Source organism: Polyodon spathula, chromosome 18 (assembly GCF_017654505.1).
Source record: "Polyodon spathula isolate WHYD16114869_AA chromosome 18, ASM1765450v1, whole genome shotgun sequence".
Taxonomy (NCBI): domain Eukaryota; kingdom Metazoa; phylum Chordata; class Actinopteri; order Acipenseriformes; family Polyodontidae; genus Polyodon; species Polyodon spathula.
The window spans coordinates 5,793,965-5,936,394 of record NC_054551.1 but is presented as its reverse complement, the minus strand read 5'-3'; the positions used below and the strand labels follow the sequence as shown (position 1 = coordinate 5,936,394).

General features: G+C 37.8%; 10 protein-coding genes across 17 annotated transcripts in view; 5 read left to right on the top strand and 5 right to left on the bottom strand.

The window, feature by feature from the left end:
* Positions 1-3,941, top strand: part of LOC121330544 (otoancorin-like) — a 15,270-nt gene extending 11,329 nt beyond the window's left edge. For both annotated transcript variants that reach the window (XM_041277133.1, XM_041277132.1), the window contains exons 23-29: positions 472-659; positions 852-1,007; positions 1,472-1,614; positions 1,725-1,861; positions 1,986-2,083; positions 2,175-2,349; positions 3,136-3,941. In XM_041277133.1, the coding sequence (XP_041133067.1) occupies positions 472-659; positions 852-1,007; positions 1,472-1,614; positions 1,725-1,861; positions 1,986-2,083; positions 2,175-2,349; positions 3,136-3,221 (983 nt within the window). In that variant the 3' untranslated portion in view covers positions 3,222-3,941. The remainder of the gene's footprint in view (positions 1-471; positions 660-851; positions 1,008-1,471; positions 1,615-1,724; positions 1,862-1,985; positions 2,084-2,174; positions 2,350-3,135) is intronic.
* A 3,048-nt stretch (positions 3,942-6,989) lies between these two features.
* On the top strand, positions 6,990-12,917 carry LOC121331114 (ER lumen protein-retaining receptor 2). Its single transcript, XM_041278317.1, has 5 exons — positions 6,990-7,287; positions 10,554-10,654; positions 11,605-11,763; positions 11,974-12,226; positions 12,879-12,917. The coding sequence occupies exons 1-5, from the start codon at positions 7,197-7,199 to the stop codon at positions 12,911-12,913; spliced, it is 639 nt and encodes a 212-aa protein (XP_041134251.1). The 5' UTR covers positions 6,990-7,196; the 3' UTR covers positions 12,914-12,917.
* Positions 12,918-15,688: 2,771 nt separating this feature from the next.
* LOC121330794 (diacylglycerol lipase-beta-like) lies at positions 15,689-23,516 on the top strand. Its single transcript, XM_041277586.1, has 16 exons — positions 15,689-15,883; positions 15,968-16,095; positions 16,261-16,412; positions 16,981-17,155; positions 17,850-18,111; positions 19,703-19,828; positions 20,137-20,264; positions 20,487-20,613; positions 20,778-20,861; positions 21,001-21,078; positions 21,244-21,324; positions 21,600-21,727; positions 21,898-21,966; positions 22,132-22,204; positions 22,479-22,714; positions 23,141-23,516. Exons 2-16 carry the CDS (start codon positions 16,001-16,003, stop codon positions 23,337-23,339), a joined length of 2,013 nt encoding a protein of 670 aa, XP_041133520.1. The 5' UTR covers positions 15,689-15,883; positions 15,968-16,000; the 3' UTR covers positions 23,340-23,516.
* A 1,436-nt stretch (positions 23,517-24,952) lies between these two features.
* LOC121330795 (ras-related C3 botulinum toxin substrate 1) lies at positions 24,953-35,641 on the bottom strand. Its single transcript, XM_041277587.1, has 6 exons — positions 35,399-35,641; positions 29,882-29,953; positions 29,511-29,628; positions 28,292-28,354; positions 26,428-26,587; positions 24,953-26,102 (listed from the first exon to the last, which is right to left on the bottom strand). The coding sequence occupies exons 1-6, from the start codon at positions 35,431-35,433 to the stop codon at positions 25,972-25,974; spliced, it is 579 nt and encodes a 192-aa protein (XP_041133521.1). The 5' UTR covers positions 35,434-35,641; the 3' UTR covers positions 24,953-25,971.
* Positions 35,642-61,602: 25,961 nt separating this feature from the next.
* Positions 61,603-86,486, top strand: LOC121330964 (cytohesin-3-like). Its single transcript, XM_041277988.1, has 13 exons — positions 61,603-61,923; positions 74,086-74,168; positions 74,486-74,550; positions 75,401-75,467; positions 76,680-76,798; positions 78,536-78,616; positions 79,071-79,183; positions 80,364-80,512; positions 80,690-80,801; positions 83,389-83,465; positions 83,560-83,631; positions 84,122-84,276; positions 84,535-86,486. Exons 1-13 carry the CDS (start codon positions 61,905-61,907, stop codon positions 84,605-84,607), a joined length of 1,185 nt encoding a protein of 394 aa, XP_041133922.1. The 5' UTR covers positions 61,603-61,904; the 3' UTR covers positions 84,608-86,486.
* A 168-nt stretch (positions 86,487-86,654) lies between these two features.
* On the bottom strand, positions 86,655-101,737 carry LOC121294172 (ubiquitin carboxyl-terminal hydrolase 42-like). 4 transcript variants are annotated; one of them, XM_041217776.1, is made up of 18 exons: positions 101,650-101,737; positions 98,967-99,222; positions 98,264-98,473; positions 98,020-98,130; positions 97,663-97,762; positions 97,181-97,248; positions 97,014-97,084; positions 96,692-96,774; positions 96,256-96,367; positions 95,330-95,470; positions 95,116-95,216; positions 94,866-95,019; positions 93,674-94,453; positions 93,318-93,421; positions 91,396-92,910; positions 90,728-91,026; positions 90,136-90,264; positions 86,655-87,771 (listed from the first exon to the last, which is right to left on the bottom strand). In XM_041217776.1, the coding sequence occupies exons 2-18, from the start codon at positions 99,211-99,213 to the stop codon at positions 87,764-87,766; spliced, it is 4,233 nt and encodes a 1,410-aa protein (XP_041073710.1). In that variant the 5' UTR covers positions 99,214-99,222; positions 101,650-101,737; the 3' UTR covers positions 86,655-87,763. The 4 variants fall into 4 exon arrangements, with proteins under 4 accessions (XP_041073710.1, XP_041073708.1, XP_041073709.1 ...); XM_041217774.1 differs by having other exon boundaries at positions 86,655-87,478; XM_041217775.1 differs by lacking the exon at positions 101,650-101,737 and adding an exon at positions 99,965-100,062 and having other exon boundaries at positions 86,655-87,478.
* A 16-nt stretch (positions 101,738-101,753) lies between these two features.
* On the top strand, positions 101,754-113,143 carry LOC121294173 (eukaryotic translation initiation factor 2-alpha kinase 1-like). The gene is made up of 16 exons (XM_041217779.1): positions 101,754-101,836; positions 102,198-102,436; positions 103,796-103,963; positions 104,081-104,217; positions 104,350-104,381; positions 104,516-104,615; positions 104,839-104,919; positions 105,019-105,118; positions 105,572-105,629; positions 105,857-106,247; positions 106,487-106,595; positions 108,284-108,390; positions 111,400-111,520; positions 111,883-111,962; positions 112,330-112,563; positions 112,860-113,143. The coding sequence occupies exons 2-16, from the start codon at positions 102,295-102,297 to the stop codon at positions 112,989-112,991; spliced, it is 1,992 nt and encodes a 663-aa protein (XP_041073713.1). The 5' UTR covers positions 101,754-101,836; positions 102,198-102,294; the 3' UTR covers positions 112,992-113,143.
* A 238-nt stretch (positions 113,144-113,381) lies between these two features.
* Positions 113,382-116,151, bottom strand: aimp2 (aminoacyl tRNA synthetase complex interacting multifunctional protein 2). The gene is made up of 4 exons (XM_041217780.1): positions 115,899-116,151; positions 114,845-115,042; positions 114,427-114,661; positions 113,382-113,986 (listed from the first exon to the last, which is right to left on the bottom strand). The coding sequence occupies exons 1-4, from the start codon at positions 116,019-116,021 to the stop codon at positions 113,601-113,603; spliced, it is 942 nt and encodes a 313-aa protein (XP_041073714.1). The 5' UTR covers positions 116,022-116,151; the 3' UTR covers positions 113,382-113,600.
* Positions 116,152-117,760: 1,609 nt separating this feature from the next.
* On the bottom strand, positions 117,761-131,419 carry LOC121294183 (vacuolar fusion protein CCZ1 homolog). Of its 3 annotated transcripts, none has more exons than XM_041217807.1 (17): positions 131,310-131,419; positions 130,360-130,432; positions 130,046-130,142; positions 127,735-127,832; positions 127,519-127,612; positions 126,820-126,897; positions 126,664-126,711; positions 126,306-126,389; positions 125,376-125,551; positions 122,880-122,961; positions 122,417-122,478; positions 122,045-122,156; positions 121,677-121,710; positions 121,277-121,394; positions 120,003-120,161; positions 119,568-119,695; positions 117,761-118,983 (listed from the first exon to the last, which is right to left on the bottom strand). In XM_041217807.1, the coding sequence occupies exons 2-17, from the start codon at positions 130,371-130,373 to the stop codon at positions 118,928-118,930; spliced, it is 1,440 nt and encodes a 479-aa protein (XP_041073741.1). In that variant the 5' UTR covers positions 130,374-130,432; positions 131,310-131,419; the 3' UTR covers positions 117,761-118,927. The 3 variants fall into 3 exon arrangements, with proteins under 3 accessions (XP_041073741.1, XP_041073742.1, XP_041073743.1); XM_041217808.1 differs by having other exon boundaries at positions 130,426-130,432; XM_041217809.1 differs by lacking the exon at positions 130,360-130,432.
* Positions 131,420-137,497: 6,078 nt separating this feature from the next.
* LOC121330653 (parvalbumin, thymic CPV3-like) overlaps positions 137,498-142,430 on the bottom strand; it is a 5,356-nt gene continuing 423 nt past the window's right edge. Inside the window, exons 2-5 of one of the 2 annotated variants that reach the window (XM_041277336.1) lie at positions 139,643-139,710; positions 138,845-138,977; positions 137,988-138,097; positions 137,498-137,651 (exon numbers count right to left, since the gene is read on the bottom strand). In XM_041277336.1, coding sequence (XP_041133270.1) covers positions 137,626-137,651; positions 137,988-138,097; positions 138,845-138,977; positions 139,643-139,703 — 330 coding nt within the window. In that variant the 5' untranslated portion in view covers positions 139,704-139,710 and the 3' untranslated portion in view covers positions 137,498-137,625. Of the gene's footprint in view, positions 137,652-137,934; positions 138,098-138,844; positions 138,978-139,642; positions 139,711-142,430 lie in introns of those variants that run through there. The other variant, XM_041277334.1, reaches the window with a different exon arrangement.

Sequence of the window (142,430 nt, the reverse complement as noted above, 5' to 3'; positions counted from 1 at the left end):
TTATTTTTTTAAATCTGTGCTGTAATAGATCCCTGACACGCTGTTGTGTTGTACAATCTGAAGTATCAAGGATACACACACATGTAAAACAGGCGGGGAGCAGGCAGCCAGGGTGGTGTGAGTAACATGATAGCGTTTGATGTGCGAAGCCGAAACCCAACACTACTCTGCTAGTCAGGCTGGCTGATTGTGTGCGTGTGTGCGTGTGTGTGTGTGTGTGTGTGTGTGTGTGTGTGCGCACAAGGAGAGAGGCAGAGAGAAGGAACCTACCTTGAATTGTATCCTGGTGAAAACATAGTACAAATGTGGATTACCACAAGCCTGAAAGTTAACAAGAGGGGTCAGTCTCCAGTCATGGGTTTTGGTCATACACCACAGGGACTGTAACTTTTTATAAGGTGGAATAATCCGAGGCGCTGTGACCTCCTGTAGTCTGGTGTTTTCTCACCAGCCTTGCTGTTCTCTCTGCAGACTGTGATGCAGTTAGAGCTCCCACTGCTGATGACATCAAGAAGCTGTCGGAGGCGAACTCGTATTGGTCAGTGCTGGAGCTACAGTGCATGTCCGATGACACCTTCACCAGGACAGTGGAGCTGCTGGGGTCAGTGGAGGGATACAACATGTCTCAACTCAGAGCCCTCAAGAACAAGGCCAAACAGGTAATAATAACAATGGGACAGATTTTGCACACATTTACTTTCAATATTGTTTTTTCTTTTACTCCTGTTCAAACCCTTTACACCGGTTTGACACTATAGTGGGGTCCAGCTGATACCAGTTCTGACACTGTTGATTAGGGTTTAGTGGATTGGTATTGCTGTCATGGGAGACTTGTGCTTCTGTCACCTCAGGTCTGGGGTCCTCTTTCAAGTTGGAAGAGCTACCACGTGATCTCCCTTGGAGCAATAGGACTGGCGCTGACTGAGAGTGAAATCAAAGAGCTTGATCTGAGCTCCATTGACACTATGACCGCACTGAGTCAGCAGAGCACGTGGACGGCAGGGCAGGTGAGGCTCACACATCAACGAGGGATGCATTCTGCATCCAGCAATATAAAATAGTATATTAAATAACGCTCTTTACCTGTCATCTGTTCATTGACACCTCCTGGCTTTTATGGTCAAAATTAGGGAGTGGGAAATAGGAGGAGAGCAGTGTTAAGACTTTGCTGATTTGGAGGCAGCTGCTGTATATAAGTAGAATGTACATGTCTCAGGGCTCAAAACACATTCAAGTGTAACATTGTTGTAACCTCCTTTTAAAGTAAATTTTTGAAGCTGTAAACCTGATATAATTGCACAGATTGCTGCATAAATTTCAGGGAAATGGCTACTCTTTCAGTGGTTGATTTATGAAAAATAGGCCTCTAAACCAGTATTATCTGTTAAATCCTTATGACTTTCAAAGGAAGAGGTGTTGCTGTCCTGTCCTTGGTTAGATTGGCATTGACAGGCACTCTGTTTCTTTCCAGATGAACAGCCTGCTGACCAGGTTCCTGGAAGCCTCTGGCCTGTCCCTGGGGGCTCTCAAGGGCTCGGACCTGGCCGGCCTTGGCATCATTCTTTGTGGAGTAGACCCCAGCCAGATCCAGCTGATCAGTTCTGCTGCTTACAGGCGAGTCTGGGTTCCAGCCTTGTGCTGTACTTGAAGCATTGCTCTGCAACTAGCCCAGACACGCTGTTTATGCACAGTGTAGTGAGAGGTGTGTCTGGTTTGCTTCACAGTGCCACGACTGCTCGGATCGGCACTCTGCCCTGCCCAGCAGAAGTGCTGCAGGAGCTCAAGAAGAAAGCAGAGAGCGTGTTCGGGGAAGTGGGAAACTGGAACAGCTCGGTGTTGCAGGAGGTGGGCACCATCGCAGGTAGGTTATGAGCAAATCTACATTTCCACACAGTGATCATTCTAATGTGTGTCTCTCACACACATATAGATGAGCATTTTGTTATGCATGCATTAAACATGTAAACATCACTTTTTTTGTCCAGCTGGCCTGAGCAAAGAGGAGCTGAAGGCAATCAGCAAGGATCTAATGCCATACTTTCAACCCCAGGCCATAGCAGCCATCCTCCCAGAGAACTTTAAAGTAAGTGCCAATAATGTTCATTCAGCAATGGAATTGTGAAGCGACTTCCCCTGTGAGCTGCCTGCAATGTGCCTATGTGTTGTAAGTGCAGGAGTTCTCTGTGGAGCAGATCCAGAGTCTGGGCCCTGAGAATGCTGCGGCAGTGACCCCCCTGCAGATAGCGGAGCTCAGCCGGGAGCAGATCCAGAGCCTGCAGGCCTCGCTCGATGGCCTCCGAGAGAGCTATGCGAGCTGGGGCAGCTTGGGCAGCTCCACAGTCAACACAGGTAAGCACGTGTCTCACCGCCACTTTAGAAAGTGGGCAACAGGGTTGTAGGCAAGGGTGAACACGGGAGTTTACCCACTTCTCATTTACGGAATGAAGCATTTACTCCCTCCTACTCTCCTCTTATAAGCAAAGCCTGCCTATATCAAGGGTTAAAGAGGAAGTAGCAGGCTTCCAAAACATATAGCGTTGCACGTCCCCATGTGTTGCTGCAACTGTTTGAATAACGTACCTCTTATTCTTTTCATTGTGAACATCCTGACAGCTTTTTACACTTCTAACTTGGTCTGTTTCAAAGCTCTTTTCAAAATGGCCGCTCTAGTGCACTGATAGTGTAAGGATTATTGCCCACACTGTCAAACGGGTAACAGAGCAATAACAATCCATGATGTGGTATGGAACAGAAAAGCCAGATGAATTTTAATATTTAATGTTGGGCAGGATCTTCCGATTAACCTTTTGACCCACAATTCTGCACAACCGCTACAGCTGACCAGCGTGTAATCTACTGGGCATCTCTACACACAGCTTAGTGCCTACCACGCTGGAACACCAAAATAAGACAAAACCAACCAAAACCTGTTAAAATAATAACTACAACCATTTACCAAACTGTTACCCTTAAGATTAAAGAAAAATAATTCAATAGAATTAGTTGAAATAGCTTGTTCTATTACATACAGTGGATTCCCAGTGGAAAGCCCTGTTTAATGGAAAGTCCCTTTCAGGTTTAAGGCTCATCACAATGCCGTCCCTGTTCATTGCTGCTGATTTTGTTTCCCTGCAGGTGCTTCTCTCCATCATAGTGCGCATCTCTGGTTCTGGGTTGTGTGCGTCGCTGGATCATGGATCATTCCTAGGAGAGAGCTATAAAGGCACGAGAGTGGAGCTGCAATATTGCACTTAGTGTACATGCTGCCAAATGTGATGCCAAGTATTATGTGAAACACTCCCCTGCTGCTTTCCAAGAACAGGGGATGTGTGTAGGTCTAGTCAAGTACAGTGTAGATGCTAAAACGGGCTACACCTTCATGCAAAACAAGTCTTGACAGTAGGAAAACGCACAGCATAGAGTACCATCTGCCCTTATAAAGCATCACCTAATATGGAAATAGACTTTCTGTACAAAAGGATTCCCTCCCGAAACTGGAATTGCAGTACCTTGGGTATTTGTATGGTGTTGAGCTCTGAACATAGTGTTCCATTTTGGAAAGTATTGTTTTAGCAATAACAGCAGCTACACGAATGTATTTTAAAAAGTGTTGAACTGAACCTTCACAGCCATTTATTTTGAAGGCTTGGAGAAACACTTGGCAGATTTCAAGTGGTTTTGCATTCCGGACAATCCAGATGTTCCTTTAATTCATTAATAATGACTATTGATGGGTGTGGCTGATAAAATCTGTCTACAATCCCCAGTGTGATGTCCGACCCTTTATTATAATTAATAAGCTGGTCTTGCTTCTAAACCAATCATGAGAGAGGAGGTTTGTTCCAGCGAATATAAAATGTAAAGTGGGTGTTTCCACTTTTCACCTTTTTTGAGATCCTATTTTGCAATGATTAATAAATGGTAAAACCATTTTCTTTTGTTTTTGTTTACTAAATTAAAGATTTTTTTTTTTTTTTAACAATAAAACATAGTGAAATTATGCCTATTGATAGGTTATGTGATTTTTTTTTTTTTTTGTGGTATCAGTCACTTAGGGTAACAGAAGCAGACAGTGGGCTTTTTAAAACATGACTCGGTGTGAAACTAGTTGCATGCTGTATGTGATTGTGTAACGTGCCTAAAGATAACACATGCAATTTAAGTATAGATTTTTTTTTAAAAAAAACTCTTTTTTTCTATCAAAAAAAAAAGATTTATATAACAAAAATAACCATTCATTGAGCGCTGAGTAGTGGTTCTGCATCTAAAACTACCATTTTTCACTGGTCTGCTAAATTGAACTGGTCTCTGATAAAGTACAGTGCATGGAAGGCTAAACCACGAAAGAATGCAAAACACCCAGGACTTCTGTTTTGTTGTAAAATCATACATTTGTGGGACACAGCAGTGATGCCCTACTGCTTTGGCCATCTGTACCCTCTCTCCACTAGCTTGAGTGGCAGGGCACAGGTATGCATACCAGTATGTTCTGTGGTCAGACGCCAGGCTTGTTGCCCTGGTTCAATGTGTTTCAAAACTACACAATCTTTTTCTAAACCATCTCCCTGCCTGTGTGTACTCCAGTACTTTTGAAGACTCTGCATGCTAGAACAGATGTCTCCTGCTTAATTATTTTCAGTAGTACATAAATAACTATTTTATATTAATAGCGTTTTACCTGCTGCAAAGTGGAGAAATGACTTGTCCCTGCCACAGCTTGTGTGTCCTGATTAGGTTACTCTGGGAGATGTTAAAAAGTAGGCTTGTTTATTTGATATCCCAGTTTGAATAGCTAAACAAAGATGTCAATTTTAATACACTAGTAGAATGCTCAGAATAAAACTGAATTCAAGATAAGAGCTGTCAGATAAAACAACTCCACTCACAGCACAGCTTATGCCTGCTTTATACAATGAAATTTCCAGTCCAGTGGCATTACCGGGAATGTCTGATTTTAATGCTGCCTTTGTTCTTTTTGTTCCTGTCTTGTATGTCAGTGAAGTGAGATAATATTTATTATTAGGCTTTGTTTCTCTTTGGCAAATGCAGGGTCAATGACCCTGTAGCATGCACTCCAAATATTAATTAATGTCAAGCACACTCCAAGTGTGTAATAAGGGTTATAAACCATTTCACAAGAGAATGTGTGTGCTGGTTTGCACATTACCTGCTGGGTACCACGCTCATAAAAAGAGGAGTGTAATCCTGAAAAGACAACCCCACACCCTCAGCAAGCACAAAATCACCAGCACAGTGTATTAAAACAACCTCCTGTTCCCTTGTGTTTTGTCCCTATCCAGGAGCTGTAGATATGTAGCCATGGAAACAAGAAGAATGTAGGTGTTTCATCTTTCATAATATACTAACAGTCCGAAGCCATGTCAATTGCAATATTGCCTTCTATTCTGCTCAGCGGTCATATATATATATATATATATATATATATATATATATATATATATATATATATATATATATATATATATATATATATATGTGTGTGTGTGTGTGTGTGTGTGTGTGTGTGTGTGTACAAAAACACATAGGCAACTCTTTGTTAGTAAGGGGCTTAGACAATAATTGATGGACGTCAGAATGTTACTGAAAAGGGACTTTAAATTGAAATAGCATTACATCTCTCGAATCTCAGCATGCATGACGTGTTTTAAATATCAGCTCTGGCCGTGGTAGGCCAGCGCTTGTTATTGCACGAATTACAATAAGGGACCTGAATAAGTCAATCTAAAGGAGGCTGCTGCAGTTTAGAACTCTAAGGTAATGCATTATATTGCAGAAATGTCGTATATCTCGTGTTTTCAAATCAGGCAGCAAACGTGTGCTCAGCTGGTTGTTATTGTGTTGTTGTGGGTATTAACTCGTGCAGCTGCTGATGATTTAAAACTTAAACCCCAAGATGCCTTTTTCGAAACTGGTACAGTAGCAACCCAAATATTGCATTTAAAAACGGGGTGGGACACGAATGTGTGTGAGCCCTCCGTTGTCTGGATTGAGAGCAAATCAATGTTGCAACGTGGAGACAGCCAACACATCAGTTCGCCTCCAGTGCTGGAGATAATGAAATGCATTCTGATCCAGGATAACCCATTCTATGATTAGTGTTCTCTAGGCCTCGAATAGATCACAGTTACTGTATTGTGCACGATTTAAGAAAGATTTGCGAGCAAATTGGTAAATAAAAGGGGAATTTGTATTTTATTTCACACAGAACCATGCTCAAATGTTTTGTACATTTATAGTTTTGCTGCAGTATTTTGCCTCAAATAACTTCTTGTTGCTAGGGGCCGTTTCAGGATACATATCCGGCACCTTGTACAGTATTTAGCATGAACTCCTTGCCTCTTCCACCCTTACCTCCAAATCAGAAATTCAGCCATTGGACACACAGAGCTTGACGCTAAGTTTTGCGTCACTATGTTTAAAGGGAATGTTCCTCAGTCCATTTTTTTGAATGCCCACTTTAGGAATGGGCTCCATAAAGCGCGCCAGTGAGCAAAATTATATCATTACGCTTCCAAACTGTGTCACATATTTTAATGCATATATGTTTTGTTATGGCATGGCAACTTCTAGAACTCTATAAAGTTCACACAAACTGTTTTAAAAATGTAATACAAACCCGTGACCGTTTTACTTAAACGGTGTGGCTGTAACGGAATAATATAACCAATCCAATACACAGGTAAAATAAATTAAAAAAAAAAAAAAAAAAAAAAAATACGTACTAAAATTGTACTTATAAAATACATATTTATATATTTTATTTGAACCATAATAATTGCAGAAACTTCAAGTACATTTTTACTGTTATTTTTTTTTAAACTAAGCCTTTTTTAGTATTATTTATGTTTACTGTACGGGAATAATACTAAGAAAATAATCTGGTAGCGGGTCTCCCCTTTACGGGGCGTGGCTCCGTTTTCGGTTAGAGATTTATTGACAGCCGCTTTCCCAGCCTGCTTTGTGAGTTAATATTTTTGGCCACATCCCCGGGCCACGTCGCTCCTTCTCGCCATTTTACTTTGATCGCCAGAGAAGAGCTGCTAAACAGCAGGTCTGACAGTCCCTTGTAAGCGCCTTCACTGCAAAAAGAGAAACTGGGGATCCCAGCTTTGACCGTCTACAGGCGCTGACCGATTAGCTTCCCGGCAAAACAAACAAAAAAAAACAAAAAAAACATGAATGTCTTCAGGCTCACCGGCGATCTTTCTCATCTTGCAGCCATCATCATCCTGCTGCTCAAAATATGGAAGACCAGGTCTTGTGCCGGTATGTGTGAATGTTTCTTATACATTATTAAGCTATAAGTATATGTTCCCCATGTATGCATTTTCAGGTAAACCTATTATATTAAATTATTTAAAGTTCATGTTGCGCTAAATGCGATTGACTTTCATAGCAGCGCCGTGGGTTATTTTTTTAAAGTCTGCACAGCCCGAGTCGGTGAGCAGCGGTCTCAAAGTTCAATTCAGCAATGTAACATTAAATCTCGTAGCTTAGTCGAGGTAGGGTTCTTCAAATTCAGTAAACACTGGTCTACCTGTGTTCCTGTAATGGGGGTTTACTTCTTACCAAGGTATATTTAAAATGGATTACTCTTTAATTGTTTTAATCTTTAGTGACCAGGAATTAGTGGTGACGTGTATGCTTTTTTTGTGGTAAGGTAATAAAAAAGTTACTGTAACTAAGTCCTGTGAAGTAGAATTACGTTTTGTTTAATTATTATAATTTAATGATATCAATTCATTTACTCAGATATGTGCATGCTCCTTGAATAAATATAACGTACTTTTGTTTTGAAAATTAAACTGAACTTGTCTTGCCATGATGATGTACTAACTCTTGCATGTGGGCGGTAGGGTTGACATTGTGAATGAATGAAAAACTCCTTTAGCGATGGTGTTTTGTATTGATTCTGTCCCAACAGTTATGTATACTCCTCATTGAAGAGAAACGTCAATAAAATACAACTTCACAGAAAAAAGACTATTTTTAGTACTTCTAAGTCTTTCTAATGCTGTTGTATTTACCTAAATCCGAGGTGTACGTTTCAGGAACTACAAAAGCTCATTTTAAAATTTTATAAATATTATTATTATTTTTTTTTTTTTTGTGGTGAAGTTGTTTTAATCAAATGACGCGATTGAGTTGCCCAAACATGTTTGAATCGACTTTCGGTGTGGCGCCCACAGTGTGGACATTTGTTAGTGTCGCATGTCGTGGAAGTCGAAGGCAGGTTAAGCTGTTTTTTCAAAAATTATCAAAAGTATTCATTTAAGACTACAAGAAAGATGAAAGCGCAGATGATTTAAGAAGAGTGAGCTCTTGTGACGTGGCAGGGCTGCACGGTGTTGGTTTGGATAATGGAGGATTTTTCAAAAGACCATATACTGTACATTCAACACTTGATAGGGATAAGAGCCACGATTCAAAACAAAACTGACCGACCTCAATTTCCGCTGTGCTGCTGGAGTCAATAGTGCATTGCGATCCTAATAACTTTCAAGCAATAGAATCATCTAGGATTTCTTGGTCATGAATTTAATTTACATCAATGTTAACGAGATATCTGACTGACGGGATTCAACACTGGAGCCGTTAGCAACAGTTTTATAATCTAGTCATAACTAAGCATTGTCATACACCATGAGTGCATACGTTTGCAGTAAACATAATGTAATTTATTCTTTTGCTTTCAGGGCAGTCTCTTCTATTTTTACTTGTATATTGTGCATCTTTTCATCCAGATGCTTAGCTTGTGTTTGGGGTGGAGTGTCTGCATCTCTTAGAATTCCTGGTTCAGAGTGGTATTTAATGCCCAAGGGGAGTTCAGTAATCCCAGCTACACAGACATGCCAGTGCCTGTGCTGCTCGCAGTGCACACACCGCTGTGGCAGAGTATTTCATACCCGCGTGAGCAGACTGTTCATAGTCTCTATGTGGAGCTGTCAGCGACTCCCCAAAGCCAGACCCAGTGCTTGTGTGGAACCATGCACACAAAGGCATTACTACTGATTCTTCCTCTTAGTGCTGTTCCAATCAACCCTTCCTCCCAATAAATTAGTCCAGTAAGGTATTAAAAAAAAAAAAAGTTCATTTAAAGACAGTTTCATTCTAATTGGGTCCACTTCAGTGTACAATTATAATCCAGTGCCGTTCACTGAAACAATTTAACATGCATCTCAATGGAGCAGATAATTACGTGATCAGATTTAACCTGCATTGAAAATAGCTTCACTCAGTATTTGCCACACAGTAGTTTTTTTTTTTTTTTTTTTTTTTTTTTTTTTTTAGCTAATGTTTGCTGTACAAGTTGTGGATTTCCAGTTTTTTTGTGTGTTTAAGGTGTGTGTGTGTGTTTTGTATAACATGTGTTGGAAGCTGAATGCAATTAAGAGTTCTTACCAAGTCAGGATCCCAGAAACAAGTGAAGTCTCCAATAGGTGTCAGCTGCTGTCTTGTCAGATCAGGGTCTTTGCATACTGTGAAAGTAGACCATACCATTACAGTATGCAGTCATTCCTGTGCGTGCCTTCAATTGTGTTGATCAATGTGCTGTACTTTCATTGTGAGGCTGATTTCTGGTATGTCTTCAAACAATATTCTAGGACTTCACTGTACAGTGATTGTGTGACAGATTTGATGTAAATGATAGGATAACTATGAATCTATTCTCTGGTTAATTAAACAGGTAGACATAATACTAGGAACATAGTCTGAATTGATCTACATTTAAATAGCTGGTAAGATAAAAAGCCAGGTGGTTATGGAAATCTGTAGAGATGTCCATTACATGTCCATGTACTAGTGTAACACGACTCCCATTACTTTAGTAGAATTTGAGTACAATTGTGATGCTTGTATTAAAATTGCCAACAAAAGACGTGACTACCTGAGTACACAAGCAGCAACTTGACTGACTGCCGAGAAAAGGCAAACCAAAACGTTACTGCCTGATCTCAAATCATCCATGACCTACAGGCAGCCATTTTCATTGTTCGCTTTCCGAGGGAAGAGGCGCTTTTACAATTTCGGCGTTTTTAACAAACAGTACCAGCTTGGACAGATCGGAAATGCCGATCAGACCCCTGTATTTTTACATGCCAAGCAATACCACAGTTCACAAATTGGGAGAAAAACAGGTGACAGTACTCACGACTGGAAATGAGACGCGCCATGTGAGTGTAATGCTCTTCGTGATATCAGACTGCCGCAAACTGCCTCCCTGTGCGTAAATGAGGTTGTGTCTTTGTAAATGCAGATTTATTTGACATATTGTTTTTTCTTTAAACTGAGAGTGAGAAATTTGGGCTGTGTCTTAAATTCAAAGGAATGCTGTATTTTATTTGAATACGCTATGGAGTCTGATATGAAACTGTATTTGAATGACCATGGCAAATATGAAATGGAAACTGTTTGAATTATTCCAGTAACTAATGGAAGTAGCAAAATGTGATCTAAAAAATAGCCAAGGATCAATTGAATAAATATTTATTGTGTGTGTTTGTATTAACATTACGTCTCTTCTCTCGTAGGTATCTCTGGGAAAAGCCAGATTCTTTTTGCATTGGTCTTCACCACCCGTTACTTGGATCTGCTCACCTCTTATATCTCGCTCTATAACACCTTCATGAAGGTAAGTGAATGTGGTCATTCTGTATTTTAGTAAATTGGGGGTACTGGTGTGATTTGATCTCTAAATGAAGCTCTCCTGGTTGTAATAAATAACTAACAGTGCAGGCTTTGACATGGACTTGATCATGCCAGAGCAGTCTGTTCTGTAGGATTATAAAGGAGAAAATAAATAAGATAATTAGAGGAAGTTGCTCAGATCATAGCTACAGCTCTCCTGGGTGTTTGCCTAGACACTTGACAACCACAAAAAAGCTCAGTTTGTCAAGATTATTTTCCAGAGTTACAAAGATCTAATGCCCATGATTTGTCTAAACTTTCCTGGTTAAGAAACAGTCATTTGTCTGATTGCAGAAGCAACTGGTCATTTCTGATTTAACTTGCTGCCTCTGCATAATACAGGTGCACTCCGTTTCTAAGGAGTTCTTAAAAGCGGACTGATATGATTGCAGTTAGCAAAAGCGTGCCTCCGCGCATCAGCAGTTTAAATACAGTATACAAATGGTGCTCAATCACTGAGGACAATACATCAAAACAATCAAAACAAGTCCTTGTGGGTAAGCAGCTTGTTACATGATCACGATTATGTTAACTCAAGGCTGCCGAATCCTGTTTTACTACAGTATACTTGAAGCGCTGAATTAAAATGACATTACAGTACAGTATTAGCATGTGTGGCTTGCTTTTCTTCAGTTGCGATGCAAATTTCACAGCTTTTCACTAAGCAGAAATGCAAAGCTCTGCATCCCCCCCTTTTTTTTTTTGTTGCCGCTACACAATCCCCTTTCCTCTACATGCATTTCACACAATAACATTGCTGTGCTCTGTATGCATTTTGATCACTCGATACAGTTGATTCTTATCAGTAATTCTTATAAACAGAGTACACTGTATAAGATTTAATTGCCAAGTCTTGAACAGTTTTCTAACCCTGTTTCTTCTCATTTCAACTAGATTGTCTACATTGGCTGTGCGTATGCCACCGTGTATTTGATCTACATGAAATTCAAGGCGACCTACGATGGCAACCACGACACGTTCCGGGCCGAGTTCTTGGTGGTGCCCGTGGGTGGGCTGTCCTTCCTCGTCAACCACGACTTCAGCCCTCTTGAGGTGCGTCTGCAAACCACAAGAACATCCCTTTTCAGCCATGCACATACTCACTCATTTTTTAAAATTTGTTTCAAAGCTTTGCCGTTTGTTGTGTGTTACTGGGACTACCTTAGAAAATGCAGGATTGTATTTAAAAGCGACAAAGTTGCAGAGAACGGTGATTAGATTGATTTGTGTGATCTGGTTAGTAACTGTGGCCACGGTTTTCAGATCCTGTGGACCTTCTCCATCTACCTGGAGTCTGTGGCGATCCTGCCGCAGCTCTTCATGATCAGCAAGACTGGTGAGGCGGAGACCATAACCACGCACTACCTGTTCTTCTTGGGGCTGTACCGGGCGCTGTACCTGATCAACTGGATCTGGCGCTTCTACTTTGAGGGCTTCTTCGACCTGATTGCCATTGTGGCCGGAGTGGTGCAGACCATCCTCTACTGTGACTTCTTCTACTTGTATGTCACGAAAGGTGAGCGTGCTTTTCACCAGCAGTTACTCTACTTCTCTCTGAAAGCTGATTTTGTTCCGGAATAAGATTTTATTCCCAGTTGAGGTTGATACATACTCAACATATGAAAAAGCGGTCGGGCCCTCCAATACTGATACACGCAATGCGTGTAATGTATAGCTCAGAATATGCATTCGCTCCTATAATTAAACAGATAGTGGGTTGATGAGTCGCTTGTTTGTATGAATCTGGGATGTGGGATTGCATTTTGAAACACGGATCACTGTAGTGTGCAGCTTGACAGACATTGACAAGGTGTGTTGTGGCACACCCAGTCAGCGATCAGGTTAAGTTATTCTAGGTTGTGAAACGGTTGTGTGTACAAGACCTTTAGTATGAGATCCAAAGTCCTTTTGCAGTCCTGTCCTCTACATAAAACACAGCTGATTACCTGATTTAGAGCAGACCTGTGCACTTTACTTCATTGGAAAACAGACAATGTTGGCAGCCCAGTTTGTTTATATCTACAGGCAGCTTTAAGATTGGAACTGATGTCCTCTCCCAGCTCTGGTTTAGCTTGGGATGTAAAAATGAAATTACTGCAGTAGATTAACTGGAAATCCTTATAGAGCTGTTTGCTGTGTGTCTAACTGTTTGTTCTTTTATTCCATAGTATTGAAAGGAAAGAAGCTCAGCCTTCCTGCCTAAGTGCCAAAAAAGACCCCCAGCAGCGGCTGTCCTTGGAGTCGCTGGGGCAGAAGCGTTCTTTGCCACAAGTAAGCGTAAGATGCTGGAGACACAGAAGGCGAAAGGGAAACACTACTGTTTTTGTATCTCAGTTCACGTCAACAGTAGGTCAACAAACAAACACCCCACCCCCAACCCCCACCCCCCACCCCCAACCCTTGGATTTCTGTTTTTTGCATCTTGCTTTACTTTTTTGTTTTTTTTATTACTCTGTATAAAGAAACCCGTTTTCTATATATGAAGTGTATTCCTCCAGGTTGACTTGCATTTCCATGGATAGGTTTAAAATGAAAAAAAAAAAACACCCAGAAAGATTGGTGCTATTCTTAAAGAAGAAAAAAAAAAGTTTCTAAGTCTGTTTGCAATCAGAGTAAAGCACAAACGGTCTTTCAAAAAGATAGTTTTGGGCGTCTAACTGACCTGAATTGCCAGAAAACCAGCTGATCAGTTTCATTTACTGTTTTCCTGTTTCCATTCATTTTCCATTGTATTTATTTGGATAAACCAGCTGCTTGTACAAAGCTAGTGAAAACTTTCAGCATCCTGCCTGTTCTGTAATGGGATGTTGCCCATCACACGCTCTGCGTGTCTTTACCACTTCTAATTCAATCAGCCCTTTTCTCTCTGTTCAGTTTTAACACATACTCTGAGCAGTTACTTCTATATCCTTCGTGGTCCCTGGGTTACATTCAAAAGGTGCTGTGTCCTCTGATCTGACACTGGCGGACAATTGAGGAAGTACATAGGCTTGCTTTGTAAGATACCCAAAGACATTTCTTTACCGATACACAGCTTTTGATAAAATGCCTTATTACAATGAAATCTGTTTGCGATAAATAACTTTTATTCATGTAACCCTACTGTAAACATGCATTCACTTTTTAATGTAACCATCTAATTTCTGGCCCTTCAGTGTTTTTATAAAATTTCAAATACCATGGTCTCAGTTTGAAATATATCCATATGCTTTAGAGTTAAACCATATTACAGCAGACACTGCAGTGATGTATGGATTTGGGGATAGTGGGTAAAACATGAAACCATGTTACACTGAAATAGACCCTTTGCTGTACAGCATTATCTGACCATTTCTAGTGATACCATTGCAGTAATTAGTGAATTGATTTTAAGGTAAATGAAAAACAATGCCCTTAAACCTGCATACGTAATGTGCGTATTGTGGAGCTTGCAGCCTTTCTATTTTTTAATAATAATAATAATAATAATAATAATAATAATCTGGGCATTTTTGTATAGGGGAGTATTGACGTTTTTGTTTTAAACTCATTTTTTTAAATTCAGCAGCTTTAGCTATTCTTTCTATTCATCTGAATCATTCCTGTAGGTTATTTTTTTATTTTTATTTTTTTTTTACTGAGCTGCTGCATGATATCCTGTGATCACCCCAAATAAAGATTTTATGGGAAATCTCTGGTCTTGTGTGTTTTACCATTTAAAAGCAAACAACTTGAACTGATACCAAGCTGGGAGCACAGGTTGATTGACTTTGTTGGAAATGTATGTTTGTTTGGTAAGGGAGGGATCATTTTCAACCCAGTGCGTGAAATGCCGCATATCCAGAGAATTCAGAATAGTGCATTTTCGCACATTCTCTTAAAGATGCTCCACCTTTTACATATGGAAATATACAGGTATGCTCTAAAAGCGTGAGGGGTGTGGCTTCTTCTGAACAACATCAACGTTCCTGTACGTAAATTTACAACTACTGCATTACGTTTAAGTTTTAACACTTAAAGATCTAGGGATGTTGACTGTGTTTAGTGGGTGTCTAACTTCTTTAAACTCTAGAAAAACGTGAGGTGGAATTTAAATTAAAGCGATTCCCACTGATTTGTCGACTGCCACATCACACCATTACCACATCTTCATGAAGTAAGTCCAGTGCCTTCCACAGTGGGCTCTTCCCGGCATTCAAGAAGTTTCCACGATGAGAAAACTACAACCGATTCCACCACTGGAGGTCATCACACAAAGTTCCGCTAACAAGAATTAGTAATGTTTTGTGTTTAATGTCCTTGGTCAGCTAAATAGATTAATTAGCTTATTGCTTGATTTTGGTTACAAATATATTCCAACAGAAAAGTGTTAATTGTATAAACATCTGCCATATAAGAAGTAGAATAACTTAAATAATGCATAACTTGATTTTACACCACGTGAAAGTGTATTTGAATAATATAATTAAGTTACGATCGAGTAGTTAATCAGAAACTAGGAACCGGAATACCTTAGATGGGCCGAATAGCCAGTGCTTCGTAATGGTATATTATTGTGTTCTAAAACCAAAAGCTGCTTTGGGAACAACTTTGCCTGGGTTGAAATATTTTTGTCCTTTTCAGGCTCGGAATGGAGATTTTTATTCTAAATTTATCCGAATAAACTAAGTTATGAATAATATTTAAATGCATAGTTTGTATTTCTCACACGTAAAATATTTAGAACTGAGACTTTTAGGCGGAGCATTACGCACGAGGGACCTTTTGTATAATCTTTCCAATTTTTTTACAGGGGATAATAACACTGTTGCACCGTTGTAGGAATAGGAGAATCCTAGAAGGGCAGATTCGATAACAAAAATGATTATTTATAATATTTTAAAAAGAAAATGTATTCTCTATAAATATATGTAACGGCAGTGACCTCCTCAAATTACGTTGCTTGCGTGTCACTGTATATATTACTTAGTCGGATTTATACAGCGTTCGGAGTACTTCTTGTCAAAGTGGAAATGTCGAGATTAGAGATTAGTCATCGACTTCAGGTTATGACATGATGCAAAGCATTAGCCTAATTCCCGAACCAATAATTAAAATTGCGGAATAAGTAAAAAAGAAGACAAACCCGCTTGACAAGAGGAATGACTTTATGTTAAAAAATAAAACAAAATAACAACTTGCGGAACCGAAAGAGGTTAGTAAGGTTTCTAATGTCGTTTGTTTGATTGGAATGATAGTCCCTCAAAGGCGCACTAAACATCTTGTCATTTTAAACTAGTGACGAGTAAGGGATTGGATTATACCAACAGAGATGCCTGGGCTAGTGGTATTCGGGAGGCGCTGGGGACTCGCTAGCGACGATCTGGTGTTCGCAGGGGCTTTTGAATTGTTCATTCGGATAATATGGTAGGTAATACTGCATCTTTAAGTAGCTGCCTCCATCAGGCGATGTCATTCACCAGAGAACGACAAAAGTAACACATTTAAATAGGCTTTGGAATAAATACATTCAGACAAAACAAGAGAAGTGACTCCGGTTTGTGTGGGGTTTTTTGTGTGTGTTGTCCACAGGTGGATTGGTATATTGGTTCTATACGTCAGAAATAAAGGGCAGTTCATATGTCCTGGAGAAGGGTTACTGCACAGCTACCTGATCGTTCTTCTTATTCTTCTGGCAGCAATCATATTAACACTGTCTGCTGTTGTGTATGTCAGTATGCAAGGTAGGTAGAAACCAAATGTGTGTTTTTTTTATTTTAACGACTACGGAATGGGACAAAAGCTGTATTTTGAGAACAGAAGCTTACATTTTATGTGGTTATGTGCTGTTTTAATTGGCTTTATGAAATCAGCGTTTCTTGCATTGACATATCTCTCATAAAGATGTGAATGTAATTTTAACATCTACATCAAAAATTTGTCAGAAAAACTCAGCAGAGATTCACAGTTGTTCCCCTAGTGTAGCTTACATTGTGCAAGTCATGTCTCATTTGAGCTGATAACTGCTGTGAAAAATACTTGTGTCAGTTACTGGAACTGCATCTTGTCCAAGTGGATAGATAGGACAGGATCCACTTATACTGCACATTATTTTGATTGTTTTTTGGACTATATATTAATGTTGCTTATGATATGTTTTAAATACCTGTTATGATGCTGGCATGGAATATATAATAATGTGTAGCCTAATTGGTAAGTGTCATAGCTTCCAAGATACCCTTAACATCCTTCATCCTGGATAACCCTGAAGTTGTAGTTGTTTCATCTATATACCCGGATCTCTTCCTACAGGTTCAATCTCAAACCCTGGCCCCAGGAGGTCTATCCCTGCCCTCATCTACATCCGCACCCTTCTGTATGTGCCTGAGCTAGTCTGGGCTGTCTTAGGAGCTGTGTGGGTGTCTGATGACAGTCCAGGCTGTGATAAATCTGCGGTGAACACGGTGATTGGGGCGGTGGTGGTGAGGTTAGTGGAACACAGTACTTCACATTGTCAGTGATGTGTCTTTCTTGCCTGTAAAAGTGTTAAATGTATAAAAGACACCACCTAAATCAAAGTTTGTCATTCCGTTATACTGTATTTAAAAATCTTAAAAGGCAGATTTATAGAAATGTAATGCCATTTCCAAGATTTTAATACAACATTGAAACTTTGTATGCATTACTTAACACAGCCTTATTTATAATAATAAACGTATTTACATTTCTATAGTTTGTCGTCTTACTATAGTTTTGTTTTGAGTTTGGCAATGCATTTATAGGTTGAGCTTCATAGTGATCGGAAGCATACCTTAATGACCTACAGGATATTGAAACGGGATAGTGAGGAACAAAAAATCCCAAACAAATACTAATCTGTGCTATTGATTGCTACAGAATCTTGATAGGAATGTAAAGCAAAGGCAGTTCAGGGATGGAAATAAGACTCCTATTGCACAGCAGTTTCACCCATTCCAGGTTTTAATACAAGCTTGCTTAGCCACAGTGTGAATGTAACAAGCCCAGTGTGTCCTATTAAAACCAGGAGTGGATCAAACTGCTATGCAACGGGTCTTACTTCCATCCCTGCAGTTTTATTTAAAAACAAAAAAACAGTTCGACAGACCACATGAGACTGATGTGCAAACCTGCTACATGACGTTTTGATCTGTGCCTTGCAGCTGGATCATCCTGTTCTTCACTGTGGTCGCTGTGTTGATTGTATTTGACCCGCTGGGCAGCAAGAGGCAGGGGTACCTCGACAGCCATGGGGATCGCGACCTGCAAAGCAGCGAGTCAGCTCAGCTGATGTACAGGGCACGCTCGCTGGCTGCGCGGGTGTGGGAGAGCCGCATCAAGCTGATGTGCTGCTGCATCATGCAGGAGAAAGACAACCGCGCAGCCTTCTCCAGCATCGGCCAGCTCTTCAGTGAGTTCTTCTCGGTAAGGGCACTTTCCATACTCCCTCATCTTTTTATCCAAGGGTGGTATACCTAGAAACATTTTTTATATACATTTCTTCAATGTAGTGTTTTAGTGTCGATCCCTATTCTTTTGTCCGGTTTGGCACAAGAAAGAAATTTATGTCTTATGACTGATGTTATAATTTCTAATGTTTTTTTATTTTCTTTTAAGTTTTCCCTTCTTTTTTTATATCCAATTTGGAATGTTAAAATGTTGCTTCTTGTAGGGTCCCCAAGTGGCTCATCCAGTTTAGAGCACTGCCGCTGGGAGCGCAGGATGAGTCACGCAGCTTGGACGACGCCAGTTTGCGTCCAGGCTGTGCAAAGAAGCCGAACTTTGCTGGGGACCCTAAGGGGGCGTCACATTGGCTGTGAAGCTCATTCAGAGTGGTCCAGCAAAGGTCATTCAAAATGATCTAGACAAGATTCAGAACTGGGCAGACACATGGCAAATGACATTTAATAGAGAAAAGTGTAAGGTACTGCACGCAGGAAATAAAAATGTACATTATAAATATCATATGGGAGATATTGAAATTGGAGAAGGAATCTATGAAAAAGACCTAGGAGTTTTTGTTGACTCAGAAATGTCTTCATCTAGGCAATGTGGGGAAGCTATAAAAAAGGCTAACAAGATGCTCGGATACATTGTGAAAAGTGTTGAATTTAAATCAAGGGAAGTAATGTTAAAACTGTACAATGCACTAGTAAGACCTCATCTTGAATATTGTGTGCAGTTCTGGTCACCTCGCTATAAAAAAGATATTGCTGCTCTAGAAAGAGTGCAAAGAAGAGCGACCAGAATTATTCCGGGCTTAAAAGTCATGTCATATGCAGACAGGCTAAAAGAATTGAATCTGTTCAGTCTTGAACAAAGAAGACTACGTGGCGACCTAATTCAAGCATTCAAAATTCTAAAAGGTATTGACAGTGTCGACCCAAGGGACTTTTTCAGCCTGAAAAAAGAAACAAGGACCAGGAGTCACAAATGGAGTTTAGAAAAAGGGGCATTCAGAACAGAAAATAGGAGACACTTTTTTACACAGAGAATTGTGAGGGTCTGGAATCAACTCCCCAGTAATGTTGTTGAAGCTGACACCCTGGGATCCTTCAAGAAGCTGCTTGATGAGATTTTGGGATAAATAAGCTACTAACAACCAAACGAGCAAGATGGGCCGAATGGCCTCCTCTCGTTTGTAAACTTTCTTATGTTCTTATGTTCTTATAAGAGGCAGGGCTGTTCTCTGTTCTCTGGGATCGGTAGCCCCGCCCACCTCTGCTCTGAATTACTCGATATAAAAGGGATTCTGGCTTGAGGCTTGTAGATCGGAGGATGCTCACTTGCCCCCAGAACGTGCTGTGTGGGGACTTGCTACGGTGAGGAGAAAAAACATAATTTGACATTCCAAATTGGGGGAAAATTAATAAAAATAACAATTGGTCACTCTAAATGAAAGCTTCTGCCCTCCTTGCGAAAAAGCTGGAGAGTTTTAAGTGAGCATTTTCAAGAACAAGGTTGTTGTAGCTCTGTATTTTCCCTGTAATGAAGGTGTGTCTCCTGTGTTGTGCAGGATACTGACCTGGTTGCCAGTGATATTGCTGCCGGCCTGTCTCTCCTGCACCAGGAGCAGGACAAATTGGAAAAGAGCCGGGACCCAGAGGAGGTGGTGGTGTCCCCCAGCCCAGCCTCTCACACGGTGAGTGCAAGAGCATTGCATTTAAACAGCTATCCATGTACAATGTGCTTCTGGAGTGTCTGTTGTACTAAACTCTGATGTGGTTCATTTAAACTTATTCAAACACGGGGCTCCCAAGTGGCACATCCAGTAAAGGCGCTCCGCGTGGAGTGCAGGATGCGCCTTGTAATCTGGATGTCGCCGGTTCAAGTCTAGGCTATTCCTTTGCCAACCGAGGAAAGGAGCTCCGAGGGGGTCGGGGGTCAGCGCTCAGTTGGCTTCGGAGGACAGCGGGTGCAGCCGGGCAGTAAAGATGTTCTTCCTTGCAGAGAGAAGATTTGGATATAGAGTTGGAGAATGCTGCTCACTACATGCAGTTTGCAGTGGCTGCCTACGGGTGGCCGTTGTATGTGTTCAGCAACCCTCTGACTGGGGTCTGCAAGCTTAGCAGGGATTGGTAGGTGTTGTTTCTACTAAATTTGATCTATTGCTGTATACTGGGCTAGGAGTTGGCAGATCTGTCCCTTTTTTTAATAACATTTAGTAGTTTTTAATAAAGTAACCATTTCTATTTTGTGGCTTGATACTTGTTTTCTTTAAAGTTTTATAAATAAATCCAACTGTAGTGAAGTCTGCAGCTGCCATCATGTGGCTCACGCTGTGTGTTGTGAACGGTCAGTTGCAGGAGCAGATCTCCAGAGTATGATATTGTGGACGGAGATCACGTCGGGTGCCACTTCACATCCATGCTGTACACCACCGGCCTGCAGTACAGAGACTTCATCTACATCAGCTTTCACAACAAGGTACCTGAGAGGATAGTCTTCTTTTGAGTTGATGTCTTTGAAAGAGCTGCAGAATAAGTGTCTGTAATAATATTTGTGTTTATTCACTTTGGGATTGGGTATTTTTAAATGTATTTACCTGTTCTTTGCAGTTCTAGTGCTGTTTTCACTGTTCATGATTTCAGATCTACGAGATCCCTTTCTTCGTGGCTCTGGATCACAAGAAGGAGGCTGTGCTGGTGGCAGTCAGAGGAACTCTGTCTCTTAGAGTGAGTTCTCAGTTCACAGATTGACCCAAAAAAAAGAATACTTATTATCAGGCAAACATGATGTGTAATAAGTTACCAGCAACATTGTCCCTTGCTCCACCCGTCGTGCTGGTTTCAATCATAACACTTATATCTACAGGATGCTCTGACAGACCTGTCTGCTGATTGTGAAAACTTGCTTCTTGAAGGGGTTTCTGGACCCTGCTATGCACATAAGGTAAGGTCCTTGTCGTGCAGGTAATAATGTGGAATTGCACCAATTCTTTATCATATTCTCAGTTCTTCCTAACTCTCTCTCTCTTACTTCTGATCATAACTTTCCTGAAGATTCCGTGGTCATTTTCCTGGTTCTAAAAAAAATTTTCCCTCTTCATTTCAATAGGGCATCAAGCAAGCAGCCAACTACATTTACAAGAAGCTTATAAATGATGGTATTTTAAACCAGGCCTTCACCATTGCTCCTGTAAGTATAGTAACAGTTACCCTTTTCATTTTTTTTTCTTTTTTAAGTACAACGTTAGAAGTGTGTGAGTGGTTTGCATGCTATTAGATTACTTAATATTATATTGTCAGGTAAAATATATACTATAGCCACCTGAAATTAAGTTAACTTTAAGTTGTTAAGCTTAAAATTACTGTTAGCTCCCCTTTCATTCCAAAAGCAATATCCCAGCACAACATAAACAATTGTAATTAATACAGCCGTATGTAAGCCCTTATTTCCTTCGTTCCCTTCAGGAGTACAAGCTGGTTATCACTGGCCACAGTCTGGGAGCAGGGACTGCCGCAGTGCTTTCAATCCTACTCAGGAGTGCCTTCCCGCTGCTAAAATGTTATGCCTTCTCTCCACCAGGGGGCCTCCTTAGGTAAACAGACCATTAAATCACTGCTAACACTGAACTTATATGCCTATCCTAGATTTTATACAAGATTTGGCATACTATTGTCTGATCTCAGTCTTGAGACCTGTAATATTATTTTATGTGTATCTTTCCTACAGTTCTCATAATGACGTTCTTTGTTTGTTTTTACCTAGCAAACCCCTTGCAGATTACTCAAAGGAATTCATTGTGTCTGTTGTGCTTGGGAAGGACCTCATTCCAAGGTAAGTCAACTTCTCTTTGAAAAACTACGTAGAAGAAGAATGCGAAAAGGGCGTATTAAAACTTGATAAACCCAAAATAGAATTTTCTAAGAACTATGCGATTATTAGGGAAATACATTCATGGCATGTTTTATTATTTATTTATTTATTTATTTATTTGCCTAGGTTAAGTATTCCCAATATGGAGGACCTGAAGAGAAGAATACTCCGAATGGTTGCAAACTGTAATAAACCAAAGGTATTCCATGCCATGCAGTACACCTCCTTTTAGTAGTCCTGGACACTCACAAGATCAGTCCACAAAGCCTCTGGACTACGCTGGGGTGTTTAGATATGTGTAAAAATGTATCCCCATATTCTAGAGTACAAGTTGATTTGTTTTTCAGAATATATACAGAAGGAATCCATCTGTCTGTGCATCTATAGTTGCATTTTTATTTGTACATAAAACATTATTTGTAAATAGGCGCCTGTAAACCAAAGCAGTCAACGGCCTTTCCTCTCTTTCTTAGTATCAGATCCTGTTGAGAGGCTGTTGGTACGAAGTGTTTGGGGGAAACCCTGACGACTTCCCCACAGAGCTGGAGAGCCAGAACCCACATGGCCTGAGTTTGCCAATACTGGCTGAGCGGAGATCAACCTCTTACCACAGCCTGGCATCCGAGGACGCACCCTCTCACCTCCAGCACCAGCCTCTCTACCTGCCTGGACGAATATTGCACATAGTGGAGGAGAGCACCACAGGGAGGTGAGGGCTGAGATACAGCCACTGCTTCAGTAATTAACAGCTTAAAGAAATCTGGATTATGATATTGTTCCGCAATGACAGTCAGGGAATGAGACTGGTGAAAACACTAGCTGCTTGATTCTCGCCAGAGGTTTATTTATTATGAACCAGTAATACAAATTCAGTTAGGTTCGTGAATCTGAAGTTTTTCCTTTTGCAAATGCGCCTAAATTAGCTGCCTTGCTTTTCCTCTTGTGATGTGTAGCTTTACTGATGTCATATTAATTGGAACAAAAAACCAGCAGTGTTAGTTTTATATAAAGCAACTAGTATGTTGTTCAAAACCTGCAACAAAAAAGCTTTTCTGTAAACAAGATGCGTTTCATTTTACATTGAACCCCATTCTGTGATGGTTCCGAGGGCATTTGTTTTCTCGTTTGTTTGTAGGTCCTGTTTTTCTCAGTTGAAGTATCGTGCCGTGTGGTCGAGTGAAGCGTCATTTTGCAGTGTTCTCATCGGCCCCAAGATGATCGCGGATCACATGCCTGATCTTGTCCTCAAAGCTCTGAACAGCCTGACACAAGACAGCCCATTCATTTTCTGTCCAACGCCTCAAAATGATGAAAGCAATTTAAATGTGATATGAACAGAAACAACACTTTCTGATGAATTATTGTTGTGGATTCAGGTTTGTATGTGTTTTTTTTTTGTCAAAATATTTAAACTGAAGGGGGAATCCTAGCCTAAAATCAGAATATTAGGTCTGCTTGTTTGTTGGTATGCCTTCATCTATACATTTTATAATACAATTGATTGATACGAAGTACTTTAAGCTTGTTTATTTTTAAATAATGTATGGTGATTGTAAAAATTCTAGTTTTATTTTAGGTCTATTGATTTTAAGCAGTCAATATTATATTTATGGGATGCAGGTCTTGTGCTTTATTTAAAAAAAAAAAAAAAAAAAAAAAACTTAAAACTTAATGGAAAGCAGACTTTTTTACATTCCTATTTTGAAAACACGGTATACATATTAGGAAGATCAAAACAAATTATGTAGATTAGTTGATAAAAAGCCAACCACAATAAGAACACCACGTTTGTGTGCAAACTTTAAAAAATGTAATTTAATTATTTAGAACAGTTGACTCAAATACGAGTTACCAATACTGTAGTGAGCTACCATATTAAATAAGAATTTGATCACCTTGTGCAGAACACACATTTCAATTAGAAATTCAAGCTATGCGATAGCAAAAGTACTTTGTTTATTGTTTACAGTCGGCTATTGTTTGTGAAGTAAAACTTAAGAGGATGCTTTTGCTGTATAAATTGATTTCTATTTAACATTAAATAGCCAATTACTTAAAACAAAATGATTCCCTGATGATGGAAGACCCAACAAGACCACTACAAAGGTAGTTACATTTGTACATTGAAACAGTAACCCATTTATCAATTAATTGTCCCATTCAAAATTACTACATGGTAATTTAATTATATAATTTAGAAAACTAACAGTTTATTCATTTCTGATGGGGAAATCTCATTCATAATGTCTATCAACTGCTAAAGTGAAGGCAATATATACAATCACAGCCACACTCTGCAGGTATTTACATGCAGCAGGACTTGAAACTCACCTGAAAAGCTTTAGACTAGTTATATTGCATATTTTAAGTGATTTACCTAATAATGAACCAACACATTTTATTTAATTAGTTTATTGGCTTTGTTAGAATTCATAAAAGTATTACCAGTTTTCCAAGGTGTGAAAAAAAAACAAAACAAAAAAACACCTTACTTTCAGAATTATCAATTACCAAAGCAGATACTGGTAAAATAATTAATAGTGCTCACTCGTATGTAGAACATTCTGCTGAAGACATCAGCAAGAATGGCAAGACACCTGTCTGCCTATCCTAGTATTCAGTTTCAGTAGTTTGAAAATAAAATGCAATTTCACCAAGAATAACATTGAAATTCTAAAACTACTACTACTCTGTAAATATAGTATATGGTATAATATCTGCAGCAATATTAAAAGCTTTAAATTGTATTTAGTAACATTAATCAAAAGCTATAATTTGCATTAAGTGAGAATCCACAATATGAGGCTTACAGTGTTCGTTTAAAATACAGTGATGTGAAACTTCAATAAAAAAGATACCTTAAATAAAAGCAATGAAGAGTCAATTCACAGGATTGTAACCCCAAATAACAGTAGCTGCAAACAAGATTAAAAATAGCAAAACTGGGTTTTAGTTGAACATCTTTATTTCACCAAACTGATGCTTGAAGTCTCAAACACAGGCTTTGTTACTTGGATGTAAGTGTGCCATATAAAGAAAGGGAAGATAAAACAAGATAGTTGCCCCAATACCAAAAATGGTACAGAAATTCTGAAAGGTCCAAGCCATCAAACCTGGCCAGCACCACTACAACCTAGAAGTCACAGCTCAGTAGCACAAAATCAAATTTCTGTGCAAAAACTAATCTTAGCAATACTGCTGTTTCACACCAAAAAAGCATCTTTAGGTTTCCATCTTTGTCAATTGACTAAACGGGGGTGAGGGGAACAGAATAATACCCTTAGCAAAAACAAGTTAGAGGCTTATTTTTGTTTTTAAATTGCTGCAGCAAGAGCTCTTACAACAATAATGCATTTACTTGTGAATCTCAAACCACTGAATACAGTAAGTTTAATAAGCATTCATCTGACTTGATGTACATGGTTACACACTAAACACAGGGTAGCGTTCAACAGTTGCACTACAACACCACAGCTCAGCTACTATTTAGCAATTGTTTTTGTTCATTAAAACTAAACATTTTTTTTTTTTTTTTTAAATATATAACGATGTAACCATTATAAAACACACCTTTTAACCAATCCAGATTTATTTTCTTAACAGACCTTAATAAAACTTAAAAAAAAAATCAGTTACTGCTTTTAGTGTTTGCCTGACTTGTTTCGTTAATTACAGCAGATAGTTTGGCAACACTTTGAAGACTGTAGACAAACAATGGAAACTACAAAGTAAAAGGAAAAATAGGTTTGATGGATTTTTTTTTTTTTTTTTTTTTTTTTTTTTTAATTTCAGCAAGTTATAAAAATGTTTGCAAGACAGCATTTTTTTTTTTCCCAAAACTAATGAAAGCTAACTAGGAATATATTTAAAAAGGTAAGATTAATGGGATTATAGAAACACTAATTACAATAGAAGAAAAAATGGCATATTTGAATCTTGAGGAAAGTGAAAAAAATGTTTTTGGCATTACAAAATCATGCACTTTCTCTTCCTCTTCTTGACCGGGGGTGGGCACAGCACTGCTCGGATAGCTTCATCAAACACCGTCTTCAGGCCTCGCTGTGTAAGTGCTGAGCATTCCAGATACTTCACTGCACCTGTACAAGGAAGAGGAAACAGCAACATCATCCAGCTGCACCTTTAACAGACAGTGGCTCACATCCATATAGTTTCATTAAACATGCATCACAGAAAGAAAAATTGAGGTCCAGCTTGATTTATTTAATTTGTTGCATTTTAATTAAGCAAAGCTTAATTAAGAACAGCAGGTGCTATACAAGGTGGAACTTTTCACACAGTTATTGTTTCCATTCTAAACTCGTTGTTTTGAATTGTTCTTCAAATAGATACAATATGAACTATATGTTACACAGTACATTCACATCCAATGTTTTGCAGATTTTATAATACTTAGAGACCCACCAATCTCTTTAGCCATGGCCAGTCCCTGTGGGTAGGTGATGGGAGTGAGTTTCTTCTCCTTTAGTTTCTCAATCGTGTCCTTGTCATCTCTCAGATCCAACTTGGTGCCCACAAGAATGATAGGAGTGTTTGGGCAATGGTGTCTCACCTCAGGATACCACTAAAAAAGAAACGGCAACAACCATCAAATCAGGTTTCATTTTCCCACTTTGGCAAAACAGTCATTTTTCCTGGTTTTATATCCTTGAAGAAACCCCCTTTTTTTACCAATACAACATTTCTAAAAACAAATACTTTGATCTGCAGTTACACTAACTCAACACACAGCAGCACAAAGCCCTAATAACACCCTGGTAATTATGCCAACCACCATTGGTTTATTATAAACAAAGGCTTATTTTTCTATATAGAAAACCAAAACTATATGATTAGTTAACCCAGGATAGTCTTTTAATACAACTTTTAAAATCAACTACTTTGAAAGAGAACACACCCATTATATTATCACAACTATTTTAAAACGAAGAATAACATGTCAGCAGCCTTTCACAACCTTCTTCCTGACACTTCTGCCCATTTACACTGCAATGCAATGCAAAACACCTTCGACTTAGGTATTTTTCATGCCTTAACACTAGAACCACCATGCAGGTTAGTTTGACCCATTTTGCATTTAAAATGTTAATTACTCTTCCGTTATAAATTGTACGTGTGTCTGTTTTTGACTTTTCTTAAAATATTTTAAATAAATATCCTGACAGCGCTGATAGCCAGAATCGCAAAAATGATAGTTATAAACAGTTCTAACTAGAACTGCCACGCGGGTCAATGTGACCCGTGCATTACATTACATAATTTTATATAACGTAAGATATTCTATTTTTTTTTTTGTAAATGCAACAAACAGGACATGCCTCCTCCTCCTAGCACTTTTTTTTTTTTTTTTTTTTTATTTCAAGCCTTTGTAGACTGAGCGTCAGAAATTGCCATGATTGTGTATCTGTCAAGATGCCACCTCAGTGAAAGCCTATTGCTTATTTTTCAATGTACCTGGGAGACATCAATCCTTTATTTTTTTTTTTTTTTCACAAATGCAACTGGGAATATATTAGAAGGAAATATTTAATCTTGAAAGTAATCATTTTCATTGGAATATGGCAAGCTGCACTCAGATGCATACAGCAAACTGAAGTTACAAGTTTTTTTTACATTACTTTTAGAAAAAACAAAATTGGTTTTACAGGTTTGTACGTACCAGTTTACACAATAGTGTTCAATGTAACTGCGTCTTTACAACACAGCTCCTGGATGCAGGCACAGTCAGCTGGCAGACGCGTACACTCCTCCATAGAGTACAATGCAGCCATCATACCAGAAGCAGTGTTATATTTTATTTTTATGTAGTATTAGAAACAATGATTTCGGTTTTATAGTTTTGTGTGTACATATACCCATTTACCTGTACACAAGGATATGTGCACACCCATTTCTTTTGAAATGTATATTTTTTCCACTGTTTGTAGTCGTGCTGTATATGCACTCATTTTAAAAATAAAGCCTTATGTTTAATTTTCCATTTAAATAGTGTTTCTGAATGCAAATGTTAGATATGATGTTCATAAATACAACTTTTCAGTTGTATCCAACAGTATGTCTTATTTTCATAACAAAGCAGTTTAAAAATGTATGGGTCAAAGTGACCCATGTGACAGTTCTAAGTATGAAAATCTGGTGGTTGTAGTGTTAACAAACAAGGAGGTTTTACTGCATAGTAATATAAACAGAGCTCTAAAGAGATATATTTCAGTTAACAACTTCCTTCTCCAAGAGACTTTGACCTGGAGAGTAACACTTCTAGACCTACCTTTGCACGGACATTTTCAAAGGATGCAGGACTCACAAGTGAAAAGCAGATTAAGAAGACATCCTGCAAAAAACAGGAGGGGAAAAGTTTAATATAATAAAACTTAGAGAAGCAAGTTTGTTTGGTTGAACAGTTATTCGTACAGGATAACATTTGTTACTATGCAATATTCCCAGCAAAACACATTATACTGGTTGCTCAGCATATTTAAGTCACACTATATCAGTAAACTACACTCCAAGGGTGATTTTCAATTTGAAACAAAGCATGACTAAAATCCCCCACCACATCTTTTTGAAAGATTTATTTTTTTAAATAAAGCACTTGAACTGTAGCTACAGTAAAGATTGGAATACTCTGATTCAAGATCTATGGATTGATGAGAACGCAACAGTGATGCTACACATGGAGTACATAGGCAGGGACAGTACACGCTGGAGGGAATTAAATTAGAATAACATCAATCCCCTGAAAGCTTTCCTCTAGCTGGCTGTCAAGTATACAAGTATATTATCCAGCCTTGTTATTACCCAAGTTTTCATCAATGTACACCACACACCCATCAATGTTCAGAGAGAGCCGTCTACAAACAAAGGCCAGTTTCACTTCAGGTATTCATTTATAACTGTGGCGCTCAACATGTATTTTAAGAATTTTACTTCCTTCCTCCAAACTTTTTTTTTCTTATTGCATCACATTGCTTTATTTGTGATTTGACAGTATCAATTTTAACCTAGAGAACCTTCAGGTTAAATTATTGTACGGAATATGAACTAAGATAGTATACCAGACAATTTTTGTATACCCATGTAGAGCGTGAAACAGCTATATTGAAAATAGCCCACAATAATGCTGAACAGACAAAGGTTTGCAAGGGATAGAAAGACAGGCAGACAACAGCTTTCCCCGTAAGTCCAGGAGGCCATGTTGGCTTTAGCGTCAATTATACTTACTATCATCACTGTTAAAGCACAATCCTGAAAAATGTCAAAATCTCGATCATTCTGCACTTCTATTTTTGTAGTGCCAATGTTGCTGAATTACTTATGGAATGTTCAAATATTTCAGTTACCAAGAAAAAATAAAAAAAATCTGCGACTCCCATTAAGTCGCATTAAGGTTTATATCTGGAAAAGTAGAGGTCAACTTCTTTGTCCTTCAGATAATGAATATTTACGTCATTGGAGTCTAACAAGTATATAACCAGCATCAACCTTACCGTCTGGGGGTATGATAGGGGGCGTAATCTGTCATAGTCCTCCTGTCCAGCTGTATCCCACAGTCCCAGGTTAACCGGTTTGCCATCAACCATTACATTTGCAGAATAGTTGTCGAAGCTGTAAGATGGAGGAACAGTACCTTATAAATGAATAATACCCGATAAATGAATAATACTTTTCAAATTAATTCCAAGTTGCCATAAAAAGCAAAGCCACATCGACAGATCCAAAATAGTTCTGAATCCACCTAATTTACCATGAGAATGATAACTTGCAAAATAAAAGCTAGAAGCTTCTTGGATTCATAATTGTGGAGGAAGTGAAAACTCCTACGGTCAATAAGAGTGATCTGTACATTGCAGATACTTACACAGTGGGGATATACTCTCCAGGAAACGCATTGGTCGTGTAACTGATAAGCAGGCATGTCTTCCCTACAGCTCTGTAAAAAGCAAGACAAGTTCAGTTAATATACCAAAAGACTGCACATATTTCCAGCAGCAGTAGAACAGTCTTCCTGAAAATTATATAACCCTGAAACTTAAAAACAGTGAATCCATGCCCTGGCAATGTGTCTGATATCATGCATGTGGTTAACAGCTGGGATGGAACCCATGACCTCTGGCAATGAGACCCTCTGGCCTAAAGATTGATGAGATACTTGCTCCACTTAACTGCCCCCCTTCTATCACAATTAAGCATCCAGGCAAGTCCTAAAACAACATGGTCAACTTTTGCAATATTCCAGGAATGCAAAACAAGTAGCTATATGGAACGAGTCAGGTCTCTGCAACAAGGGCTACAACCAGGTTCAGTCAGCAAACTCCTTTTGCAACGTAATACCAGCAGCACTACATCCACGAAACATTTCTGTACTTAATGTTTCAAAAGATCAAGCTACATTAACATGGGAGGGATTAGCACTGTCCATAGGATTATACAACAAATTCTACAATAATCTAAGTATTCCACCAGTACAGTACAAATCTACCCGCATTCCAGACACAGTGTGCACATAAAAGTAGCCCTGAACCATTTACCTCAACATTCTGAGATGAGAAAGCCCCACAAGGCACTTGTATTGCATTAGATTTCTTAGAACATGGGTTCCCAAACTTTACCCGAGGCCCACCTGATCAGCTGCATTAGGCACTGCGGCCCAATATTAGCACTCCTTGGGGAAAATGTCAAATTAAAAACCATTTTATGTTTAAACCTGTAACATTATTAATAAACCTAATCTAAACTGTCCTTTTCATTTGAATAAATATTGTAAAAGATGGAAATCACATGGAATATGCACAGAGTGACAATCTAAAAATAAATTGAAACTTTAATTGCAGTAAATAAAATTGCAAAAACTAAAAGAAGAAAATTATCAAATCTTTAAAAATGGTACCTTTGTATATTTTTTTTAAATGCAGTTATTTTTCTTGATCAAACAAGAAAGTGCATGTCTCTTATTATTCCCATTCATAAATACCTGAACAGGAATCACTTTTGAATAAAACCAGTAAAACATGCACAAAAACTTAACTTAAATCCTAATTTCTGAACACTGTGTAACTAAAACATCCAGCTGGTATTTCACGCTGAACTGTCCTGCACAAAAAAAGACGAATGGACAGAAAACAGAAGGAAACGAGGGCCTAGCATTTAGCTACTTTTTTCACCAGTACTTTGTACAACCAAATACAACTTGCAAAATCACACTGTTGGCTTGCAAAATCCACCCCCCCAAAAAAAAATTAAATAAAAAATCGGAACACAGCTGCGCCACTTAATCAAAAGAAAACTTCTGAAAATAAATCAAATCTGCAGCGAAATTTGAAGGAGTCAAAAAACGTTTTTTTATTATTATTTTTCAACAAAACACATTCTAGCGTTATTTTAGGACGAAGCCAGTAATCAATAAAATAGCAGTGTATCCAAACATTTTAATAAATCAATTACCGGTATGCAACAAGATTTATGAGTTTGATTAATAACTTGATTTAGTTAATATCGAAACTAATATCAAAAGTACTCTATTTAAAATGTTAATAGCTAATTGGTCACAACAACGTATTCATCAGAGGCATTAATTGAATTTTTAAATGAATGTTAAAGTACAAAAGTTAGTATGAAAACATTTCTACAAAATTAAAAAAAAAAAAAAAAAAAAAAAAAAAAATTCCAGCACCACAAAACTGAGCCTGTGGTACAAATGATTTCAAACTTCAGTCTTTTTTGTTCTTTATACATATTCTTTGGTAGCGGATTTGACATATTATAATTTTATTAATACTGAACACACTGTTTACATCTGCCAGCACAGCTATCACATGCCCTTAACACTGCCCTATTGCCAGAGCTCTAGCTCTACATCCCCCGCCTGCTGGTATGCAATCTGTTAGCTCTGATTTGTGAATTTCTGTTTTGATTGACAGTCCGCCAATACTCACTTGCTACACTATTTTACTGCAGTTACAGCTGCTGCCGGCACCTGCATTTCACTACTGATAGAAAAAAAAAAAAAAAAAAAAAACCAACAGGTTTGGGAACCCCCTGTCTTAGAATACCGTTAAATACAGCCAGGTAATGGGTTTTCCACAGTAACTTAAAACTGCTGTTCTTAACTTTCTGAATGCTTTATAGATGTCGCTTCCTTCAGTACATGCAAACAGGAAAGCACATTGTATTGTGCAAGATGTACTCTGATGTCCTAACACAGTGTACAGTACATCTGGGAATAACTTACCAGGCTTTTATTGTAAATATAACATCAAGAGGCCACTCAGTACATGTACTGATAACAGCCTGCAATATATACAAGTGCACGTTGTTTTAATGAGGTGGTGGGGATTCAGTGCCATTCAATATCTTTAAAGATGCAAGTTGTGCCAAAGATCTTTTTCGACAGATACTTTGTTCTGTTTTGAAGAGCCAGCTACAATACAATCTAGGGCTGCAGAGCAAATTACTTGACTGCACTGCTCTTTTGAAATCTGGGCCAGATTTGGGAAGGGGGAGGAGGAGGAGGGGTAAACTTGCAAGTCTGGAGTAGTGCAGGCCCTTTTATAAAAGACGTTATGCAACAAGCAGAGACCTGACTGACTGACAGCAGCAGTCGCCCTCCCCAAACTCCCTGCCAAGTAAAACACTGTACAAAGAACAGCGATGGAAAGCTTGGAGGAACCCAGATCACAAACAATAAATAAAAAACTTTGAATGTTTTGTTAAAAATGATCCAGTCAGATCTAGTTATAGTATACTTGACTGTTATAGTACTGTAGGGAGTGGCATTTATATAGGTCACCAACTACAACTACTAGAAAGTGCACCTTGTAAGCACAATATGAATCTAGTTTTGCCAAGCAGCCCATATCAGTAAACTATGACAAACTTAATGAAGCAATACTTGCTGTCTACATGTCCGGAGCATGCAATTAACAGTCTGTCAACACAACAAACTGTTACAACTTAAACTGAGGCAAGACTCAGGAACACATCTTTAAATCTTTGTACAGAAACTGTTACAAAAATGACACTATTATAAAGATCTAATCACTGCTGAGGGAGACTAATTCAATGAAGGCTGAACCATAAAGGTCACAAACAGACTGGCAACACAGTGTATATGACTATTTATGACAACATAAAAGCAAGTTACAAACACTAACTGTGAGGGTGGTCTACTACTTAGCACACTGCTACAAATGCAAATGTGTGTACAGTCAGGGAGTAATCAATTTATAATAATGTAAATTTAAAATCACCAATGTAGTAAAAGTCTCCTTTATCTAAGCTGCCCTTCAATCTGAAGTGGAGACCTCTGAACAATTACACAAGCATCAACCCTGATGGGTATGAACACACCAAAATAAAAATATTTCTGTCCCTGGAACAGTTTGGATAAAACTACTCTGAAACATTACATCAGTGCCACGGCTGCAAATACAGAATTAATGTCATCAGCATCATGAAAGTATCCACATGTAAAAATGTAAATTTGACACAGATCAATAGAAACTTCCTGATTCACCATAATTACTGAACCCGTTCTCTAGATACTACTCCATTGCAGCCTTAAGACAGGCTGCTCTATATCCTCCTCTCCAAGGATATGCATATCATGCTGGGACTGAATAATAATGATGGCCTCTGTGATGCTAAAGAATTTGTGGTCTAGACAAATGTTTGCATAATGATAAACATGTAGTGCACAGTTATCTGGATAGCCTTAGCAGGGCTGGGGTGACAGTGAACAGTGCTCCCTCTGTTACACTGCAGTTGACAGCTTTAGTTAAGAGACAGTACTATTTGATTTCTGCTTTATAACTAGAATACAAGTAGATATGGGAACAATTGTAGACGTTACCATAGCACCTTATAACTTGTTCTGCAGTACAAAGGATCACTATAACAAGAGCTCTCAGTACTCTGGGTGTGCTGGGGAGTGATGACTAACTACAAGTAATTCAGTCATAAAACTGAACCTTTCATGTCATCATTAACTTTTCTTATCTGGACACAGTATGCGGGCAAAATACTGAATCAGAAAAGCGCTCCTTCGGCTGCGGTTTCTCCCACTAACAGAATATAAAACATGTGGCTAGACCACTAACAAAGTAATAATATGTTCCGGATGCCAAGAGTCAAATATGTCTAAAATATAAATAAACAAGTTTAAAAACTTTACGATACTGTGCTTAATGGATTTCCAAAACAAATTCCGAGACAAACAAGGAAGTACATTTTAAAAACACGCATAACTTGATCCTTCAGTCTTTGATAACAAAGAAACAAAGTAAGACAGAACAGTTGTTATCGCCCTCTCAAGCTGATCTGCATAATGTCACGAAATGCATTTAAAAAGAACATCTCCATGCTAGTAACAACTACGCTTAAATGTGTGCCTATCAACACTTAAACGAATTTTACACAGCCCTTCATTAACTAAACTTCACACATTTAGTTATTTTAAAGAAATACATTCAACAGCATTAGTGATTGGAGTAATTAAGCAATGTTGTGTAAAATTGTTCAATATGTATTTATATATTACACATTTTAAACTAGTAGCTGACAGGCACATTTAATTCCAGTAAACTGAAAAAATCAATTTCTGTGATAATTTTATAAAGGTGTCAGTTTTTAAGGATCCCTTTCAATTTGCCTTTAAATCTCAGACATTAAAAACCTCCATTGTTGACTCATCGCACCACAAGACTTGTTTAAACAGGGTGGATGGTGGAGAACTGATTGAAAAAAAACAAAAAAAAAACCCTTTTTATTACTCTAATGACTAAAAGCTTAATCTGAAACAGAAACAGTCGAGTGGGACGACTTTAATGGTGTAATATAACACTTTGTCCAATACTGTACACACGTTGAAAGTCACGATATTTTGTTATGAGCTGAGATTGTTTTTTGGTTACAGTTTCTAGAACAGAAAAGCAGGAAAAAAAAAAAAAAAAACACTCATATCTGTATATATGGTTCAATATTAAAGTAACTTCTAAATTAATTTTCACTCTAAACAGAAGTGATCTAAACTTTTATATATGCCTCCTTTATCACCAGTATGCGTGTACGAGGAATATGAATAAAAGTTACATAGTAACATTTATTCATATTCTGCATTTTCACTCCCACCTCTCGGAAATAACAGGAAACGAAAGTTTTTTTTTTTTTTTTTTCTGGATAAGCCACTTGAAGTCGTAAAGAAAGAACATTCTTCTGAAAAACTAAATGTTGGAAATTCAACCCACAGCCTTACTTCTTGAAACCCGCAATGTTGAACTCACGACCGGTGGGAGAATCCAGTTGGGTACGAATCGGTTGTTACTCAAAAAAAGATTTTCCATAAAACCGCAATAAAACAAATAAAAAAACAACAACTCACCCGTCTCCGACAACCACGCACTTAATGGCCTGCATCGCTTCTCTGTGATTTTGTAGAGATGTGTAGTTTATGGATAGACAGCGTTCATTAAAATAACATTACTGTTCCCCTCCTGGATTTATAGCAACACTCTGGCCTCCCTCCACTCTTGACTAGAAGTTGAGTCGCAAACAGCCACCACCCTAAATTACATATATAAAAAAAAAAAAAAAACCCTGCAGCTGAAGAAAACGGAAACTGCAGCTCCCTGCTCACTAGCGAGCCGTTTCCGGCCTCTCCTACGAATTTAGGGATCGAGTCCTGCAGCACAGGCGCGCGCACGTCCTTCTTTTCCAAAGTGCGCGCAAAGGCGCTGAGTCACGGCTCGCCTGATAGACAACTGGATAGAAAGCAGTTCAGTGGCAGCGTTAGCTGGTAGTGTAACCGAGCAACCTAGCTGTTTTCATTTCATATATGCACCGTAGCTTTAAGGTCAGATCCCATGGAGGTCTGCGTTACAGAATTACTTTTAAAGTTGAAGTTCATGCCACCAACTAACAGAAAACTACAATATTGTAAATATGATTCTTTGAAAGTATTATTTTTTTGTATATATATATATATATATATATATATATATATATATATATATATATATATATAAAAACGAAATATATATATATATATATATATATATATATATATATATATATATATATATAGATAGATAGATAGATAGATAGACTGTTAATGGTATAATGGTTGTTATAGCACAGCTACCAAATGCAAACTAAGGGCAAGTCATTCAAGGCTAGCTGTATGCAGATGCCAGAATACCTTAGGGATCTATTTTAATGACTTAAACAAAGATGGGTCTTAAATACCACCTACTTAAATATTTATAAACATGTCTTGTGTAAAACCAGATTCCAGTGGCTGGGAAGTGAAAAGATTTTGGTCAAATGCCCTTGTTGATGAATACACATATAACAGCGATCGCAGTTGTGTTAAAATTTGCAACCGTACACAGTGCACAGGCACAATTAGGTAATTGTCGTTTTATGAAAGACTTTTACAAAGTAACCACTGAAGTGCGCCGCATACACACAGATGTGTTGCTGCAACAAGGTCAGCTGTCAGCTGTTACTTGCTTTTATTTGAGATGGCAGTCTGGGAACCGTAGGAAGTGAGTCTGCATCGCTTTCGCCAAGTCGCGCATCCCCACAGGTCCCCGGTGGCTAAAAAAATAGTAAACACGACAGCCCTGAAAAGCACTTTTAAAACGATTGTGAAAAAGCGACTCAAAAATAAATTGCCGATATGATCCGGATACACAGCAGGGAGTTAATGGACCGTAGTTTTTAGGATTCTGTTACAATCCAAGGCGTTGTTTTTGTATGGCGGCCCTGTCAGATTTGGTGGTTAGGTTGTCTGGATCTGCCGGCAGTTCTTACGTGTTGTTTTCCAAAGGGCTCTCAAGATTTCTACTGATTTTCTTCGACCTGGCCTGGAGGCTTGGAATACAATTTCCTTATCTCTACCTCACTGCGTCCATGATATTCAATGTGAGAGTACAGATTAGTGCATGGTCAGTATTTACTTATTGCAGAGTTGGTGGCAATAGGGCCATAGACAAACTAGAGGAATTATTTCAAGACAAGGATATTGTGGTTTTTACAGATTCTCTAAGCTCACGGGCATTATAATAGGAAAACGTACATAGAATCAATAAAATATTATACTATTCAGAAATTACATTCCAACTGTACAAAGGGCAAACATATTCCGATAAGCTGGGTTCCAAGTCAAGCGGGTATTGTAGGAAATGGAATTGTGAATTTTGTTATGTAGTAATTGTGAGTAACAAGAAACAGTGGAACATATACTGAGCATCAAAATAAACTTATCACTCATGTTTGAGCATCAAAAGAAACGTATCACTTATATTTGGATAAAATTCACACTAGATGTGAAAAATGACAAACACTGTTTTAGAGCAGCTACAGTGATTATTATTATTATTTTTTTTTTTATTGTGCTGACATCACGAAGATGCTGCAAAATGATCTGTCGATCTTGGGCAGCTGGTGTGACTCTTGGTCTCACAGTTCGTGCCATGTCATTGACAGAGTGTGTCTGGTTATACAATTTCGCCAGATTTGAATTTACTGACTGTGAGCAACCAAAACGGCGAGCCAAAGTCCAGCCTCAAACATGCCGATTGCACGAAGTGGCTGCTCTCTTGACAGACGTGGCATATTGTTTTTTTTCTGTGATTTTCTTTATTGCTTTTATTCAAGCTTGCAATTCAACAGCTGAAATCACTCCATATCCAGTGTCCAATCAACTGTCTCACTAATCAGGCGATTAAGTGCATGTGCTTCGGTCACAGTCACTCAAGTGTGTCATGGTCAAGGACGAATGATCGAGTTATTAAAAAGAAACCAAAAACATTTCGGCAGTGTCCATCATTTATATACCCTTTATTCGAAAATAAACGTGTTATAGTAGTGATAAGTTTGTTTTGATGCTCTCTATATATCCAGGAAAGACAATGCATATATTCAATAAAGGAACATATTAAACAGAAAATGAAGGGAAATAGAAATTGAAGTAACAACAGCAAATGATAGAGGGCGCTCATAATCTCCATTTAGATGGCATGCGCCAACAACCCCTAAAAAGCAGGTTAATGCGTGTAGATATACTTTAATTAATGTTAAGTAACGACCAGGCATTTGATCACGCACAATACAATATTGTTAACGAAAAGATTAGGTTGCAGTTATATTATACATTTTTGTAAATGTGTCATGATTTTGAAAGTAACTGATGCATCAACTTGTATAGACAATCTAACCATTCAACACTCTCTCTCTCTCTCTCTCTCTCTCTCTCTCTCTCTCTCTCTCTCTCTCTCTCTATATATATATATATATATATATATATATATATATATAGTTAGTTTGTTTGTTTGGATTTTGAAATCCCTAGTAATTTACTCATGGTATTTAGTGATTTTTCTCCCTGGATTTCAAAAAGAACAATATTTATTTATTCTGCAGGGTGCACTTCTGAAGCAAAATAATAAAAAAAAAAAATCCACTTGTTCTGACTATTTTGAATAGTTGGCTATCTAGGAGATGTTTTGTTCTGTGTAGTTTACTTGATTACTTTTCTTGAATTAGTAAAAAACTTAAACCGTTTTTTTATTTTTTTTTATTGCAGGTTCACATTGAAATTCACTAATTTATTTAAGAAGGACTCATTAGGTTATTTTTTCTGCTGTCATATTGACAGCTGTTCATTTACCTTGTGAAATTGAATCAGAATGAGAATGCCAAGGGACCTTGGGCACTTCTCTGTTCTCTCATATCCCACAGCACAGGGGAGTGAGGGAGGGATGTGAGCCTCTTACAAGCTGTGGAAGCTTCCCAGTGCCTTGGATCGCAGAGAAGACACCATCCCTGGATTCCATGTGGGAATCCATCCCTTTCCCATGGAGAAGAGATCAGCACTTCCAGCCATTTACAGGGATACCTTACAGAGCTTCCATAGCAAGCTAACTGATGTGGGCCAAGTAATTTTAAAAGGAATTTTTTTGTGTTGCGTTTTTGACCCTCACCAAGTAAACTTCAATGAAAAAGTTCATGGTAAATTTACAAAGCTTTTGTCTTAATTATTTGTATTTTATTATTGTTCTATTGAGCTGTTCCCTTAAGAGGAAAGGACCTATTATTCATGTGATATGTTTATTATTTTTAATTAATATTTGGTGCTTTCCTCTTAGGGGAACTTGCCATTAGCTGTTTTATAGGCTCATCACACAAGCATTTCCTGGTTTGTTGAACTGTGGTAACAAAATGTTTTGTTGTCAGTCATGTCTAAATCAGGAACAGTAACTACAATCAGAAAGAACTTGATGAAAATGTACAGTGCTATACCTTGAATAAAACAAAGAAGGTTTGCTTTAGAATTTTTTTGGAAATGGCAAATTATTGGTGTGATGAAAAGCCAAAATGAGTTGCAGGTTTTCCTTATAAAGTCAGTAATATTGCTTTAGATAGCATTGCTCTTTTTAGCCACCAGGGTGTAGTCTGGTGTCTTTAATAACATACAGGCTTGTGTCTTATTCTCAGTGTCATGTATATATTATAAAGAATTCCCCCTCAGACATCATTACGAGAGTGGGAATGTGTAGTTCAGCATGTGATTTTAAGGGAAAAAATAAAAGCAATGTTGCTTTTTAAGGCTACCTAAATGTATAATTATTTAAATCTCTGTCGCTCTTTTTAACCTCAGTTCTCTCTCTTTTTCTCGCTCTTTTTAACCTCAGTTCTCTCTCTTTTTCTCTCTCTTTTTAACCTCAGTTCTCTCTCTTTTTCTCGCTCTTTTTAACCTCAGTTCTCCAAGGGACTGTGCTAAACATTGAGGCCAATCCAATTCCTCTCAACAGGAGGATTGAAATAGGACCAGCGTGTAGATGATTACTAGAGCTATATGTGCTTGAGAGTCTCTGGGATTGTATTGCTGTGTGTCCGTAAGTATTTATAGATGATGGCAGTAGATCAGCCATCGCTTTGATCAATAGAATATAACCTGTGTACCATTCTCTTCACACAGTTAAGACATACACCAATTTGTGCAGTCTAGATGTATCTGTTGTGCTGTACATCGTTGTCCCACAGATATGTTTTAAATTGAAGTGAAAACAACAACACAATGATTAGGTGAACAGTGACAAGAGAATTGAAACTAATAAAGGATGAGGAAAAAAAAACCTCTAAGAATTATTGTCAGTGCTTCTGTTTTTTGTTTGTTATTAATTACATTTTTCAGTGCTTATTTTTAGTTATTTTCAAGTATTATGAAAATTGTTTCTTTCTGGGCTTTTGCTTGCTGAAATGATTGTTTTCAGTTACTTTCCAAAATTATATATTTTTTTTCAGTCATTACTTATAGCAACTGGACAGTACTTGCACACTTCAGTTGTACCTTCTTTCCTTTGCTGGCTTCCACAATGAAATCCTTCTTGGCACACGCACATCCTTCTGGGGTTTCTGTATGTTTAGGTACTTTTTTTACCTCTCGCTACAATTTGCAATTCCGTTGTAAATTCCACGAGCATGTAAATACTCCTTCTCGAACTGTAACATAGCTTTAAATCTCGCAAGCAAGAACGATTCTCCATTTCTAATTGTAATCTCGTTTTAAGTCTTGCAGGCATGTTTCAATCCTTCAATAGAAATGTAGTTGGAAAGGGTTAAGGTTTCAGACTGAATCAATTTTTATGGTTATAGAGATTTTATGGTTATTTTTTCATGGTGAAAGGGGTCAAGTCAACGTGAATTGAGTTATCAATTAAAACCGAAAATCAGAAGCCCTAATTATATTGTACACCCAGCCCTCCTTATTTGTTAGAACAATGAAGACTAACTAGGAACTGATTCATGATATGCGATCAGCATTTGTTTACCAGATGTGGAGTAAAAAAGGTGATGATTTGGGGATGTATGGAAATAAGACTCCTCTTGCTCCTGTAGTAGCATTTGCTTAAGATGCTGTACATGTGGCTTTTATTACTTTTTGGGACATTTCTTCTGGGCTCATAAATAACAAATAGGCCTAGTTCTGATAAAAAATAATGTTTTTATTAATATTTCTTTTAGTACGAGTCATTTTAATATGATCGTGTTTTACAAGGTTTGCAAAAATAAATCCAAACAAATCATTTAAATAAATAACAGGAGTCGTTGGGTACGGCAGGGTGTAATGTACAGCCAGTACCACTAAGTGCCTTCGCATCTGGGGCTTTTGGTTTGAATCCAGTATCCTGTTTCCACTTGGCAGTTATGTTAGCTGTTTTATATCCAGTTCTTAAAAGCATACTCCAACTACATGAAATGTCTAATGAAGGCAGGACCTCTTGGCAAGACCAACACACGTTTCTTTGGTACTCTGTCCAGAAAACATACGCAGTATTGAAGTAAAGGAAAGAAAAAGCCTAAATCCTTTCTCTTGATCTGCCCCTTTTGCATCATTGATGGCTCAACTTGACATTGATTTTTATAAAGTGTTCAGCCAGAACACTTTTTTTTTGTAAAAAAAATATGCAGCCGCTGCATTAGTAGATGAATGCCATTAAAAGCACAGACCACCTCAAGAGAACAAATTGGCATCCTAGAGGGTTGTTTTTGGCCCTGGTCCTCCCAACTGAAAGAAGTAAGTCATAGAGCACAGACCCTGGTTTATTAATAGTCCATGCAAAGTTCTAGCACATTGCACTTAGTTACTGAAGTAATGTGCCTGGGAATGAATTATTGATCGGACTAAGGTAGCACATTAACAGCTATATTCAGTAACACATGTTGGTGCACACTGAAGCGTGCTAATTTAATGTTTTTTCTTTTCATATTGAGAAAGTACACATAAATAAGCATTAATACTGCAGTGTTGTTTCTGAAGATGCTCTTTATATAAAGTACCAGGACTTCCATTGTCACTTTAATGCCTGACAGCGTTGATCCCATCATTCAGAATTTGACTATTATACTATTCCGACACCCTGTGCGTGTAACAAAGAATTGAAAAGGGAATAGATATTCAAACCAAGCATGCAAAATAGAATGCATATTTATTCAGAGCACTTCAAGCATGCAGCTACTTGAAAAGTGAGCTAGTTATGGAAAGTCCAGGGAATATCGCGTGGTATAGCGGAAAACACAGCAACCTGTTGTACTGTAAAAGTTCCTGTTACTTTATTGAATGAACATTATGTTCAGATAAAGAAGACAAACCTTACCTTACAACACTAATCTATACAGACCACTACCAACTGTGATTACATAGCAAGCAACATAGGACTGCCCAGTGTTATCAATTTGAGAGATTTAGTTGGAAGTATTTGTCTGCAAATTCATCTTTAAATATACCTTTATTCAGCACCTCAAGCTTTTAAACCCTTGATTTCCTTCTATGCCAGCCACGTGTAGGAGTGAGAAGACAATCACAATAGAGAGATGGACAGTGGTTCAATAAGAACCGACATGGTTTGATCTTACTTGTCTGTTATGCAGCCCTTATATTATGTCTTCTTTTCTTTTTCCTTTGTTCATATTATTACACAAGGGCTTTTGTGAGGCAACAAGCACGGCTTGTTTAATGGGAATTCAGTTTAAGTCCAGTTATCAACCTCTCCTATTTTATTCTTGTCATGGTTGGCTTAGTGCACTGTGATAAGGTGATCAAACCGACACTGATGAGATATGAGGAAGCACACAGAAAGGGTGCTTGTGTACCTTCAATAGAATATTATACCTGCTGTACAGTGTAGCAGGTTCAAAAGAGGAGGAACTTCTTCAAACTTCACTGAAGCAGAGCTTGCAACTCATTTGTTCAACCTCATTATAAAAGCAAACCTTTGTCCTTTATTTAATTTGTGCCCTATTAAAAGTAAAGTCGTTTTAAATTAGGTGGAAAATATGGAAGCTGTTTTGAGTTAGGAAAGAGAATTTGGATAGTAAGAAACAACTTTGAAGAGCTAAAAAAAAATATTTACATCCGAGGTGTAAAATGTATCTTTTTGCCAGCTTTTTTCTGTACCCTGCTAACCTGTTTTGTGTATTTTTATCTTTTAAGCCAAATTTCCAACAGCATGGGTCTTGTTTTTATGACTCATTCTGTGTCGGATTTGGCCTCACACCCCCGCACGCTGTTGGTTATCGTACTGGTTTACATTAACAATTTATTGCTAATCCAATTTTGCTCTCTCTTAGTGCCACAGTCTAGTCTCCGCTAAAAGCAGATTTTAACAAGCGTACAAACCGTCATCCCTCTGGCTATGAGATCTGAGAGCTGAGATCTGTGAGTGACACACTTCTGCACAGTAATTCATTTCATAACCCAATATGTTCAAAGCAGTTTTTGTTTTTAAAAAAAAAAAAAAAAAACCTGCTCTTTTAAGCATTCCAGTTTTAACTGTTGACCTATATACTTTATATTTTTAAATATCTTGCTCTACTTCCATATTTGCACATACTGTAGTCGGAGCTCGGTAACATATTTCTCTTGTGAAGAAGTCCATGTATTATTTTATAGCAAGCATACTCTGGTCGCTTTACCATATATATGGCTTTGGTGTAGCACAGTTTAATATGCCAGTTGAGGAAGTTATAGTTTGTAGGATCAAACATCAGACCGTATGGCCATTCTATGTTCAGTGTGTGTACTTCTGTCCAGGCTGCGATTAGTCCAGATATTATGCAGTACACAACATGCTTATTTGTTTAAAAGCCAACAATGGCTGTGTGCCAAACTACTTCACCGAAGCTGTCAGTTCACATCCCTCACATTTAACACATTTAAAATTGAACTTATTAATTGGTGTGCTTGTGATTACTGCTTCACAAGCAGCCTATTTTCCAAGGAAATTCTACTACATTATTTATTCATTTAATTCCTTGACTTGTTGTATAACAAATAGCATTTAAGATGGTTTTTATAATAGTTGTACTGATTTTGAGTTAAAAGCATTTCTGCGGTAATTACAGCAGATAATTAGAGGCTTTAAATTTATCTTATGTATTTTGCTGATCACCTAATCTCATGCGCATTTATCAGTGCATTCTGGAAAGTAATCAAATGGCTAACACAAGAGGGAGTTGCTAACTCTATAGTGAGAAGTTGTTATTATTTACTGTATCTTATTTAATTTATGGTAATTTTTGGCTTAATAATGTTAGCGTTGTACATGATCAGCATTTAAGTTAAGATGCTTTACACAAAGACAAGCCGTCAATAAAGGCAAGCCACTGGTGAAAGAGTCAGAGCTTGATACCCTAAAGCAAGTATTGTGAATTCCATCGTCGCAACGAATCACTGCCTGTCTATGCAGTGATGCACTGCCTGTATAGAAGTTTCACCACTGTAACTTTCCCTCTAGCTAAAAATGATGAAGCCCTTAACTTGAAAGTGTTGTTGATTTAAATCTTTAAACTAGGGCCTTGGTTTATGTGCTTTTTAAAATCACACAAAATAGACTTGCATGCATATATATATATATATATATATATATATATATATATATATATATATATATATATATATATAAAAGAGAAAGAGAGAGTGATACAAAAAAATCACATATATTTCCTTAGAAGTCTCAGTTTTTCAAGCTGGATTTCCACGCAGTATTACAGACCTTGTTTTATCTCGCCGTTCAAATCAAGTTCATTCCAGTTAATCTCAAATATTGTGCAACTCTGTCTGCTGTTTTTTAGTTTTTGTTAACTTCAGCTTTATTTTGAGTTTTCCAGGCATGGGTTCAAAAGGGAATCCAGCATGAACTAGTCACGCCTGTGGCAGGGGAACGCCATCACACGGTAATACTTGATTCCCCCCGAGGGACTATCCTGAAACGAGATGATCCATTTCAAAAGGATTTTTCGAAGGAATGCCATTTCATTTGAAAAATAAGAAGAAAAGAAATGTCAGTTTTCCATTAAGTGTAGATACAGCAGATTATCACCTGAAAACATAAAGAGATTTAAAGGCTCTGTATGAGTGTGTGTACGTCTACACAGTAATGCAGTGTGCTGACAGGGGAAGGGATTTGGGGTTTAATTCTTATAGAGGAATCGTGAAAGCCTTCAGTTCTGTGCATGACTGGAATGAGAAAAAAAAATACAGAGAGGGAAATTGGTTGATGGATTGAATACAAAACAGTTGGCATTGCTTCCTTTTTAAAGCTGAATTTAACATTAGCATCTTATGTAAATGCAAGATTCAAGATTCAAACCCTTACTGTAGAAATGTGATGCCACCCTGTATCTTGGGTGTGAGTAAATCTCTGAACATGGTGTTTCACCCCTAGATCCAGGCTGCCACTCCACATACAGACCTACACCAGCCAGAGCAGTCTGACTTCAGGGGTGTGATAGAGATTTTTCAGTCTGGCTGTTGCAGTGCAGTGTGAAGGTAAGAGTTTAGCCCAGTCAGCATAGTGTTATCTGTACAAAATAATGGGATGATATTCAAGACATGCTTTGGATTTGACTAAGTGGCATTGTTTTTAAGTTAACCCGTCTTGCCATAGAGCAACGTGTCTGTTTGAACAGGAAAATAAACGGCACTTCTGTTTTTATTAAAACTCTCCCACAAGGAAATTATTTGTGTAATGCACTTGTTGAAGGTTTTGATGATCATGTTTATGAACATTAATATTGTCCGTGTTTATTTATTTATTTATTTATTTTCATTTTAAAGGGCATGCAATTCAAATCTAGTGTAAAACATACCTAAAATAAACATATAAATTTATAAAGATTAATGTGCCTGAAAACCAGCGGATTAGTTAACACCTCTTTGTGAGAACGCAGTGATTTGCATTTTTAATGACGCGCGTGTTTCAGACGTCCAGGGTTTCTTACTCTAATAGGATTTCTTGTAATGAGAGACAAGGTGTTGCAACAAGCTGATATCTGAACTATTCTTTCTAAGGGAGATTTAAATAAGAAGGAGCTAAACCATTGCAGTGAATTTGAAGTCGGTGACCCATTTGCTTAGCCAAATTATTATCAGAACCACGCGTGAATGCAGATAGATCCGATGGTCATTGGAAATCTGGAAGATAAGAGAGCACAGCTGTTTAGCAGCAGGCTTAGGTCTTAACTGTAGCTCCAGTGCAGATTTTGAAATTAACCAGCAACAAATGCATCTTTAATGGAGGGGGCAAGTGCAGCAATTTGTGGTTCATGAAGCTTCATGTGCTGGTGTTACACAGGTGTGAAAGCCGTGCATTTAACATTTACGGGTTTTAAACAGTTTATGCCTGGGTTGCTCTGGCAGGCTTTTGAAAACCGTTGAGATAACGAAGTTATCGGACGATCATTAGACTAGGTGACAGAATTAAAAGCGACAAGGATTTGAACTGGATGTGGGCAATAATATAAGGTGTGGTTAGCAGGGCCATATGTAACCCTGCAGTTAGTCTTGGTCTGCAAAAAAGATGGCACAACCCAACAGCACCAACTCTGGCCTTTGGCTGTGATGTCCTACTGCACCCCTTTCCAACTAATCCCAATCTTATTTTATCCTCTAAATTGGTGGTAAACCGGTAAGGCTAATCTCTGGTGTGGCAGCAGATCTAGAAGACAGGGGCTGTGTCCGAAACCTGGAGCTGGTTCAAACCGAAATCACCCTGCAGTTGTCATCCTTGTCTCCAAAAAAAGAATAAGAAAGCAAGCAACTGTTTACACAGGACAGCACTGATGTGTGGGCACACTGCACTGGATTTGGAAGGGCACAGTGCTTTTAAGCTTTTCAAGTGTTTTTGAGAGATGGGTCTCGACTCCTTAATAATGTGATTATAAACCAGTGTTATATGCAGCTCTGAATTGAGAAGTGCCGTTTCCATCTGAATACAGCTTAGCATTTGAGGCTTCTTTAGTTTAGGGTGATTTTTCACACTGCAGATTAGGTCTGTTATAATGCAAGGCCATTGTATATATTCTATTGTCCTGCTGGGATTCTCCAATAAAGGTCAAATGCAACTCTAATTCCCCTGGACTGACTCATTCTTCAATTCCCTACAAATGCAGTAAATGAAGGCTCTGTTAAAATCTCTTCTATAATAATACTTTTGCTAGTGGACCTTCTTGTTGATGTATTTGATTACAAATAAAGATGATTGTTAAAGGGAACATAAAACTGCGTATGTTGTCTATTAAATATTTAAAACAACTGCTCGCACTGATAAGTTGTAATTTTGCCAGCATTGTAATTATATAATGGAATTGGCAGGCTGCTTCTAAAACTTATCTTGGAGTATGAAATCCTTGTACTAATCCATGTATTTGAATTCCTAACCCACCTCGTTCGTCACCTCTTGAACTGTGCGCTGCTAATAAGACGATTTAAGCACTGTAATTACCGAATTCTTCATCTCAAACTGCTCTCTGGCTTTGGGACTAGAATTCCCACTGACCTTGTAAAGTTTCTCAAACTTTTCAGAAGTGGGTTTCACTTGGGTGATAATGTTTGGCTGACTAATACAAGAGGAAGTTCAGTTAAATGATGCAATACAGTTAAAACTGTTCATTCCCAAGTTATCAAGCAAACACTCTAATCTCCTAAGATGTTGTTGCTGTGTTCTGTCATAAGCTCACCTTTCTATGAACCCTCAATCTTGGTCGATGGCAGACCTTGTTAGTTATCCTTTTTGTTTACGTTGCCTACATTTCCATTTTAGCCACAGACAAGCAAGCTTCCTCTGTCTGCGACGGTAGAGCAAATCGAAGAGTTCATTTAAGGTATTTGTTACTGGTTTTGTAACATTTAGCAGTTTTATTTTCTCTTTACAGGGATGGTTGTGACTGAACTGTGGTGAAACGGTTGTTTAGGCCCCTTGGTTTTGGGACATGAGCACATTTAGGAACCTGGGTCGGTCAGTTTGCACACTGGAAAACACATTTACTTTGTGACCCCTGTGGCTGACAGCGTATCTCTTTTATTTAGGGACAGTTCACTTCAGTCAGTTATTCTCCCGTAATGATCTATGTGGGCTTTGTTTTTGCTTTAAATGATTTCCCAGGCATACACATTTTACCAGTATTTTAAACTGGTCACTGTAAAGCTGTTTGGAACAACAAATCTTGATCTAGAAAAAAAAAAGTATATATATTACAGATTTTCTGACATTCTGCAAAACCCCCTTCCGCAGTTTCCATCACCAAATTGCTCAAACACCACTGGCCCTTTTCCTTTCTCGTCTTTGTGATAATGATAAGCTAATAACTAAGGTCTGGATTGAATAAAAACAGCATGGAATCAAAATAAACATTGCTCCACATTCATTCCATTTATTAACTAATTCTAATTCCCAAAACACCCTGAAGGTTAATTGAATTCAGGCCAACCAGCATCTGCTTGATGCTCACAAACAAAACTAAACACAGCTTATTGAGGTGAAGTGGAAAATCCCAGCCTGTATCACCTCTGCATTATTATTTCTTGCCTTTCCCGAGGGTCCCACCTTCCAGCTCCACTTCCTAACCGTTATTCCAAGCTGACGTCAGGTATTGTGAATGCTGGCTCTCGAGTGGAAGTGGGTCTTGAGGAGGGGGCTTGCTGGGGAAAGGGCTGATCTGTTAGCTGATTTTTTGGTTAGCTCCTCAATTAAGCCAGGAATTAATCGCCAGGAAAAGTCTCCAGGCCTCCCACCCCTTTGGCTAGAATAAAAAAAATAACACTAAGAACAGAACTGGACCCAGAAATAATATGCACTAAGCAGTAGTCTCTGGTGAGAGATATGCCCAGCAACTTCTGTTATGTCTCCTAGTACTGACAGCATCACTGTTCTGTGACCTTTAAAATGCAACACTTTCTCACAGCTCTACAACTGTATAGAAGAAGCACCATGATGAAATCGAATTTAACAAACACTAAAGAAAAGTCTTAAAGAACATTACTAGTGAAGATATATTTTATGTTACAGAAATCTGATATCCGATACAACTAGTTTGGATAATTGAACTGTTCTGGTAATTGATATTTTTTACATTTTATTTATTTATTTATTTCTTAGCAGATGCCCTTATCCAGGACAACTTACAATTGTTACAAAATATCACATTACAGAGTATCATACTACGGATAAGAGCAGTCATAAAGTACAGTATAATCACACCTTTCTCAATTAAGAAACCTCCTAAAAAGGCATAATTCAGCCCTTTAACAGTGAATATATAACCATATAGTACTGTACTGCTCTGGAAATAGCACAGAGCTGAATAGCACAGAAGACAGGCTAGCAAAGAACTGTTTGAATAATAAGAGGGGTTCGGATAATTCAAAGTTTTACATGTGAAATCAATCAAACACACTTAAACTGGTTTTGTTAAATGTTTCTTTTATATTGAAAAGTTATCATTTCTTTATTTCTAATAGGAAAAGCTGAACTGCTGGGAAGGTGGGGGTTAGTGGTGTAAGTTAAGTTGAATCTTGCTATCCAAACTTTCTGTGTCCCGATTTTGTACACATGCCGTAGGTGTGGCAAAGTTATTTTAGTTTGAGATCGAAGGGGAGTATCATTCCAGATGACTCCCCCCATCCTGATTCCTCTACAAAAATAAAAAGATCTGATTCATAGCATCTATTCTCCTGACAGGAAATCCCACCCCAAACTGGAGGCCTCACATTGCTGTTGGATTTCAATTTTAGAGAGCTAATGACCTGTGCTAACTAAAAAAAAAAGTTGCATAGTTAATAGTCTTGTGTGTGTTGACACAGATTTGTTGTTTCGTTTTTACTAAATATTCTAGCATTCCCTTTCTTAAAACATACTGCACAGGTTATCCTATACCTAAGAGATTCACAAAGCGCGGTTTGAAACCTGAAATAACAGCCAACCTTATCTTAGAACCTCATACCCCAAAGCTGGAGACTAGAACCGATGGTCATGATTCTTGGCTTTTGAGTAGTCGATTTTCTGTTTCCTCAGCTGTAGATTTAAAGTCTTATGGCTGCTATGGGGTTTTAAAAGTCAGGGAACAGCCAGGGTTTTGTACTGTAAATGAGAACCAGAAGTATAGTGAGAGAACACTGAGGGGGCTGTCTCTTCTGTTGGATGGGGGTGGCTGGGGAGGAAGCATGTAGTTTTTGGCTTGTTGAATAAGAAGAACATACACACCCATGTCGTATATATTTATATTTTCAGTTGCTGAAGGTTGCTCTATGTAGTGAGCTTTTTCAGAGCTGTTCTGAATTCAGCTGACTATTGTGCGTAGGAATCCAGAAAAGGCTATAGAATGAACATTAAAAAAAATAATAGATTTTTAAAACGTTAGTATGAGCTCATTTAGAGCTGTATCCATACCAGATTATATATACTATTATATTTATTATAGTGTATCCATATTCTTACATGGTCATAAATTTGAAATTTCTTCATTTGTTAACAGTGCTGTGACACAACTTCTATTTACCAGTACAGAGAATTTCTCAGGAATCCTATTGCAAAATAAATGCTACACTTGGGCTTGCACTGTAATGATGACTTTGCGATTTATAAAGTGGCTTTGAGCACAGTCTTTCTTTTGCTGCTGAAATTGACTCTCTGAGTTGTCTGTGTATCCAATTGCCAACTAAGCCTTCCTTAGCTTCGGAGATTGGAAGAGAGCGAGTACGTTCGTTATGGCATTGATCTGATGTGCCTGGAGCTGTGAATAGAACAACGTCAGTGTTTATATATAAATATATACCCTATTGCATACTGTAGAAAATGCAATGGTGGTTTATCATTGCTTTTGTATCCTAGTTGAAATGGTAGGTGTGTTTAAATTAAATCCTTGTGGTCTGGAACATATCGCACAGCATGACTACACCACTCAACACCAAAAGCAAAATTAAACCTCAAGGGTTTTTATTAATAAATCGGTCATTTGCATGCTTGTGTGCCGTGTTAACATAATTACAAAGAAATGCCTAAACCCCCTGAAACCTTTTACTGCTTCTGCTGTAAAGTTGTTGATGGAGAAGTGATGCCTTAGATATTCCGACATTTGTTTGACGGGTTGACATAGGAAACCACATGTGTCACATACATCACATCAGACTGTTTAGAAATGGCACACATACAAGAACACTTCACTGCAATGAAGATCAGCATGATTCTTGCTAAATATTTTAGTAACAAAATAAAGGTCAGTGATATAATTAGCTAAAACACTAATTGTTTTCTATTATTCATATTGCATAGTCTATGAAATACAGCTATGTTCATTGCATTCAAGATTCCACACTTATTCATGTATGACACTAAACCTTTGTTTAAGTTGTGCACTGTATTTACAATACCCTATGCTCCAATACTGTCTTAATTATTTTTGTAGGGAAGCCTCATGCTTAGACAGCCTGTGAAAGAAACTTTGTTCAGAACTCCTGAAATTCCAAAAACGACCCTGGTTTGTTTGTGGCCAGCAGCATTTGTTGTTACATCTGCATTTGTTTAAATTGAATTGTTTTGGAGTCAATTAAGAGAATGGCAGATTAAATCTGTGCAGGCGCTTGGCTAGCAGGAAGTGAGCCAATTGCAATCGGCCAGGGGGCCACGGCTAGGGGTAGCATCATGTGCGCTATTGGAATAATTGTTCTGACAACACTGGAGGGAAAACACACTGCATTCCCCTCTCTGATATAACAAGCTACTCGTTCAAAGCATATAGGAGAGTGCCGGAGGTTTGAGTAGGGACTGTTTAAAGGAAGTATGGGGCATACCACCACTCATTGCATTCCAGTGATGATTTCAATTCAACTTCCTCTCAGATCAGCATCCTGTTTCACTTAGTTATACAAATGCCTGATGATTGAGTGTTTTATGAATGAAGCACATACGCTAACTCCTTGTGATTCACCTTGGCTTGTCCTTGGAGGTGCTCAAGCCAAGTACTGGCTAGACGCAGGCCTTGTTTTTGCAGTGGTGGCTAAGCAAGATTCTAGCTACCTTTCGCTGCTTTAGCAAAAGCAGAAGAAATCTAGGTAACATTCAGGGGAACCAATCTGCCCTCCAACATCCAAATGCTAGAGTGAATTTAATAATCTTCTCGGCCCCAAATCCGTTATAACTGCCTTGCCTTTTAAACTATGTATGTGTGCCTCGTGTATTGATCTTCTTCTCACACCACTGTTTTATACAGTAGCCCAACCACAGCCCTAATGTTGTTTAATAACTTGGTCATGCTTGTGTGTTTATCCTGCAGTCCTGCAGTGTGTATGGTTGGGTTATATTGAAGTCCTGCACTGTTTAATCAGCTAGCAAACCCTCAGCTCCTGTCTAAAGGACAAACACAAGCTGCATTATTTTTTTATTAACCAGATGTTGTGACATTAACGTCAGTAAAAGAGCACATCATAATGTAACTTATTCATCTTATTCGTTATTGGAAAATGGAGCTCACTGCAAGAAAGGCCTAATTTGTCTGTAAAAAAACCCCTCTGCAGTAGGTTTATCAAGACACAGACAAAGATGTTCCAAACATGTACACTAAAGTTTGCATTATTAGCATGGGTCAAACCAGGTTGCCAAATCTTGATGTCTTGCATCTGGTGGTCAGGGATTGTCTCCTTTTTGGGGGATGAGGCCAGTGATTTTGTAGTGTTGGTGGGGGAAGGTGGCTGTTGGAAATTGTCATCCCCTCGGACTGTGCGGCTGGCTGCAAATCAGTAGCACTGGCAAGCATGGGACACATGGAAGTTCCTATGCACGTCATCCGCCCCCAAACAACCATTCTTCAGTGATCTCTTTGTAAGGGTGAGGGAAAAGTAGACCAGAAAACTAGAGAGCGAAAGAGATGCAGCACACAGATAAAGATTTCCAGATGGACAAGGAATAACGGATGGATGGACTGAAACAAGAACATATTAAGACAAAAAATGACCTGATCCATTTGAAAGGGTCTTTCTCTGTAAAAATGTGTCTACACTGCACAGCCACCAGGTGGTTAGAAGGTAAACAATAAATTAAATGGTGGATTGATAGCTTTTTAACTCCTTGGGTGCAAAGTCGTGTTTAGAGTCCCTCTTGATAGAATGCAAACTAATGTATTGTGTATCAGTTTGTCTCCACTGTGATCATCTATGAATATGTTTGCCGTTTCTTTTAGACTACGATGTGAGCTGCCTGTGTTTTTGTTCCTGCTGTCTTAGCAGGTGTTAATAAACCCTTTGTGAACCAGGCAGCTGACTGGGATCACCACCTCAGTGCTGCACAGTTAGTGTTGGGAGTTGGAGTCTCGTGTCAAGCAGCCAATGGAGCAAGTGAGGGGCCACTGCTCTGCATATCTCTATCCTGGACGGTAGCGACTGGTTTCTATCTCTTATCTGACTTTCAATGTATTTAGGGAAGTAAAACACAAGTCTTACCGGTACAGTAAACTCAGTTGAACCAGTTCTCTGTTTCTCTTCCATTTAGTTTGCAATGCACACATTTTGAGCAACCATTGTCTTATGTGCACTGAAAAATAATACAATACATATTTAGTTTCTGGTTGAAACAAAAACCTGCTCAGTTGAGAGTCCATGAAGAGCAGGGTGGAAAGGCCCTGCTGTGGTTGGATTAGGCCAGAACACCTTGGTTACCACTTCCTCTGTTTTCCTTTGAAATAGTGCAATGGAATCTATAATATACACAAAGTAGATAAGGCCTTGTATTTTCTGGAGGTATCGCTTTAATGTACTGACCAAATCCCAGGGCTTACTCTGCTGGCTTCTTAGGTCTGACCAGATCCTAATGCCAAGTGATAGGATGATATATACAAATTAAAGGACACACAGCGTGCAGGATAACTGGATAATGTTCAGTTGAATGAATAATATGCCTGGCTTTCAGTAGATATAGAAACATCAGCTCACATGCTCATTAAACACAGAGCATGACTTGATATCTCAGCTTTAGAGACATAATGATAAACACACACCGAGAGGGCTTTGTATTAGTTCTTTACCAAAAGTCGACACCCTAGTGTAAAGTCTATGAACTGAAAAATAAATAATTCCTTTATATAATTGCTGTTGGCATAGGTGTGCTGACTAGTTGCCTCTGTCATTTTCTCCTAAATTGTAACATGATTTATAAATAAACAAGCATAAAAGATTCATTAAATCATTCACACTCATTAAATTACAAGTTTAACAGCACAGAATTGTAAACCGAAGATGAATTGCTGAAGGGCAAACTTGCCCAGCCTGCTGGTACTGTTGCAATCCTCGTTCGGATTGTTAAAGTCCTTGCTGCTTTAGATTTGCAGTAAGAATATCTGCTGTGCTTAACAGTGTCCGGACCTTGGGTGTGCTCCTGGTATGCAAGCCCCAGGCGCTTGCCTTGATCTGTTTGTGTCTTGTCAGGTCAAAGGTTGTGGGCCTTTATTAAAATGTGTTTTCTGGCAGAGATCACATGCTACCTGGTTTTAAATGTTAGGGGAGGACTAATTCTGCTGGCATATCCCCAGATTACATTCAGATACCCAGAAAGATCTTTTTTTATTAATAATATCATTTTTTACAGCTGGGGAGACCACTCACTGCTGTAGATTTAAACTTGTTTTCTTTCTTCCCATTTTGGGAATTCTTGGGAAGTTTTTTTATATTCCTGGTGGTTTTATTTTTGGTTTCCTCCAGTGTTTCGCAGAAGAGACCTGGGAGTTAAAGAATCACTAGTATTACTCCGCATGGTAAAGGGTTTAGAAATGCAATATTTTCATGTTGTTATTTTGTGGCTGAAATAGAAAGCATTCCAACATTGTGACCACAAATCTAACATCAGAAAATATAGCATGAGTGTATACCACAGCTCTTTAAAAATATGCCACAGGCTTTATCTTTATACATCTATAACAACAAAAGTAGTTATTTATTTTGTTAACACCATGTAGTTACAAACTGATACCATAGTAACACAAAGTAATACCATGAAATAGCTTGAAAATTAGAGGTAATTAACAAGGTTCCTGTTTTTTTATTTGTACATTTTCACAACAGCTAAGGCCAGAAGAGTTGCATCACCTAGAATTGTATTTAACATCATGTAATCAAAGAAACTACAAAATGGTATCACAAAAGTCTACTGGAAGCCATAACAGTATTTCATTGGACTAAGAATTAAGCGAAATGTGTTTATTCTATAGGGCAGGGACATGCAACCTGCGGCCCATTTATCATCTGACTGCGGCGCAGTGTATTAATTCCATTTCACTTATCAATATATTGTAAATATTTTTTAAAACTTTGTTGACTTGGTTTTTCAAATTATTCGCATAAAAAGCAGCACACCGTTTTAATTCGTACTGCGGGGGGTAATCGGCTTGTCACGAGTCTTCCTCACCTTTCTTAAATGCACAAACCCGTTGCATTGAAAAAACCCATTCCCAACATAGGAGGCTTGTTGCTAGGGAGGTGATGTCACTGCCCTGTGCCTTTTGCTACATTGCTGCTTGCTACAACTGAACAACTCGTCTGCTAAAATAAAAATAGCTTCAGCAAGTAGATATTTAATTAGCTTTGTATTATTGTGCAATGCGGGTTTATATGGTATAACAGTATGATATTAATGATTTGTTTTGAATTGTTTTGTATATTTTTGTTTGTGTATCGTGCAGTACAAAATAAAATTAACAGTAATTCTAAGGGAAATGGCATTGCACCCAAGGGTTAAAAGTGGATTATTCTTTAGTAATGTGAAGCCCAGTGTACAGATTATGTTAGAAAATCTTTCTGGATAGCGCTCCATAGAGTTCACTTAGAGTGTTTTAAAATTTCTAAAAATGTAAATAAAAATTGTAACTGAAAGGTAAACATTTCTTTCCTCTTACATCTCTCTCTCTCTCTCTCTCTCTCTCTCTCTCTCTCTATCTCTCTCCTTCCTGGGTCACACACATTATTGATAAAAATGGAAAACCAAGCCTTCATTGACTGATTAGAAGCTCTCATTTTAATGCCATTGCCTCTGGTGCAACTAAGAGCTAAAATAAGAACTCTGGTGCGCTTTTATTCCTAATCTTTCACCTCAGTTATCTTCTGGTCAAAGCTAGCGTGTTTTTAAAACCATGTTAATGCAGCCTAGTAGGATAGCCTAGTAAGATGTTGTCTTTTTTGTGTTTGTTTGGGGTTTTTTTTGGCACTGCAAATGAACTTTCGTAGTATTTCCTTGCAAACCTGTTTTTTTGGGGTTTTTTTTAAAACTCCCTAACCTTAATTTTAGTCTTATGCTACTGTGCTCAAAATAATGTAAGCACTTTAGTAATATATAAATGGATTCAAAATAATAAAGCAAGCATTAAATTAACTCCTATTTTTTGAAAGAGGTAAAACACCTATTGAAACAAAAACCTGCTCAGTTGGGAGACTTGAGGAGTCTTTTTGTAACCGCAACATGATTTTATCTCTTAATTAAAGAATGGAGGGGACACTTTGAAAATATGGCCCATTGTATTTTATTAAAAGGCTATTATCTTCTTAATAGTTATACAAAAAATACAATATACAACAATACTTACAAAACACATACAAAAATCATTTAAGACAAATCTAAAAAATCAATACAATGCCAGAAAGTGGTCACTGTTGATGTTTAATGAAAGATGCGTACTGAATGCCCGCCTGCATGCCTGACTAGCCAGCCAACCAACTGTCATACGAAGTGTTCATTTTAGTTTTATTTAAATGACAACAGTGAAACAAATTGATTTTGAATGTTTATTTGAGTTTGTTCAGTATTGCATGAACCATCTCGGGTGGAAGGTTTCATGTTTTCAGTGGCAGTGTAATTATATATTGTGTGTGTGTGCTTAGGGATAGTTAGTCTGTGCTATTTAATATTTTGATTACTGCTTTGAGTGAACATGCTGAAGAATCAGTCAACTACTTTTTCTTAATGAAATAGTCAATTGAATATGTTCAGAAAGCCTTACAGACATAATTGTGAATTACATGGTATTTACCCACACATAAAAAATGTAATTAAGTTTTAAAGAATATGTATATAGTGGTGTCACTACTTAACTAAAATACAGACATCAGGTTTTTAAGCTACAGAGCTGTTTTTATATAAATAGTGGGAAGTTGATTTAACGGATGTGTGCAATTATGTCTCCGTTGAATTTGTAATAGGATTGTAATGGATTATTCTATGGGCAAATTAATGCGATCCTAATGTGGAGGTAATGTTTTGAATAAATTGCAATTCTCCTAGGAGTTTTTGAAAAGCAGCAGGCCGAAGACACTTGCTTTACGAGATTAACAGCAGCAGTTTCATGTGCCTTGATGTGATTTGCAGTTACAAGCAGTTGTAAACCTACAGAACCAGTTCTCTTTGACCCTGCATTACAGCATGTAGTAAGTTCAGTGGACCTCTCATAATTACCAGAATAGCTGATATGAATGTGAGCCTGGGATTGTGAGAAGCAGGCTTGTTTAGTGAGTATTGTGTTTCAAAGCTCCCTCTAAGTCCCACAAAACACAACTCTACACCACTGCATCCAATCCCAGCCTTAGTGCAGTGGTATCCACCTCATTATTCAGCTATTCATTCAATTCAATAATTAAAGACTTGTGGAAGGCCACAAACTGGAATGGACTGAAAGAGCCCCAGAGAGGTCACATTTACAGTCCTTTGTTTTTAGTAAACTTGTCTTATCATGGGATCGAGAGGCTTGTCCAAGTTGTTAGTCAACAAGAAATCAGATTTCTTTCCATGAGTCAATGCTGAACTGAACATCAAACGCAAACAGGGTATGGGTGGGGTTTTCTTCTTTGTATGGCTGATGTAGATGTAGAGCAACAACTGTAATTTTCCATTGAGATGGTTGAGCCAGATAATTGCATGAGGAATAGCGAAGTGTGTCAGGGTGGGGTGATGAGATCAGACACTGATCCAGTCTTGCCTCGCCATTAATTACTGGATATCCCCCCCAGCATTATTTATAGGAAACATTCCTGCATGCAGCAGGACACATATGTGTGCATCGAGACACTAGAAATGTGTTGAAATGTGTCTCTGTATTCCAGAAAAGGAAACTAGGAAACAGTGAACTAGATTTTCCTGTAAAAAAAAAAAAAAAAAGAACAGCGTTTTGAACTATACAGGGGACACCCTTTCCGTTGTATGGATTTTGCCAGCACATGATCCAGTTTTTAAAATTGCATGAAAAGTATAGGAATGAAGGGGATTAGGTAATATTTAAAATTATAAATAGATTAAAAATGTTAGGTGTAGTCCCTTACTAATTGCCTTTGAAGTGTTGAATTATGTAACATCCGTCTGTTGGATAAGATGTAAAACCAAGGACCTATACTACATGACTCTGCAGCAGCATTTGTTGATGCACAGTTCACCCCCTAGTCTCTAAGTCGCTTTGGATAAAAGCATCTGCTAAATGGCTAATTCATCATAATAATAATTAACACAAATGTTGTTACTTATTTAAAGTAACAGTCCCTTATAAAACGTAATAATAAAGTATATTTGAAGCCAATGACTTTCTCACAGTTTCCAGAAAAGTTTGTTTTCTTTGCAATTAGTATTTTAAAATGCTTTTTTTAAAAAAAAAAAAAAGTCTATTTAAATTAATTAAATATTGTTTTAATAAAGCCACAACAGTTCTGAACATTTTAACTCATGTCATACTGCATGTATAGACTTGGACCGCCATTGTTTACATTTTTTCTGAATTAATTTAGTGCTCAAGAGGGCCAGTGACACTGACTACGTGTAGGTACCATGTGATCTTCCCCTCACCTCAGTCCTGACCTGCACACTCCCACCCATTCAATTCTGAGCCTTATGTGGTGCTTTAGTGGACTAATTTTGTACTTGTGACCTGAGCTGGAAGTGACTCTCCAGGATATCGGACATGAAGCACTGCAACGCTTTCAAACCACTTCACTGGAAACACCCCCATCATCGTGTACAATGGAGGTTTCCTTCCTCCCAGACCTCCCCTTTGACGTGGACTGTTCCGGCTCTTGAGTTACTTAAACACACAGCTCCTGCGTACTTGGATACAAAGTGGTTGGATATTTGCACAACATATGTACTCTACATGCGAAACTGGGATAACATACAAAGGCCATACACCCAACATGTCTGCCTCTTTTTGACTGACCTCTTGACCTCCTTACCTGTCTTAGCTCCAAATTAACAAAAAACTGGACCAATGTTTCAACTACTTTGCCTTGCAGTACTTTTCTGCCCAGTGCTTCATTTTCCTCTTTATCCTGAAAGTGGAGATCTCGTAAATGTAGCATTCATATGTCTACCGAAGCAACATATTTAACATGCATGACACACACATTGTCCCCATGAGTTGTACATTACACACACAATAACTATTGTAAATGTATTTATTCCATATGGGCAGCCATTATATAATAATGTGCAACAAACAACAACAACCATTACCCATTATACAGTACCTGAGCACAAGAAATTGCAGAGGCACTCAGTTATCAAATGGCAGCAGGGACCACTTGAGACAGTGTCACTTTTGTCTAAGTGGCTATAGGAGGATGCTCTCAGGTGGCAGTGTGCAGCATGGCACACACACACACAAGTGGAACAATGATATATTCTGAATCATGACTTGGATTACATTCTCTTATATGTGGTATGCTGATAAGCAGCAGTCAAATTATATCTGCTCCTTGGCAATGTTATCCCACATTAGTACCATGCAGTATGCAACCTTCTTCATGATGCAGTCACAGTGATTCCTGACCCCTTGGGTTATGGCCCTGGATTCTTGTAGACCAGGTGGAAGGAAAAAGAGAGTAAGCTCTGTGCATTGTCAGAATGTTACATTAGAAGGGACAGTGAAAAGTCCATTCAGGAATGCTTTCCTCTTTTATTACACCATTTTCCTCCAGGGTGGTGACTAATTGCTTCTTGAATGACCCCAATAAGAGTCTATTCCCTAATTTCCATTAGACTGTAAAACATATTTACTGCTGTGCAAATAGTGTCTCTCTCAAAGTATAGTTGACTTCAGGATTGGTATTCAGTATACTGTGTAGTATTGTAGAAAGTAAGAATTTGACCATTGCACAGGGCTGTGCAAATAGCAACACTGTTGCATCCTTTTTTGCGTTCACAAGAAAATCCCTATATTTGCAATATTCCACTATTCCCACTACAGCATACAGAGAAGTGCCCTTATATCAATATAATGCAGTACGTTACAAGAAACTTGACAAAAAGAACATCGGCTGCTATGTGGATTTTATAGCAGGTACGGTATCCATATTTAAGACATGAAAATACACAGTAACACTGAAGCAGGTTGAAAAAACAAGTATTTGAAAAGACTGTATTCTCATATTTAATATAGATACTGAATTAAATCATTTATTTGTAGAAGTAGCTCAGAAAGCACAAGGTATGTCCTCAGACAGTATGTTAGAGCATGGCTATTGAAGAGATCTATTTACTGCTGAGAACTGTTAAACAGGCATGAATGACCCCTTATCCAGGACCCGTGTGTCTTTCTGCATCTCCTTTCAGGCTTCCTGTTAGTCTGTGACCAATCCTGCTCCTACTGACCTGAGACAAGGGCTAAATGACAACTGCTAATTTTATTAGCCTTGGTTGGAAGTAAGGCATTGCTGCTCAACAAAAAAAAAAAAGGTGTTTGATGATGAAACAGAATGGGAATCACAGAGTCCTGTTAGTTTTGCTTAAAGGAATTCATTTTCGTTCAGGAGAAAAAAAAAAAAAAAAAAAAAAAAAGCCTGACATGGGATTTTCTATGAAAGAATATTTCAGTGGAATGGCAAGTTTTCATAATGTTGCAAATTCTTTAGTCCTGTTTTCACTCAATCGATATAAATCAACCTGTCAGTCACAGATGAGTACTTTCCATGGATTATCTAAACAATCATATTCATCTCCTGTATCAATTTGTCTGAATTTCCACAATGTATTGCAAAGATTTTGTAAACTGTGGCTGAAAATAAATTGTATTTATTGTGACACTGTTCTTGTAACAATCACAAAGATACACCACATGCAAAACAAATGAAAACATTGTTTTATTTTCAGTTTTAGTCTACAATGCAGTAAATTGCAACTCGTTTGATATGTGTCGCCTCTTTCACAGCTTCTGTGTTGAAAGCAGTGTCAGTATTAACATTTCATCCAAGAATGTAATTCACCAGCAGCTAACTGAAAGAGTTAACTAGCTCTCCAACACGTGAGGTGCTAATAGTGTCCCTCGCTCACTTCTGAGATCATGTTTCCATTGGAACAGGACGTTATGGTGCCTGCACTGTTATCAATCATTTTGAGCACAAAAGTGTTTCCTTATGGGTGGTTGCTTCCTTCTATGCCCCTGATTCCTAATTAGCCCTCCCACTGTGCTGGGGTGCTAACAGGCAAAGTTTGTATGCCTGCCAAACAGAGCTGCACAAGGTGAACAGTAAACTTGGAAAAATGTACCCATTTGCCACAAAATGCAGTGCTCTTTCATTAACTGTGTCTATATGTATAGTTTTATGGTCGTCTTAATCCATTGCCATGTATATTCCATCTAAAACCATTATTTTTTTTTATTTATTAAACTAAGCAGTTTTTGCTGTAAATCAAATACAACTATAGAAAAAATTGGTAATTGCTGGTAAGGGCTTGTCTGCTGTCAGTCATGCAGTGGGAGGAGCGGTCTAGTGACGCATTTGAAGAGGTCGAAGCAGCCGATCGGTTGGCAGTCTGGGATTGTGTGAACAGAAGGTGTCTCGAAGGAGAGACTTAGTAATAGCATAGCGAAGGAATGAAAAAAAAAAACTCTAATATTATAAGGAACGTGTGTTTAACAATATAATTAAACCGCGTTAAGAAATCCCAGAACCTTCTGAGGTATTCTGAAAAAAAAAAAAAAAAAAAAAAAGCAAAACACAGAAGATTTAAATAAAACCGTTTTCCGTATTACCTCGTCTTATTTGAAGTTGTAACCTTTATCAGGTATTTCTGGGGACTGTTTCACTGGCAAGCATGGATGAAGAGAGTCACGGTAAGGGTTTTGGCATGTTAATAATTCTACGGTTTGTTTGTGTTTGTTTGTTTGTTTGTGGGTGTTGCTAAGGACGGCGATACAAGATCTTTGTTGTGGACAGCAGCATCAACACAAATACGTGTTGTTTTTAAAAAGCCAGGGGTTCGTTGTTTGTTTTCTTCTGTTACTTTATAATCTAAACTATTTTGATCGTAACTCTGGGAAATGGATCAAACATACACCTAGAACAAATAGTCGTTTGTGCCTTTTTTAGTTTGACCCACACCAGCTGGGTTGAGCAGGTAGACCGAGCATCTTTGGAATTTAAAACCAACCGGTTCAATCGTGACCCTTTTTTTAATTCAGTGTCTGCTCCACTACAGTACTGACGGCTGTTTATTTAGTACAGTCCTGTACAGCATCTCTCTATGCACTCAGAACTCATATATACATGTGTATTTTCACGTTTGTACAGCAACAGGGCTAAAGCGCGTTTTCAGGATGGATTTGTTCGTGGATGTTCAGTATCTGTATTTAATTAATATCGGGAGGGACTTGTGTTTTTTCACATTTTGGTTTCAGTGATTTCGTCAGCGTAGACATTGCTAAACATCGAGATTAATACGTTATTTTGTAGCATTATGCAGTCATAAATTATTACACGCTTTTTTCGCTTCTTTACTATGTTGCCTTATAAATTATACTGTAGGACTCGTAGTTGCACACTTGTACAATAAGATACGATTTGTTATTGTATGTGGCAATAATACGCACAAGGCATCATTGCTAAATACAGATTCATATTTTGATATATTTACTTTAATTGATGCATAATGGGTTACAGTAGTCTGTTTGAAACCTAAGTTTAGTAATCATTATTGCTTTTCTTAACAATAGTATATTTAGACACAGGTATTGGTTCCCAAAATGAAAACCCAATGAGATATTATTATTTATTTATTTATTTAATTATTTATTTATTTATTTATTTATTTAGGTCCAGACCTCAAGTATAGTCAATTTGACACAATTTCACTCTGCATTGAACTAAAGTAAAAATATATATTTTTTGTGCAGTACAGTAAGTTAGTGGTGGTCTGTTGCACAAACAGTTCTCGATTCAGCTAGTCCTATAGACAGTACTCTAGTTGAAGCATGCTATTGCGATACATTGGGACACAAATATTAAGTTGCCTTCTACATTATAAATCTGCAAAAGAGATTTTAAAAATTAAGAAAAAAAAAAATCTAAAGAGGATTCAGTTTTGATCAGCTGCAAGGATTTGCTTTGAAGGATTTATAGTTTTTTTTTTTTTTTTTTTTTTTTTTTTTTTTTTTGTAAAAGGGGTTTAAAAAAAGATTCAAGGTGGAAGATTGCTGCAGGCTTACCAATGCATAATATTGGTTGGAAAAGCCAGATGCAGTATTTGTGTGTCATGTAGAAATCAAAAGTGCATTGTGGATTGAAGGTTGTTTGATCTTTTGCAATGATTCATTTATCACTGTACAGTTCTACCAACGCTACCCCCCCCCCCCCTTCTGAACTGCAGAAGAATGCATCCCTAAGCAATAGAATAGGAACATTTGTCAGGGATTGATTAAGACGTTTTTTTGTGTTTGTTTGTGCAGGGATACAAAGGTAGATCTTCGCTTTACAAATGTACTGTACACTTTTTTTTTTTAATAGCAATAAAGCCTAGTCAGAACTGCATCCTTTGTGCTTCATTCTCTGTTTGAGCCTGTACCAGGCAAAGCTGCAGCAGTAATAATAATGCCAGTTCCTCAGTGGCATGGCAGGCTCACAAAAGCTGAAATGCATGCTATCAGAAAGGGTACACTACCTATGTTGAAAACAATCAGTCAAAAGGTGCATCAGAAAGTAATACTGTGTTATTGGAAGGTGTTACTGTATAAAACACATCTCCACCTCATTGATTTACAGTGCTGCATTTCTACAGGTGGTACAGTATAGTCTTTGTGTTTTAATTGACACTAAACAGAAGTCAGGCATTCACTTTACTCTTGCGAGGGATGGAGAGATTTCTGTGAGAGATTGTTTTTCCTGTGTGATCTGAATTACTCTACCGAAGTATAAAGACCTCTGCTCAAAACGTTTCCGTTACATTCATTTTTACTAGAATCCGTATGATTGAGTGTTTAAAGTTCTGGATGTGTCTTATCATAATTAGTAAAACATGCTATTAAAAGTTAAAATAGATTTAAAAAAAAAGTTAAATTCCCCTGTAGAAGGTAATGTACTGCAAGCTGTTATCAGAGCTATGTGACTCACCATAGGGAAGCAGTCATGAATAAAATACTTTCCCCAAGTGGTCAGCTGAGCTGGAGACAGATTCAGATTATTGAACAGAGAAGATTAGTTCAGATATTGTAGGTCTTACCAAAGTTTTTGTATACTGTGTTGTATGTGCTCCGTGCGCTGCCATTGCTGGTAGTGTCACGTGAGCCGTTCAGTGTGTTTGATACGTAAATAAATCCTCTTCAGGGATGGAAATAAGGCTCCCATTGCAGAGCAGTTTGACCCATTCCTGCTTTTACTAGGCGTTTAATAAAACACACGTGAGCTTGCTACCTACACACTGTTTACGATATGCTAAGTGTATCCTCTGTGGTATCAGTAACCATTATTGTTTCTTTCAGGGGCTTTTTTTGAAGGAGCAAGACCTATTGCTCACAGAACGATGGTAAAGAGTGTAAATGAGGCTGTGCAGTGTAGATGCAGCAACTGCAGCATTCAGTGTTGCATTGTGAATATCCTTTGATTTTATATACAATATCAAAATGAATTTAATAAATACATTTAGCAATTTGCCCACCATACAGTAACCAAAAACTTTTCTATCCTTAAAAATGACTGAATGAATACAGGGTAGTGCATTGAAAAAAAGCCTTGGATCAGGTTGCAAGTGAACATATGGTAAGATCAGTGCACTGGTTCAGTAGCTTACTTGCCAGTGGCATAGAGAATATCTGTAACAGTGGAATGGAATAAGTACACATTCTCCAGTTCTCCAGCATCAGATAATATATCTTGGCAGTATGCAATTTAACATACTGTATGTAGCTGACCGTCATATTTAATGTGAATGATAATAAAAATAAAAGGTTAGGATCGATTTTTTTTAAAGGTTTCTCTTTCACACTAGTCCAAGTAGTTCAAGGAGTCTTTAATACATTTGATTTATTGAATTATCATTTGATTTGTTGAATTATCCCATTTTCTTGGCAGAAGGAAAAGGAAAGGGCTTTTTTGTTTTGCTAATGTAAACTGTGCGGCAGGCTTGTTTTACAGATTTGACATGTGATTCTTCTTTGGTTACATCAGAAGTGGTTTTACATAGTTGTGTATCTTGTGGTACATTGTAATGTACACTGTGACTACTGTTGGCTATGGTGCCAGGCCCAGACAGATACAAATCTAAATTTAAAAAAAAACGAAGTGATACTGCTGAGTGATACTACTTAGAAAAAAAAAAAAGTAGTATTTGTGAAACCAAGCCCTAGTTTCTCCTCTTCACAGTACCTGCCATTCTATGTTATGTTTGCTGTTGATGGGTGACTGCTTTGCATTCCTCTTATTATTTTTTTACAGATAAGTGACTGGTGTAAATCTTAATCTTACTGTAGTCAGCTGGTCTGCTGCATTCCTCTCTGATCAGGGTGTAAGTTCAGCTTCCCTATTCCTTGGCTGTCTGGTTTGGGTTGTGAGAAGAAGTATCTTGCTTTCAGTTACGCTTGATGAACTGGTGATATGCAATGCCTTTTAAGTATTGTGTATCGTCCAGGAATTAAAAGTACTTCACATGTCCTGCTGAAGCTGCAGGAAATAGGTGTATCCCAAAATTCGGGATCATGCAGTACCAAGTTAGACTGATCATGAACTGCCGCACTTTGAAAAATGAAGTGATGAATGAAAGCAACCTGGTTTAGAGGGGTTACAGTGTTGTTGTATTGGTTATGTTTAGTGTTTTGTACCAGGGATTTGCTACACAGGGTAGTTGTAAGCCTTTGTTGTGTATACACTGCCCTCCAATACGCAGAGTTCAAAGCTTCAATATTTAAAGGCTGTTAATGGCATAATTGTACTTTTTTTTTTAACACCCTTGGTACCCCCTTTACCCATGCTTTAAAATCACACACACACTACTTTTACAATAAAAAAAAACAAACAAATATGGTCAACACAGCCTTCATAATGTTCAGCCGGTCGCACCCTGCTCAGATTAGACTGATTTGCTGTACTGTGCTATTTGTGGATTGCTGCCAGTTCTGTTGTTGATGATGATGCATTTAATTTTAAATCTAGCGATACTCCCAGAGCCGGATATTTACAATCCAATGACATGTTAATCAAGTAATGCAGAAACAGATTACGACAGGTAATCGTCACATTGCTTTAAAAGGCAGAAAAGAACCCTTACTGTAGCAAACCACTTTGTAAATAAATAGCCGTAACAGGAGAGAGGATCCCTTTGGGCTCTTCCATTCTAACAATAAATATTTAAAGGTCAAAATATAAAGGTCGCCCAACACATGTGTGACTTCTTTTGGCTTGTATTTATTTTAACCACCTGCTAAGATTCTAACGGGAGGAGTTCAGGGTATGCATGCAGACTGCATAAAGAGCAGTTCTGAAGGTTGCAGACAGGACGTGCTTGCTGGTGAGTTTAATCCTTGCTTTTCAATTTTCTTTTTCATCCGTGCTGCAGATTTGTGTGTATTGATGGCTGCAGCCTGTAATTAACGCATTACAGGGACTACAGTATGTGTGCTGACATAGGATACAATTGTAAAGTTGATCAAGTGCAAAAAGTGCTCGGTGCAAACGTTTCGGTTGCATGACCTTCCTCAGTGGTAATGAATGAAGAACACCTGAATATTTAAGGTCTTAATTCAATTTAAAGGTAAATATCAGAGGTCAGGTGTTCAGTTAAAGACAAAACAATGTGTACACAGACCACTTAATGTGTTAATATAGATAGACATTAGAGGGAATATATTGCTAAATACTATTATAAAATGTCATTATAGGATGAGTTGCTGAAAAATAGCAAAGATAACAATGGCAGAAATCATTAGTTAAATACATCATATTGTTAATTATTGAATTAAAAGCTGTTGATTAGAGTATTTCAATTCATATAGATGTACTAAAGCCAATAAAAATGAACACTGATATTAATATACAAAAAAATATGTAAATACTATGTAGACTTAACCGTTCGTGGCCATGGAGCCACATAAGACCTTTTTTTTTTTTTTTTTTTTTAAATTTAGTCATCGCCAATTATTTTTATTATTTTCTTTCAATTTAGAATGTCCAATTATTTTTAGGCTCAGCTTACCGCTACCACCCCTGCTCTGACTCAGGAGGGGCGAAGGTGAACACACGCTGTCCTCCGAAGAGTGTGCAGTCAGCCGCCCGCTTCTTTACACACTGCAGGCTCACCATGCAGCCACCTCAGAACTAGTGTCGGAGGACAGCGCAGCTCTGGGCAGCTTACAGGCAAGCCCACTGGGGTCTGTTCGCTGGTGCATGGTGAGCTGAGGACGCCCTGGTTGACCTTTTGATTCAAGTCACCCCCTCTACGAGACTGAAATAATCTTTGTGTACCACAAAATTAAGTCTGAAATGGAATGATTTACCTCCGCAAAATGTCTAGCCAGTGGCGAGTACATCTTTCCTACGGATGGCACTTTTAAGTTCATTGATTACTCACCTGTAGTTGTCTTTTGTTTTTACCAACATATTGTAAGTTGCAAGGGCAGGAAATTAAATAAACTACAAAATCAGATAGGTCTTAAAATTCAATAATTAACAATGTGATGCATTTACCTGAGGATTTCTATCTTTGCTATTTTTCTGTAACTTGTCCTATAATGAAATTTTATAATTGTATTTAATAATATAGTCCCTCTAATATAGCACAGAGTATGGTCATGCGACTGAAATGTTTGCATTGAGCACTTTTTGCACTATATCAACCTTGTTGCCTGTTCTATAAATAAAATTGTTTTTTTGCATAATTTTGATTTTGTAGCATTTTGGACTCTTAATTACTTCATGCATTTGAAGATCTATGCACTTGGTTTTGTTTGTTTGGACTCCGCTTTTAAGGCGCAGTAAGGACTTCATTTAAAACTGGCGTAGAATATGCAATTTGAGGTATTACAGCAAGGTGCTATTGTGCAGCACACAGTTCTAAAAAGTTTTTTTTTTTTAAAAACAGTATATGTGGTACTGCACTGTAGATCAGATCTGGTATTGTGTGGTGTACAGTATAGGGTGCCTCTCCCCTTTCCTGAATCAGTATGGCTCAATTTCTATATGGTTAATTGTTATAGTTACTTTACTGATGTTGTGACTTCCTTAAAAGACGTGACCCGACCGTGTGAATGTCATAGTTCAGACAGAAAGAGGATTTCCTGGTCAGCTTAACAGTTGCTTGGCATAAATAACGTCAGTGTGAAGTGAAAAAGATTTGGGGTGATTGCAAGGAAGCGCCTGTTTCCTGCTGTTGTAATGTTCTCAAACACGTTGTGACATTTGGACTCCACCTTTCTTTCTTTTTGTACTGTTTTGGGCACTCGCTGTGGTCCAAAATACAGTCCATGTTCCCCCCACAATTTACCCCTGAGTAATGAATGCCTGTTTATTTAGTTTCTGATTCTGTGTCAATGTATGTGTTGTTTGAGCTATTTGTTCATGTCACCCAGGCGTTGTTCATGATGGCACGGATGTACAGCACAGTTAGAAAACTGCCCACGATTTTTTTTTTCCTGCGCTGGGGTAATCTACAGTTGAAACCTTATTCTAAAATTTTAAAAAAAGTGTGTCCCATTTGCCTGGCCTCGCCATTGGGTTAGGGGGAGTATTTAATATAAATGTATTTATTATTGTACTACAAAAATGATATTTCTAACACAATACAATTAATAAATAGAAAATTCCATTTAGGCAGTGCGATATGCTTAGTGGCACTAAACCGGTAGTTCCTATATCAAGAATCAAAAATACTGAGATGTCAACACGTGTAACATTGCAGTTGTGCTGTGGCTTGTTAACTCATTCTCTGTAATAAGGCTGTTGGACAAAGATCATTTACTAATTTCCTGAATGACCCAGATAAGACCATGGGGTTGTTTCTCTGGCTAAACTGTATTTATGTTTCAGTTTATTAATGCTCGAAGTCAAATGTTTTCTGGTAAAACATCCTTGTTCTGTTTATTTTCAAGCAAGGCTTTCACCAGACCTCAAATATGTAGCCTGAAGGGGCAGTTTGGGGACACTAGTTACACCTGCCTGCTTTTAGCCACATTTTTGGATGAATTAAGTGATAAATCTGTTCAACCCATCAGACACTATTTTTTTTTTTTTTACAGTGAAATAAATTTATCTGTATTGAACAAAAATCATTGTTTTCTTTCTCTTAGGATTGTATGAGAACAAGCAACAAAAAGAGAGAGATACAGTACACCTCTCGTTAACCAGCTGCTGCTATCTGTGTTTGATGTTGTAGTTTGCAAAGTGTCCCAAACTTTTTTTTTTTTTTACCCGAGGCCCACCTGTTCAGCTGCAGGAGTCACTGTGGCCCACTATTAGCACTCCTTAGGAAAATGTCAAGTTAAAAATATTTTGTATGTTTACACCTGTAACATTGTAAATAAACCTAATCAAAATGGTCCTTTATCCATTTGACTAAATATTGTGACAGATGGAATTCACATCGGATATGCGCTGATTGAAAATAACATTTTTTGAAACACATTAATTTTAATAAATAAAATTGCAAGAACTAAACAGGTGTTTTTATCAAATCTTAAGCTAAGGTACCTTTGCATAAATTTTTTTTTTTTTTTTAAATGCAGTTATTTTTGTATAATAAGTGCATGTCTCTTATTATTCCCATTTATAAATACCTGAAGAGGAATCACTTGAGTAAAACAGGTACAAAGTGCACAAAAACATAGCTCTTGAATCCTAATTTCTGGGATAATTTCACAATACAGAAGGAAACGAGAGCCTAGCATTTGGTTACTTTCTTTCACCACTACCCTGTACAACCAAATACAACTTTCAAAATCACATTGTTGGCTTGCAAACCCCCCCCCCCCAAAAAAAAAAAAAAAAAAAAAAACGAAAGAAAACTTATCAAAACAAATGCATCTGCAAAGAAATTTGAATGTCAAAAAACTTTATTTTTTAATTTTTATTATTATTTTCCAACAAACCATATTCTAGTGTTATTTTAAGACTGCTGTGAACTGCCAGTAATCAGTAAAATAGTAGTTTATCCAAACATTTTGATAAATCAATTACCGGTATGCAACAGGATTTCTGAGTTTGATTAATAACTTGATTTACTTAATATCGAAACATGTCTCAAAGTGAATGAATGTTGTCAAGTACAAAAGTTAGTATGAAAACGTTTCTACAAAAGAAAAAACACATTCCAGCACCTCAAAACTGAGCCCGTGGTACAAACGCATTCAGACTCCTGTAGCTGCCTTTTTTGTTCTTTATACTTATTCTTTGGTAGCGGATTTGACATATTATAATTTTATTAATACTGAACACACTATTTACGTCTGTCAGCAGAGCGATCACATGACCTTGATATTGCCCTATTGTCAGAGCTCTTGCTCTATGCCTGTCAGTTAGTTCTGATTTGTGAATTTCTGCTTTGATTGACAGTCTGCTAATACTCTCTTGCTCTACTTTATTCTACCACAGTTACAGCTGCCTCCGGCGCCTGCATTTCACTATTAATAGAAACCCCCTGCATTACTTGTGTTGAAAATGTCCATTGTCTTTCTGGGGAAATGAAAGCAGAAGATCAATTAAAGATTTGAAAAATTATGAAATATGGAAGTAGAGAAAAGCCGAAAAATTGTTACAGTAGCTTCAGAAATTTAGCTGAAATGCTCTTACTTAGGAGAAAATGTCAGTAATTTCAGAAGCACTGACCCATTTTGTAACCATAGAAAACCCACAGTAATGACTTTCTCTTGAGTCGTGTACTGTGTTTTGTAAAGTTTATTAGGTTTCCTGCATTACAGTAAATTAAGATTTTTTACAATAAATTGTTAGCACATGGAACCACATACTAGTTTGCACGAACTATACAGTATGTATAAAAAAATATAGCCTAAATTGTTTGTAATTGTAATGTAATATATTCATGTGATTACACTAGCAATAACAATACCCTTTGTACTTGCTAAGATGTATCAGCACTTGCTTACCAGTTTGTGGCTGTTTATTAAAACAATTGGCAGATTTAATTCCCAAAAATGTAAGAACCTTGAGGAGTAAATTAAGAGTTAGTCTGGTAGCCACTAGTGCTTTTCACCTGTGCTGTGCCCCATTGTGTGTGATCAGGTGTTTACCAGCTACTTGCCAAACACTCAGTAAAGCAACTGCAGCAATAAAGGTCTGTTTATGATGTAACAATTTATTTCTGGGAAGAAAAGACTGGTATTACCGGACAGAGTGTTTTTTTAGGAATGAAGGTTTTTCCACATATTTTCATAACCCTGTAAGGAAAGAAAGATGCTTTTGTTCTAGGTTGTGTGAGACTCGGTGAAACTGGAATTGACCCCAACCCTGTAACCATATTTAGACACTGATTAAGTGCATGTGGAAATAGCAGAAGTGTCGCATGTCAGTTCCAAACAACACCCTGGGCAAAATTCCGAGCTACAGTATGTCTAGTGCAAGGGATCTTTTTAAGGCGCAGATTTCTAGTAAGCTATAAAATGATATAACTAACTTGAAATCTGCAACTGTTTAAGAGCTGAAAATAATTACAAAGGTCTAATTAAGCAAATGTATTAGTTCAATGAACGGTTTAGTTCAGTAATTGAGAGCTTAGTTGGAATGAAAACCAGAAGCCACAGGGGTCCCCTGGACTGGGTTTAAAATCCCACTTTTCCACTTGATTATGGAATATATTCTGCTGACTTCCATTAGCTTTCCAAACACAGTCGCTGCAAAGTGTTGTGTTTTTTTTATTTTTAAAATTCAATTATTCCCCTTCAGAGCACATGTCCTGCTTAAATAATCAACTTCAGTATCAAATGACAGCTGGCTAAATAGAAGTTCTTTGTGAAGCTTCGTTTTAATTTTGTAGTATTTCAAATAACCACAGAAGTGTCTTTCTGTTGTACGTGTTAATATTACCAGCTTTGGATTGCACATTCGCTGGGCCATATAGAACATTTTTTTAGTTTGTTTTTCATTGTTGCAGCCTATCTAGTGATGTTATTTCATTCACTATTATATGTTATATTCCTGCACTATTATAAACTACAGTTTTAATACAGACTGCGGGTCAATACAATAAGTAATAATGGTTCTTTTAGTTGATCTGCTGTTAAGTTATAGTAAAGTCATACCGTGGCACCCACGTGTATCTGACCACTTTTTTTTTTTTCATCATTGCGTGAAATGTGCATAGAACTTCTGTGACCACAAAGCTTAAAGTAACTCTTTAAATGTAGAGGAAGCTATCCCAGAGACCTCGGTAAGACCAGGAGGATGGTAGTGTCTGTAGGTACGGATTTTAAAATCTTCAACTGCTGTGGTGTTTGAAAATGAGCTGCTGCAGTTTTGTATGCCCTTGACAAATAGATTTAAAGAAACAAACAGTATTGAGCGTTATAATTGACAGCAGGCATCACAGTTTATATAAAGGCTGTGGTTTGTGTGCCTGTTTGATGGTTTCATGTTGGCAGTCACTTTAAACGTTTTAACTTGAACTGAGTGCTGAAACGGATCTTTTTCTTTAATTATTCACTGAAACGCTCTTACTGCAAGAGATGCAATCATTGTTTCTAGCGTTTTAGATTAGTTGTAGCATGCGCTTCAGCAGTCAGGATGGGGTCACTGCAGCACAATGGCGTGTACTGTAATGCTACAGTAAACTTTCCATACACACAATATGTTTTTATGTATTGTACCAAACTGCGCATTAAACGATCATCTCAAATTACCCAGCGTTTCTGATGTCTATCTTGAAAGCACAAGCCTTTCTTTGTGGTGGCTGTTAATACATAGCATGGATTGTTTTGTGTTGTGTCCCAGTCAGTGAAGCTGTTTTTCTTGTTGGCTAAGTGTAGGAGGGTTTCTATTGAGTGCACTTCTAACATAATGTATGAGGCTGGTTGTACCACAGGGGCATGCTTCACAATCAATCTATTATATACAGAAGAAATATCCCATACCATTGTTTGAAACTGCAGAATAGAGTCATCTAAATAGAAAGAATGTTACTGTACAGTAAGTCGAGGAAGCGAATGTGCACTCGTGGTCATAAAACAATTACGTTTTGAAATAGATGCATTTGCCCACTAGCCGGGATAGTTCAGTTAATTGTACAGACATTAGTATTCAGGAGTAAATGGTATGTATTGCTTTTTTTGTTCTGAAATGGCTTTGTTAAATTTGAATACTAAAGTGTTTAACAAACTGTAACATGATTTTAAAAGGTTATCAGGCAGCTGTACTGTAACACTTCACGCAGCAAAAGATATGGAAAACATGACCGTCTAGGATGTAGAAAATACATTAATATGCTTTAGCAAAATTTCAAAATGACATAGTTCACCTGCCTGGTTTTAATGCTTAATTTAATTGTCTGAACAATTTCTAAATTAGAACTCGCAGGACTGCCAGACAAGCCGAGCACGTGAGCAAAGTGCTGGTGGTGTTTTGGGGTTGGTGAAAGCAATTTATGGCTGGATGGTTTACATTAAGCATAAGATGTCCTATTCTTAAAGACTTAAACATAGATTCCCTTTGTACAGTTATGTTAGTGAACGGAAAGCTGTCTGGAATCAAGGGATAGAAATGTCTGACGTTCATTTTTTCCAGATGCTTGCTTGTATTTTTGGCTCCAGGTCCCTGCTGTCATTCTTTAAGAGGGGCTTGAAATTTAATTTCGGAATAAAAAAGGAATTCAAGTCTTGGAACTAAGTTTAATGTCGTTTTAACTAGGGGCTTCCATCAGTTTTACAGATTAAAAAGTTTGAGGCTAAATTATGAAATAGTCTATTTACTGTGAAATGTCTGGCTGTGCGGTGTGTTTTTTTTTTTTTCTTATCACTGAAGATATTTTTTTTAATATTCTGATACAGTAAATATTTTGTTTTTATTTTTAGTGCCTGAAGATCTCTCTATAGTAGAGAGGGAAGAACTGACAAATATACGACGTCGAAAAAAGGAAATTTTGGATGATATTGAGGTGGGTATAGAAGAATAAAACTGAAAGTGTGTCTTTGCTTATATCTTTTTAAATCATTAGAAAAGTTTTTTCAGTGGCCATATGATCAGTTATGGGCTTGTTGATTATTTTTGGTAGTCGGTTTAAGAAAATGAAAAGAATACAGGCACCAATGGCCATTCTACAATCTGAAGTGCCAGTTGTTCGGCAGTGTTGCTTATTGTATAAATAACTACTAACTGTAAGGAAATAAGTTTGGGTGTTATCCCCTTTTTGCGTTATGATTCACACCACGGTACAGTGCTGAAGAATGAAATGTATTTTTAATTCCTTCGCAGAGGCTGAAGTTTGAGATTACTGAAGTTATGACTGAAATTGAGCAGTTGACTTGTGTGGGGGAAAGGTGAGTATTCAGAAAATAATTTATTTTCAACTTCAAATACAATACTGTCTGTCATTGTAATCTTTAATATCGTTTTAGATGCATGCATGCACACACCCAGTTTATTTTTTAATTCATCTGTTTTTTTTTTATCCTTGCGCAAACCACCATGCACATGCCTCTTTGGATAAAGCCACTATTACAAGCAGTACCTGCGCTGAGTACAATGCATATTGTTTAAATTTTTTGAAGTCATGTTTGAACAGAAGCGTCTAAATATTTGCTTTATCCCTGTTCGTATATTATAACTTGCTTGTTTGGTAACAATGAGAACTGTATTTGACTGCTTCAGCACCTGCTCAGACATTGTAAGCCTTGTGCACCTGGCTCTAACCAAGGCAGGTTGTGTTGAATTACAGTTTTCAAGCTCAGGTGAGTTATTGTGCTCCTGGATTGCTATTGAGAGGCAAATTTGTTTTTACTGTTAACTCTTCCTTGAGAACCGCCACCAGCTGTGATCTACAGTCAGAAACTGGACCATGGTCTGCAGAAATGAAATTCTACCAGCTACTGGAGATTTACATTTAGAAAATATACACAACGTTTTAATTTCAAACCAGATATGAATTATCCCAGCAGGTCAATACTGACTGATATTTTATCAGTACATTTTTAAATGTGTATCGTTTTGAGGAGCAACATTGTAGGGTGTGACTAGATCAATGTAAACCTTTATAACTTCCATTGTGTAGTTTTAAACATTTCAGACTTCTTTAATCTTGAGTACACGGATTGGATTGTTTTACCTGCTGGTTCTGCCAGAAGAGAACCATGTCATTACTAAGGGTTTTATTCTCATCATTCTCTACAGCAAAACCACACAGAGAAATAAACAAATTGCAATGGGAAGGAAGAAGTTTAACATGGATCATAAGAAGGTAGATACGTACACTGTTCAAAACTTTGTCAGCGGCTGTGGAACCTAATTCCATGTATTGTTTTTGTTTTGATGGAAGTTTTAAATTGAATTTATTAAATGATATTCCACTTTTCAGCCCCAGAATTAAGTATAGACATTTCACATTTGATAGATATTGTGCCACGTGTGGGGGGGAAAAATGAAAGTGGGATTACCTGACACCAAGTTATTTTATGATTCACTCATTTCCTGACCTTTCAGAGCCTGCATGATCACAGTACATATCTAGCATATTAAGCAGGCAGTTTTGGTTTCAGTTGATTCATGAGATATGACCTTTGATTGCTATACTACCATAAGGATGGATAAAGATCTTCTACCCACTGGGGGAAAATAATATTGAGCATTTTTTTTTAGATGAATCAAGCAGGAGTGTCCCAACCTCTGTTTAAGGTTATGTTTTTTTTGTCCTATATGGAAACAAAGTGATGAGTAATAAATCGTCCTGCTTATTTATGATTTATGAAATATGAACATGCAATCCGACAGACATCTCCCCTGATTTAGCCACTCCTCTGAGCTCTCCAGTGTCACCTACTGGTAGAGATAGATGGAGCAGCCTGTTGAAGGTCATTTGTTCTTGTCTGTTCATATTGGTTCAATAATAATGAGGGCCCCTATGGCCTAACTATTTCCACTCAAATCGTGGCTTTGGCTGTTGAATTGGTGTCACAGGACGCTCTTCTAAATGAGATGATTCATCTCAACGAACTGTTCCTGGCTACATTTTTATTGCTGAGCTCCTAATCAGCTTGATGATTGTCTGGTAAAAAAAAAGTAGTTTTTATTTTAAGTAATCCTGTACAGTACCTTCAACAGTGCATGTCCTATCTTGTAAATGTTCCCAATTGTATACCCCTCCCCTGGGAAGATGTGTTTTTCTGACTAGGAGCAGACACTGACAGAATGCTCTTTTAAAGATGAACCAATAGTTCCCTGCGTCCTGCTTTTCCTGACAATTGAGGGGTACTGTGGCGAGGGGAGGATACATTGCTCAAACAATAGCAAGAATTGCTCAGCTTAACTGACAACTATCCCCACTGCTACTGCTACTGTTTTTTTTCTTTTGCTAAATAAGAAGGAAGTTATTGAGTCAACATCACGTCTTAAAACTTTCCATCTTCACTGTTTACATAGATCTCTTTTTTTTTTTTTTTTTTTTTTTCTCCAGGGAATCAAGTTTCTTCTTGAAAATGACCTTTTGCAAAACACAGCAGAAGATATAGCCCAGTTCTTATATAAAGGGGAAGGGCTGAACAAAACGGTCATCGGAGATTATTTGGGGGAGCGGTGAGTAAGGGGCTCTTCGTTATATGCAGTTTAGGCCTTTTCTCTTACTTTTAGGTTGTGTGACTGAAGTAACTTAAAAAAAATAAAATAAAGGATGGTGAGTAAGTAGATTCAAGAAAATGCACAGAGTCCTTTTCTTCAATCAGTTGCCAGGTTTATTGAAATATGCAGGGAGTCTGGTCCCAGGTACAAGACAAACAGAATACTCATCATTACAATGTTTGCATGACATTAAATACCCCTCTGTATAGATGGTCCACCTCCCCTTTCTCTGACACTTAACCAGTTGCAAAGGTAATTTAATTTATTGTGTGAGTGTGTGTGTGTAGTCTAGTGTGACAACAACTAGTGTGACAACCTCTGCATTCTTCACACTCCTGGAGACAAAAGGTCCATACATCTGCCTTTTGTTATCTTCTTGCAACCCCCTTTGATCCTAGTGGCATTATCTCTTTCAATCTCCCTGAAGTTTTAGAGCCTGTTCCCTTCTAGTCCACAGCATTGTTATCTCGTTAGCTTGCAGTCAATGTTGGGCAAGAGCTTGTAGACGCAACGTCTCTATCAGTGGTTAGCAGTACATGCAATTTGAACCAAACAGTCTGCTCTCTGCAATATTAGTCTCTTTTCAGAAAAGAACACCAGTATAGCTCTGCCAGGCCACATGTGTAGCAAACTGCTAATCAATTCTCAATCCATGTTTTCCAACAGTGACACATGTCCAATTGTATGGAATTTGTTAATGGCTTCAGGTTGTCTGGATTCATTGAACGAATTTCTGAAATGTTTCCACAGCTATTCAGATCTTTCAAAGAGCAGATGTTTCTTAAATTTGCAAAAAAAATGAGACATCTCTGGAGATGACAGCTTATAAATATCCCCCCTTTTTTCTTCCTCCGCAAAACATGACGAGTAAATACAGTAGTGATGATCTAACTAATTGTTGTTAATTGTAATACAATTTAAATTATATTCCTGGTTGTATTTTGTTTAAATCAGGCAGAAAGGGCACTGCCACCATTGTAACTATGCCTGTGTGCGTGCAGACACACACACACACACACACACACACACACACACACACACACACACACACACACACACACACACACACAGAGAAACCTAAGACTTCCTTAAGTAGATTTTTACCTGAATCTGATAAAAGCACCAATAATTCTGAAATAGTAATGAATTATTTACCAGGTAATGTCACTGGTGAAAGTTTACTGGACTGGTATATGTGCAATGGCTATGGAGTGATAATATTCTCTACCAATTGAACATGTGCCTCTTCCATTATGCTATAAGTAGCTGAGGTTTGGTTGTGTTTATGTAATTACAGTAAACACAATAATAATAATTGCACTTGTCATACAGGGGGGTACTGAAGCATGCCAGTATGTGTAATTAGGAGGTTATTGTGGAAGACAGAGGAGGCGAATTGAGTTAAGTGATTTCATGAACAATGTTGGATAAGTGAATTTGCCCTTCCTTTCTATTGTTTTTAATGCATATCAGGATGTATTGATTAAAGGATCATCCAGTGGTGATTAGAAGGATCCTTTTCCCTTGAATTTAATTTACTCAGCCTGTCAAGCATGGATTTAAGTCCCACGGGAACCAGTTCTACTTGACATATTTCAAAGTTGCTATTTAATAAGCATGTCAAAAGCTTAAATATGTAATGTAAATATATATATATATTTGTCAAATGTCTGTCTTTTTTTTTTTTTTTTATAGAGACGACTTTAACATTAAAGTTCTACAAGCTTTCGTGGAGCTTCATGAGTTTGCTGACCTCAATCTTGTACAAGCCTTAAGGTATACCTTGACATTTTTAATTAGAGCTTTGACCATTTAAGGAAAACTCAACTTAACAGTGTTCCTTAGCACCTGATGAAAAACATTGTTAACAGTTGTGACCTCGTTGACACAGTTTCTCTCTAGAAAAAGTCTGGTTAAAAAAATAAAAAAATTGGCTTAAGACCTCAGATTTGATTTAAAAGTTCTCTTTCTCATCTGTTAATACACAGAGACCAGGATTAAAATTGAATCTCACGGTTTTAAAAATGATTGGAACTGAGAAATCTGTGTTAACACACACGGCATGCAGCGCTCGCAGCTATGCTTTGTGTGGAGTGTAATTAGCAGTGTGAAATACGGGTGAAAAGGCTCATGAATTTGAAGCGGTAGCAAGCAGCTGGAAGCAGAGCTGTATTTCTATTAATAGTCAGGTGGGGAAAGCTTCATTCTTAACTTGTTGTTTCTGCAACAGACAGTTTCTCTGGAGCTTCAGACTTCCTGGAGAAGCACAGAAGATTGATCGTATGATGGAGGCTTTTGCCTCCCGGTACTGCCAGTGTAACCCTGGTGTCTTCCAGTCTACAGGTGTGTATAACGCATGCTGTACGGTAACCCGTTGACTGTGCTGGGGTCCACCTACAGCGTCTCTACATAACATAAAACTTAACTATTGAAAGCTGAAGACAGTAATTTCTGTGACTTCCATCCCTTGGCTTGGGATAGTTAAAACAACAAGAGCAAAGCTCAGAATGTTAAACTCTAATTTACAGCCCATCCCTAGTATTCGGCATATCAGCAAAGCAATGGAACAAATCACTTGTGGTTCTATAAAAGACCAGGCTTTGTTGAATAGAATCGGTCCTGACGTGTGCAGAGTTTAATGGGACTGGAGCTGTCAGCACGAATTGACTGAGCAAGATAAAACTTTGCAGGCACATTTGATAGCTCGCTGGTGCTGGAAAAAAGTGTGTCAGCAACAAACAATGATTTATTTAGGACAGGGATTATGGGTTTGTATACCTAGGGCTTGAGTTTCTAAGCTTTAGCTCCATTGTGTGGTGGGAAAATTACAATGTTGCTACTGCTAAATGATTGTTTAGGGTTTCCATGCTCAGGTTTAAATGCTATTACGGGTTATAAGATTTAGGTATAATAATAATGTATTATTATTGGTAGTTGTTTGTGAGCATACTTGCTCTTTCTTGCTGCAGGACAGGTGGCCCATATAAGGGATGGAAAGGTACTGACTACTAGCTAGAAAGAGGAAGTTGTCTTATTTAGCAACCGCAAGCTGCATCCGTGACAGTTCTCAGAAATGTAATTGACTTAGTTAAAATAAGGTATAATTTTAGGATGCTTGCAATTTAAATAAGTTTTTATTGTTGCATATGATTGGTCTCATCTTAATCTTCCAAGTTGTTGCTATCTGCGAATATTGAGTTAAGCTTCTGTGATTGGCTTGCAATAACTGCAGGTTACAAGGTATATATTATGCTTACTGACTAAGTCAGAGCATAGCTTGGTGTTCCTAAACGCCTGCGTGTGTTGAGTGTGCTCTCGAGTTTGCAAACTATTAAACTTGTTTATTCAATCTTGTTTATTCTCTGTATTACAAGAGTTTGAGGTGTAAACTTCTACGACAATTGCAAAAGGAAATGGATGCCCTTTGGAATATTAGAAATATTCAACTGTTATGCAAGCCATCCTAATGTTTCTTAACTTTTGAGAAAGCTTAGAAACTGGAATGTTCTTCCATCTGTTCCAGACACATGCTACGTCCTTTCCTTTGCCATTATTATGCTGAATACAAGTTTACACAATCCAAATGTAAGGGATAAACCAGCAGTGGAGAGGTTCATTTCTATGAACCGTGGGATTAATGAAGGAGGGGATCTCCCAGAAGAGCTACTCAGGGTAAGTACAGTGCCAATCGCCGCCTTCTTAAACTACAATTATGAGTTTTTACTTCAGTTGTGCTCCTGTTTGAACAGCTAAGCATTCGTGGAAAACAATCATAAATATTTCTGACACAAATGTTCCATATGATATGTGGGTTTGTGACTTATCCCTTTTTTTTTTTTTTTCTTGCAGAACTTGTATGACAGTATTAAAAATGAGCCGTTCAAAATCCCAGAAGATGACGGAAACGACTTAACGCACACATTTTTCAACCCCGATAGGGAAGGTTGGCTGCTGAAACTAGGTTAGTAATTTTAAATCAATAAAAACATTTAAATGAAAAGCCTGATGGTATCATTGTAGTAAGTGGGGGAGACATATATATAAAAATAAAATATTTACATAAGGAATTTAAAATGTCATTCAATACCTGTGTGTGCTCTTCACTTATAATAATGTTTACAGATTCAGTCTTAGGACCCAAGCTCACAATTGGTGCTGAAGCTACAGTATACAGTCTGTGCAACGAACTGCAGAACAGATAGCAGGGAAGCATACACTGTATAAAGATGCTACAGCATGCTGAGAAACTCTGTACCATCCTTTTTGATGTCTTGTATTTATTTACTTTTAAACTTTCTTCAAAAGAAGCAATGCATTTATCTTTTCAGCTTTTTTTAATGCTTTTTCCTGTGTCTCTTTATATCCCCACCACATTGTTTCGTGACCTTTCTATTTGTCTTTGTATTTTATTTTTTTTTTTTGCTTGTAGTTTTTTTATGAAGTGGTTTAAATGTGACTTCTTGTTTTCCTTATGGCCTATGACCTATCACCTTTCTGTTCTATGACTGGCTGTCTCTGCTTATTCTGCGCTAGGAGGTATGTACTGGAATGGCTTCCAGCCCCTCTCATCCTGTTTCTTTTCCCTCTTCATTCTGACCTTTTTTTTAGTGTTGGTTTCTTTTAATAAACATTGTAGTTGCAGTACAGAGCCTTGCACTTAACTGCTAGGTTACAGAGGTTTGGAGGCAACCATGAAGGGCGTAGCTGATTCAAGCCAGCACATTCCTGCAGCAACATGTAATATCTATTGCCTCATTTTGAAATCACTGCTAACTAGTTAGTATATTATTTGCCTCTTAATTAATTAATTGGTCATTTAGCAGATGCTTTTATCCAAAGTGACTTACAGAGACTAGGGGGTGAACTGTGCATCAACTGCTGTAGAGTCACTTACAATAGGACCTCGGTTTTACATCTCATCCACGGAAATGGTTTGGTTTTACTGTCTTGTTTCGGATTTTAGTTTTAAGTTGTTCAGATTCTCATAGTTTTTAACATACATGCCTATGTGTTTTGTTCGGACACCCTTTTAAAAGTCTCCTCTGGTGCTTTTTTTGAAGTTGCAAAAGCATTTTGTGGCAGCTGCACCCTCAGACCCAAAAACCACATCCAGTTACGGTCCATGAATTCATGGGTACCGTTTAGTGGAAAAAATGACTGGACCATCCCTGACTCATTTGGGCTTCCTGGGGTGTCTGTCAAGCGATGCTTACCCTCAAGGCCTGGCATGCCCAGACCTGTGGTGTTGAAAAAGGCAGCATTTCGCTGCTATACAACACGTCAGAATAGTTTCCGTCAAAAGGCTAAGTGCTTAATTGGGTTTCAGATCAATATATTCTGTGAAATCACAGAATACAATAAGTTCAAGAGACATTTTGTGGTAATACTGAAATTAGGTCTCTGTCACACAGTTTTTCTAGGCTGGCTCAGGTCTTGGTAATTAAGTGGAAGGCAATGTACTATACAATGTATATCACCCTTTTCAACTGTGTATACTGTTACTCCCTTCAGAAGACACCAAATTAGATGTCACATTGGCACTGCAAATAACCCACAACAGCAGTCTAAAATATGTGTTCTTGGAAAATAAAAATTTGATAGTGCCCTGTGATCTCCAGATTAGTGCTTTGAACTTTGGAAACGTATATGTATAGTTAACAACATGAATATCTCAAGAAATCTGGGACAGATCTCCAAGGCCAGAGTTCATTATGATTTGAAGCTCTTTTTTAAAAATTTTATTCAAGGCTTTGTAATGCTGTTCCTGATATTGGCCTAATTGCAAAATGAAAACACTTTCTGGGAACTTATAATTATTCCTGTGTCAAAGAAAAACATTGGATTCCATGTGACTTCAAAATGGCTCATACTGAGAAGTAACATGATACATGGCTAAAAAGAAAAGGGTTTGAATTTTGTTTTGTTGACTGCATCACTGCTTCTAGTAAGAAAGGGATCTATGTATATTTATATACATATATATTTTTAATCTTCCAGTTTATGCTGACTTTGCGAAGGACCAGATTCATCATCACCATAAGGATAATAACACTAAGCATTTTTTTTGCCTGGAGTAGAATGTTAGGATGGGTGTGGAATTAATAACATATTTTTAATGTTAATGGTATTATGATTTAGTGCATGCAGTCACTCATGAATATCATTTTTTTAAAATCTTTTAAATGCACATTCCTTCTGCTAACAGGGTTTACTAGCAACATTTGGCCATTTCTAAAAATAAATACATTACAAAAATGTTTTTCAGAGGGGAGGGGGGCATAGGAAAAAAAATTGCATCAGGACAATTTTTTTTTTTTTCTCCCCCAAAAAGGAAAAATTGTAGTATTTTGTTCAGACAGAACTACATTGTATTCTGTTTTGACGACATCTATCATTTCAAATGACCTGGCTATAGACTTTGTCACGTCTGAATTAATCCTGATGGGCTTGTCATGGAAATTAACTTTTTTGGAAACACTGTACTATTTGATTCCTCTTCCTCACATGCAACATTTTTGTCCATCCTAATGCTAATATATGTTTTTCAGGGGGAAGAGTGAAAACCTGGAAACGAAGATGGTTCATTCTGACTGATAATTGCCTCTATTACTTTGAATATACAACAGTAAGTTTTTTGTGTTGTTTAAGTTGGTATACATATATCTTTGTAAAATAGAATGTATTGTTATATTGACATTGTACCTTTTTATATTTAACAGGACAAAGAACCAAGAGGAATCATACCTTTGGAGAATCTCAGTATTCGTGAAGTGGAGGACCCTAGAAAGCCGGTAAGTTCACTCTAGTTGTTTAACAATATGGTAGAACACACATTTCTCCACGGATTGTATACGATAATTGGCTGATAGGTGTTTTTTTTTTTTTCTTGGAACATTCTACTGCCGGACCAATTAGATGCAAATAACTTGTTTTCAAGTATGTTCCAGCGCAGGTATCATAAATACTGTAGTGGCTTGGAGAATACATTACTGCTCTATAAAGCCACCCACAAAACTGGTTTATTTGGCTAATCTAATACATGTACGTTTAATACCATGTTTCCCCAACCTGAATATGTAAGGAAACACTCATTAATAAAGAAGTTCAGTCATTTTAATATTTTCTGTACCGTTGTTCTATATGCTGCTTTTTAACATACTGTAGTCCATTGCATTACAGTGGTGAATTCTAGCACTGAGAAACAATCCAAACTGAAATTGATTAGCAGATTTTTAAGATAATTCAAGTTGACATTGAGCTTTAAAGATATTTTCTTTTTAGAACTGCTTTGAACTCTACAATCCTAACCACAAAGGCCAGGTGATCAAGGCATGCAAGACAGAAGCCGATGGCAGAGTGGTGGAGGGAAACCATGTGGTGTACAGGATATCGGCACCGACTCCTGAAGAAAAAGAGGAGTGGACCAAATCCATCAAGTAAGATGACGGTTTTCATGAAAACAGCTCTCTGTAGTCCTGGGAGCAACATGTTCTAGAACTTAAAATGAGCAAAACTGTGGCTAGGTGGTAGTAGTAAAGCAGCAGGCGATATCTTAATGTTCAAGAGGAATAATTATGTTTTGGGAAATGTAATAAACCCCCCCACAATTCTAAACCTTGGGCTGTTGGGATTAATGTTGAATTTTACATTTATTGAATGACACACTTTTATTTTCTCATGTTTCTCCTATTCAGAGCAAGCATCAGCAGGGACCCTTTCTATGACATGCTGGCCACCAGGAAAAGGAGAATCGCCAGTAAGAAGTAAACTGAACTAAAGAGGACAGTTCAGCAGTATTTTACAGTATAGACTTCAGAAGTGAATGGCTTTGTTAAGGTAACTGGGAGACTGGACTGTGAGAGGGAGCTGCATGTTAATACCGGACTGATTCTGGCAAGTGGGAGACAAAAAAAAAAAAAAAAATCCCCTCAGTTGAGGTGTGTTCTGCAAATATGAACGTGTGAAATAGGGTCTTTGTACTTTGAACAGTGTCTGGCCCTTTTTTTTTTTTGAAAAGGCAAAGAAAAAATGGAATACAATGAAGACAAACACCGTTGAGCAGTGATTGTGAATCTTGTTTTAAGAAAAAGAAAAGTGCTTTTTAATAACGAAAACAAAACAGCTGCCAGTGTGGGTTAGCAAATGCCAGGATGTGTGGGGGACAGCCAGGATATGAACAGCAGAAACTGGGTAATCACCCTCGTCAGTGGCAACGTTTAGTTACGCAGTAATTGACACCTAATTTACATCGTCTCTGATGGCAATTTTTTTTTTTTTTTTTACACACACAAAGTACTTCAGGTGCTGTTTCATCTTTTTTTTTTGTTCTGTTTAAAATGTAACATTAAAAATTCAAGACAAAATTCAATAGTATTTTCAGTCAGCTGGCCTGACTCCATTATTTAAGGAAGAAAAATAGCTTATTTTACACACTACGTAGTTCAACACAGGGTACCAAGCAGTAAATTAAGCTTTTCTTGAATAATTCCTTCTGTAAATGGTAGCACGAATAATAGTCAAGTATCAAGGCAATGTATATGCAAGCTAGTATTTACATAATGTATAACTGTACTATGTATCTAATGTGCTTGCTGCCAGAATCTGTGTATTTTAGTTCAACAGCTACAGCAATTAATCAGTGGTTATTTCTTTTTCTATTTATTTTTTAGTGCAATTGCAAAAAATATTTCTATTTGTAACTGATGATGTAGATTAAGTTATGTGTAAATACTGTACAGATTTGTTTTGGATTTATGTGTTTTAATGCATGTACAATCTCAGCAGGAGCTTGTATCAGTAAATAGCAAGGGGGCTACATGATGTAAGCTTTTGTTTAAAGCGTTGTACAAAATATATATTTTTTTTGAAGGGATATTAATATTTATAAAAAATACAAACCACGTTGACATATGTTCAGTGCATGCTTGATGCAGCTAATACCAGCAGTTTTACATAAACACATATTGCACTTCTGAACTGTTTTTGATGGCTTTTTTGTTTGTTACAATGATTCAATCTTCCTATGTAAGTGTGTGAAGTCTGACATATAATTTAAAAGCCATCGAATGAGATTGCTGAAAACAAACTTTTGATTTGTGTTGACTTTCTCCGCTATGAGTATGGAAATATACATATATGTATTTCCAATTTATATTAAAGGCTTAATTTACAATTCAGAAACCACACTAATATTGCTTGAAAAATACCAAATGCTGATTTATTTAATGTTCTATTAGTAAAGTATTTGCGTTTCTTTTAATATTTATACTGCTGTGAATACATTAAAAGCAGCTGTCTAAAACAAGTGTGAAATTATTTGACTTCTCTGTACTGTGGTAAACCTTTTAAGGACCATTGCGTTTTCTGGATTGGGGGCAGGGGTGTCAAACCCAATTCTCTGCCTTTTTGCAATCCCCTGCTAAACTGATGGATGAAGTTCTCTGAAACCAGCAAGTGCTGTCTTGATCAACATTAAAACCAAATCAATCCAAACGGCAAGCTGTGCTTTGGAGGGCTGGCTCAAATTGCCCAAGGCTTTTGTGTTTGGCACCCCTGAGTTAATAAAACAGCTGTAGAACTCCTCCTCTGGAAGGAGCATGTGATTTAAAACAGTAACACTACTGTGCATTAAGTTATATATATATATATATATATATATATATATATATATATATATATATATATATATATATATATATATATATATATATATATATAGAGAGAGAGAGAGAGAGATTTTTACACTTATTTAATGTTACATGCTACAGTACAGTTAAAAAAAAAAGTAGAAGGTAGAAGGTGAAAAAAAAAAACCTTTCCTGATACAGGACCATTTTATAGTAAAACATAACTCAATACAGTATGGTAGTCTTTTGAAAATAAATTCACAGTATCATTTTTATCTGCAGCTATAAACTTAAATAGGGAGATTTAAACAAACCTACCAACATACATCCATTCCATTTTAAAAGTGAACAAATAAAAATGTAATACGATTATTTTTACAGTCATTTGTATAACATTATTGGTAACAATTTTCTTTTTTTCTTTAATTAGAAAACATGAAGCTAGTTAGATTCTAGAATTGCTAAGATCAAAAAGGTTATTTTGGTGAAGCAAAGCACCCAACCAGATTAGTCTGTAGTTCAAGATATAGACAGAAAAATATCGACTGACCTACAACAGTTTCTTTAAGGGATTACTGTCACAAGTTACATTTGTTTGGATGCCTCGTGCAATGAAACAAAGCAATGTTTCAACAATTCTGCAACAAAGACTGTGGTTTCTTTTCATTCTCCTTTTCTTATACATTAAACACAATTAGAAATTAATCCTGAGTCTGTAGTTGAGCAGCAATTGAGATGTTAAATTCCAGGGCATCATTTTTTATACACAATACATTAATTCTATTTACAATTAACAGTGTTCCAAATATGTTAAATTCATTTTCACCACTAAAGTGTAAATTAAAAATAAGTCCCAAAGATTTGTTTTTTTTTTCTTCTTTTTTTGTAAAAAGTTCTTCTGGGATAAGTCAGTGCAATATTTGCAAGGATTAAAAGCACCGCTTTAAGGATCCATTACTCAGTCTTTAAACATGTATGCTGTGTCGGGATGGCTTGCCGTGACACTGCAAAGCTTTAAAAAGAAAAAAAAAAAAAAGTAGAATGATCTCACCCTTTATCCAGTTAAACTTGCAGTTTCTAGCAGCTGGCAGAACTTTCAGTTACAAGGTTCAAAAAGAGAAACAACTTCTTCATTTGACATGTTTTGTTACAAGGATGAAATGTGCTGTGGAAGGGCTGTTGTAGTTTAGAACTCATGGTTCCCTACCATCTTTCCAGTTTTAAATAAAAATACTAAAGACAGGATCATTCAGACTGAACCATCATCTGAGCAGTTTCCTCTACGGCAGATGTTTCGTCACTCACCTGCAAAAGAAATTCGAGAAAAACACATTTGAGTTTGTACTGTTACCATGCAATTTACACAAAGACTGAAAATGAAAGACAAAATGTGTTGCTGACAAAAAAGGATCAGAAACATGATTCTTTTAAAAAGGCTATAGGACAAATATCTATCTATATATCTTATTGTCCTCAGTCAAACCTTATGTAGTTTTTGATTTACTAGAACTGTACTATCATAAGAATTTTCTGAATCTAACGGTATTCACAGCACAATAAATTAAGATTACTGCACTGTTGTTACTGTCATATTTTTATTAAAAACAAAGTTCAGATCAGTCTTGGGATAATCTAAATGGGTACAACATACTTTGCACCTGGTTTTAGACTGGATTCTGTTCTTGCAACAAGTGATTACCTGCGCTCGCTCGCTCTCTCGCTCTCTCTCTCTCTCTCTCTGGTCAAAAGTTTTAAAACACCTACATTTTTCCAGTTTTTATTGAAATTTACGCAGTTTAATTTCTTAATGTAATCTGAAATTAAAGCATAAAAATAAATCATGGAATCGTTTTGTTTAACAAAATGTAATCTAAAATCTACTCAAAGTAGCCACCTTTTGCAGATATAACAGCTGAACACACTCGTGGCAGTCTTTCTACAATGGAAATCAAATATTGTTCGGAAAGTTCTTCCCAACACTGTTGCAGAAGTTCCCACAAATGTGTTGCACATAGGTTGCTTTGCTTTCACCCTTCTGTCCAGTTCATCCCAAACCAGCTCGATGGGGTTTAAGTCTGGAGACTGCTGGCCATTCCATGATTTGAAGCCTACAGTCTTGTTCTTTTCTTGTAAGGTAGTTCTGACATAGCCTGGAGGTATGTTTTGGGTCATTATCTTGCTGTAGGATGAACCCCTGACCAACTAGGCGTATACCAGAGGGTATTGCATGGCACTGAAAAATGCTGTGGTAGCCGTTTTGGTACAGGGTGCCACTCACTGGGCAAGTCGCCGACTATGGATCCAACAAAAGAGCCCCCAACCATCACGCTTCCTCCTCCATGTTTGACAGTTGGTGTCACACACCGAGGAACCATCCTTTCGCCTACTCAACGGCGTACAAAAACCCTGCGTGATGAACTGAAGATTTCAAATTTTGATTCATCGGTCCATAAGACCTTCTTCCAGTCTTCAGTAGTCCACTGGCGGTGCTTCATGGCCCAGGCAAGCCTCCTTTTCTTATTTTGCCATCTTAGCAATGGCTTTCTTACTGCCACTCGACCTGTCAAACCTGCAGCTCGAAGTCTTCTCTTCACAGTTGAAACTGAGACTTGCTTACTTCGACCAGTGTTAAGCTGTGCTTGAAGCTGTTGTCCAGTGAGCCACCTATCATGCAAGCTGTTGACTCTCAGAAACTTGTCTTCTGATTCTGTTGTGGCTTTGGGTCTGCCAGACCTCTTCCTGTCAGAGTTTCCTCCAGTTTCCAAGTGCCTTTTGATGGCATAGGAAACTGTACTCACTGACACCTTGGCTTTCTTTACAAATTCTCTAAAGGAAAGACCTACACTTTTAAGGTTATAATGGTCTGTCTGTCTTCCTTTGTTAATTGCCTTTTTCTCGCCATTATGATAGCAATATACTACTTCCTGCAGTACAATACTGTCCAAATAATGCTTAAGAGGGTGTACTAACACAGTCTCTTCCAACACTGCTTTTATACAGACAGAGGGTTTGTAAGTAATCAACAAAAGTGGAGACACCTGTAGGAATTGTTAGCATCACCTTTCAAGGATTAATTTACTTCCATTGCTGCAGAACAGCTGTAAGTTGTTAACCCGTTACTTGTTCCCTGAAAAGGGCCTTTTTGTATAACTCTGAAATGTACATTATTTTTCAGTTTTTGGTAACCTAAACTTTTTTTTTTAACCTCTGGCAGTTTACCACTTACCTTTGTACCATTTCAGGTTATTCACAGGACTTCAACTGCTTAAATTTCAATAAAAACTGGAAAAATGGAGGGGTTCTAAAGCTTTTGACCTGTAGTGTGTGTGTATTATTATATATATATATAAAATCTGCTTAATAGGGAAATTCCAATACAAACAATACAATGTTTAAGCTATTCCTGTTGCATCTACAGTGCTGGCAAAATTAGTTTGTTTCAGTAGGATTTTTTGATCTGCCTAAGTCATTTCACATCTCTGTGTTGACTCAAAACATGCAGTAAAAAGAGGCCTTTCAACTTTGACTGATATACTAAACTACATTACGCAAAACATCTGCCCACAGTATTATGCTGATTAGTCAAGAGTTGACTTTTTAAAATAAAATGTTCTGCAGTGTGCAATTCTCCTCAAGTGTACTGAGAAATTAGTGAGGTGTGCCACCTACCTGTTTCAATCTCCAGACTGAGAGAAGATTGACAGTCAGCTCCATTTCCAGATTTGTTCTTTGCTTCCAAGTCCATTGCATTTAAAGGACACCTGTACATTTCAGCATCTGATCTAGGGGACCTACAACCTACACAAAAATAAAAACAGCTTCACTGTTAATTCTGCAGACACATCACCTAACTGCAACACAATGCAATCTGTTCCTTTTATGTAGGAATATTTTCTAACGTACATTATATGTTTATGTATGTTAGCCATTCTGGCAAGCTAGGTAAACCAAATAAACAAAAGTTCTAGTAATTTAGATAAATGCCTGTGTTAACAGAATATGTAACACACTGAGTCTAAAAGAAATACGTTTCAGAACCCAACCCATTCTTTTAGTCATGAGAAACCAATGAACCAACACCGCCTGCTGGTTAAGAACTGTATTACATTCAACAGCTAAATTATAACACACACACAAACCCCACTAAAAAGCTACAATTACAATGAATAGTGATGTAGCATTTAAAAAACAAAAAAAACAGTTATAACATTTATAATCTTATAGTTCAAAAGAAAAACACAACATTATATTAGCGCCCCACCTCGGTGATGTTCATTCTCAGCTTGGGAATTCTTTTCTTTATGAGGTAATTCTTCCTTCTCCTCTGAATACAGTTTCTGACCGTCCCTCCTGCTGTCCATTCCTTTGAAGTCCTTGCTCTTGGGTGCCTTGTTGCTGCTGTCTGACTCATCCCCAGACCTGCAGTCCTGCTTCCGGTACCGGGAGCGCTGGAGTTTCTCTTGATCCGAAACGTCACTCCTGTGTTTTTTCTTTTTCTTCTTTTTCTTGTGTTTCAATGCATCACTATCTGAATTTGCTTCAGAAGAATACTGGTGACTTCTGTATGAAACCAATTAAATCATTTTCAATTAGCTGCACACCTGTACTTGTTCTGCATAAAGAGAAAGGTTGTTCAAAGAAAAGCGAACAGAAGCCCTATACATATTTTAGAATTACATCAACTTTGCTTCTTGGTTTTGCTACATTCACAGTATGTTTTCATTATTTATAATTATTCTTAAATCTTCAATCTACAGTGTCTTTTTCCACGTCAATGACACTTTGCTGTAATGCTGGTTTATAAATGAATAGGAACTTAAACCCAATTTTTCCTAACTTTAAAACATACTATACAAGGCTTTGGTATAGCGCTTTGTAACGCTGTGAAGAAAAATATAAATTTTGCTGCCAAGTAGAACCAACACTTACCTGTGGTCCCTGTCTTTGTATTTATCTTTGGACTTCTTTTTCTTCTTCGACTTTTTGTGTTTCCTCTCCTCCGAAGACTCGTCCCGCCGGTGTCTCCTCCGCTTCCTTTCTGAGCCGCTATCCTCAGCGTCGCGGTCATTGTAGTGCCGCCTGCTCTCGTGTTTTCGACGCTCGCTATTGTGTTCCGAGCTCCTCCCACTGGAGCCCGAGGTGCGTTTGTCCTTGACGTGCTCGCAATAGTGGGAGGAGGAGGAGGAATGTGGTATATGGTTGGAATCTAATCTACCCCTATTGTAATCATGTGGTTGTTTACTATTGTAATCAAGTGGTTGTTTACCAAAGTCTTCATAGCCGTTCTCTTTGCTTATCATCCCGTCCACCCATCGGGGCTTAGAGTAAGGCTCTTCTTTGTGAAGCCAGCTGCTGTTATAGTGACTGGATGACTTCTCATAGTCTCTATCGCTTTGAGGGAACCCCCTGTCCAGGTCCTCTTTGGACCTGTAGTAAGAGTCCCTGCTGTGGTAAGTGTGTCTTTCCCCCCTCCAGTCCTTTTCTCTGTCTCTATAATACCCATCCCTACTATGGGATCTATCTCTGCTACGGGATTGATGTTTACAGGAATAATAGTCTTTATCATGCAGCCTACTCTTTTCGTGGTTCGTTCTTTCTCTACTTCTAGATCGAGCATCATGATACCTATACTTCTCAGAAAGCTTACGTTTATCTTGACTATATCTCTCGTTATAAAGAGAGGATGATTTGTTTATATGTTTTTCCCTGTCAGATATTCTGGGTTTGTCTTTCTCTGTGCTACGTGAAGGGACTTCTGTGATTTTGCTTTTCTCCTCCCTTTCTGCTTCCTTGCTACCAGACTGAGCTGAGGTGCTCGGCTGTTCATATATCCGAGATGTCAGCTTCCTGTTTTCAGCACACCTGTCTTTCCCTGGGGACTGTCTGCATTCTGATATGGCTTCTTGACTTTCTTCCTTTATAGTCTCAAGACATGTCTTCATCTGATCCTTGGCTTTGTCCCCAACAGGAGATATATTAGAATTAGTAGTGTTTAATATGACACGTTTACCAACATTTTCACAGCTAACAGGACTTTTCAAGCCAGTGGAGTGCCTCGTCTGAAGCTGGACAGGATCCCCTGTACTTGCAACAGATTGTTTGAGAGTGATCGGAACCTCTTCTGGAGAATGCTTATTTTCACTCTTTATCTGGAACATCTTAGTTTCCCTATTAGGGTTTGGTTTGTTATCAGTATTACTATTAACAGGAACGTCAGGGTCATGGGGAGAGGTTTTGTTGTTCATGGTAGTATTGCCAGCCCTTTCTTCTTCAAGAAGAGTTTTATCACACAGTTCAGGGGCTGGAGACCTGACTGCATCTATAGGAGAGGCGGGTGAACAATTTTCCAGATTTTGAACCCTGTCCACACAGGGATTGACAAAAGTAGCAGCTGCTGGAAAAGTTGTCCCCCTTGAGGGTAAACAATGACTTTTTTCTTCTTCACTGTGAGAAAAAAAAAAAAAATTATATATATATTTCCTGTAAATTACATGTAATTTTAAAATAAATTGCTAGTCACCGGATAAGAATACAAGGATTGCGCATAACCAACAAAAAAAACACAACATGACAGATATACCTGTCTGAAGCTGTGGTTCTCAAGCCGTCCTAAATCACTGAATTAAATCTGCATAGCAGTTATTTTATAGTAAGGTTTATTATAAGAGTTTCTACCATGACTGCATAAAATTCCCCCAGAGGCTACATTTTTTGAAGATGCTCTAAAATGACCCAGCCACCTACATGCTCTTAGGTTCAATAATGCATGGGACAAAGTGCCATCATCGCCCAGCTAGATCATTCCAATTTATGGAGCTTTCATGCATCATTGATTCTCAAATCCTCCTTACCTCTGTTCGACATGAGAAGTCAGCTTTTGCCTTTTAGCGGGTTCTGGTCCATTTGTAGTACTGGTACCAATGCTTTCCACAGTGTTAGATGCATCAGAAGTTAGCTGCAAAATGCAGTAGACAGACAACATTTGAAACTCTAGGTATTCTCAAAATCTGAATGTAATCTAAATCTATAGATATAGAACTGTGTGGGGGAAAAAAACAACTATGTTAAATTAACTGGATGCATAAAAGAATGGGAGATCTTCACTCTTAAATAAAGCACCTCCTCCAATGATTTTCCAACCCATGTAAACAATTTACTTATTTATCTATTTATTGATTAAAAAAGAATGAAAAATCCCCCAGCTCACCTTATCACTGTGATTAAAACCGTTCGTTTTTAGCAAGCCATTCTGAATGGGTTTTTTACTATGCTTGAATGGGCAGCTCACTGTTTCAACCTTGAGCCTGGTATCTTCAGACTCCACTGCCATAGTGGTCAGGCCGTTCAACTCTGCCTTGCAATGAGGTACACCCAAATGATTCTGTCCGAGGTCTGGAAGTGGACGAGTGGCACTTGAGGTCGGGAATGTGCCCAATCTATTTCCATTAACTGTTCCATTGAGGGGCTTTGCATGCCCATTTGCTGTAACAGGACCAGGCTCCTCATCCGATTCTTCAGAGGATTCTTCTGCATACGGAACGAGGCAGCTGGCACTACGTTTAGGGTTGCCATTCATCTTAGAACGAGGGGGATCAGGGGGCGTGTCGGCTCGCGATACTGTGGCTGGAGCCGTAGAGCTGGGTGCTCCTGAGGTAGACTGTGCAGTAGAGGAGGAGGAGGACGCGGTTGAGGAGTGGATGATGGCGGATGTGGAAGTGCTGGGTTTGTACAGGTTGTCCAGGGGGCTGCTGTGAAAGTTGGGCTGGGAATGGGAAGGACGTGCTGATTTGCTCTGTCCAATTTGGAAGGTCAGCTTTGGCCTTTTAGCGGGTTCTGGAATAATGGTGGGCCTGCTGAGCGCACGGTTCTTGAAAGAAGTGGAAGGCTGGCTTGACCCCATCCTGTTTATAACAGTGTTGCTGGAACTCGCCTTGGAACTGCAGGGAACCTCCTTCACGCAGCCGTTTCCATTGATGTGGTTGGAACTCTGAAAGAAAACAAAAAATATATTTTCCACCAATGTAAAGGATAACAAGTTCCAATACTAAAGCAACAATGGCACATAATGGTGATGTCAAATGTGCTGTGATATGTTGCCCAGGCGATTAGACACGTCTCCTTTGTAAAAGAAATTTAATTTCAAAAGTGACCTTGCATAAATAAAATGTTTACTAAATAAATAAAATAGCCCAATTCTACAGCCAGGTTGTTTTACTTTTGTACTATACAAATGAAAATGTTACTGTTTTGGCCGGATGATGCGATTTACCAGCCACACTTGAAAGGTTTACAATAAAAAAAGGAATTCATCGCTGATGCAAGTACAATAAAAATCACTTTCAGACTCTACACATTGTTTTGAAAAGAATTACTTTAGACTATGGTAGGTGTCAACATACCTTAGCCATATGAGGGGGGAGCTGTGGTCCAATGAAGCCTGTTGTCTGCTGCTTGGTGCCACCCAGGCGCTGACTCACTATGGGGCGAGGGGAGGACTGTCCTGGGGTGCGTGTGGAATGATTATAATCGCCTCCGTTCTTAATATCTGGAGACCTTAAATACACCAAAACAAAGCATTTTTATATTACAGTAATTGACATAACAAAGCTCTAAACATGTCAAAATAGGTAAACCAGACTCCAGACTTACCTGATGTAAAACAGTACATAAGCCTGCTGATTGAGTACTGACCGGATGTCGCTAGTGGATACTATAGAATCATTCATCTGGTACCACTGTCCATTACTGGCCTGAGATAAAGAAAAACAGATTGTCTTGTTAACATCAAGAAAATGAATGGATTTGAGTTGTAAAACTTGTTGTCATGCATACACTTACATATGAATACAAATCTGTACATTACCTTTATGTAACAATAGTAGTGTCCAGCATGGCAACTAAACCCAGAATGCACTAAAACGGCATACAGGCCATATAGAATTGGCTCCCCATTGTATTGTGACATGAACGGACGAATATCCAGAAATTCTGGATACCTCACATCCTAAGAAACAAGAACGGTTTAATGAAAACACATTGAACACTTAGTAATGAATTATACTGTGCTCAAAAAAAACTCATTGCAGAGCAATTTCATAAAAAAAAAAAAATATACTTAAACCAACTTCAGTCCAGATCAACTGATAAATCAAGAAACAAATAAATATATAAAATACACTTAACCCTTTGCGGTCCTATGTTGAACCAGGTCCGACATTACAATTTTCCCTTTCCAGTCCGATATCATCAAAAAGACGTAAACACAGGTCTCTAGTAGTATTTTCTCCAGAAAAAGCCGAGAAAATCTCAATGGCCGAATGAAACCGTAAAAAAAAGGGGGCATAACTGATAGTCCCATGCACCACATAGATAACACAGACATAAACAAAGGAGATAGCTGCTTCTGCATCCAGCGCTCAAAGAATATCACAGGCATAAAATAATGACTTGGATCGCATTATTGAGGAGCTTGGTGATAAAACGAGTGATCAGGAGAGGATTTATCAGGATGCACATCTATAAAGAGGTATGTGAAAAATACAACGAACAAGGGGTGGGGCTTGGCTGGAGACGCAGTACTGAGAGTGCTTTTGCGATTCAGTGCTTTTAAACCTGTTTTACTCTGAAAAAAAAAAATTAAACAGTGCGTGTAATATAAACAGAGCATATAAAAATAAATTAGACCTGACGTGCCTGATAAGCGCTGAATAAATGGATTGCAAAGGGTTAAAAAGAACAGATCCCAAGTATTTTAACAAGTACGAAATAAGGAGGTCAATTTGCTCGTACCTTTGTGATCTTGCCCCCATTGTAGTTGGCAAAACGCTTCAAGGATATGGTAAGCACATTGGATCCTCGGTGTATTGTAAACCTCTTTGATGCTGGAACCATTTTCTTGCACCTTAAAATGACAAAAAGTGTAAATTAAAAAACAGAATCAATATTAAAAAAAGAAAACTTCAGAGTCGTGCTTTGTTATTAGTTCTACCCTCACCGCTCGTATGATTTCAAGAAACTTTTGTTTCTTTATACAAGTCGTCAATAAAACAACTAGCAAGCCTGTGCCTTAGGATAGACTTATCACCACACAGGCTGGCCAGGAATGGCCCTTCAGTCTTAGTATTTCAAGTGTCACCAGATATGCACGACTTGGTTTTAGTTTTGTTAAATCCTTATCCACCAACCTTTCCTCTCCTACTGTAGTACAAAATAACTATCCCCTTACTTGGTGCATTTGTAAGCGTTTTCTCCATCCAACTGTTCCGGTTTTACAAACTGTTCAAGTGCTTTGGTGATGCTTTGTGCAGTCTGGAAATAGAAAAATCACCAACAACTTACTAGTAATGCTACACAGATCTATTTGGGAAAAATACAATTTTGAAAATCTTGTTATCTGTGGGGGGGAAAAAAGTGTGCTTCTCTAAAGAGTTAATATAAAACAAACCAGGATTAATTATTTTTTTTGTTTACTACATTGCTGGACTGGAAACGTATTGAATTCAGAAGAAAGGTGTGCAACACTTTTCCTCCCATGAAAATGAGCATACCTTAATATCCAAAGCAACATCCAGATACGGATCAAAAGTGTCAGAAACCGCTTTGCAATTCAGACATTTTACTGAAATAGAAACACAAATTATTAAATATCAAATGAAGTATTTATTAAAAAAAAAGAAGAAATGCAGCTATGCAATTAGTACTGATGTAAATGTACCTCTGGACCTCAAATAGCCCCCAAAGATCTGATGTATTAATGTGGTGGCCTGCGTTTGTCTGTCCAACCTGTCGAATTAAACAGTTACTAATCACACTCTTTGTAGTAGATAACATTAACAACATTAGACCATTAAGACTGGAACATGACAGTAAATTACAATATATTAAAGCTTTTTGTCCAAGGACCACCTTTAAAAATGTGAATTAATAAGGGACTTGTAAATTACACAGAGTAAATAAAGCACTGGACAATTTTCCATTGCAATTTATTTATATAAGATTTGTAAAAAATATACTGGCTTGGGCATTATTGGCCCAAGTACTATATTCTGACCATAGAATTTTTTTTTTTTTTTTTTTTTTTGAAAACCCAATGTAGGCTGAAAATAAACCAAAAACAAAAAAGGAGCAAAGCCATAGGAAGGTTAAGCAAAAATTATTAAAAAGGGCTCTCTGCTTATACCAGTACTTTAAACCTACTTGTTTCCAGGGAGGCACGATTTTTGCATAGCATCAATAGTGTAACGGAGAAATTCATGTGCATCCTCTTGGCTCCCAAATCTAAAATGTTTGGCGATACCTAAAAATCAGAACGACATAAAAACAGTTTCAAGGAAAGCTGCTTATTACAAATTCCATTGCCTGATGCTAAACCCAATTACTACTTGTTATATACAGGTTAGTATATTTGGCCTCATATTAACACTGTAATGAAACAAGCTGGTAGTTCTAGTCTGCTTTTTCTGTGTCCAAATGAAGACATACATATAGAGAAAAAGATCAAGAATACCAGACAAGAATATCACAAGAACATTCTGTCGATTGAACATTACTTACGTTTTAGGTCATTTATGACAGACATGGGCTTTATGACATTTCCAGAGTTGGCAAAGGCCTGGGTGATATGATTCTGCATTGTGCACATCATACAGAATCCAGCCTCGTGGCCTTAAAAAGAAGAAGAAATAAACAACGTGTTGGTTGGTACAAAAGGCAAAAACGACATGGTACTGTAATTTGAATTCACTGCCAATGCCAAAAACGTCCATTTCTTTGACCATTTTAAAGCCCAGACACCTACATGTTTTGGAGTGTTCACGGGACAGCATGTAGCTGGCGAGGGGGGCTGTGTAGGTGAGACACTGCAGAGCCGAGTTCAGGAAGCAAGTGTTGCCCAGATTTTGGAGTCCAGCTCCAATTCGATGTATCTGATGCCACTTTAGGCAGAGTTTCTCCACTGGAAATAGAACTTTCTGTGGAGGAGCGATCCCATCTCCGCCCCCTGCCAAGTCTGGAACAAGGATTAGCATGAGTGCCAGACAATGTGGGATGCTTGTTAATAATGATCATTTATTACAAAGCAAGTCTTATCATATTAGATCTAGCAGTTGGAGTGAGTTACTGGGGGAAGAATATAATTAACACAACCTGTTACTTTAATTTACTAATAACGTATTAACCATCTGAACAAAGCAGGAACAAAACTACTTCAATAAGACATTTGTAGAGCTTCCTCCAGCCAATCTATACTGCAAGTGCCATTAGAAATAAGTGTAATTAATTAACTCAGTTGTATGCATCTACAGAGTTTTCATTGCAGGTTTTTGATAATTTATGCCATACACAGCTGCTTACATAATGAGATTTTGTCCCAAGTAGGTTCTTGTACAAATAAAAAAAAAATACAGTAATACATCAGATTAATTCACTGTTGTGCCACTTGAACAGTGACACAATTCTACTTATGTACCCACACACTGTTCCCATCAAATTTCAAAACCTACTTTGATCCTTGTGTATGGTGGGTTTTGGTTTCTCTTGCACAGGTGTTGTACTACTGGAATAAACAGCAGCTCCCGGGGTCGGTCCTACAGAAGAGGCTTTACTTTTAGGGGCGTCCAAGGCAGATGATACAGCGCCCCAACTCGCTGAGCTTGAGTCCATGTCTCCAGAGGAGGAGGGGGTCAGGGAGCCAGAGGGCTCAGACTGACCAGACTCAGAAGTCTCTCTTGGTTTGTCAACTATTGTCATTGTTCATTGCTGGTGGGGGAAAAAAATAAAAGAACAACAACTCTCAAAGTCCTGGATAGTTTATTTATTTATTTAAATGAAGGTGCCACAATGGGCACACTTCCGTCAGGAAAGTGGAACTACCCAGTGGTTTCCAGAATGACAATGTCAACCCTTTTGACTAGTGTGAAATACCAGTAATTTCAGCCAGTTTGGATACAAATGCACTTTTCAACCAACACATCTCTTCCCTGACATGCACTGCCACTTTTTTTCTTAGAAACATCTATTGAATCTGTCCTTTACTCACTACTTACTCCACTCAACTCCTAGTCGAAGCTCATATACTCTCCAGATTGGACTACTGTAACTCGCTCATTGCTGGCATCTCTGTTTTAACTATCCGCCCCCTTCAACTCTTTCAAAATTATGCTGCTCGTCTTGTATTCTCCCAACCTTGCTCTTCTCATGCTACCCTACTGCTGCGCACCCTCCACTGGCAACTTCTCTGCTCACATTCAATTCAAGATCCTTGGGCTTTTGCCTACCACTCTTCACCACACTGCCCCCTCCTACCTCCAATCCCTCGTGTCACCCTACACCCCCTGTCACCCATTAGTTCCTCCTCTACTGGCCGACTGGTCATGCCTTCCCTCCACTCTCCCTTGCCCACCCCTTCTCTTCTCTAGCCCCTCTGTGGTGTAACCAGTTACCAGAGAACTTCAGGACTGTCCCATCTCTTAATGCCTTCCGCTACCTCCTCAAGACTCACCTGTTTAGACTGTACTTGTAGACCTCTTGATCTGCACCTCCTACTGTGTACTACAGTATATTTGCATTGTAGGTATAAATTGTTGTAATCCTAACTTGTTGGATTTTATTTCATATTGTACTTTAGTACTATAATTTGCACTTACTGTAAACTACATTATTTAAATATTATTGTAAGACATCTTTATCCAAGGTAACTGCCAAATAATAATAATCATAATAATCATAGCACAAGCAGGAATGGTACAAATGCCAGGTATTTCTACTTTTGATCCAACCACTGCATACCCCCATGCATGACATTCTTTTAACAAATCATGTTTAATTATATAATAGTAACATATCATCATAATGTGACTTTTTTTTTTAAAGACATATTTTAAACTACATCTTCAAATTGGGTTTTTGTTTTCTTCAAACGAGTATATCCACCAACAAAAATATGAAAAGATACAACCTCCCTATGTTATAACAGCGACTGACTGGTAACTTCAACGGCAAACAAAATACACTGTGGACAGTACAAACTTTGATGGGAAATGTTACCACCGCAACCTACTGTGCATATTGTGCCAACATTACGGTAATCAAAAATACGAGGGAAATGTCTATCACTATACTACACTGCAGAATGAACCAAGCTCAAAATATTAAGGGCATCCCTATTAAGAGAAACGTAGAAAGACCGAAACGAACATTAACAATAACTGATTTCTTTACATTCAACAGCTCATTAAAAATCACAAAAAACTAAATGTACCGCATCGTTGTTAGAATGTGTCAGTTTTATTTACTGTAAATGAACCAACACACAACAGTTGAAATGTACTTCAAGAGATACACACTTATTGTTTATTGATATTTTTTATCAATTGTTATTTTGTCATTTGTACAACTGCTTGAAACCGCAAACTTTTTTTTTTTTTTTATTTTAGCCGACGTGCTTTAAGATATGAAAGGCGCTATAATAAAATAAATTGAAATGAACATTTAAAACCTGCTTAAAACCGTTGTACCTTGATACGTATGACAGAAACAACAAGCATAAAACTACCATATAGGTACCAGGACAAATGAATCTTGCGAGATCAACTATTGTTATCAATATGAGGCACCTGTACACGCCTGCCAACAAGGCCCAGTACAGTAAACAACACAAGGAAGGAGGAAGCAAGAAACTTTTAACACTGAAAAGATCAAGAACCTCGCAATTAAACTCGTGGCAGATCAGACTTGCTTGTACGTGGAACCGCCGTGATACTGCAAACGCCATGGCAACGCAAAACGTAACAATAAAACCGAAACAAGGACTTGATGAATAGATGCTCTAAAGCTGCCGACTGATTTAGTGTTGTTCCCCGCGGGTTACATCGCCGAGCTAAAATCGCCAGTATCGTTTAAAAGCGTGGTAGAGCAGTCGGTGGATAGTTGCATTCAGCTTACATCTATAAAAAAAAACGGGTTTTAAATAAAGGAAGCGTCGGAATTTTAAATTCACCGGCGCTCCGTGTTCTCCACACAAGTCCCCGGCACCACACTGAGGCTAACGTAACGCGAAGAAGGGGAGTAAAGAAAAGGGACTAGCATTTAAAAAGCGATGTGCGCTCCCGTTACACGGTAATACTTTCTGCGCTGCTGGTAGATGAAGCAAATGTTAACAAAATAAACACATATAAGCACCCTAACCTGTTTTACTGAGGCAGCGTTAATTCCATCCCGACAAACCGCGACAGTCCGGCGGTGAACAATGACGTACATTCGCTACGAGTACATCCGGGTATTCACGAGGTGAGCCAGGCGGAGAAAAGGAAAACGTTCCTCCGCGCCTGCAGGGGTGCTATTGGCAAGAAGGACTCCCACCGGCGTCTCTGTGGTATGTTCATAGTGTGCACTCTGATTGTAACACATTGCACCGTTTTTAGAAGGGTTATTAAACGTATTATTATTGGACAAAGGCGTCTGCCAAATAAACTGACAATAATAATAATAATAATAATAATTTGCTGTCAATCGGTGACAGTTTAATCAGATTTACGCGAGAAACAAATTGTATAATTTGTAGATAATCCCTAGCAGAGATCCTGCAGTCGTTTTTTGGTTTTCCAAAATAAGCCATAAAGGCGACAGCTAGTTTGCGGGTCTTGAATGATATATTTTTCATCAGAAGTACGTTAGATCTGCGCTATTATGTCTGCCACTACAACTAAGGTTTTATGTTTTTATTTTATTTATAGTGCCTAAAAGATAAAGTTATCGCGTCCGCTGTCATGTGTGCAGTACGGTACGCCTGCCCTGCAAGTTAACAGAAACTGAGGCGAGTTATATTTAGAAATGTTTCATGGAAGAGGCTCTGTCTCAGGAGAAGGTGGTGCGAGCGGTCTGTCGTTAATCTACGGGACTCAACTGTCTGGCAGAAGAAATGATCACAAATTGTGCTTGGATTTCCCCGAAGAAGACGATGTTCAGTTTGACAGTTAAGTAATCTGTACCACGTGTTGGATTGGTTGGTTGTGCAAATACCGGGCAGATTGTGTAAGATTAACACTTTTCAATATACGAGCAAAGAAGTGGGCATTGGTAACAGCTGTCTTTGTAAATTACCATGTTTAAAAAATGTCGCTTACGCAATGAATAACATTTGCGGTGTATGTCCGGTTAAACAAAGGTCGAAGGATCAAGGTTGCAGTAATCTACTAAAATGTAAAGATAAAGCTGGTGGTAATCTGTTCCTTAAGGAATATCTTGTAGTGTAGTTTTTAAAATACCGAGCCATACACGAAATTACTTTCACTAAAGAACAATAGCTAGTGTGTGTGTGTGTGTGTGAAATATATAAGGTGGCAAGCCTTACACCATGGTCATTACAGTTATATTTTATATATATATATATATATATATATATATATATATATATATATATATATATATATATATATATATATATATATATAACTGTAATGACCATGGTGTAAGGCTTGCCACCTTATATTTCTGATCCAGCCCCACAAGCCAGAATTCCTCATGTATGCGCATTTATATAAATAAAGTAGCTTGTCTCATTTCCAAAATTATTTGGCTTACAGGGTTACATCATTTTCATATAATCCAAAAAGACGCTGATTTTACACAATTATTTTATAAAATGTCAACATTGGAAATACAAGCGTGGAAACATAAATAAATAAATAAATAGGTTGCATTAAATCTAGTAAGCAACTGTTTACTTTGTTATTTTTTGTTACACATATCTGCATTAAGGCGGTTGTGTTTCAAAGCCTCGTTAGGGTTTTGTTTTTGTTAGTGGCCAGGGCGGCTGTGTGTTGCAATGAAGATACGGTGTACACCCATACACACCCTCCCTTAAACAAGACAGAATGATGAATAAACCTTAGTTGGTATTTCTCTATATATCTTTTTAACTATTGAAGTGCCAGTGCCCTCTGAGGACAGGCTAATTTGTAATTGTTTGGCGCATTTGTAACTCTAATATAGTCATTATTTTAATTTCCTTTTGTTATTTCGTTATCAGCAAAAGCTGAGTCAAAATATAATGTATCAAATGACATAAATATATCAAATGTTCAGCTTTTTTTCAAAATAAATAAATAAATGGGGTACTTCAATGGATTAAAATGAGCGTGTGATTTTTGTAAGCTTTGCTGTAGGGTGAAATGCTTAAAAACAGCCCCCGAATATTTAACATTGCGGTGGCCTATGGTTTTAAAAAGTTGAGAAACACCAATATAGATTATTCACAGTGCATTGTGTGGGTTTGTAGTTTTCAGATGCTGCAGTTCTTAAAGTTTTTTAATCTTTTTTTTTTTTTTTGCAGCTTCAGACTCACCCGACGAGTGTGAAGTTGTGATGGGCACCAAGAAATACCCCTCGATGGTGGAGCTCACTGCCGTGATTCCGAACCAGCTCCTCTTGGGGTCTCTGCTGGAACACCTGTGCTGCGTCTATGAGAAAGACCCACAGCGCTCACGAGTTCTGTTTAAAGGTTGCTAAATGCACAGCATGAGCTAACCGTGCGCACTCTTTGTTTGTATGTCCATAGACATGTATTGCCCTGTGGTGGATATCCCAGTATTGTTCTTTGCTTTTTACCTTTTCCCAGTGATATGTCAGAAAATGGCGGCCATGAACCTGATTTCTCCATTTGTGTTCAGCGACGAGTTCAGTACCGTAAGGCTGCAGCACAACCAAGCTTTTGCCGAGCTACTCCAAGCAGCAAGCCGCACACTACATCCACAGGTAGGGAAGCAGCCGGAACACAAGAGACTGTTGACTTTTCATGTATTACTATATTAAGTATATATTTATAGTATTAGCTACAATATCTTTGAGGTAGCATTTTAATTCCAACTTGTCTTTCCTTGATTTTAGGAACTAAGACTTGCTGAGTCCAATATGCTCAGGTATTGATCTTTTTTAAATTACATTTTGTACTTATTTGTCACTAACTGAGTGAATTAAACACCCCTATGACCCAGGAATCATTCACAAAAAGTCTCATTCTAGCAATTTCTTTTTTTTTTCTTTGTCTTCATAGGAATAATGCCAGACTTAGCAAAGCACAGACATCTCGATACCTCAGTGAGTTTGAAGAGATTGCCAAACTTGGGAAAGGAAGCTATGGGAAAGTATTCAAGGTACTGCAACTCTCTTCCAGTACTGTATCGGAATGGGCATTTTCTCAGAGTTCTTGACTTCATGTTGGGGAAAGCAGACTGCTCCACCTGCTGTTATCTGACAACAGCTGCTTGGTTGATTGAAGTATTGCACTGTAGTGAGTCTTACTGCTGAACCTGCCAGTAAGATGAACGTGACCCGACAGTCTTACTGTGTCACTAAGAAGGACTATTTCCCTTCCAGGTAAAAAACAAGCTGGACGGTCAGTTTTATGCAGTGAAGAAAGTTATTATCAGGAAAGCTACAAGGGACGGCTGTTTAAAGGTGGGTTGTTATTTAAACTGTTCTGGAGCATTGATTCCCTCCTGTGTGTTGACCTCTGATAAGTGACGACAGCATGTATTTATTTATGTTTTGGCGCAGGTTCTCAGAGAAGTTAAAGTCCTGGCTGGTCTTCAGCATCCTAATATTGTGGGGTATCATACAGCCTGGATCGAGCATGTGCAGCCACTGCTGGTAACAAGTACGTTTTTGTGTAGCTATACCAGTGCACCCAGTACACTTATTCTTTATCAAGGGTTTTGTGTAAGAGTTTATGTAACATTTTATTTTAAATGCATTTTAAATGTTAGACCTGTTTGTATGTGTCTTTGTGTTGATTCTGTTATAAAGTATTATGGCAGAAAAATGTCCCTCTTGCTATTAGAATGTATTTACACAACCGTTTACACTGACTCTTTTACTCATTTGTAGTGTAGTAGCCACATTTATTGCTGGTTTGACATTTAGGCATTTTCTATGGAAGGTTTTGTCCGCATTACTAAATATTGCAGATGTATTTGTTGATAGTAACAAAGGCTGATTTGTAAGTAGGTCTGCCATGATATATATGCATTATTGTTGAAGACTGAACTGGTACTTGATCCCATCTTTGTGAACCTGTTCTTAAATGAACCTGTTTGTTCTCAATCTTTAGCCTCATCGCCCTGTTTTCGTAATTTGCCAGCACTGGAGAAGCCTTCAATGCAAGAAGAGTATGTAAAGGGTTTTTTTTTTTTTTAAATTGATCACTCTTCTCTTTTTTCATACAAAATTGGCTAATGTGGTACATTGTTATAGTGGTTATGTGTTGTTTTTTTGCGGTCAAAAATATAGGTTTATTAAAACATTATTAGCAAAAACCAAGATATTATTTATTTTGGAAAGGACAGTAAAGAGGAGTTACTGAGCTGACACATTACCTCCTCCCCTCTATGTACAGTGTGGAAAGCAGCAGCAGCAGCACTTCTATAGTCTTCGCCAACTCCAGCGCTGCAGCCGTCAATAAAGAAGCACTGCCCAAACTAGACTGGCGAAAGGAGAGTTCACAGGGTACCTCATCCTCTCAGAGAGTCGACAGGTCCCTAGAGGAGAAGCACGGTCTCCGGGGTTTATCTGGACACTGTCGTAAAGGAGTGGTGGAGGACGTGGTTCCCTGTGCATACATTGGGTCCCCCAGGACTGAAGCATTCGACGCAGACAAGAGCTCGGGTGGGTCTGTGCCCACAGACTGGAGAGACTGGATCACTAACAGCTTCTGGACAGAGAGTGACAGTCAGCTCTGGAGCGAGCAGTGCCCACAGAAGGACAGGCGTGTACACAGATACTCGGAGGTATGGGTCTCCACACATGCACAGCTGTATGGTTTTCTATCGCATAAAAAGTGTACTATTTAATCTGTCAGAGTGAAGATTTAGTCACACGGACCAAGGCTCTGTATCCCCTCAGAAATGCTTAAATTGTAACAAATACCGCTCCCAAGAAAAGGAAATGGCAATTCCACAAAGGTGCTTTTTCTAGTGGTTTAGAAAAGAAGAGGACCTTGCTAAATATACATGTATTTTCTTTTTAGGTGCAGTTCCACCTCATGCTGTACATGCAGATGCAGCTCTGTGAGATCTCTCTGCAGGACTGGATTTTAAACAGAAACACGGGGCCAAGAGAAAACTCAGCTGCTGCTGGTGAGAAAAGCAATCTATTTTTGTTTAGTTAGATTAGTATAAATATATTTGCAATGGCACATATGCATGCTAATAAAATAGTATACAGTGCCTATAGTAAGTATTCACCCCCCTTGACGTTTTCACAGTTTGTTGTGTTACAACCTGAAATCTTGATGCATTTAAATGGGATTTTTTTCCTTTGATTTACACAACCTACTCAACACTTTGAAAAGGCAAGAGAATTTTTTATTGTGAAACAACAGTTAATGAAAAAAAACAAAAAAAAAAACTGAAATGTCTTGGTTAGATAAGTATTCACCCCCCTGGGTCAGTACTTGGTAGAACCACTTTTGGCAGCAATTACAGCTGTGAGTCTTTTGGGGTAAGTCTCTACCAGGTTTGCACATCTGGATCATGCAATATTTGCCCGTTCTTCTTGGCAAAATTGTTCAAGCTCTGTCAAGCTGGATGGGGATCATTGGCGGACAGCAATCTACAAATCATCCCACAGATTGTCAATTGGATACAAGTCCGGGCTTTAACTGGGCCACTCTAGGACATTCACTTTCTTGTTTGTAAGCCACTCCAGTGTCGCTTTGGCTGTGTGCTTGGAGTCAGTGTCCTGCTGAAAGGTGAATCTCCGCCCCAGTCTTAAATCTTTTGCAGACTGAAGCAGGTTTTCCTCGGGGATTTGCCTGTATTAAGCTCCATCCACCACCATGCTTCACAGTAGGGATGGTGTTATCTGGGGGATGTGCTGAGTTGAGTTTGCACCAGACATAACGCTTTGCATTTAGGCCAAATAATTCAATTTTTGTTTCATTGGACTACAGAATCTTTTGCCACATCTTTTCAGAGTCTCCCACATGCCTTTTTGCAAAGCTGGATTTTACATGCAAAGCTGGATTTTACATGCAAAGCTGGATTTTACATGGGCTTTTTCAGAAATGGCTTTCTTCTTGCCATTCTTCCATGCAGGCCAGATTTGTGGAGCACCTAAGCGATTGTTGACACATGGACAGTTTCTCCCATCACAGCCATGGAACGCTGTAGGTCTTTCACAGTTGTCATTGGCCTCTTGGTGGCTTCTCTGACCAATGCCCTTCTTACCCGGCTGCTCAGTTTGGGAGGACGGCCTGCTCTAAGTAGATTCTGGGTGGTGCCGTATACCTTCCACTTCTTAATGATCGACTTGACTGTGCTCCAAGGGATATTCAGTGCCTTTGAAATCTTTTTATACCCCTCCATTGATCTGTGCCTTTCCACAACTTTATCCCAAAGCTCCTTGGTCTTCATGGTAGTATCTTTGCTTTGAATGCACTACCCAACTGTGGGACCTTAGAGACAGGTGTATTTAATCTGAAATCATTGAACCACTTTTATTGCACACAGATGGGCTCCATTTAACTTATTGTGTGAATTCTGAAGGCAATTGGTTGCACCTGATCTTATTTAGGAGTGTCATAGCAAAGGGGGTGAATACTGATCTAATGAAAACTTTTCAGATTTTTATTTTTAATTGATTTGTTTTTTCACCCATGGAAAAGTGTTAAGTAGGTTTTGTAAATAAAAGGAAAAAATCCCTATTAAATACATTAAGATTTCAGGTTGTAACACAACAAACTGAAAACAACCAAGGAGGGTGAATACTTCCTATAGGCACTGTACATAATAAACTACTAATATTCAATGTATTTAATTACCAGGTCCTTACTACCTTGTTGATGCTGAACGCTCAATAAGCATCTTTCAGCAAATACTGAAAGGTGTGGACTACATTCACTCCATGGGAGTCATTCACAGAGACTTAAAGGTGAGTTATTGCTGTAGATTCTTAGGTATAAAACAATTATAATAGCAAACGAGCAAAACAGCTTAGTCGTGGGAAGCAGTGGTTGAATTGTTTGCTTGCTTGTTTTCTTACTGGTAAAGTGAATTTATTCTTCCATATGCAGAACTCAGCACCTGTATTGCATTTAAATATACTGGTAATTCTACAGGTCATAAAGAGTCAATCTAAAATATCTAAAAAAGTTGCTTTTTTCATCCCTGAATTTTATCATTTTATTCTGTTGTCTCAGCCTTGAATTCACAGCGATGTCTACAGTGTTATTGGATAAATGGTACCCTGCCAAAACAAATTGAAGGAGAAACTCTAGTTTAGTAAATCTGGTTTAAATTAGTCAACTATTGAATGTAAATTCATGGTGGATGAAATTCTGCTAGATAGGCATTGTGCCAACCCCCACTCTTGGATAGAGGAATGAGGCTTTATTTAATTGCAGAAGGGCTTGTCTTTATTAGTACGTTGGCAGTTTCATGACACTGAGTGTACGTGAGCAATGAGGAAGCTTCACCTATTCCAGCAAGTTCACGTCTTCAAAGGCGTGTGTCAGCTCTTCTTGAAGTGATGGAAACGTCCCTCTGACTGGGCCAGCTACGTTCACGTGCTGGGAGAAATCCTGACAGCTGTAGACAAAACCCAACACCACTTTGGGTAGGATCTGCTTCAGCTTGTCCTTGTGCTTCTCCCCGTAATGCTTGGGGGCTTCAATCCTGCAGATATCCTGCAGGTCCAAGGGCTGCTGCGTGAGGTGTAGCAGGAAGTCTTTCTGATCCTGGCACTCGAGATAGAGCAACCCGCTGGGCAGGAGACCCTCGTTGTTGGTGATCTTGAGCGGGTAGGTGAGGGTGAGCAGCCTGTTCAGGGGAGATGTGCTCTTCAGGGTGAATCGATGTTCCAGATCTTAGATCCCTGCAGGCAGCAAACATGCACGGGTCCATACATACACACACATATACATGGACAGGTATGCACAAATTATGGAAACAACCAATGATTTACAGCAAGACTAGGAGTTTGGATCGTATTGCCTATTTTTCCTTACTCAGACACCTTAAATTCCCTGGTATCTGAATAGTTTGTCTCCTTTTTAAAATCTGCAAAAGATTTTAATGAGCAATTCACAAGTATAATAGAGTAGTACCCCAAAGTGTTCTCCTTTTTCTTGGTTAGCAGTAAAACTGGGAATAGGGAGTTTGTTGCCAGATAACTATTTTGCGCACAAAATATCTTGGTAAGCCTGAATAGAAAATCGTCTCCTCTAAAAATAAGCAGTCTGTCCCACAAGTGCTGTGGTCCACTTGCTACCAGTGCAGAATGTCTGGGTATGGCAATTTCTCTAATTAAATAATGCCCAATCTGAGAAACGTGTTTAACCAACCTGACTGCTAATACTTGACAAGTTTAAATAACAAAATCTAAAAAAGAACAATAAAAACCCATTCTAAGATTGTTTAACTGAGCCTACCTGACTAATGGATTGGCCCCTGACTGAAGCAAGCATTGTAAACTCCTTTCTTTTCAATTGGTCTTAAATATTATCTTTTATACAGGAAGTACATTCCTTATTTCATTACAGTGTACAAAAAATAAAACAAGCAAAATAAAAACACGGATCTACTTTCAAAGGAGCTGACACCCCAAACCCAAATTGAGTCTGGGTTTATATTTCTATATGTTTTTGAGGACCAAGACAAAAGAACAAAACTGACCCGGGCTAGTACTGTACTTTAGCATTCTACTGTAATGTGAGACTAATTTGAAGCAAAGGGAAGGAAGCGCAGTTTTTCAAGACATTGATTGGTTCAATCACCGAGGGAATCTTTGTCAAGTTACTGGTGCAACCTGACTCCCCTTTCACTATCGCCTCCTGAAGCCTGGCATGAACATTATTTGAATTCGTTTGACAACTTTTCCTGCCGGTGAAGGATAGGCAGCCTGTGATGCTTACAGCAAGGGTTGGTGTGACCCTTATTAACGTTGCCCATTAAGAAATATTGTTGTGACTACAATTGAGTAAATACAAATAAATACAAATTGGCGGTAAATCTAGCCCCACTGTAATTCCCGAAGGGAATACGTTTAGTAGATTTCTTGTGAGCTTCGGCGTTTTGTGTCATCCAAAATTATGACGTAACATATGTATCAATGTTACCTGTGCGAACGGTATATCAATGGAAAAATAGATTATTAGTAACCAGTAATGAACATTGATGGTGTTAGTTCTGCTGAAAATGTCTCGTTCACCCTTTCATCGTATACAATAAGAAAAACATTCTTACAGTGAGGGTTAGTATTATCATTACCCATTAATGAACTAATTAAAAACTACTTTTAAAAAAAAGAATGAAAACGTTCGTTTTTATTGGGGCGGTTCTGAGTGAGGTTGGTTGTCACGCCGTAGTAACTGTTGCTACCCGGTTCTCAACAAATCTGCATTTTCATTGGAAAGGCTTCTGTAAATGGAATGGGAAATATTTACATCCCGACTAAACGTGGACACGATCTCTTTGAAAGTGTAATAATAATATGAAAGGTAAACGGAATATGTTGTGCACATTACTGGTAAACAGTAAGACCCGAATTATTCCTACTAGGAGGCAATAAGACCTGATTTTTTTTTTTTTTTTTTTTTTCGAGTGGTGATTGATCTTTGATGACACCCCCCCCCAATAAATAAATAAATGAATTAATTAAAAACCTGTGTTTCAGATTGTATAAGTAAATATGGTTTCCGACACAAGTCTACTCTTTCAGAATGCCACGTTTGTTTGACAGTGACGTTCGGAAGCATGATGCAAGTCTTGTGAGGATCCTGAAATCCCCTACTTTTTGTGTTGATGGCTCTATAGTGGCAATTAAGCGAAAGCTCTCTTTCCCAGTCATTAAATTAATGAGAGCTACTAATAATCTTTTAAAATTAGTTTAAAAAGTATCAGATAAGGCAGAAAAAAAAAAATACGTATTTACCCTTTTCAGCCAAGAAACATTTTCCTTCATGGACCCGATTGCCATGTCCGAATAGGTGATTTTGGGCTGGCATGCAGAGATATGATCATTGAAGATAACGAACAGCTGTCTCCAACTACAGAGACCAGCGGTAAGTAATTAAAACGTAATATTCGTGCGAGTACTATAAAATGAACTCCACTAGAAAAGCATTTTACTAAAGCAACGACTGCACAAAACGTCCACAAACTTTGTGGGTGCAATTGTATTTTTGAACACACATTTCTTCTACTCAAAAGTTTCTGGACTTTCTTTCCATTCTCTGACTGAATCCCCTGGAGCACTTTATGCATTCGAAGTGAATTGTATAAATGTGGTGTATAATACCACGTCTGAATCAGAGTAATTATTCATTAGATTTTAATTTTGATAACTGCAGGAATATTTTCAATAAATGACCCCCTAAAAGGAAAACAAGCATGGCCTGTGATTTCTGAATTTGTCTTCATTCAGGTTTTGCACATACCTTAGGAGTTGGAACGTGTATTTATGCTTCACCTGAACAACTTGAAGGATCCTGTTACGACTCAAAGGTGATCCCTTGAATCTGGATATTAAATGGGAAATGTGTTTCATGTATAAAAATATAACACTGCTCAATAGAACTGTACAAACTCACCAGGCTTCTGCCACTATTTACACTTTCAAACTCATATCAGTAATATTTTCCTAATGAGTAATTCTTATTGAAGTTTGTGTTTTGCAACTAATGGGCAAATGAGTCAAACAAATGAATCAGCAGCTCCATATACGGATATATATGTAATGAAAAGTTTTGTATGTACATGTATCTTTTAAAATCAAACCTTTCCAACATTTATCACGATAAAATCTACAAATATACATTATTTTCTGCTATATTGCTGAGTGCCACACCTGTGCCTGTGTCTTGCTTTGCAGTCTGATATGTACAGCATGGGCATTGTGGCTCTGGAACTCTTCCTTCCTTTTGGAACGGTGATGGAGAGGGTGAAGACCCTGACTGCACTGCGGGAGGGGAGGATTCCCAGCTCCTTCACTCAGCAGTGGCCTGTTCTTTCTAAACACATCAAGCTGCTGATCAGCGAGGTGTCTTCCTGCAGACCGAGTGCAGCACAGCTGCTGCAGAGCGAACTCTTTCACAACACAGAAGAGGTGAGGATTAACAGGGGGTGGCTCCACCCTCGCATTTCACCCTGCTTGTTGTACGTATTGCAACCTAGAATGACGTCTTAACACATTTTGCTTTTGTATATATTTCATTTTAACACTGATTCATCGTAAATTCATTAAAATGGTGTTGCTGTGGGATCAGAGGATGCCCAGTGAACCTTCAGTTCTCCTGAGCTGTGTGGGGGAATTGCTGTGGCAAGGGGAAATATTCATTGGACACATAATTCTTGGTGGAACAAATTGTAATTCAAATTGGTTTGCATTTGTTTCTTTGGCAGGTTATTCACAGTTTGAAAAGGACAGTGGAAGAACAGGGTGAAGAAATTGTAAAACTGAAGGAACAAATCAGCCTGCTTCAGAAAGGCCTTGGAGACGAGACTACTTCTCCGCTACGTGAATCGAATGTATGAAACAAAATTAAGACAGAACAAAGAGTGAATTTGTAACTATTCAAAATCTGTTGTAAATTTCATAAATATATTCATTTTTGTATGCTTGTACAGTATTCCTAGTTGTAAACAGCTTCAAATAAACATACATGGGTATTCAAAACGTACTATAATTCCCTTTGGTACTTTTGCATTAATTTAGACCTCTCAAAACAAAATATGCATATTAAAAAGAATTAATAAGGGCAACAGGTAATATGATGTGGTCCTTGGCACCGACAACATTTATTTCACCCATGTCTTTGTATTAAGAGACCTTTCTGAGAAAGCCAGAACCAACAAGTCCAAATCTCACAACCAGCATGCAGTGAAAGTGAAGTCAGCTTGCAGAAAGAAGCACAGGACAATTTATTTGCTTGTAAACACTGTTAAAAGTTTTTTATTACAGAAGTTAACATTACACCTATTAGGACCCAAATAATTCTAAACAGGTTATTAAAACAGCACGCCAATATTGTATAGGCACAAGGTTTGGGTTTGGGGTTCAAAACCTCTTGTTTGAGACTAACCAACGACCTCAGGTTTAAACAGCATAGTGCATCAGTACAAACAGCACGTTGTTAACTAAACTCACTTCAGCAGCTTGTAAGCAGAGCTGAAATGCGGCAGATTCTCACAGCACTTCATCCATTTTTGGACGTTGGCAGGGACGTCCGTCGCACTGCTGGACTGCAGCACGGCGCACCAGGCCACAATATCGGCCAGCGTGAGGTCACTGCCCACCAGCCAGGGCGTCCTGCCCAGGACCCCGTTGAGGGAGCGCAGCGCTGTCGCCTTCTCCTTGTTGCTGCCCTCCACAAGCTGGAACATGGCCGTGTCCACCCAGCTGTCCACCAGCGTGGCGGTCAGAACATCCTGCGCCTGGCCCAGCAGCGAGAAGAGGAAGCGAGCGATGTTGCCTTCTCCTTCAATAGGGCACATGTTCTGGATGTTGAACTTCATTTGAGGCTTGGGCACTGAAAAATATAGGCAGGGCCTGAGTCTTGTGAAACAGCACTAAACACAGTATTACGAGTAACTTTTCTGTATATTTAGATGACAGATGAACAGGTCTGTTGCCATACCTAAGGAAAATAAAGGTGAGCCTGTTCCTTCAGCTACAAACTTTGATGTAATTGTGCATGGAGTCTCCTGAAGTATCTAAAGCCTGACATCAGGCAAAATGTTTTCGTTTATAGCTGTTGAAGTATTTCATAATAATACAAAATAAAACAGTAGTCACCTTGTTAGCTGAGCTATCGGAAGCTACAGGTTGCGAACTGCTTGTCCGACGTTGAAGAACCTGTACCCAACAAAGGTACTAGTGGCCTACATTGTTATTGTACCAACCCCATTTTTTGTTTATATTTTGTGAAATTGAGATCGACACAAAAAACTATTGTGTTTCCTCTCTTACCGTCTTTCCATATGAGGGTGAAGCCCAGCTGGAAGTCGTGGCGCGAGTAGTTGTGGTTGCCCTGCTCCCCGAAGCATTTGAGGAGGTGCGCGGGCACGCTGGGCACGGAGGAGTGCACGTGGACCGCAGACAGCACCTTGTAGCGCTCACACAGCAGGCTGTACAGGACGAGCAGGGAGAGGGGAGGATGGGAGGGGTTGGCATTGATCACAATATCCCTTAGGGCACCATAATCCTGGAAGAAAATCAGTCAAACAACAAAAAAAAAAATCAGCTTTGTGGACAGGGTAGATTTTTATAATAAATATCATGGAGTGCATCTTGTAAATGAAAGACCCATTGAATTAGTGTATGGATATTTAAAAACAGGCAAAGAGGTGGGGTTTGAGGATGTGCTGATAAGGTAATGTACACTTGCCTTTCCCAACAATGAATCCAGATTTACAGAGCCAGTCAAGGACATGCTGGGTGTGTCCTGCACCATGCTGGTCACATCAATATCTGCATCTGGGGTTGTGATGGTCTTGCTGAGCCCGTCAACAGTTGCTTTTAATTCATACAGTCGCTTCATGATCTCATCTTGACGTGCTTCCAGCACCTTCAATGCTGGATCCACCTTTCCAGACATACAAGATAAAATCATAGATTTTAATAGAAGCCCATGGTGGGTTTAGGAACCTTCAGTTTAACTTAGACAATACAATTACCAAAGTCTTTCATGTAATGAGAAACCTGCAAGGACAACAAACAGTACTGTGACAAAACCCGCAATGTGCAAAATAGTGTGTCAAGGTTTGTAAACATCAACAGTTTAATTGTACTTCTTTCTCGTAATATTGCACTGTGCTGTGAAACTACACATATGTCACGATCCAGCATGAGCGAGACAGAATACACAATTCAACAGGAGAGACGTTCATTGTCACCTGTGATCAATCAGCCACATTTATTGCAGTCAGTGACATTCAAAGCAGTCGAAGAAAGTACTGTACGACACTGCCTTGGGGGGATAATTAAGTAGGCTATCAAAAATATGTATTGTTGTTGCCACACACTGAATCTGCGTGCATCGGCTAATCAAGCCGGTTATTCAATATAATAATAATAATAATACATCATTATGACCGGTCAATGTAGATATTATTATTATTATTATGTCACGTAATCCAATGTAAATGTCACCGGGGCATTTACACCAATTGTCAAAATACGCCACAATACTTATTATTAACCGTAAACCAATATAATAGGTGTAATTCGGGTGACTCTTGCTGTCAGGAGTTTTCATTAGCGATACAAAAAATAGATATATTTTTCCAGCAAACACATACAGTGTACATCGACTACAACAACTGAAATATCATTCAAAGAATACAGGTTAGTTAGGAAATAACAAGATCTGGATCATGAGTCTAATGACAGGAGTTTCTGAAGTCGACCGAATAGGATTTCATGTCCACGATTTACATTACCTGATCTTGCGCATGGTCAGAACCGCTTCTGTGACAGTGGATATTCGGTAACTTGTACATGCAGGTGGGCAAATCAATCTGAATCTCTCTCTCGCTAATCGGCTTTACTTTGTACATCGACATGATTTCTGGTCTTTAATAGAAGAATAAAACTGTAATACAAAATGCCCCTCGTTTCCTGGGACTCCTGCACCCCGATCCCCCTCACGCCGCTCACTCCTTCTCTTCTGAGGGAAAGAGAAAGGATGGCCCGCCTTATGTTTTCCGTTTCAGCGCGGTGATGTCTCTTCTACTCCTTCTTCACTGGCCGTCAGCCTGCCAATCACTTTCCCCATCAGTTCCTTTGTATGACATTCGGGGGCAGAGCCTGATGAACTTAGACTGGTGCAGTTTACAACATGATAGGACTATTACAGCGTGAAATTACAAATTACTGTTTTCCAAAATGTTTTAAATTTAGTGCAGCTAAGAGCTCTGCAATTATTTAACCTTATATGCATTGATATCAAAGTTAACAAATGACTTGCGGTGCTAAATTGTTGGTAGATTTTGCCTACTCTCGGGTCTCGAAACCTGTTTATGTTATTAGTTTACCGGTATATTTTTATTTTTCGCTGCAATACAGTTTATCTGTGGAGGACGCTGGGTGAGCTAGGCACTATTCTAACAGAGTACGCATGGGATGTAACTAATGTTTAGTTTGTTTATATCATCAGTGAAAATTTCGGTTGCGGTACACTTAACTCACACACTCAAATAGCTCGTTAAGCTTTAATAGACAATTTAAGACAAAGTGTGGAAAATACAGAAAGTACTAATGTGTTTATGAATGTAGTTTAAAACGTTATTGTGTATTATTACCTTTCAGTTCAGGTGAGGGTCGGATGTAGTAGCCACTAGAGGCCGCTAGAGGGTGCAAAAGACACGGTGTCAGTCTTTTGCAATTTTTAAAACCCACTATCAACCCGGACCCGCAATCCGCTGCAACACCGTCTTCTTACCCGCTACCCGACCACATCTGCTTTAATAAGACCTGCAGCCCGACCCCGCAGTAGTTGTTTTTTGTTTGGGTGCGAAAAAAAAAAAAACAAGATGCGCCAGCGCAACCGTAGATGTATTATAATGATCCAGCTGTATTTTGTTTTACTATATTTTTGTAAATAAGTTTAGAATTTAATTTTCCTATTTTTATTTTCTTTAATATTAAGATAACACAGGCTAAAGATGAGAAATTTGGTTGAATTGTGTTTGAGTGTGAGCTAACGGTTCTTTTGCAGCCTCTAGTGGCTGCTACACCCGACGCTCACCTCTCTGAACTGAGAGATAATACGCAGTAATGTTTGCACCTATATTTCATGAATGCATTACTCATTTCTGTATTTAAAAACGTTTTTTCAAATAACGGACATATTTTTCCATAATTTTTATTACATTGTTTTAACCCTGTGGGTACTGAGGCACGCCACTGCACTGTACCCTACAGCAGCGTTTTCCAACCTTGGTCCTGGGCACCCCTGCATTTGCAGGTTCATGCCAACTGAGTTCTCAGTTACTTAAGTGAACCCTTAATTGAACTTTTTACTCACCTCCTAAAAAGTTCAATTAAGGGTTTGATTAAGTAACTGAGAATTGGAATGAAAACCAGCAGACACAGGGGTCCCCCAGGACGAGGATTGGGAAACCCTGCCCTACAGGACAAATTAACATGCTTGTGAGAGCAGCAAATTAGGTTTACACCAAAAATACAAATGATTATATGAAACCTATATATCACAAGAATGAAGATATTCATTTCTGGACTGAATATAGACATTTTTTAGCAAAGAAACGCTTGTTACACAAATGTTATTTTTATCCTCAAAACATCCATTTATTTTCAGGATCAACCATGCAAATAAACACTTAACTATGCAGACAGCAGGGTCGACTCCCAGGTATATTCAGAATGCGCATGGAAACATGATGTTGAATTGCAGTGGGTTTGCCCTACGGTGCTGTAATCATTTCACACTTAAAATGAAAATTAAATTAAACTAGAAACTGATAATATACTGTAATGGTTTTCACGGCCTGGGCTGAAATGGTCTCATGCAAATAAAATTTTATTTGGTTGATGATGGAATTACATTTAATGAGATTTGCATGCCTTTATTTTATAGACTGTATTTACAGCTTAATTCCACAAGAGGGCAATGTTTGTCAGAGAATAAATAAGGAATCACTATTTCATTTATGACATCTGATAGGAAATATGCATGATAGCCTATACAAAATTCGAGTTACACCTGAAACAAACTACGAATGACACATGACATAAATCCAAGAGATGCCTCTGACACAAAGTGGAACTAAGTAAAGGTATGTATGTAAGGCAGCTGTCGTTGGGAGGTTTTTAGTCTGGTGATGTCCTAATAATACTCCATGTTAGTACCTCAGAACAGGTAATTCTAAATCAAAATCACTTATTCATGATGATAACTGGTAAACCACCAAGCTCTTTATACCAGTGATAACTCAACAATATGATTGTTTAGTCCAGGATGTAGTGTTTAAAATGATTGACAGGTAAAACGGGAGTCGCAAAACAATTAGAATTTCTCGTTTTATTCAAAGTGCTTGGCAGTTTACAAGCCATGAAGTGTGAACATGATGCACATTATCTAACAAAGGTCTGTTAAAGAAATACATAGAAGAGTCCTGACTTTAATGAAGTTATAGAATGAACTTTAGAAAACCCTTCAAAAACATTTTACTGCAGCCTTTATGATTAAAATAAATGCAGTTTCATATTTCTTTTACAGTAAAATCTTTATTACAGGAATTTAATGAAAGCCAATTAGCTATTAGTTAACTTAAATAAAAATCTAAAAATTGTGAAAAATTACACTTCAGTTCATTTTTACAATACAATTATTGCATTACTAATATTGGTGTTTTAGTAATCAGCATAGCTGATGTAACTTTTTTTTAATACTAGATATTTAGTCAGCAATGCTTTCAAGTCATCTGCTTCAATATATTTCTGTTCTTCAGTCTAAGAAAAAAATATTATTGAATTGTGTAGCACAAAGTTTCTTCACTTCCTCTGTAAAACAAAATGTTACAATTTAGAAAACAGTTTAATAAAACAATTCTGGTTTCTTTTTACTGAATCTTGAATACTCAAGTCAAATGACAACAAGCATTAGTTTATAATCAATAATTCATTATCAGATAGTCACCAGAATTTGCATACAGTGTCAGTCTTTGATCACTGGTAAGGTTAAGATCTTTTTGCATCACCAGATCTTTAGCAGAAACTACACCTGTTGATCTGCTGCCAGCAGATCTTCCACCGTTTTCACATGTCTTGTATGACACAACAGATTTAGGGGCATTGAGCAAAGAAGATTTCATGCAAATACTGATTCCTTATAAGGTCTGTCCAGTAAAGAAAAGTATGCATCCTAAACATGAAAGAAAGTTGAAACTAACAGCAGTGGGTGGAATTGAATAACAGTGTGAAACACAGATCATTTGAAGGATAAACTGCACATTTTCTAGGATATATACCAGGAATTAAATTATTAACACATGATGTAGTTGTGCTGATTACCATGGATCAACTTGTGCATATTGCATACATATACCTGTCAAAAAAAACAAACTATTATTTTGTGACAAACTTACCATTCACTTCTATTAGGTTGGCATTTTTTTGATTCAGAATGACGTACAATTCCCTCTGGTCAGACTTCTTGCCAACAACCCAGTAATCAGTCATTGCCTTTACTATAATTTCTTCATCATCATCAACCCTATTGAAAGAATTCAATCAATAATTAATATCTACAGGTGCCATGAACATTATTCTGGGATCATTATCATTAGACTTGAAACGATTCACCAAGAATCAAAGAAAGTCATGTATGTTGACCAGATTGAGTATTTAAAATGACTGTGTAAATGTAATATTTATAGTCGTAATATTTTAAATTGTGTATTCATTTTAAAATGTATACTGATGGTTTATAATGTATCAAGATACACTAACAATTAAATCAGTCTACCAGTGTGATGTATCAACACTCAATACATTGTGAAAGTAAAATAAAAACCAGTTGCCTTGAAAAATCGCTGTTAATGTCCCCTAGGATCTTCATCAGTTCTGGATGGACGGAGGTTAGGGAGACGCTGGCTGTTTTCCGCATGTGGATGGTGCTCTTCTCAGCCAGGTTCATGTGGTTAAAGTAGATGAACTTGAATTGAGGCTCCTTTTCTGGCCTGCAAATAGGTTTTTATCAAGCAATTAATACAGGCCCTGGAGCAGGTTGATCATTCACTGAGGAGCCAGACAATCGTCCTTGATATTGAAGGACTTGTATCTATCAGGATATCTATCAGGATTAAAACATGATTGGATCAAGAACATGTGTTTTACAGGTCTACAGAGTCAACAGACAATATTCAAGGTAGCAGATCAGTTTTTATTTTTTTTTCCCCATCTAATGCACACAGGTGTACAACTATGGCCAAAAGTGTTGCATCACCCTATACAATGAACTAATTTTGCTTCATAAAGTCAAATGAAACCTGCTGAATAATGTTATATTAACATATTGAGTTACATACCGTTCTGTAGGTTTCCATATACTTAATGAAAAACTGAATAGAAAAATGTGACATTTTGAAATCTAACATGACATACTGTACTATTATGGCTTCCAGTAGACTTTTGCGATATGATTTTGTAGATTCTTTGATTACATGTTGTTTATTCTAGGTGATGCCAAACTTTTAGACATAACTATAGCCTTTCGGTTCATTATCAATGGAAGATACTGTGTACATTAAAATTTAAGGTCAGCCTTAATCAGTAAGATGAGCCTTGAACTTCTCTAGTTTTAGTGACAAAGGAACAAAGCCATTAATAATTTAACTTCCTGGAACAATTACAAAACTGATATTGCTGTGTCTCCTTGCAATCCATGCAGAAAGATAATTGGGTCCATAACAAAAATGTATTAGAAAACATTACTTATTTAGCCTATTCTTAGTGTAGAAGATTAAAAATGTCTAAAATATTCTGGGTCTGGGGGTTAAGTTACATTCTCATAAGCTAGCAAAGTATTAAAATCTCAAGTGAAAAGCACATCATTGTGGTCTTATTTATCACAGCGTTGCAAAGCGTGATCCTCATCACAAATACAAATGGATCCAGACATGCTCTAAATGTAAAGGTTTTGGTAAATGTTCCATTTTTCAAACAGTTCCTGTGATTTGCTTTTATTTTCACTGCAGCTTGACAAGTTGGAATAACTGGTATGAGAAACACCTGTGCAAAGTGCTATGGCTGACAATTAGATTATGAAGGTGATTGGTGCAGAGCAGTCACTCACCCTGATATCCTCCTGTTGACGCTGTACTGCTCACAGATGTCTGAGGCTAGCAGAGTGAGCTGAGGTCCGACCAGGCTGTCGAGCTGCTCGCAGAACTCTCTCGTCAACTCCACAGAGGCTGCAGCAAACAAGAACAGGACAAGCAGTCGATCACAGAATCAGCACCTCCGTGCAACAGCAACCTGCCCTCTGCCTAACCCCTTCTCACTTTGTAACTGATGGGTATTACTAGAATATCAAAAGTCACCACTAAACAGTGGTTAATGGATCAGTAATCCCACAGACTGGCAAGCTTCTGAATAGAAAACAGCAGTTTTCCAGTGAACTAGTTTTTTTTCCCTACTGCACATCTCAATTTACAGGTGATGAAAAGATGATTAAAAAATATGACAGAACTTACTGTTGATCATAAAACACACTGCCGCACTCATTGCCTGAAACAGATGTGTAAGAAACACTGTTGACATATTACAAAGATCTGCTGTCTCTATTTACACAAAACAGGAGGACAGCTAAGCATTGGGAAATCCTAGAAGCTTGTTTCTTTAGCACAAAGTAAATTTACAGAAAGTAATTCATTTAACTGTTTCAGCAGCTGATGAAAAATAAATAACAATGGGTATAGAAGTACATATTATATTAGTTTACTGGTTTGCTTATTTTGAGCAGAGGGGCATTTCTATACTACTTGAGTAATCTGTCAGTTACTGTACAGCGACTAGCGCAGAACGGTTAAGACTATATACAGAGTCCCCCCCATATGCTTACCTTATATACAATCAAATGAAGCTCTTCAGAAGTGTTTTCTGTGTTCACAAATATTTTGGGGAATCTAAACTTTGCTTCAGGATCCTTTAGATTAGAGGGTCCCGTAAGAAACCTACAGTATATAAAAGAAGAACTTATTCCGGCATCCTGCAGACTCCACATCTGAAATTATCCAGTAGGTGGCAGCAAGGTAACAAGGTCTAGAACTTTAACAACATATAATAATGGCAATAATTTTAACATCATGCTTCTAAACAAAGAAACACACTAACATGCTGAAGATGCTCAGTAATATCTCATTTTCATAAGTCGTCAAATAGTCACCAAAAAATATCTGCAAAAACTATTAATGCAATTAAGAGTGACTCATACCTCCCATAGTGCAAAAGATTTCCAGCCATTTCCAGTCTCATTGGGGAATCTCTTCCAGCCAACTTTGACAAAAACAGATCGCGGTAGGAAGAGTTAAACACCATTTACTTTTAAAACTCCAACATCAACATTTAAATTACCATTGTCAAAAAATTGTGCTCGAAGTTACAACTTTTTGGTATTTTCCTTAATCTAAAAGAACACCAAAAAGTACCAAGAGGAACAAGAGAAGCTGACACTATTCAAGTGGTTTAAATCCAGGCGCACATGCTTGACTATTGCCAAACCAACGGCAACGTTTGCTGTCTTTGGGCATTTGTTCATGAAAGATGCTATACAGCCTCAAAATTAGATTTTCTCCTTTGAAGCTTCAGTGCCCCTTCAGTGTGATTCCTGGGTGACTGTTTATTGTATTATTTTTAACTGGATCAATATAGATGAATGCAATAGTTTGCTCCCCTACCTCAGGCTCTGAATGGCGTGGAAACAGAGATGTTGTCAGATATTTGTACAGGATCCTCATGTCATCTTGTTCCAAACCACTCCTTTAGGGGGGGGAAGAAAAAAAAAAGACATTTTTATATTGATTAGCTGTTTAGAGATCAAGCTTCTTGACCCATGGTGAGGTGTTAACTATTATTTTGTGCTTAATAAAAAAAAGACAGCTTAACAGCTGATTGATTGGTTATCTACAGGGTTTAAACACCCCACTGAACTTTAAAACGGTCAGATGTTTCAGTTTTTGAAAATTGTACTGAATTTCTGAGTGTGTCTGATGGCTTGTGTCCTGAAAATTCTTAGCAATACAAAACGGTACAGGATATGGATCTGAAACCAAATAAACATGATTCACATAACACTATGTAACACAATTTTTGTTCCTGGGTAGTAAGTGTTATTTCCTAATTGCTTATGCCTCAAAAGTATAGAAAATGGCTATTATTCCCCACAGACTTTGCTTTTGTGACCAGGACAGTGACATTTCAAAAGATCACTATTTCCAATGGGAAAACTGGCAAATGTGTCTTTTCGTTCACATAAAGTCAGAAAAAAACAACATATGAATCCAAATTAACATGTATTTATACTAAAGTAATACAAAAATGACTACAAAAGATTTAGAAGTGAGTAGTTTTTCGAGATTTACGATTATACTGTAAATGCAGTATAATCGTAAATCTCGAAAAAGTACTCACTTCTAAATCTTTTGTAGTCATTTTTGTATTACTTGACACTAAATGACACTTAGTTAAAAATCAAATACTAAATCTTCTGGGGAAAAAAATACAGTCTACAGTGACTTACAAAGTTATGACAGAACTATAATACTGAAGCATTTATTTCATTTTGGTTCGGTCTGGATTATACATCAATTAGGACTACTGGGGTCCAGATTAATGAAAGTCTACATACATATATATATATATATATATATATATATATATATATATATATATATATATATATATATATATATATATATATATAAACATGCTGATAGTAAACCATATAGGATAGTTAAAGTAACATGCCACAACCTCTCATCTATTTCTACCTTTAAAAGGGGAAGTTGGTCTTAAGGGAAACCGTACGCCAATGGACAGTGGTGACGTGTCCATGAACACTGCTAACAATCAAACCCATCTGAGAAACTGTTGCCAGGTTTAAATTACAGTGATTCTGCATAATCTGTGCTCTTATTTTTCTGGTGATAAATATTATATAGCACTGATCTTATCTAGAGCGCATTTAGATTAACTGTTGAAAAAGCGATCAAGCCGGTAATATGACTCACAGTGGCATTAAGGAGGTTTGACAGGCTGCCCTGCACACAGTATCTAGGAACAGCAAAGTCTTACTGTGCTGCACCTGCAATGGGCATTCAAACCACTGTCAATACTGGTTTCTATCCTTTAAAGGGATCAATACAAGTGTAAACAGCTTGATTTTAATTAAGCTACTCGGACAGCCCTATCCTTGACATGAAAGTGCCTTAACTAACACCTATATCTGCATTTCTTACACTTGTATTGATAAGGTTAACCTTTGTGTATCAATACTCATAACCCATGTTCTCTGAATAATAACACTTAATTCAACAAACAAACAAAAACCCCTCAGTAACGGTGATAACGCTTAATGTATTAAGTAAACTGAGCCAGTAGCCTCAAATGAGATTGCAAAGTAACCATATTTGACACTCTTACTATGCCAGCCAGAGATTATTGAGGTATCTGTGACACTCCAGGTTGTGAGGACTAATCCCTACTGCTTCTGTGAGATTCCTATTTCTAGCTATTTATAGAGGCTTGCATGCATACTCATTTCAAAAGAGGTCCTTTCACCAAGCTCTACTGGTAGACTGCATCCCTATCCAGTGGGGAAGGGAAAAACTCTCCAACTCACTGGATAGCAGTTAGAGCAACTTCAACAGCAATACAAGTACAGGCTGATGTACTAAAACTTCTTACTTACACGAGCAACACTGTCACTCGACTCCGCTTCTTACTTACATGAGCAACACTGTCACTCATCCCTGCTTCTTAATTACACAAGCAACACTGTCACTCATCCCTGCTTCTTAATTACACGAGCAACACTGTCACTCGACTCCGCTTCTTATTTACACGAGCAAAACTGTCAATTGTCCCTGCTTCTTTTGGTTTTTTCAAGGATGCAATACCAGATTTAACCTGAAATACACCAAGCTCCAGACGTTGTAGAAGTAAAAATTGCTGATGCCCCCTGGAGCCAAGTCACTTCCTGGGCAGTAGCTGAATTTCTCTCAATGGTCTAGATGCAACATTTTATTTTCTATAAATAAAAGTATTAGAAAAAAAAAATCAAATAACGAAAAGATCTTCAACACAAGGAAAAGGGAGTCCAGTGACAGTGCTGTTCATGCAGAGAAGAAATTTTTAAGCCTTGCTTTGCACGGTTTAATTTTTGTTCTGCGTACCATATTAGCTGATCGTTGTAGAGGAAAGCTGTGTATTTGACCAGGTTCAAGCTCTCCTCCATCCTGTTCATAAAGGATTGGATTTTCAAGTATGTCATCTTGTCCAGAGGGAAGAAGCTGATTCCACTAAAAATGTCCAGCAGATCACAGGACTGTAAATGTAGAGTTTGCAGGTACTGGAGAAAGAATAAATACAATACTGACTATTATTTTAAAATAGATGGAATTTCTATTCATTTATATTAAATCCCTGGTCGGTACAACTTTACTAAATTCAAATAAAACTGCTCTACATTTAAAAATAAGTATTAAATGGCTCCTGTTTTTTTGGTTTGTTATGCAAGTTTCTAAATCTACACCGCTTGTAAAATGTGTTTTCTGCTTCTCAGCTGGGAACTAGTGTCTGCTTAAAAAAACAACAACTCTGATGCAGATGTAGAATCCACAAGACTTCAGTAACATGACATTTACTAACTACACAACTTTGCCATACATTCTCAACAAGATCAAACCACTCAGGTTTTTCACCCTAAAAGGCCAGATCTATGACTGGATGGCATACTTCATTGTGCTTGTAACACGGTGTGCGCATGTACTAAAAACAGACCTGACTGTAGGAGACTGGGTTTCTCCTTCATTAGCAATAAATTATTTAAAACAGTAATTACATCTCCAAGAACAGCTGCTGCAGACGTTGTTCTGCTTGACTATAATTAATGCTGACACACATTAATGGAAACTCTAACCAATCGATTAATTAGAGGTGTCCATTCTAACCAAGTGATCACACAAACCAGCACCTTCATCTTAACAAGTTCCAAAACTGACACCTTGCTATAAATCAGTTCTTCCTTTAGATGTAGCTCTTTTATTACCTGTATTCATGGCGATTTCGTAGATAATCATATAAGCACACCATCAGTCACTTACCCTGTAGAAAAACTTCTCAAGTCTCTGTTTGAGCAGGTCCACACCTCCTGCCTCCATAGTCCTAGCAAAGGTGCCGTTAAAAAGCTAAGAAGACACAGGAACCCGGTTCATACAGTTTATAACACAAGGCTTTTCTAGTGTTTTATAATATATGGTTTTCTCTAAATGTGAGATATTCTTCTACACTTTGCTGCTATTACTGACTATGTTTATCTTGTGGATCACCTAGTTAGCGCATCACAAATAATAATTGAAAGAACAACATCCAAAACTGACATATACGATTTTGAATGATAAACGTTCAGCATGGATACTTTTAAAAAAGAGAAAAATAGACAAAAGGCATTTGTAGACTTACCTTGTACATGTTGTAGCACTGCCGAAGTACTGAGCTGTAGACGGAATCCTTAAAAAAAATGAAATGATGTGTTAGCAAAGCTCTTCTACATCTGTCATGGAAACCGGAAATCAAGCATTGGTGATTTATGTTATATCGGTTTAATAAACCACTTACCAGTATTTCTTCTTCTTGGTATTCCACAACAGGTTTCCCATCTTTGTTGTTTTTTTCTATCATGGGATTTCGTACAACCTACAACAAAAAAAAAAAAAAAACAATAAAGTTTGTTATCCGAGCACAACACTGATAGTGTGTGTAGTTATATTACACAAATGTTTATAGGACCCCAAGGGACATATTTATCAAGATCTCAAGACTTGTATTTGTGCCATGTTTTGTGAAAAAGAAATAAGAAATAATAATAATAATAATAATAATAATAATAATAATAATAATAATAATAAAACCAACTGTTAATTTTACAAAACTAAAATTAAGACACGTTTCAGTTGCACTTTGGAGTAATGATAAATGCGGACCACAAAATTTAACATTTGATAAACTTCACAGTGAGGCAGCAGGGGAGCAGCCACTGGCATGCTTCTCTGGTGCATCCTAATCCTCAAAATTCCTGAGACTCTGAGAAGCTGCAGAAAGAGTTCCTATCATAAATCCAACAAGGAAATCATGCAGGCAAGGCATGAGAGAAGATGAACAGTCAGTCACTAATTTAATAATTTTCTAATAATGACTTTGGAAAAGCTCTGATGCTGATATCATTTTAAAAAAAATAAATAAATAAATAAATAAAGGAGCATGAATTGCTGTTATTTTGGCTGATAAATAAAACTAGTAAAAAGTTTGTAACAGTACCATAACCATCCAAAAATTCTCCTCTGGTTCACAGAAAAACTGTCTGTTCTTCTGAGTATGTAAAGATTTGGCAGGCTTTGTTGGACAGAAGGTTCTGCAAATGAAGAAAGATTGTTAATTTAAATCAGGAGATCATGGGCTGCTTCTGTACAAAAAGTACATTTTCGGAAAAGAAAGAAAGAGACAAGTAAACACCATTTTGAGTAGACTGAATACCTGGTGAACTGTATAATTGCTTCACACAGCCCTACATTCCTGATTTTTTCATTCTTCTCTACCTCATTCGGGTGGTAAAATAGAATTTTCTTTTCTTCCTAAAAAAAAAAAAAAAAACAGGCACAGGTCCAGGTTATAGTGACAGAAATATCATCTATGAGAATTTAAGAAACAATTCAAAATCACAACTGCTTTTAATCCTTGCCAAGCCAGGACTTAATTATTGAACTGAGCACTGGGTTCAATTAAAGAGTTATAAACCTGGTTTGGAAGAAAGCACTGAACAATTCAATTTAATAATTAAAATCATATTTGGAACAATGTAAGGTATAATATGTGAACATTTACAGTACCAGTCAAAAGTTTGAGTACACTTGCGGGAAACAAGGTTTTTTTCATAATTGACAATGTTTTACGTTGTATACATTTCTGTAAATACTTGAAAATAAAAACACATGTTACAATATGCAAAACAAAACATAAGGAGTATCAAAGCAATGTTCAAGAAAATTGAAAATTGTCTCTAAATCTTGGATTTCTCTTGGATCGGCCACCCTTTGCCTTAATAACAGCCTCACAAACACGAGGAATTCGGTTAAGCAGGTTCAGCAGGAAATCACCCGACATGTCTTCCCAGCTGTTCTGTAGCAATTCCCAGAGATGTAGGGCACTTGTGAGTAGCTTTGCTTTGAGTCTTCTGTCCACTTCGTCCCATACAAGTTCCATGGGATTGAGGTCTGGAGACTGGGCAGGCCAGGTCATTAGATTGAGTTGTCCTTCACTTTCCTTCTTCACCAGTTGTTGCACAACTTTGAGGTGTGTTTCGGGTCATTATCCTGCTGAAGAATGAAGGACTGCCCAACTAGCCGTAATCCTGATGCAATGGCATGCCTCTGAAGTATGCTATGATAGCCGTGCTGGTTGAGCTTGCCATGGACTTGGTAAAGTTCACCAACTCTGTCACCAGCAAAGCAACCAGAGACCATGACAATGCCTCCTCCATGCTTGACAGTGGGAACCACACATGCAGAACTCATGCGCTCACCCTCTCTGTGTCTTACAAATACTCGGTGGTTGGACCCAAATATTTCAAATTTTGACTCATCGGTCCATAAGACCCACTTCCACTCCTCAAACATCCAGTTTCTGTGTTTTTTGGCTCAGGCAAGTCTCTTCCTCTTATTCTGCACTCTTAGCAGTGGTTTATTTGCAGCAATTCTTCCAGTTAGGCCAGCTTCAAGCAATCTCCTCTGAACAGCTGATGTTGAAACATCTGTACTTCTAGTAGCATTTAGCTGAGCTTATATCCCAGGGGCAGTTATCGCCGGTTTTGCAGACTTGTGACTTGAATTAACTTATTCTCTGATTCTGAGGTCACCCTTGGCCTGCCTGACCTTGTTTGGTCCTCACGAGTGCCAGTTTCTTCAAATCGTTTGATGATCTTGGTCACAGTAGTTACAGACACTTGCAAAGTTCTTGCGATTTGCCTTAAAGATTGACCTTCATTTCTTAAAGTAATTACAGACTTTGTTCTTTGCTTAACTGTGCGTATTTTGCCATTTTCTGCTCTCTTACATTCAGGAATGACAAACTTGTGCCTACGCTACCTATACTTATAGAAATCATGGACCCTCACCTGTTAACAATAATTGGTGACAAAAGGTTAATTAGGTAACATGCTAGTTAACTCAGAGAACATCTAACAAAGACAAAGACAAAGTTTTATAATTAGGCCAGTGTTCTAACACCGTGTTATACACATTTCAGACTTTTAACTGACTTGGACTTCAGACTGAAATCCCTTTGCTTTTGGGTGACCATTTCATTGAAATTGACAAGATTTACATTTTCATTTAAAAATTAATTTTTAAAAATTATTTTTGAATGCAATTTACTTATGATTATCAGCTTATATAAGTACACATATCATATAATGACATATTAAGTGTTTATAGACAAGTTTATACTATTCAAAGCATAGATAACCATGAAAAACCTGGTTTCAAGCAGGTGTATTCAAACTTTTGACTGGTACTGTATATTACTTAAGAATGTAAATTAACATTCAATTATTATACAGGTTTTTAAAATGTGATGGACTATCACTGCATGCAGAATAATTGTTTGGTAAAGAAACAAAATATAAAAACAGCTTATACCCAAAAATACCCCAAACCTCTGTATGCCTGGATATTTACAGACCTTGACTTTTCATACAGTATTAGTATTGTATATATTGTTAAACTGAGGAGTAATAAAACAAAGACGGCTTGTTGATTATAACCACTTTGTTTGAATTCTGCACACATACCTCGCCTTCTTTTGGTCCAAATTTGGGATTATAGACGAAGAAATTCAACAACAATGGAGGATACTGTTTCTCCTGTGTTCCTGTTGCCATTCTTGGACTAGGATTGAAAACACACACACACACACACAATGTGTATCACTTTTAATGAAAATTCGGTTGTAACATCCGGACCACGAAAGTAAAACTATTACAGAAAAAAAATGTTTTTTTTTTTTTTTTTGCAGACTGCTCTATACTCTCCTGATGCCACATTAAACACATTTATTTCTAATTCTAACTTGGTCGAGTCACTAAACTCCACAGACACATCTCACCTGATCATTAACATTAGTCTGGCCTGGTTATGTTGTGTTTACTTGTGGTAATCCTGGTTGGCATACCTTGTTTCTATAGACAGAGAGGCAGAGAGAAAGAGAAAGAGAAAGAGAGAGATCAGAATAAAACACAGTCTTCCTCTTAAAATGGTTTCATATTCAATACACAAGACACAATAATAATGTGCTGCTTTGACTGCAAAGGCGCTCAGAAGATTTGCTATGTAGACAGAAGAGATAGAAATAAGAATCACATGGCTTGCATTCTAATCCATCCCATGCCCCCCCCCCCCCCTAGTTTTACTACAACATAATCAGATATGACCAATATAAAAAGGTCGGGTGTGCATGGGCACCCTAGCCACTGTACATACTGTAATTTGTGACTGAACTCTTGAACATTTTCCATCAAATAGGATGGAACGACTAAACCCGCATGCATTTCTAACACGTACAAGATTGCAACACCAACCACCATGCTCCGAAACTGAACCACAATCCAGACGAGTGTTTACCAAAACAGCAGTCTGAATTTGAATAAAAGCATGATAAATAAAAGAACCAAACACTCGAGATGTATGTAACATGACAAAAATGATTTATGTAACATGTACAAACATTTGGTGATAGTTATAGATAGATAAATTATCTCTATACCTAATATATATATATATATATATATATATATATATATATATATATATATATATATATATATATATACCAGCAATCAAACAGTTGCACATTCAAGTTAGATATATTCTCAATTTGTTATTTTACTGTATGAATTATTTAAAAGGTAGGGAGATTAACGACCACATCCCTTCCATTACCCGGTCAAGCTCAACAGTAGTGTATTATCATCCTTTATATAGCTTGTGACGGTTTGTGCGTGTCTTAGTCACGTAAACCCTACATTATTACACATTCAAGTATTAATGTAAACCTACCTGTTTGGTTAAATTAAGTAACCGAACCTGCCTTAAAAACACAAGCGAAGCAACAAAACAATACACATTCTTCCTGTTTTTTGACAGCTGAGTTACCGAGTGCAGCTAGATAAACGGCACGTTCTGCTCTAACAGATGCTGAAAGAAACGTTCCTACCAGCGGCGTTTTCTGTTGTGTTCTACTGTTCTGTTCTGTTCATTTCAGTTACTGATTAAGCCCATCAAGACTTGCTGCTAAATAACATTTGGAGATTTAAGATTTGTATATAAAATAATTTGGATTTGCTCTGAATAATAAACTGAATGAATGTGAATTGTACTAATGTACATATTATAGTGGGAAATGAAAGACGCAAAACTTGTTTTTATTAATTTATTTTATTGTATTTATTTATGTTCTTGAGGAAAACACCGGACAAGTCAGGTGCGTTGTTTTAGAGGTGTGCCATACCATACAGTATGGTCCACGGAGTCATCACATACAAATACGTTGTAATACAAGATCAAATAAACTAAAGTTCACGGAAACTAAGACTCACTCTCGGAGGTATTTTTTCTCTGTGTGGAGACTGCATCCTCCGGGTTAATTCTCCAGCCCTGTGAAATGCACTGGGAACTTTGAAACAGGTTGAACCTGTTTTTATTCTGCCCTGTAATCAGAGATGATGGCCGTTATCAAGCTTGAGAGAGAAGTGAGGTTGTTTTCTGATGATATCATTTCTCTAACTTCATAATTTTTTGTGGATGTATGCGTTAACGGTCTCTAAACAATAAATGACGACTATGTCTTTGCAGTGTAGTTCTGGGTAGAGATTATGCATAAAGTTTAGACACGACCCCTATTTTTATTATTATTTTTTTGTATCATGCTTTACTGTACATCCCTTTGCCTCACCATGATTGCCTGTACATCACAGTCAATGATTTCACAAAACTTTTTTATACTTTGTTATGCATTTACTGTGCTTTTTTAACTGGTGTTATTTTGAATTTAGACTAGGCACATAGATTTTTGTCCTTAACAAGCACCAACAGCAACAATGGGATGGCCACATAGTGGATATCTAGATATGAGTTCTACCTAAGACAAAGATAAGACTGATAAACCGGGCTCTATTGTTGCTTTAACAATTTAATGTAAAGTTCTCCTTTATAAGTGCAAATCACCTTTTCCCACCTTCTCGGAGTGACCAGAGCTTCCACATTTGGCAGGAGCATGGTCTTAGATCTCTTAATTCCCTTTTTATTAATAATAATTTTGCTTCATTTGAACATGTCTCACAGAAATGTAATCTGCCTTACACACACTTTTACGGTTACCGCAGCTACAGGATTTTGAACATAATGGAATCATTTATTTTCCTCTCTTGCCTCTTGAGTCTCACACAGACTCATTACTCAAATTGAAGCCCCCTGCTAAGACTATTCTCTCTCTACATGTTCCTTCATGATCCATCTTAAGATGCATGTGGGAGTGGGGTTTGGGTTTGGAGCTTGAGGATGTGAAGTGGAAGTCTATTCTATCTCGGGTACACTAATCCACCATCTGCAGTAGGCATGGATTGATACAGTTTAAGACTCATTGGTCAGAGCTTAAATTGTCTAAGATCTTCCCGGATTTGGACGCCACCTGTCACAGATGTAAACAGGCCCCTGGCTCTCTTATTCATGTGCTTTGGTCCTGTCCCAGACTGACCCCTTTCTGGAGCTCTGTTTTTGAGACCTTCTCTAAGATTTTGGGTATCTCCCTTGACCCCGTGCCTCTTCCTATTCTTTTTTGGGGTGGTGTAGGATGTATGAATACCTAAAATAAAATATGACACCCCAGCCTTTACCATCCTGTTAGCTAGGCGATTAATCCTGCAGAACTGGAAACAGACTGTCCCACCCTCACGTATCCACTGGATCAGAGATATTATGTACTTTATTAAGTTAGAAAAAATTAAATATACTATTCAGGGATCCTTGTAGAAATTTTACACAGCATGGCAACCATTTTTTTTTATCATACTTCAAATTCCCTCAGAGACCTAAGTACTAATAATAATTACTCTCACTTGTCTGGTATGGTGCAGATGACCTTCCTCCCATATTTCTTTTAACTGGTCATTCCTCTTCTTTTATTTCCGTTAGTTTATTAGGTTTTTTCAGTATTTCTTTCTTTTTTCTTTCTTTGTCTTTGTTCGGAGGGAAGGGGGATGTTAGGGTTGTAACGTAATTAGTAGTTTCAGGAGATATTTTCAACATGGATGTTAGAACCTTTAATCTTTCTGTTGAACAATAACAACAAAACTTCAAAAAACAGAATTGTAATGTTGAATATTCATGAAACTGTTTCAGAATGAATATCAAACTTTATGTACTCAAAATTGAGAACATTTACAGCATGATGTACTCTGAGGTGTCATTAGCACCAATTTCCTCTGACAGTACCTGCAATATTTAGGATTTAACATATATTGCTTCCATCATAGCCAAGCTTCAATCAGCATGACATTGATAAAGTACCATTTAATTGTTCAATAAACACCTACACACTCAAGTAAAGCAGCCTCACATCTTCTAAATAAACAAGTGTCACACAAGATTGGAGTCAGTAATTTCGATTTTGCAAACCTCTTACATAAACAGAGAAGTAGGACAGGTGGGAAACTAACAGTGAGCTCCCAGTTTCATTCCCATCCTCTTAATTGTCTTCATGGTAACCCTACCCATGAAACTGTGCTTCGTAGGCATCGGGTGGCTTATCTGGAGGTAACCCGAGTCCCTGTCCATTGTGTGATATCATTGTTACAACTTGGCAATGGTTTTAAATATTTAACGCCAAGCACCACATCCACTATTTCTAAGAATTCTGGGAACAGGCAGCTGCTTTTTCACTCATTTGAGATTGTGGGTAAAACAAGGGCATAACAATGTCTTTACAGATCCTCAAGGGACCTTTGGTCAGGCTGAAGGCTATGGGCTGAGATCTGTGTTGCACTCCTTGTGATAAAAAAAACAAAAAAACACAGCATATTGCACATAGTGGGTCATTCATTCCCATGTCTAAAGTGATAAACAGTGTGCAGGTGCAGGTGATCAGTAAACAGACACACAATAAAAATTCAGATGCAATAGTGTTTTATTTTATAATCTAATTGACTGATGAATGGCGTGTATTGCCTTGCTGTAATGTACGGGTTGGTCCTGAAATAATAAACAGTCCCGATCTTTTATGCCCACGCGTAACACAAACACAAACACAAGAATGCTCTAGTGCTTGTAGTGCAAATACAGTTTATTGTGCAAACAAAGTGTTGTCCAGGTTTACTGCTGGCCTTTGGAGACAGCTCCGGATCATGTTAGCCATCTAAATAACAAACAAATACACTTTATAAACAGCAAACAAACAAACAAAACACTCACACTTCACAACACAGTTTCTTTTGGTTTTGCTTTAACCATTTACAAAGGAACAGATCACCTCGCTCCTTCCCCTTTTGTACCATCTATCATGACCCCTTGGTTAACGAGTGCAACACCTCCTCCAATCCGTGACTTTCCCTTCCGGGTCAATGATTTAGTGTACAAGAGCCCCGCCCCATTTCATAATGACCAACTTCCACCTAACCCTGGGAATGAAATGTCTGGCCATCCAGTCCTGGGTACTCTGTTCCCTTTACACAGTGCCCTCACAGGTCGGGAGGGAGATGCATCAGCAAAAATCACTTTGTCTCTGTCACAGGGCGCTATCCAGAAATTTTTACACGTTTTATTATAAACCTTGAGGATTGTCTGACCCTCAGATTCTGAGTAGAGATAGTTACTAAGCAACCAAAATATAACCTGAAAACGCTTAAAAATATTCCTCCTACATAAAACCATTTGTTATAACAGCATCAATATCCTCTGTAGCGCTACCTATACATACTTGCCATTGATTGACACCCAGCTGTTGCTGCTGCCACTTATCTTGAAGGTACTGCATCAAACATTAATGCTTAATGAGGTTAGTTGGGGTTTTCTACCATGTCTTGTTAAGATCAGGGATAGCATAAATCTTTTATACCTCTCAAGGTACATTCTCCTCAACTCAGGTCTGTGCCTATTAGTCACCAATGCTTTCTTTAGAATTTGTAGGCTGTAATGCATTACCTGTGGGACAGCATGAAAAGTAGAACTAGTCAATGTTATGAAATCTAGAGAAATACATTAAAAGTGTTCTAGATTTGTACAATTTACAAATACATTCATAAAAACAGAAATTCATTAAAAAAGCAGTTTGTTATTGCAACCACTGTTTCCTTAGCCAACTGTATGAGTTGAGTTATCAAATGAGCTGACAAACTCTTCAAAAGTCAATGCAGTAAGTTCCTATTGCATCTAGAAAACAGTGCGATCTTTACTTGGTAGCGTGATTATATATACAGTATGAACAGGGCATTATGTAAGACAATGATTATAAGCATACTACAAGTAACTGGAGTTCATAAGTTCATTAAAAAGATCATTTTAAAATACCCAATGACCTCATTTTATGTTGACTCTAAAGATTCACAACATAAATACAATCTAATATAGTACAATATAAATGAGCTACGCATTAATTTAAGTCTTCACTATTAGGCACTAAATACAGTTAAATAGCTTGTAAAATAACGACTGCAAAATCCCTTGAAGCATGTGTTACTAATTACAATTGTTTCTCAGTGGCTAGGTCATTATTAAGCACATCATTGCACATTAATATCTGCTTGTGAGCTATATAAGTCATGTCTGTTGTGTTCATGTTTGAGATAAATTACCAATGAGCAATATAACCAACTCTGACAGAATCACAAAGAAATAATCATTGTGAAAAGAGAGTTTGTTTCTGAGCCTTCTCTACTTAAAGGCTACGTAATGACTCTAGCATTCCTCTTTACCCTTTGACCTTTGAGGCTCTGAGGGGTTTGATTCGGCAAGCAAAACCATGCTTATATAAATTGATGCTGAGATTTTAATATATGTGTATGAAGTAGAAAATTGGCACATTAAAAAAAAAAAAAACTGTAATAAACTGAAATGGAGCCCACTGTAGAAACCCATGTTGAAGTTGACCATACAGTGTTCATGACACTTTTACTAGGGTGTATTCAGATTCTATTTTATCATACCGGCACTCTTAGAAAGAATAAAATAACATCAGATCATTGATTTGCATCACACCCACCAATCTTCGAACACAGTTATCTTCAATATACCGTACACACAATTTTAACACTTGTGTCAAAATGACAAACTATACTTGTAACAATTTGTAAAGGGAATTAAAAAAAGCACAATTACACTTGAGGTACATAGCTGTATTCTGTAGCAAGGTAAAGAAGGAACCTGCCTAAGGTGCTGCTTGCATTGTGCATAGCTGCCTACATTTCATAGTACAGACACACCTCATCTATTAACGCCTCGATGTTGGAAAACATTTAGAAATTACAATTCTTGTTAAGCTGATAACTTGGATCATCAAAAGGTCTTGGGCTTGCCAGCAGTCTGATAATGGTGATTTGTATTCCAATACAATAAACAACCCAGATAAGCTATTGTTATGTGATTGTGTTCCCCATATTTACATGACCTACTTTTCAATTGTACTCACAACTTGCAATGTATTTTACATGATATGCACATAGTATACCGTGAATATAGAAGCATTGTGTTTCCATGTGAGAATGCCCCATTCTGCTGCTTCAATGTTATCTTATGTACTGAACCTCGAGATGCATAGGGGCTGTGTGAAGTTACAGAACCTGATATTGGAGCAATGCAACCATTGCTTGGTACTTAAATATCCACATGGCTTTTTTTTCAGTCACAGCACTGGAAAGTAGCCTTGCGATTATAATCATCTTCTTCTTTAACCAATCTGTTCCTTGCAAAAGCAATTAAGAAATGAATACCTGATTTCTGCCTTTCTTTCTCATGGCTCTTATGAATTGGCATAACAAATTTAATATGAATATAATCGTCAACGTTGGCTCCCTCTTTTTTTAGTATTCAATCCCTCGGCTATATAACATTCAACTAAGAACCTGTTAAAGCCAAACTAGTTGCCAGCTTCAGAAAGGTCACAGGGTTATTTTAACTCCTTATGAACACAAGCATCAAGACACAATGTTAAAATTAAGATTTGTTTTTATTCTGATTTAAATATATTTAAATACATTTTCTGAGGAAGGTTGGTGTATACAACATATGCAATTACACTTTTCAGCAATATATTCCAAAGGTTGTATAACATGCTATGGTGGGCAAATCTTCCAAAAAAAAAAAAAAAAAAAAAAAAAAATCCAGCTCAGGAAAGGACGACACCCTGGAATTCTAACAGGAGAAACGGGAGAGGAAATGTTACTATAATACTACTACTACTACTACTACTACTACTACTACTACTACTAATAATAATAATAATAATAATAATAATAATAATAATAATAATAATAATATCTGGTTTGCTTTTTCTGTTGCAAAAAAAAAGGCTACATACTTTGCCTACACTATCTCACTGACAACTTCTAATAATGACATACTTACAGAAACACATTGATCACACATTAATCACATTTCTAATGGGAATTAAACCCAGTCACTACAAGTAGCACAGCCTCCTGTCTTGAAATCAATCAATCAATGAATCAGTCAATGACTGAAATCTACCTTCAGCTCCAATCATGCCATCGTCATTGTCGTCTGCAGCTTTCAGGAATGCCTTGATCTCGGCTGTGGTCAGCAATCGTGCAGAAGGGGAGAACTTCTGAAGAAAAAACCTGCAAGGCACAAAAGCACACATGATTTCACATGCAGTGCACTGGAAACACTTTCTGAACCAACTATTACACCTGGGCACTTACTAGAATACATCGCATTTCAATTACAGTGGTGCAGTAACACAGCTTGTGTCAGGTCAATAGCTTATGAGCTGTTCTGATGAAAAACTAATAAAGCTTGTGTGTGTTCTAAACAAATGTGTGTTTTTAACACTAACTAGCTTGTCATGTAGAACTTTAAATTACAGATCATGAATAGTTGTGTAATTACATTGTTATAAATGGGCAATGGATTTTGCTCTCTATGCTTACAGGATAACTACCATGTACCAGTCTGAAATATTGGTAATCACTCTGTTGTAACCACATTATAATATAGTTATAAGGAAAACGAACAGGATAGTTGCAGTCCAATAAGCCGAGTATTACACAGATCCAAAGTAGTGGGAATCAATGGTTGGATTGTCTGTGTGTGTGTGTGCGTGTGTGTGTGTGTGTGTGTGTGTGTGTGTGTATTCAATTGAAACAGTAAATCTGCTAATAATGCTATAGTTTTTTGAGCATTTCATATATAATTTGGAGCTGCGTGTACACACATGAGATCTTATAGATCCTATTCCTGTTGCACAGATGCTGTTAAATCCACAGGACTATAGGATCTTAATCTCAGTTTTTTTTTTAATTACTATAAAGAGGCTGACTGAACCCTATAGTCTGAATCAGTAAGATGTCTTGGTGAACGTTTACTTCAATTCATCTTCCTCAATGAAGCCGCTCTGGTCGGTGTCCAGGATATAGAAGACTTCCGTCACCTCTTTGGGGGTTTTCTTGCGCAGCCCGCAGAGCTGGAAGAATTTTTTAGGACTGAAGCTGTCTGGAGCTGCACAGGAAAAAGAAAAATCTGTATAATAAATACTACAAGAACACAGTCTTTATAAAGTATTGATTATTCCAACCCTACCTTCCTTCCACACAGGACTGCCAAATCTTTAAGACTTGAAGAGTATACTTATAACAAAATAAATGTGTTTAACACCTAAACGTTTGGGTTTCAGTCACCCTAAGAGGATATTGTCAAAGCTGTTGTGCGTAGTTATCACTGTTTGTAGTTATCTAGTATTATCTGAATTGCATAAAAATGTTAATCCTTGCAGTACAACAAAATAACTGATAAAATAAATTACAGACTAGAGTAAAAAGGGTTGATTGTTGTAAGTGTAAATGAACACAGAAACAACACAATATTAAGTTATTGGTACAGCAACTCTATGTTCTGGTATGGATGATATAGGTCATCTAGATTATATAGGCTTCACATCCTACTGTTACCTAAATAGAGTGTTTTTTTTTTAATCTCTAATCTCTGATCCAATTTTCTTTTCTATCTCTTATCCACCCATCCATCCATCATCTGTTTTCATTCAATCATTCACTTAGGCGTCCATCTACTCATCCACAAATCAAACTTTGTCAGCATATTATAGTCTAAACATCTGTCAATATATTATTTTGCATTTAAATAGTCATAACATGGGTATGCAATACCTTGGCAGTCTTTCAGGGCATTAGCGATGTCAGCAGCAGAGAGAATGGAAGTGAGAGACATTTTAATCCTGTTGAAAGAAGGGACAGTTTATTGTATTTTTATAAAGTGATCTGTAAGTGCGGATCAGAGATTGAGTGATTATACACCCTAACCCTGCATATTTTAATGCTGCCTGATTCAGTAGCTTTATTTGTGCATATACACACACACACACACACACACACACACACACACACACACACACACACACACACACACATACATACACTACTGGTCAAAAGTTTTAGAACACCCTCATTTTTCCAGTTTTTATTGAAATTTAAGCAGTTCAAGTCCAGTGAATAACCTGAAATGGTAAAAAGGTAAGCGGTAAACTGCCAGAGGTTAAAATAAAAGTTTAGGTTACCAAAAACTGAAAAATAATGTACATTTCAGAGTTATACAAAAATGCCTTTTTCAGGGAACAAGTAATGGGTTAACAACTTATAGCTGTTCTGCAGCAATGGAAGTAAATTAAGCCTTGAAAGTTGATTCAAACAAAGTTGATGCTAACAATTCCTACAGGTGTCCCAACTTTTGTTGATTACTTACAAACCCTCTGTCTGTATAAAAGCAGTGTTGGAACAGACTGTGTTATTACACACTCTTAAGCATTATTTGGACAGTATTGTACTGCAGGAAGTAATATATTGCTATGTGGCAAAGTGCCCACCCCTGTGTGTATTTTGTGTTGTGTGTTAATGTTGGTGTATAGTCATTGGTACAAGGGATATAAACAGGTCTGTGTAACACGAGTGTTTAAAATGTATATTTGTATTTAGGCACGAGGATTGTACAGCACTTCACGTGCAAGTAAAATGTAATATGTGAGCAAGGGGAATTGCACTTTATTAATTCACGTGCAGTTGTCCCGCGACTCCAATTGAATGATTGATTAGCAATCGAGTCATGGTACAGCTGTATAAAAGCTACATGTTTTCACCCACTCTGGGTTGGGTGTTCGGTGAGTGGAGAACGGGCTTGGAGACGGAGGTAATAAATAACAAAATAATAATGTAAAGTTAAAATATCTGCTCACCGTGTTTTGTGTAGTGTTAGTCCATTTTGTTTGTCTCTTTTGTTTTAGCGAATGTGCCGTGTCCTGTGCTTTTGTGTTTGTTACAACCGTTTATTTTATGGCTGTCTGTTCATTTATTAAGTGCTGAGCGAAACCATTCGCTCAGCTCCACCAAACTCCACCTCTCTCTGTCGTTTATTTCCTGTTTCTGGTCTGACGTCACCCACTGCAGCCATCTTTGTGACATGCTATCATAATGGCAAGAAAAAGGCAATTAACAAAAGGAAGACAGACAGACCATTATAACCTTAAAAGTGTAGGTCTTTCCTTTAGAGAAATTGCAAAGAAAGCCAAGGTGTCAGTGAGTATAGTTTCCTACACCATCAAAAGGCACTTAGAAACTGGAGGAAACTCTGACAAGAAGAGGTCTTGCAGACCCAAAGCCTCAACAGAATCAGAAGACAAGTTTCTGAGAGTCAACAGCTTGCGTGATAGGCGGCTCCCAGGACAACAGCTTCAAGCACAGCTTAACACTTGTCGAAGTAAGCAAGTCTCAGTTTCAACTGTGAAGAGAAGACTTCGAGCTGCAGGTTTGACAGGTCGAGTGGCCGTAAGAAAGCCATTGCTAAGATGGCAAAATAGGATAAAGAGGCTTGCCTGGGCCATGAAGCACCGCCAGTGGACTACTGAAGACTGGAAGAAGGTTTTATGGGCTGATGAATCAAAATTTGAAATCTTCGGTTCATCACGCAGGGTTTTTGTACGCTGTCGAGTAGGCGAAAGGTTGGTTCCTCGGTGTGTGACACCAACTGTCAAACATGGAGGAGGAAGTGTGATGTTCTGGGGCTCTTTTGTTGGATCCAGAGTCGGCGACTTGCACAGAGTGAGTGGCACCCTGAACCAAAACGGCTACCACAGCATTTTGCAGCACCATGCAATACCCTCTGGTATACATCTAGTTGGTCAGGGGTTCATCCTACAGCAAGATAATGACCCAAAACATACCTCCAGGCTATGTCAGAACTACCTTACAAGAAAAGAACAAGACGGTAGGCTTCAAATCATGGAATGGTCAGCACAGTCTTCAGACTTAAACCCCATCGAGCTCGTTTGGGATGAACTGGACAGAAGAAAGCAAAGCAACCTACAAGTGCAACACATTTGTGGGAACTTCTGCAACAGTGTTGGGAAGAACTTTTTGAACAATATTTGATTTCCATTGTAGAAAGAATGTCATGAGTGTGTTTGGCTGTTACATCTGCAAAAGGTGGCTACTTTGATGAGTCAAAACTTTAGATTAAATTTTGTTAAACAAAATGATTCCATGATTTCTTTTTTATCTTTACATTTTTTATTTGTTCTATGTTTTAATTTCAGTGTACATTTAGACATTAAACTGTGTAAATTTCAATAAAAACTGGAAAAATGCAGGTGTTCTAAAACTTTTGACCTGTAGTGTGTGTGTGTGTGTGTGTGTGTGTGTGTGTGTGTGTGTGTGTGTGTGTGTCTATATATATATATATATATATATATATATATATATATATAGTATATTATATATTTAAACATGTAAAACATGTATCAACTTTCTTAGTAGTTAACGTAGCAACTTTTTGGATTGGTATAGTCTACCTGTGTTACAAAACCAACGAGTCTATATAGAACAGTCCTTATTTACAGTGAGACAGTGAAAGCAGGTAAAGTGGGTCCACAAATGAAAATATTTCTTA

Excerpts from the sequence above, each read along its gene's own strand:
- LOC121331114 (XM_041278317.1), top strand. The coding sequence starts at position 7,197 with ATGAATGTCTTCAGGCTCACCGGCGATCTTTCTCATCTTGCAGCCATC. Across the intron at positions 11,764-11,973 it reads ACGACTTCAGCCCTCTTGAG|ATCCTGTGGACCTTCTCCAT; the intron begins GTGCGTCTGCAA and ends CACGGTTTTCAG. Across the intron at positions 12,227-12,878 it reads CTACTTGTATGTCACGAAAG|TATTGAAAGGAAAGAAGCTC; the intron begins GTGAGCGTGCTT and ends TTTATTCCATAG.
- LOC121330794 (XM_041277586.1), top strand. The coding sequence starts at position 16,001 with ATGCCTGGGCTAGTGGTATTCGGGAGGCGCTGGGGACTCGCTAGCGAC. Across the intron at positions 17,156-17,849 it reads ATTGGGGCGGTGGTGGTGAG|CTGGATCATCCTGTTCTTCA; the intron begins GTTAGTGGAACA and ends TGTGCCTTGCAG. Across the intron at positions 22,715-23,140 it reads GAGGAGAGCACCACAGGGAG|GTCCTGTTTTTCTCAGTTGA; the intron begins GTGAGGGCTGAG and ends GTTTGTTTGTAG.
- LOC121330795 (XM_041277587.1), bottom strand. The coding sequence starts at position 35,433 with ATGCAGGCCATTAAGTGCGTGGTTGTCGGAGACGG. Across the intron at positions 28,355-29,510 it reads CCCTATCATACCCCCAGACG|GATGTCTTCTTAATCTGCTT; the intron begins GTAAGGTTGATG and ends TGTTTTTTGCAG. Across the intron at positions 26,588-28,291 it reads TTGAAAATGTCCGTGCAAAG|TGGTATCCTGAGGTGAGACA; the intron begins GTAGGTCTAGAA and ends TTTCTTTTTTAG.
- LOC121330964 (XM_041277988.1), top strand. Across the intron at positions 80,802-83,388 it reads AGGTTGGCTGCTGAAACTAG|GGGGAAGAGTGAAAACCTGG; the intron begins GTTAGTAATTTT and ends TATGTTTTTCAG. Across the intron at positions 83,466-83,559 it reads ATTACTTTGAATATACAACA|GACAAAGAACCAAGAGGAAT; the intron begins GTAAGTTTTTTG and ends TATATTTAACAG.
- LOC121294172 (XM_041217774.1), bottom strand. The coding sequence starts at position 99,213 with ATGACAATAGTTGACAAACCAAGAGAGACTTCTGAGTCTGGTCAGTCT. Across the intron at positions 95,471-96,255 it reads ATGGGGGCAAGATCACAAAG|GATGTGAGGTATCCAGAATT; the intron begins GTACGAGCAAAT and ends CTTGTTTCTTAG. Across the intron at positions 95,020-95,115 it reads TATGTACTGTTTTACATCAG|GTCTCCAGATATTAAGAACG; the intron begins GTAAGTCTGGAG and ends GGTGTATTTAAG.
- LOC121294173 (XM_041217779.1), top strand. The coding sequence starts at position 102,295 with ATGTTTCATGGAAGAGGCTCTGTCTCAGGAGAAGGTGGTGCGAGCGGT. Across the intron at positions 102,437-103,795 it reads AGACGATGTTCAGTTTGACA|CTTCAGACTCACCCGACGAG; the intron begins GTTAAGTAATCT and ends TTTTTTTTGCAG. Across the intron at positions 103,964-104,080 it reads CTCACGAGTTCTGTTTAAAG|TGATATGTCAGAAAATGGCG; the intron begins GTTGCTAAATGC and ends ACCTTTTCCCAG.
- aimp2 (XM_041217780.1), bottom strand. The coding sequence starts at position 116,021 with ATGTCGATGTACAAAGTAAAGCCGATTAGCGAGAGAGAGATTCAGATT. Across the intron at positions 114,662-114,844 it reads TGGATTCATTGTTGGGAAAG|GATTATGGTGCCCTAAGGGA; the intron begins GCAAGTGTACAT and ends ATTTTCTTCCAG. Across the intron at positions 113,987-114,426 it reads CACCCTCATATGGAAAGACG|TGCCCAAGCCTCAAATGAAG; the intron begins GTAAGAGAGGAA and ends TATATTTTTCAG.
- LOC121294183 (XM_041217807.1), bottom strand. Across the intron at positions 122,962-125,375 it reads TACAACGATCAGCTAATATG|GAGTGGTTTGGAACAAGATG; the intron begins GTACGCAGAACA and ends CCCCCCCTAAAG. Across the intron at positions 121,711-122,044 it reads TTCATTTGATTGTATATAAG|GCAATGAGTGCGGCAGTGTG; the intron begins GTAAGCATATGG and ends CATCTGTTTCAG.